The sequence below is a fragment of the Passer domesticus genome, chromosome 2 (assembly GCF_036417665.1).
Source record: "Passer domesticus isolate bPasDom1 chromosome 2, bPasDom1.hap1, whole genome shotgun sequence".
In the NCBI taxonomy this organism is placed as follows: Eukaryota; Metazoa; Chordata; class Aves; order Passeriformes; family Passeridae; genus Passer; species Passer domesticus.
The window spans coordinates 120198233-120342411 of NC_087475.1; the positions used below are offsets into that span (position 1 = coordinate 120198233).

At 36.3% G+C, this 144179-nt stretch overlaps 3 long non-coding RNA genes across 6 annotated transcripts; all 3 read right to left on the reverse strand.

Moving 5' to 3' along the window:
• Positions 1–16432: 16432 nt before the first annotated feature.
• Positions 16433–98365, reverse strand: LOC135294972 (uncharacterized). 4 transcript variants are annotated; one of them, XR_010357005.1, is made up of 6 exons: positions 97859–98365; positions 30068–30178; positions 28411–28584; positions 27627–27727; positions 18497–18602; positions 16433–17709 (listed from the first exon to the last, which is right to left on the reverse strand). It is a non-coding gene; the product is annotated as an uncharacterized LOC135294972 (long non-coding RNA). The 4 variants fall into 4 exon arrangements; XR_010357008.1 differs by lacking the exon at positions 18497–18602 and having other exon boundaries at positions 97859–98344; XR_010357007.1 differs by lacking the exons at positions 16433–17709; positions 18497–18602 and adding an exon at positions 22659–23094 and having other exon boundaries at positions 97859–98343.
• Positions 98366–138191: 39826 nt separating this feature from the next.
• Positions 138192–144108, reverse strand: LOC135294980 (uncharacterized). The gene is made up of 4 exons (XR_010357018.1): positions 144032–144108; positions 143706–143754; positions 139086–139211; positions 138192–138508 (listed from the first exon to the last, which is right to left on the reverse strand). It is a non-coding gene; the product is annotated as an uncharacterized LOC135294980 (long non-coding RNA).
• LOC135294979 (uncharacterized) lies at positions 141182–141635 on the reverse strand. Its single transcript, XR_010357017.1, has 2 exons — positions 141520–141635; positions 141182–141357 (listed from the first exon to the last, which is right to left on the reverse strand). It is a non-coding gene; the product is annotated as an uncharacterized LOC135294979 (long non-coding RNA).
• Positions 144109–144179: the final 71 nt, after the last annotated feature.

Consider the following 144179-nt stretch of genomic DNA (forward strand, 5'->3'; position numbering starts at 1 on the left):
CCAAGAAAACAGAAAAATATTCCTGATGTTAGAAAATATAATTTGCTTTTATAACTGAATGTCTCAATGAGAACACTGTGGCAAAACAGTGCACAATGAATTTGCTGAATCATGAGTAATGAGAAATTAACCTCAAGCAATACAAGAGATGGCTGTTTGCATAAATAAACAGTTAAAGCTGACTTCACTCCTCTCTATTTCCACATCCCTTCTTCCTTAACAGAAGTTTGTGGCTCCTTGGCACCCACCTCTGCTGGGTCCCTGAGCTATGTTTCAATTACAGCATAGTTCCTCTGACAAGAAATATAACTTCCCAGTTCTCAATAACTTACTGATATAACTAATCTCTCTCTTTCTTTTCCCCTGTCCCATTTAAAAATAAACAAACCACTATTTCTGCTCCTATTACTTTTGTCAGAAAAGATTTTAAAAGTTCAGAAAATATGGATTTTTGGGCAAAACAAGTGCTTGTAAATTCTGATTCTTTCTAACACCGATTTGAACTCTTTCCATTTCATTGAAAATGAGTCAGAAGTGGCCATAGATTAATATTTAATTTTCTCCAGCCCAAAACCTAGAGAGACTCCTCATTTTCTTCCTCAATGCTAGACAGGATTAAGAAAATACAGTATTTTGCAATGTTAAGAACAAAAATTGATATCAGATTCTATTGATATTTCAGTCAAAACAATGGCCAATAGGAGAAACAATCCAAACTCCAAATGCTCGTGTTTTATCCAAACTGACTCAGCCATGCTTGGTCTTCAAAACCAAAGCCTCAATCTTTGACCTCGGTTTCACATTGAAAAATAATCTGAAAGAACTTCTTTCATTTCACTTGTTCCCAGATACTCATATTTTATACATTTGTGCCCACTGTTTTCTTGAAAAACAAGTGATCTGGAATTCAGTTAGTTACTCAAAGCTCCCTCTTTTCTTTCATCTGATGAAATACCTCAGACCACCAGGGTAATAGTACTATGCAGTGAGAAGTAAGGAGGCAAAGACCTGTGAACATCACCTAAGAAAACAGATTTCCCCTCTCTCCCACCTTTAAAACTGCCAGTTCCCAGTCTGTAAATCACAGAAGACAGAATAGGAAGGTCTGTGATGAATAATTACTGCTAGTAACTTCCTCCTGTTTCTTTATTCCCCTCTTCTTCCACATTGCAGAATACTGGTGGATGTGAGGAGTAGCTTTCTAGGCAGAGGTAGGTTTAGGCAGCTAAAATACCTTTCTGGCTTAAATTTTTTGCATTACTGTGGCTAGCTGGTAGCCTGCTGTGAAAGGATGAACCAAACACCATGTGTAGGCATTAAAGATTTCTGGTATGGCAAATTTTTACCCTTTAATCTAGAAGGTTACTGTCACAGATGATGCACAGACCAACTCCTTTTTTTACCAATCAAATTAACATATGACTCTAATTAATGAATGCATGGTTTCTAGTATCCAGAACTATGATTAAATGGTTATTTTGAACTCTTTGGCAAAGACTAGGGAATAAAAATATACAAATTCTGTTTTGCTGTGATGTTTTCAGTTTGAATTTTTGAAGGCTAGTGTTGTGCTCTCAATTTCATTTGATTTGCTGCTTATGCCGAATTCCCAAAAAATAGTGAAATGCAGCCCTAACATGAGGAAGTACTTTGGGATAGAGAAATTTTTACTACTTCACATTAGTCCACAGTAATCAGAATTTGCTACCCATTAGAACAACAAATTCTAGGGGAAAAAATAATCCCTTTACTCTTCTGCTAAGGGACAAACTCTTTAACCTGTTATTCCTATGAATCATTTTGAATGCTCAGTTATGGGAGCAATTATCAGAGAAACTGGAAGTGTTGAAAATTGTTTATAAAGTAAGAAAATTATTTTCAAAGTCAAAAAAGTTGAACATTAGGGGTCATGAAACTCTGGGATTCGAGAAAGTGAGCAGTGTTCTCCAGTGTAGCTTTTAGAAAGCAGTTGTTTATAACAGCATATATAACTTGCTATTTTCTGTGAGGATAATTAACATGAAGGCTTCTTACAAATGCCACTCAAATGCAGAGCTGATGGTTTATGAGCTCAAAATATTTTGCTGCACAGAGCAACAAAAGGCAGCATTTGGACTTCACTGAAGTTGTCACGCAGCGCACAGCTCTATCAGGCACACAAGAGAAGCTCTGAGGGGGTTAAAAGTCAATTGCAAGACCTGGGACCAGTGCCAATAAAATTGTACCTGGCCAGGCTTAAATTGAATTTTAGCTGCCAACTGTACATTTTCAGATCTCCAGAGGAAGCTGGTTCCTCCGTGTGGGGGAAGCAGACAGAGGCAGCTGTTGAAATGGAAACCATTGCATCAGACAACTTGGGAACTGATTGAATTTAAAATTGGACCTTCTTATGCCTTGATTTTTTGCCTCAGAATGCATTGAGGAGATGCAGGTGGCTGATAAACAGAAATGTATCACTCAGCCAATAGGTTAAAAAACCCTTCCAGACAAACAAGAATTTTGTCTTTTGGGAGAGGAAAAAAAAACCTCAACAAATTCAGCAATAAGTTATAGAACCAGTCTCTTATTAGGAATAAATCAGATTAGTTATTCTGCTTTACATTAACAGTAGACTGATGCCCAGATTACTTAGTTAAGCCAGTGTAAAATCAATATAATAATGCATTCATTTGAATGTAATACATAAAAGTCTTACCACAATATTATCACAAGCCTAAGATTAGAATTGGACTTGAAATCATATGTACATATGTGTTATATATGTGTGTGTGAGTATTCCCTAGTGGAAGGACTAAATTGTAATTTTTTTAACCTGTGCATAAGCACAATAAAAAACACGTTAATATACTTACAACTCCAAAATTGCACAGTAAGAATTCCTGGAATTAAATTGCTCCTGTATTATGAAGAAAGTGCTGGGTCACATCCTAATCTTTTCCCCTACAGGATTTCAGATAATTCTGACGTGGGGTTCTCAGGCGGTGTGATTTCTTTCAGCATCAGTGGGAAATGCATTCCATTTACACCAGTGAAGGATCTAGTTTAGCAAGTTCATTCAACTGAGTCCAAGCTATAAATGCCCCGCTGGGTACACCTTCCTTGTCACCACTGATGGCCTTGGTGCCTGCTTCTATTTCCTAAAAAAGAAAGAGAAAGTCTATTTTTTATGTGATGATTTTTGTTTTTAAAACAATATAGAAAGACAGAACAAATGAGGAAACTAATTCCTTCCAAAATAGGTAAAACCTGTGGCGTAACAAAGTTTACTGTGACTCTTCCCTGCATACTAGTCATTCTTGATAATGTGTAGAGTTGCTCGGTCTTTATCTTAGCTGGAAGCAGGATGTTAAAGTGAGCTTACCCTGAAATGGTATCATCAACCATAGTAAAAATAGAAATGTACATATAAAAAATTTCTTGTATTTCTCTAAGTCCAAACTTACAGATACCATTTTTAAGTTTACTGTTAAATCATGTTTTCTAAAAACTGTTTTCATAGTGAGATCACAGTTGAATTTGTCATTACTGATGGTGAAGTGCTGTAAACCAAACTGATGACCCAAAGTCTTTAAAGATTTTGTTTTGTAATATGACAACATGCTTTTTTTTAATATATAAACCACAAGCTGAAATCTACCTTCATTTTTTTTCCTTGAAATGTTTTTTTTTTTCCACAAAATTTGAAACACAAATAGATGGAAGACATAGGCTAAAATCTAGCCAAAAATACAGTATTTGTATAGCTCTAGCTATATTCAATTATATATATAATTCCTAGCAGGATGGTACAAAAAAATTTCTTCTTTCATATGCAAGGTAAAGATAGGAAAATGAAGCAAGGGTTCTTGGGCACTACAAAATTATTTTAGAAAGTACTATAGACTGTCTTTCTCTAATTTATAAAAGAAAAAGGACTTATGGAAAGATGTTTGTCTTGGTGCTCTTTGTCTGTGTTATCGCTTCTTTAAAAAGAGGAAGCATTACTGGGTCAGTTCAATTCCTATTGTACATGTCTATTGTACATACAGCCCAGGTATGTAACTTCACCTTAAGACAGATCACAAAATAATGGCACCAGTGAAAAAAATAAATTAGAATAATAACTGACCTGGGGTAACTTTTAAGACCTGTTTGACTTTCAGATAAAAAAAACCAAAAAACTTTGATAAAGTGAGCACTCACTTTTATATGAAGCTTATTTTTAGCCTCAGTAGAACAGTGATATACTGCTCTCTGAGGAACAAGAAACAAGCATCATGGTTAACTTAATAGGGAATTTGACTTTGAATTTATTTCCTATTCAAGCTTCAAGAATTTTTCACAAAGACTGGAATATTTTGGACTATTTTTAAAGAACAAACAGAATTCTTCCTGTCCGTACTCTGTCTACAAACTAAAAAGCCCTCTCTGACAGTTGAATTAAATCCTCTTTGAGGTGAAAAAATGGAACCCCAAGTACAGTACCTCCCTGGCATAATATCATTGAGCAGTTGTGAGCCCTTTGTTCTTTCTGAACCTACTTTGAAAAGGAAAAGAGCAAAGATGTGCATGTGATATAATGGGGAATTTTCTTTGGTTGAATATTTCTTTTTTTCTCTGTGATTTATGTGAGTGCATAGGAAAATTTGCAATGGTCAGAGACCAGAAAGTTCTCCTATTGTAATTCTCTCATTTCACTTCTTTTTTTTTTCTTTTCTGACACATTCATCCTTTTTCCATCTCCAGATGCTTTCAAGCTTCTATTTAAACTACTGGTGGTTTTGGCTTTTTTTTTTTTTTTTCCCCCAGTGCCTTCATGATACTTTAAATGTTTTGTTCTCTTTACAGTTAAGAATGCAAGGTGACCTGTAGCATAAGCAAAACAAAACTAATTGAAACTCATTGCTCTGAAACTAGAGATATAATTTGCACATCTCAACAACATAGGTAGGTAACATTTCAAAGGGGAATACTTAACGTGTGTCCTCAAGATAAATTAATATACAGTTACACCATTATCTAATTTGGTACTTATTTAATTTGCAGTTTACAACCATATATAAGCTTATACTTCATTATAACAAAGTAGGCATTTAATCAGCAAATCTAAAAAGGGTGTACATATAGCAGATTAACCTCACCTCTTTAAAGGCAAATTTAATTAAATTTTGGTCCCACAGAAATCGACAGAAATCTTCATACTTTGCAAAACAGGTCTAACTGTGGTAATTTATAAGGGATCATCATATTGCTGTATTCCTTAATGTTCTGGTTTTATTATCTTGCACAATAGTTTGGAGTTATTTTCATTTTAAAGTGGTGATTTTCTACCTGGTAAAGTCACTGTTATTAATTTTATGTGCCATACCACATAGTAAGACAAAGTGTTTTGGAGGCTTTGTTTAAGTTATGTTTTTTATCAGAGACCCATCATTTAGGATGGTGGTGCTGTAAATGCAAATGATTGCATCAGTGTTTTACAGCTATAAGTTACTACAGAGCAATTTTCACTTTACAGTGACGTGTTTTCATTGGCATTTTAATAAAGGTGATTAACTAAAGATAGAATTCTAAAAAAGATTTGCCAGCTATATTTTCTGCTCTTCACTCAATAATTTATCACAGTGCATCATTTCTTAAAGTGCAAGCAATATGCATAATTTAATTAATTTGCATTGGATCTGACATGAAAAATGTTAAAAACGGTAATTGATATACCATACTAGAAATCATAAAGCAAATAATAAAAACATATTGAATTAGATTTTACCTCTAAAGACAAGGCTTAAGTCTGAACTTATCTGGTATGTTAACAAACACCCACTTATACATTCCTCTAAAATAAGAGACATGGGAATGAACTGGCACAGTGAGTTTGACAGAGAAATCTGTTATGGATTAAAATCAGGTCATTGGAATTTTGGACCAAACCTTTAAATAAAAGCATTTTTTTTAAAACAAACTAACAAACAGAAAAAAAAACTCAATAAAAACCAACAAAACAAACCAAACAACTACAAAACATCTCCCCTCCCTCCAATCTAGTTTTATTCTTTGGTAGCAAGAAGCAGAAGCAGTTGTTTAAATAAAACCCATCACTCTTGGATTGCACTTAAAAATCATGTTTGATGTTTTCTTCTTGCCATAGATGTCATCTCATGCTAATTGAAATTCTAGCTTAGTAGACAACAGACATTGCAAAACTTACAAGAACAAAATGTCCCTTTGGGTCATGAGCAATTTATGGTAAAGCGGCACAAAACGGTGAGTTTCGGAGAGAGAATTAGTTTGTAGCCCACCAATAACTGTTTCAAACCAGATGCCTGTGCTGCAATATATCACACTCAGAGTATCTATAGGAGCTACTACTATCTCTGAATTCCAAAATTTACTGCAGTTCTGTGGTAGATGGTTATGTATAAATTATTCCCTATTACGCTAGCCTTTTCAGCACCATGGATAGAAACAGGTCCTGCCTTTCCTGTCTTCCAGAGCAATTAATGTTCATTCTAGTCCAAACCATGATATCATTTAAAAAATATACATATATATGATAGATAGTAACTAATAGATGCCCTGAAGTGATTCCAAGGAAAAATTACAAGACTGATGACATTTTAGTAGGCATAATCTTGGAGGAAATTTTAAACAAACAGTTTAAGGTTGAAAATGAAAGATAAAGTCATTAGTTTTTGAAAAGGAAACAAACATGCACAGAAAGAGGCAAGGTACTTATCACCATTTCTATCAGGTGTAGGGCAAGAAGAATCAGTTTAATTTGCCATGAATGTGATTTAAATGAAATATTAGCTGTAACAGCCTAAGAGCAATCAATATATTGCTTGGCAAAGATATCAAAATGATAATTAATCTGAGGTTTTAAGAAAGTGTTGGCAGCAATATGTATGCACCAAGTATGTTATACTTTAACTAATGGTAGTGGTCTCCTTTAACATCCTTTTAATTCTAAATTGTTAATGTTAAAGCCTACTTTTTGATAGCCAGCACTCAAGTGTTTAAAAAAGCTCTGATTTCTAACATGTTGATCATACAGCCCACTGTAATCAAAATTGCACATAATTTTTTGGGTCACCTATCCAAAAAGGAATCACTCAGATTCATCTGTTGGTGTCTTTATCTTATAAGGGAAACCAAATCAGATTACTAAAAAACCCCCAGTAAATAGACCAAAAGCCAGGGTGTGTCCACATTTATGTTTTTAAATCTAGATATTTACTGAGACTCGCCCATACATATGGAGGTTGCATTTGTTAACCCAAATCCTTTATGTTTTCCTTTATATATTAAATAAAGGATAGTAAGTGTAAATGAAAAAAAAAGTTAAAGTTAAAACATATTATTTCACTACAGGACTAATAATTTGCCAGCAATTTTTACTGTTTACAATAAGTTATATAGAGTAAAACATATTTCTTTGTATATTTCGTATTTCTATATTCAAGTATTGAGAGTCAAAACCAGTAATGAGCAACTCTATTAGAATCTCAGCAACACCAAGTTACTTACAATGAGTGATTTACATAGTAATTGACTAGGGGTTTTTTTAACAGTTTACATGGCAAGAGATAGTACTTTTCCTAAACATTCCTCAAGAAGTTAATGACCCAAAAAAGAACCATGTAAAGCAGGTAATCACTTGTTAATTGATCTGCTGCTAGTCCTGTATGAAGCATGAGCAGTGCCTCTGCTGTGAAACCTTGAGAATACATTTGCTGGTTGTGCTGTACCTTGGAACAGGCTGCAAAGATGAGCACCCGGATATTTATTACAGAAGCAGAAAGTGTTGACAGCTCATTAATGAGATAAATATACATTTTCTGTGAACCCAGAGATACCTACGCACTTTTCAAGATCTGTGAATATGACAAAGACCCCACCAGATAATCTACCACAGTGCCCACTGTGCAAAGCTTTGTTCTTGCAAAGAGAAAAAGAAGAGTGCATAGTGAGAACTAAAATTTCCTTCAACTGAAAAAAAATCCGTGATGAGAACAGGCATGAATGTGCATAGAGGATGAAAATCACAACTTGCAGAAGGTTGGTTAAGTAGATTTTTTTCTGTCCTCTCAGAGATTTCTTTGTTTTGTTGGAGTTGATAAGGGTCATTATAATCCGTTCTGCACACTGGCACATGTAATGTGTCCTTTTAATTTCTCAAGGCTCAGACCACACTCATTCCTGTAAAATGGTAGAAGAGCATAAAGGATGCATTCAGAAGCAGCATGCAAATGTTCATGCTGTTTATTTGCACATCAATCTCTGGCATGTTTTTAAAACACATTTCTTCATAATTCAAACAGGATCTGAGCATGGGATGGTAAAGAGGGAAGAACAAGAGGAAAGAAATACTGGGTGGTTTGAGCGATCATCCAATGGTTTGGGTTTTTTCCTGTGCTTGGCAAACAAGAATCTCAGAGTCTTATGAATTCCTTAGACCTTTCCTGAATGATTGTGCAGGGGAAGTTTTGTTCTGAACAAACAAAAGTCATGTGGCACAAGAATGATCTGGAATTTGAAAGAGATGGAGGGAACTGAAAAGGCAAAGACTCCATAGGAGTCAACCAACTCAGCCATTCTACATTCTTTAAACATACCACACAAGAGCACATTAATCAAGCAGTGAAGAGGTGAAGATGACACCCTGAATAAATTTCTAGCCAGAATTGATGACTGTAGAGGAATTTGGGTTTATGGTCTACATTAGCAATAGTAAATAATTTCAACATTCAGGGACATATGATAGAATTTAGTGGTTTATCATTAACTTCATTTTCAATTAAATAAATTCAATCCACATTTACAGTCTGAGCTGGAATACAAAATAAGGCTGCCAGGTGCTGAATCTGATTTAAAGCAAATACAATGGAGAAGCAGCATTCACAGGGAAAATATTACAGGGAAATTATAATTTTCATATCAGTCTTGGGATATACCTGATCAGAGGTACCTGGTAAATGACACCAAAGTGATATTGATCTCCCCAGTAAAACAGGAGGAGAAATAAACTATCTTGACTTACACTAGTGTGAATGGTGTGTAAAAAGAATCATGTTGTTATTACATGGCTGATAACCATGTTACCTGATCTTGGCACATACATATCACAGCAGAAATCTGCATCATAAGAAAGACATGGAAAAAAATCCAAAAAAACACCAAACCAATAGAAAGGTAGAAGATCAAGTAGTATATTTTTTTTCTTTTACCCCTGAGGGGCCAAAAGGAAAAGAGAGAAATATTCAAAATGGAGAATACTAATGAAGAACCTAGTTTTTTTTAGATATAACATTAGAACAAATTCATAGGACCATTGAAGCCCCCAGCCATTTTCGAAGTATACAGTAGGGAAGAAATCCATTTGATCTGAGGATATCCTTTATAGTTTGCCCTTGCTTTTGGAAGCAGAAGTCACCAGACTCTTGGGGAGCTTCAGTTCAAAACATGCAGCATATCTGTAGTCCCAATTACACAGGGAATGGGGACAGGAAATATATCAGAACAAGAGCCTAGAATTTTTTCAGTGAGACATGAATGCATATTTAACTCAATTTCTATTAAAGAGAAAGTTCAGATATTGAGGCTAGTTTTCAGCTCTCCATTAATGGAAATTTCTTCTTTTCCTTGACAATTATCTCTGTGCTAAAATGTCACTTTTACTCCTTTCTTCAAAGACACTGGTGAATGAACTATATGCTGCCATCCACAGCTACCTCTGCGATCAGCTTCAGGCCATTTTTCAATTTTGTTTTTCTCCCAGTTAATATTTCTTTGGACTTTTTCCATTATATTGAGTAATGTGTGGGCCAGAAGAATGCATGTGGCATGACGAGGTTACTACTCTGTATTTCACAGAGCTTTACTAATACTTTTATTTCATTATATTTTTTCTCCTTTTCAGGGACTTCTACATAAAGCTCCCAAAACTGCCTTGTGTGGCAAAAGCTTAGCTGATTACTTTGAAAATGAGAGCAAAATCTATAGAGATACTGACAATACATACATTTTACTCGCATGTGTAGATACCCATATATTTCACTCTGCAGTTTAGAGAAATTGAGCTTAAAAATGTTTTGTTAACAATACCTTGGGTGATGCAATTAGCTATTATTTAGAATGCACTGTGCAAGCACTACAGAATATTGAGCAAATGTTTTTTCTTAAAAGGTCTGGCACTTCCAGACCTTGAATAAATACAACTTCCAGTTCTTTTAATTTCCTTCCTACTGTTAAGTGGGAAATGGCCAATTGAATATACTTGTCTGAGAGAAAACATTTTCATCTACTCTGTCTTGACAGGAGAAAATATAAACACTTGAGTCTTTTCAAAACTCTGCCAATGGAAAATGTTAAGACAGAAACCATAAGAAAGCAAGCTGAAGACAGATCAGAACTCTCTCTTTTTTACTGTTTTCTTCATTATTACTTCTTGAAGGGAGATCTTAATCTAAAGATTGAGTCATACAGTAGACAGGATGATGCAGAGGTAGTAAGGAAATTATTTAGCTTCTAAGTGAGTTGAAGAAGTCTGGATGAAAGCAATGTTGCATTAATGTAAGGACATGGAATCAAAAATGAAATAATATATTAATTACATTTTTTTTTCTTTTAACATCAATGAAGCTTCCAAAGATATGGGAAGATAGCATATATTGAAAATCTTCATGTTTTTATGCAATCATTGATATTTTTAAATTAATCATCAACATATATGTGAAAGAAAAAAGCAAATAATTTCACATGAAGAAATTTCTTTCCAGAAACTTCCCCAAACTGGTCTTATAACGTAATACCTGACTAAAATCCTGTATTGGGTAGTTGGGGGGGTGGTTACAGAGATTACTGCTGTTAGTAGTTGCCAGAAGCTTCCTCCATGTCCACCTGAGAAAATACCAGGTGGCTGGAAGATGGACCTGCTGCTGGCCAAGGCTGAGCAAACAGAAATGGTGGTCATGCCTCTGTGAGAACACATTTAAGAAGGAGACAAAAAAAAAAAGTTCTGGCTCAGAGGTAATTGTGGCCAGAGAAGAGCAGGGTGAGAATGTGTGAGAGGAAGAGCCCTGCAGACACCAAAGTCAGTGCAGAAGGAGGGGCAGGAGGTGCTCCAGGCACTGGAGCTGCAGCCCCTGGTGAGACCAAGGTGAGACAGCTGTGCCCCTGCAGCCCAGAGAGGGCACAGGGATGCAGAGATCCATCCACAGCCATGGAGGAGACCCACTCCAGAGAGTGGAGATGGTCTGAGATGAGGCTGTGACCCTGTGGGAGTCCTGGGCTGGAGCAGGCTGGGGACAGGGACCTGCAGACCCATAGAGAGAGGAGCTCACACTGGAGCAGGTTTGGCAGTAGGAACTGTGACCTGTGACCAGGCTGGAACAGGCTGTGCCTGAAGGACTCACCCCTTGCATGTGTGACCCACATTGCAGAAGTCTGTAGAGAACTGCTCCTGTGGGAGGGATTCACATTGGAGAAGTCCATGGAGAGCTGTCTCCTCTGGGAGGGGCCCCATGCTGGAGCAAGGGAAGGACTCCTCTCCCTGAGCAGCAGTAGAAACAATGTGGGAAGAGACCATAGCCCCCATTCCCTGTCTCCCTGTGCTGTTGGAGAGGAGGAGGTAGAGCTGGGAAGAAGAGGGTGGTGGGGAAAGTGTTTTTTAAGGTCTTATTTTACTTCTCATTAGCCTGCTCTGATTCTGCTATGAAAAAATTCAATTAACCTCTCTAATTCTAGTCTGTTTTGCTCATGACATTTTTTGCTGAGTGCTCTCTCTGTCTATAGCTCTGCTCATGAACACTTTGTTATATTTTCTCTTCCCTCTCCAGTTGCAGGGGGTAATGTGGGACTTTGGTGGGAGCCTGGCATCCAGCCAGGGTCAACCCACTCTGTAAAACCTGAACAGGTTTGTCTGTGGTCAAGGACTCCAGAGTACCATCCTATATCTGAAATCACAAGAATTTGAAGGTACAGACATACCATTTCTTATTCCTGGAAGCAATTTAAGCTCTACTATGCACAGAAAAAGAAATCAAGCCATGACTAACATGAACAGTAAATGCCTGAAGAGTATATGACAAACTCACAAGCTGACGTTTGTTGAAGTATCATGTTCATACTGTCAGAAATAGCTACCACATCTACCGAAATTATTCATTGAAAGAAAACAATCATATTAAAAATGTCAATGTTTCTTTGATGCATAGTTCAGCTTGTTCTGATTATCACATAAGCCACAGTGAAAATTAATTTTCTGACAGAAGTCCTAGGAAAAGCAGAGAGTGGAGCAGTTGTTCATTTGCTGTAACACACGACAGATCACGTCTGGCTGCTCTAGAAGCAACAGGTTTAGATTACCTCTAAATGTAGTATAATGGACTAGATGGTCTGTTTCAATCTGGCTTTTTTCTATGATCCTTTGTTCAAAGTGGACCAGATGTCTGCTGTTTTGTTAAGAATTAATGTTGTAATTGTTAAAAAAAATATACCCAGCTTACACAGGCCACATGTGTGGCACAGGTGCAATTTAACTGCTCTGCTGTGAGTTTCTCTAATTAATGACTAGGACTCTGGATGTTCAGCCAGGTTTCTTGTTTTTGTTTAGGGGATTGCTTTTTGCATTGATTTGTTGGGGTTGATTTTGGTTGGTTGTTGTTTTGTTTTGGTTTTTTTTTAAGGCTACATGCCCACTGTATTAAAAAGGGGAGGGGGGGAGAAATAATTAAGAGCTGCAATTATTAAAGCATCAGACAAACACTTCTAAGTGTTTGTGCTGGTTTTGGCTAGAGTAGAGTTCATTTACTTCACAATAGCTGGTATGAGGCTGTGTTTTGGGTTGGTACTGAGATGATTGTGGATGATGTAGAGATGTTTCTGTTGTTGCTGAGCAGGCCTTACTCAGAGCCAAGGCTTTTTCTGCCTCTCACACACTCTGCCAGTGAGTGAGCTGGGGGGGCAGAAGGAGCTGGGAGAGGACACAGCCAGGACAGATGGCCAGGATTGACTCCAGGAATTTTTCAGACCATATGACATCATGCTCAGGATATAAAGTGGAGAAAAAAGGAGGAAGAGGGGCACATGTGGAATGATTTTTCTTCCCAAGTCAGTTATGTGTGATGGACCCCTGCTTTCCTGGAGATGGCTGAACACCTGCCCACCCATGGAAAGCAGTAAATCCATTCCTTGTTTTGATCTGCTTGTGTGTGCAGCTTTTGCTTTCCCTATTAAAATTTCTTTATCTCAATACATGAATTTTCTGTCTTTCACCATTCCTATTCCCTACTGGTGGGGGAATGTGGTGCTTAAGTTGTCACCTGGGCTTAAACCATTACAGAGTTGTCACACACAGGTCTATCAGTGAATTCTGCTGATAACTGGGGACAGCTTCTGCGGTTCCAAGGTGAGTCTTTCCCAAGAGAAAAAAATTTTAAAAACCCTTATACTGTCCAATAAACTTGTGTAGGTATTAATAACCATTATTCATTAAACATCTGAAAAGAGGAGATTGACCTCTCTGTAAGACTGAAAAAGGTGAAAATTCCTGTGGAAGGGCAAGCACTCAGAAAAGGAAGAAAAATACTTAGTTTACGTCAGTGACCTCTCAATCATACACTCACAGTTCTCCAACAGCAGGGAAAACTTTTAACTCTCCTATGTTTGGTCCTAGCTTGCTTTTTTTACCTGTACTCTTGGTCACTTCCACCTTCAGTACAAAACTTATAATTTGAGTGGATGTATGAAAACATATTTAGAAATTCCTCTTAATGCCCTGAGCTCAATTTTCATCTGGTGGGCTGACTTGAAGCAGCAGATTTGTATCATTTTATTGTCTTTTTTTCTGATGGGTTGAACAGAAAAAAAAAAGAACACAAAATACAGAAGAAAAATCTAAACTCTTTTCTTCTAGTACATTACAAACTCTCTTATTCTAGTCTTTAGTTTTCAAGAACTTATTTTTAAAAGAAAAAGAGAAAGGCTTTCATATACAACCTAATTTTGTAGTTCTCCTAACTTCTGAATATTTTGCTTTGCTACTCCAGTGTATTTGTTATTTACATTTAATAAGCCAAAAGAGTGAAAATGTTTATTGCAATTTTTACTAATTGTTTAAATGCATATTTGATGTATTATGACAACAGAAATACCACTGTAGCTCAGTAGGGTATATTTTTGCTCAGTGGTGGCTAAATATTCCTTAATTGGCATATATGTTTTGAGAAATAAATATACTACTGTAGTAACAGAAGGAAACACAAGAAAAACAGTAACAATACAGAAGGAATCATCTCAAAACTAAAACTGTCTTCACTCTGTAATTTTTAACTCATCACTGCTTTTATGTCTTTAAAAAGGACTTTTATATCCTGAATGGCTGTTGTTGTTGTTGTTTAATTTATGCTACTCAAAGTCTGTATTTATCACAATGAAATTAGGTTCATGCTTGATATTTTAAATGCCAAGCAGGAAAGTATAAATAATAGGGATCACTATATACTTTATGATCATTTGAACTTCAAACATACATAGGTCAAAAATATATACCATGGAGCTCTTTTTCTGTCATAACAAAGTGTAATTTACATTTCTAATTTACTTTGAACATCATAGGCTTTATTGGTAAAGTACGATCTCCAAAACATGATGTTACAAAAATGGAATGGTAGTCCCACACAAGTTGTTCAACACACAGTAGTATAAATAATGCAGTAATACTTTCTCACAGTGAATATATTCTTTGGTGATTAGAGGAATAATAGGAAAGGCTTACCTTCTTGATGGATATGACAGCCACATTTTATATTACTAATTCAGAATGAGGTTTATGAAGATAATCTTTGATACTGCCTCAATTGAAATTTCTCTTTATTATCAGTAAGACTCTTCTCCTCATCCCCCCAGAACACAGGAACAAAACCAGATCTTGAAACAGCTCCCTGCAAATCTATTCTTCCACTTCCTTTGCATGTCTCTGAAAGAATAATTAGACATCTCAAGAAAAAAAATAAAATTATTAAGACTTTGATAGAGAAACTTTCACCCGAAAATGAAAGGCGCTGGAGATTTATGGGATTTTTTAGAGTTGACAACACTGTGCTTAATTTCATGTGAACAACCTCAAGATCCTCTATAGAGAAGGCAATTTAGAGAGATAGAAAGTGAAGTTGTATCTGTAGTTGCCATCACCTGACATTCAAACCTAGTGAAATTTACAGGTCTGAAGAGATTCCTGTGGTTTCTTGTGAGAGACTTATGCCCATACCTCTCAAAAATGCAATATGATTTCTGTAAAAATAACTCTTACCTGCTACCACCTTCTGCTGAGCTCCTCTGTGAAAAGCACCAACTCAGAATCCTTGCAGACACCAGAATTCAGATTTGGCATCTATTTTCTTCTGCATGGGAAAACTCTGGGCTCCTGCTCAAATCTCCATCCTGTCATCACAAAGGGCTGTAGACAGCACTGCTCTCTCCCTGAGTTTGAAACTGCTGGGGGCTAGGAGAGGAAGTTTCTGTATTTCACAGAAGGGAAGTTCCTTTATTTCACAAAAGGGAAGTTTCTTAATTTAGCCTGATGAGGGACATTTTCTTTTCTTGACAACACACCTGCCACCTGAAAATCTTCAGAAAATACATTAAAAACCCAACCAACAGCGTGAAAAACCCCACTATTTTGAAAAGGAAAAAAATACAGAAAAGATAATTAGCAGATGTGCATTAGACCAGCATTTATCTTCACTGTCCCACATGTGGTAGCTTTCACCATCAATAACTTCTTTTCTTCACAAGACATTTCAAATTACACGATGTATTTCTTCAACACTTCCCTGTGTATTCAATGAGAAATAATGGATGTTACAAATTCATTTACCTCCAGGGACTTTATATCAATGAGGATCCATCTGATACTAATGCCAAAGGATCTGTGTAACAAGAAGAACAGAATATTTTTTTTTTTTATTTCAGTCAGAACTGAATACAGATGCCCCATACATCTGCTGCTGGTTTTGTATTATCCTCCAATGAGTGTCTCTGGTATCTCAGTGTCAGTGAATCCCTGCTGCCCCACAGCATTTGCTGTCTTACCTGGGTTCTGAGGTCTTCTGAGGTGAAATGCTGTAAAACCCCTATGGACCAGAGCTGACTTCAGACAATCTAATGTCTAGTCCAATGCACAATATAAATCTGAATAATTTCTACTCAGCTTTGGGTTTGATTACTGACAAGTGAGAACATAAAATTTTGATTTGAAGGAAAGTGCATTCTAAGGAAGAGGAGGTCATAACAGGAAAACTTGAAAGATAAGATATAATCTTTCATCTGAGTAAGAATCAATGAGATTGAGGCACTGTACCAAAGAGTTTATGGCATGTATGAGCTAGAAAACATTGAAGTATCACTTTTTTTTTTTCCTTTTAAATTTTTCTAAGGGAAAAAGAACAAAAAGGAAAATGCAATTAAGATTTACTTCTTGCCAAATTACTCCTACTAAGTTTATATCTGATAGAAATTGTGGTGGTTTCATTACACAAAAATGTGTGACCTTAGCATATTATTTTAAAAGACTCTTACACAAAAGTCTTGGAATAAAATAACCCTTTCTCTAGAACAACCTCTTTCCAGTAATTCCTATGGTTTGGCTCTTTGTCCAGAAACAGTCTCTTCCAAGAATTAGTGTTTACTGTCTCTCAGTACTTTCCCTTTTGGTCCTGACGAAAAGACGGCTTTACCCTGCCTGATTTTTCAATTTCATATTTCCAGTAACTAATACAGACATTGGAAATGCCACATGAGCTCACCCCTTTCTTCTTGAAAAATATTCAACAAGTAACTGACTTTGCTGCTTTGCCCACTTTTTATTGTTTTTAGTTCCAAAACAAGAAACCATGTCTAGCTTTTGAAGGAAGACTACAACTTAATTCTGTTGCTGGAGCTGTCTGAATGCTTTCAGTTTTGCAAACATAAATCTTTATGTTTTTCTGTTTATACTGAACGAAGCATTGATTTGCAGGTGCATTTTTAGTCTGTTACTTCAAACAAATATTTCTGCGTAAGCATGGCTTCTTTTCGCCCACACGGATAACAGCCAAAGTCATACTCAAAAATTCCAATTCTTTAAACTGACAAGTGCATTGGAATATCTAAAACAACAATGGCTAGATTACCTGTATATCAGTAAATCTTCTAAAAGTTAAATACAGCAGAAGAACAGCAGTTAAAACAAACTTATTACAGGTTTCAGTGTTTTTTCCTCTTGGTCACGCTCTTAGTTTTTAATGTAACCTAATATAAACCATACAGGACTGAGCAAGAAGGACTGGCTCATTCTTGCAAGGGCTTTTCAGCTGAAGAATCCAAAACCTAGCCAGTTACTAGAAAATCCTAAGAAAGCCTAGAGAAGCTGAAGGATGATGTCTTTGAATCAGGGGTTCTCATTTGCACAGATGCTCGTGCCAGGACAAATCTTACAGATTTTGAGACCTGTTAAGACATTAATGACTACAGTTTACAGAGGCTGCTAGGCCTACTTTGTCCTTTTTTTTCTATTCTAGAGAACTCCAAAAAGGTCCTGCTTTAGCATATTCTTAATTCTCTGCTCTTTATTAGAATCCTTATTACTTAACAAAAGTAGTGCTCATTTTGGATTTCCTTTCATCTGCCTTTTCTGGATGCTGAAGTGTCATCTGAATGTCATCATTGTGATCTTTCACAATTTATAATTATCTGAAAAGATGATAAATAAAAAACAATTAGGTTCAAGAGAATTAAATATAACTGTATAATTTATACAAAGCTGTAACTTTATTTCTGCATGAAACTGGACAACGGCAATATTATAATTTTTTTAATGATTGTTGGTGAAGAACTAGGTCAGGACCTATAGGTGCACTAGGCAGCTACAGAAATTGTGGTATATGCTATATATTGTGGTTTTTTTTTTCTCCTTGCCTGGGTTTTTTAATTATAAAGACCCAAATCCATTCAAATTTAAATGGGGTTATCTGTCTTTGTGACAGACTTAGATAGGGGATAATTCTAAATTGGAAGTGGCATTCTAGATCTTGGGGATATCTCAATTTATTTTTTTTCCTTTTAAATCTGGTCAGAGAAGCGATTCCATCAATAAATGGTGAGGATCTAAGATATCAGAAAAATATACTGATAAATGGCCTGTTTCAAAGTACAGAGGTCTTTTAAAAGTATTTAATCTACAAATAATTTTCATTGATGATTAAAAATTTTCCTGCATAAGTAGGGAAAATCAGGGAGACAAGCTTGTCATGGAGAAGTAAATGGGCTTTTTAATCTGCTGAATTGATCACTGAGAGCTTTTGGATACTGAGGAGGCCAGAGAGTTTGGCAAATTCATGGAAAGGATGGCAAGACCTTACTTAGTTTATTCATAGAACAGCAGTCTGTGAACAAATATGAAAACAAGAAACAGAAAATAAGTAGATTATGCCTGGAATCAGTCCAGAAAAAGATAAATCATGAAATGTTACAAGTATACCTCAAAAAAAGAATATTTCTCAGTCTGCAGGTGCTACAACTCAGACTTCGCTCATTCACTGTACTGGATGCTTGCCTAAGCCAAGTACATGAAGCTGTTGTTGATCCTGGAATTGCAGTAGAAAACTAATTTATTTCCAAATTTTTTTCTCTCCACAGATTTGTAAAAATTAATGTCTGATATACACTGGGGAATTTTCCTTTGCGTGTTAAAGTGTGCAGAGAGCTTGAAGTGGTCCATGAAGAAAATGAAGAGTTATACTTCAGATCAGATAGTATTAAGTGTCATGTAATTTCTGGAGAATAAATGACAGAGAAAATGTGCAGTAAGGCTGGGAAGGCTGACAGTAGGGAAAGCAATGGTGGAAATAGTAAGACAAGTGATGCATAACCAACATCCAAGGGATTCAATGCTTTTTAAAAACCTGTACTACTTCCCTCCTCTCTGTCACAGAGCTTTGTTTCCTAAATTTGGAGCAGCATTGCTTGACATATAGCAGTAATGTAAATTACTGATGCTTCTTTCTACCTGGCTGCTTGATACAGATTTTACAGAGGATGAAGCTAAAAATCTCACCAGGGAGAAATCACTTCATTTTTTCTGAAAAGTAACATATTCAGAACTCAGGAGCTGAATGTGAAAAAGAAATACAGCACTTCCCTGCAGGTCCCCTTTCCTGTGGTTGCTATTAGCAAGGATCCACTGAGAATAAGCTGTTGAATTAGAAGGATGAATGTTCACTTAATAAGAAAACGATGGAATTTTATTAGTATGGCAATATCTTCATGTTGCTGCAGATATGAGAGCATCTGTCAGGGTTTCTTTATCAGTCATTTTCTAAAGGATTTAAATTTAACATGCATGATTAAACTAAAGGAAAAAGTTGCTTTGTGACAAACTTTATTCTAAAACTTCTAGTCAGGAACTGGTTGATTTGATTCTAATGGAGAAATATGAGATGCATATAAGTATTAAAGAATAAATAAGAAGCCAGAGTTCAGCAGGCTTTTTCTCCCCTCTTCCTTCCATCTTCAGATTTTTAAATATCTAAATAATATCAGTACTAATCCAATAACCATGAAAAAATATTCAGAGCACCAAGTGACTATGTTAAGAAATAGTTTTCCTGCTCTGGGTAGCCCTGGGGAGACTCAACTCTGAAAAATTATGACAGAATTTTGTATAATTTGTACGCACGCATCTAAATCCTTAATAAGTGGACATGAACATGGGATTTAGGTGTTTAAATTACATCAAATTGCAATCAAATTTTTAATCTGTGTTTAATTACATCTTAAATATTACATCTGCAAACCCACAGTCCAAATTTAAATTGAAAATTAATGTTTTCAGCAGTATGGAACACAGAATAAGATTCACTGTCCAGTACTCTAAATATCTAGCCTAGTCAGATTCTATAGAGAGTAATCATTTAAAGTAATTTTAAATAATTAAGGAGGCAGTTATATGGGTGTCATACCAGGGAAAGAATTCCAGTGAAAACAGTGGGTTTGTAACAGGATTAAATCATGAATAAGTACCAAAAAATGTACACTTATGTTCCAGAGGGTTCATCAGTAAAGCCAAGCAAAAGCAAAACTGCTTCATGCTTTAACCTTAATTTACAAAATTTCAAACAATGACAAAAAAGCAGCTGAGCACTGTTTCTGCAGAAGAGCCAGATTACAGAAGGATCACACCACAAATCTGAGAGCCTCAGGCTCCAACACAGTCTCTGCTGGCTACCTATACTCTGCATAATTAGGACTAATCACACTTCTAGGATTTGGAATGGACTGTTGTCAGAACAACTCAGTATTTTTTATTTTCGCTGGACACTTGGATAGAGCTCCAAAGAATTCCCACATGAGGGACAAGGAAGTTTTGATGACCACTGACTGGACAAAGCAGTAACACACACATCACACATCTGGAGATCATCAGTGCTGTTTTGAACCAGATATCAGTAGTGAATCCAAATCCACACACAAATACATGATGTCTATATACAAGTATTCTGTACGTACTACAAATATAAATATCAATATAAATATAAACATATGTATGTATATGTATTTTGTATATATTATTTCACTATATTTAATATATAATATTTCATACATACTTATATATTTATATATATATAATATATATATTATGCACACATGGGTACATTGCCTCCTCTTGAATGCTTTCTAGACTACACATACACAGAATAAATACTGAATATCAATTCAGCAGGATTCTGTAACATCCACAGGAAGAAGGAAATGCAGAAGGCTGCGTGGGCTACAAGGAGCCATTATTTTCTTCAACAGCTTCTGTCATTCCTTTTTTCCTTCAACTTTTAAGAAAGTTTGACATCACTTCGAGGAGGCTTTGAGGACACAGAATTAGGAAGAAGGTTCTTGCAAGTGTAACCTGGCAAACATAGGTTTGCAGTTGAAGAAAGGAATGGAATATTCAGTAGATGCTCCAAGTCAAGAGCAATGGAGTGAGGCTACAGAGATGGGAAGGAAATGTTCCTCAAAGATTTGTGTTGAATTAGCCCTGACACTGGAGAGGTAGGTCACCAACAGGAAAATTATTTGAGATGGGAGAACAAAATCAGCATTAATTATGATGATGATGCTCTAGGACTACATGTAGTCCAGGACTGGTAATCTGATTTTGGTTTAGAAATTAGCTTTAGGACATGAATAATAAGGCAGCAGGATTTTTAGATTAAGAAAATGCCTTTGGTTGGTTTAGACAGATCATCTGTCTATTTAATGCTTTATTAAAAACTTTATCCTCTTCAAGTCCTTACTGCCAATTAGTGTCAATTAACATAAATTTAATCAGCCTTTCCTCTGCTCCCAGTATAATGCTGTAAAAGCAGTGTAGTTCTAGCAATTTCAATGTGATTTATACCAGCATAAATGGGAAAAGAATGAGCCTTAATAGGTGTGCATTTAAGTGCACGTTCTTAAACCACAGTTTGTAATGTGCCCCAGCCCAGGTAACTAAATTCCTGTGGGGCACATTTATGATCATAAGCTAGACTTTAAGTTAATCCAAACAATTAGCTTCTCTGGCAGAGCCTTGCAGGCAAATCTGAAGAGGTAATATTATACAGCAGCTTTAATTATGAGTAAACTAGATCACAGAATTGCATTAGTAATTCTGAACATAACTTAGCTTGGTTAAAGTATCCAATCATATTTCATAAAATATAAGAAAAGAGAAATCAGCATGGATATTAGAATAATGTTGCTGGCATGGCAAGTGTTGCCTGACTGGAGATTTGGAAGATGAGGAGCTTACAAAATAGATAATCATGAAATCTAATTTTTTTTATATTGGAGAATTGAAATTAAAAACAAAAAAAAGTAATTAGAAAACCTTGGTAAACATCAATTACCTGCTTTCAATACAAATATATTAGGCCTCACAGATTTAAAGGGTGTGTCTAAAGACTAAAATATATATATTTTTAAACACCTATTTTAGCAAATCTTTGTTCAGAAATGCACTCCAGAATTAAGCATCAATTAACAAAAATCTAGCCCTAAATATGCTTCATTAAATTACACCAATCTCTGAAAAAGGCACCTTAAAATACCAGAGACTGAGCAATAATTATAATATAATAATATATATAACAATATATATATATATATGTATAAAACAATATGCATATTGTTTGGGTACTGTGAACATACAGCCAAACAAAGGTGGCAAAACAAGTGTCATGCTTCTAAGTTATTAATTAAGATCACTTGACTTTTCAGCCATGGCACTTCTTTATCTAATTCTGAAAGTCTTAGCTTCTCAATAAACAAAATATTATTAAACCAGAGAAATTCTAAAATTAAAAACCTATCACCTTTATTTTTCTGTTACCAATTTGAAGGCTCAGAGCCTCAGAAGTAAGAGACTCTTTTTACCTTGGTAAATGGTAGCAACAACAGCCAGGAGCACAGCAACTGTCAGCAGAGGAAGAGACAAATATTTTCTTATAGAAATTAAGTTATTTTTAGCACATCAAAGAAATGTGAAGATTCAGTAATTCCTGTACTAATCCTAGATTATGATTGGGATAAGATTAAAGTCACCACACTTTTTCCTCATAGGAAAGCTGCTGGAAATGAAGTTTTACAATAAATTCAAAAACTCCAGGTACTTTCCATTACTCTTCTTTAATAAAACACACAATAAATTGAAGAAAATTTATTGGAAATATTCAGGAGGATCTTTCCTTCACAGGCCTACAATTTTACAGAAAACAAAAATACTTCACATGGGGTTTCACTGAAGGCACAGTTTAGATACTTAAAACTCATATTCTTGAGGGAATAAGCTTTCCTGAGAGGATTCTCTGTAACAATTAAAGTAGGAAAATTTTAAGGGTAATTTTAACTTATACTGGCAGTACCACCTGTCCTAGCTATAGTCACCAAATTTTAGAAAAGGCTCCACTCCTATTCAAGAACATAAATGAAACATCCGGGCTCCAAGAATGACCTAGAATTCATAACCATTTTATGGCTGCCACACTCAAATATTTGACAGTGAGCATCTTGGGGTGATGGAATTCTTTTGCTGCCTGCATAAACCTAAGAAGAAAATAAATTAATTTAAATTTACACAGCTGTAACAGAGTAAAGAGAAGCAAGATTACAGCCTTTCAAAGAAAGAATGAAATTAAATACAGTCTGAGACAGGCATCTGAAGAGTGCAACAGGAAAAGGGGTTGTTTAGCAACACTAATGGGAAAATATTAGATGGCTAAAAAAGAGACCAGACTTGTAAAAGAACTGGCCAAATTACAAAAGCAGTGCAGACATTCCAATGATCTCTCAGGGTCTGGCCTTACATCCTTAGATGTTGCTAAGTGATTTTCTTTTTGTGCCATTGTGATTTGAAAAGGACAAAATATTTCAAGTACTCTCATGATTTACCAGTAGTTTAGCCTTAATCAAGCTGTCCTGCATACAAAATACTTCCCTCGGGTTCAGCCACAGAAAGGAAAAAAAAAAAAAAGCTGGTATAGTAAAAAACAGAAAATCACTGCTGTAATTTACCCCTTGTCCAAAAGACAAGTAGTCTTTATTAGTATTCTACTTATTTTCAAGGATATTTTATTAGGATGTTTGCTTTCTTTTGGACTCTAATACCTTAGGGGATCATAAAAGTAACTACTTCTAGTCCTACTCTTTTATTACTTTCCTCCAATTTTCTTTACTAAACTCATTACTAAATGAAAAATTCCACTAAATTTTAAGATAATTAAAATATAAGGGTGCTTTCAAGATATTTCATCATCAATTCATTGTTTTGGTAAAAATGATCACCTCAATGCAGTGAAGAACTACAAGCATTTCCTCTTTTAACTTCTGATCTAAAATATTTATTAGAAAATGTTAAATATAAAATCAAGTATTATGTTTTTTTTGTTTTCTTCAAAGTCTGAACACCAAGTTTTGGGATTTTTTTAATTTTTTTTTTCAGTAATTCATATTACTCACCCCCAAAAAGCCCAGTAACCTGTTTTCTAATAGGTTTATGGAACAGTGGGCAAGCATGAAAAACCTGGCAGTCTTTGTACAAGTCTCAAACAGTCATGAGCTTGACAGCAAAATTTCAAGTGGAAACCCTTATTTATTGCCTTCATTCTGTGTGGCCTTGGCAGCTGCACAGCTCAGGAAGGTTTCATGAAGTAGAGCAGTCAGAATATTTTTGGAATGCAGTTGATAGCATTATTAACAAGCTTGCTAGGTCTGTTTTCTATACCCACTGCCAAATCAATTTGTACGAGAGTCATGACTGTAACCAATATCTTACAGTTAACAACTAATCTTGAATGAATCAGAACAACACAGCCCATTAAATTCCTAATTATACATATGTACATACATTTAAATAGGCCTAGATGTAGCCCATATTTTCACTGTATTGAAGTAGAGGGAAGACACTGAGTGATGTTAAGACTGTGCATGAGCCCTGCTCAGGTTTGCAGGATTAGCTTAGAAAGCTTGAAATGTTTCCTCATTTATGGCCTCTGATTCTCACATCCGTTTTTATTAAATATGCAGCTCTGTCAAGCCTCTGACATGCAGCTCAGGTAGACACATTATAAAAATCACAGGGTGAAATCAGGACTCCTTGGCTAACTGACTACAACAAATATGGGAACTGACTATTTTAGACATGTCCCCATTGCCTTACCTTACAGAAGATTGCTGACCTGGATAAACACCAGCACTGCATGCCAGAGAGCATCAGGGTTTACAACAAAGCAGAAAAAATAATATTTCTTATGGAAAAAAATACTCTGAGTTGTACTATTCTGATGGCAGTCTTAGAAGTGTTTCCTTTAGATTACAGCTATATTTAAAAAAAAACCAACCCAAAAGTTCATTCTTTCCTCACACAAGCATCCAGCTTATGTTTACTTATTTTTGTATTTACATATATCCCATTCTCTTTGTTTCTGTGATAAAACTTTAATAGTCAATGAATTATAAATCAGATTTATGTATAATTTATTATTTTAAATACATATTTTATCTTCAAGCTTTTTAAAGAGGAAACTATTTCATCTTTTTTTTTCCTTTAAGGTCTCAGTAGTTTGAAACATTCATGAATAAAGCATGGTCCAAGCTGCATTTACATTTTTATAGCGTGTGCTGTAACAGTATAGATTTTGTTTTCTACGTGCACACTTTTAGGTCAACACAATTGTCTTAGGAACAAACCTTACAGAAATCTCTGGGATTTCATAAACATACTTTTTTGTTATGTTGGTGTTTTCCCAGCACCTTGGACACCTCCCTAATGCGCTCACCCCTTTGGTCAGAAAGTTGTAATGCTCTGTAGCTGCACAAACACATCTGTGCTGGTACCTCTCAGATATTTCTTTATTTATTTCTATCTCAGAGCCAGGAATGATTTAGCTTTTCTGAAACAGACAAATCTTAATTCTACTACAGAGTAATTCAGAGCACTTCTGGAGATGGATTGGTTTATCAAGCAGGTTCAGTTAATTTCTACAGTTAAAAGGCCACATTATGGTTTCCATCATCACGAAAAGAAAGACATTTCTTTTTCATAGAACTATGTGGACTTACACCGATGCATTTTGGATTAGAATTTGATTATTTTTATCTTACATCTGCCACATATCTCTCAGAGCAAAATGCAGGTGGTCTATTGAAATTAATCTGCCCTGGGAAATATATCATATAACTTTTTGGGTTTTTTTATTTTCAATAAAGACAAAGCCCTACAGGTACTGGTTTGATTCAAATCCCTTTTAACTTTTCTAAAAGCATGGTAAGCTGGTGCCATCCAGCTTACCCTGTAACTCAGATACGTCTTTGTGTCAGGACTGAAGATTTCCCTGCAGGAAATTTCATCTCATAAACAATCTTATCTTTTCATGTACTTTTCCCCCAAATTTCAAAATATTTGCACAATATAAAAAGTGTACTGAAGATATGCATTTATGGAGAATTTAGCTTGTAATGCAGAGAGACAGACAAAGATGAGGCAATAATTTACTATTGATAACAAGCAATATCCAACTTTTGTACTAATATTTTTACCAGAACTGTACAAGGAGGCAAGTATTTTATCCTCCTTTAAGAAATTACATATACACGATAAAAGACAGGAACTTTTGAGAAAAGAAAATGCATAAAGAATTAATGGATTATACTTCAACAATAGAAAAAATTTTGAAGACAGTCTCAAGTTGTTTTTCAATTTTCCCACAAAATTAGGTCTCTCTCTAGTGCCATAATGTCTTATACTATCTATGCAAAAAGGAATATACAAAGATATTTTTTAAACTTTCTTTTCCTACAGAAAAGCTTAAGCATGTTCGTTTAACCATTGTTAAAATAATGCATGTTTTCTCATATTTGTTAACTGAAGCATCAAATTACTAGCACAATTCATTTTTGATGAGTCACTGCACACTGTGTGAAGTGGCAAACATGGAAATATTCTCAGAACTAAAATTACAATTTGCATTCTCAGGGCAAGTGGTCTGCAGCTAATTCACATCGTGAATACTGAAAAAAAGCCCCACCTTAAACTCCCTGCAGCTCAGGCAAACTATTCACATCTTTGAAATATCTTTAGTCAGCCAAAAGTATCTGGCATGCATTTGCAGTCTGTTTGCACAGGGAGGATTCAAAACATGCTCTGACTGAAATCCCATGGCTAAATAAGAGAGTTCATTTGTTGCAAGCTCTCTGGAAAAGATGCAGTGATTAAAAGCAAAGCTGTGCTGCTATGTTGTGGCATACAGAACTTTCAGGATTCACAATAGGTGACAGATTTGGGTACTAGGGTCTATTTCCTCTCCAAGCTCTGCTTCAGGAATCAACTAGTTCACATTCTTTTACTGCAACTTTGGAATTTACCAGTTGGGGTTTTTTTCTGGGTTATGGTGGCTTTCTGTTTTAAATTTCCCTTCCCTTTCATGACAAGAGTATTGTCTAGTGGGAAAAAAGCTCTTAAGAAGATAATCCATATCCTCCAACTCATTCTTCTTTACTGACTTCTCCCTGAAGTCAGAAATGAGATCTGTCATCTCTCCTGTTTTCTCCCCACTTTTCTTTCCTTCAGACAGTAAGTGAAAAGAAAGCAGCAAAGTTCAGAAAGAATGCAACTTCTGAAAAGAAAAGTAGGTTGGAGTAGGATTTGCTCATTATTGAATTATCCACAGGACTCAAATATTCCTAAATTCTAAAAGGTCATCACAGCTGTAGGGCGACAAATCCAGCTTTGCACAGCCAGACAAAACAGACTGTTGAGGTTTCCTTTTCAGCCTTGTCACCTGCAAGGGAAAATGATTCCCTTTATTTTGCTGGACAGACAGGAGGCAAACAGCACATGCCAGTGCTGACTGAACTGCAAAAGCAAAACTGACAAATCCTGGAGGAGGAAACTGCTATTATAAAGCCAGGCACGACTGCTAATGCTACCTTGACTTCCTCAGCTTATACCTGCTGCTGCTGCTCAACAGCCCCTGAGGCCCAAGTGACATTACTCTGGATTCTAAGACAAGCCAAAAAAGAGACTTATAATTTTATCATAAAAACGTAAAAATAAAAAGAGAGTCTTTCAGTAGACTCACCACCATTGCAGGTTTTGTTCCATGATAAAGAAGCAGAGAAATGCAACTGTGTTAAAACTCAGGATGCTTCTTGCAAGTAGCAAAAACACCATTCATGACAGCTAAATGAAGAAAGAAAAATTTGACAGAAAGTTCAGGGCTGAAAAATCAAAAATTAAATATAACAGTGGTCCCTGACATCTTCCCCTTTCTAATTTGTCATAAAAATAATAATTATTATTGAAAGAAATATCCTTACTCTCTCTACAGGAATAAAACAAAATCTGAAAACTGTTTCCAGTTCCCTTTAAAGTACTGCAAAAATACCACTAATTCTAAAGGGCACTTTGTAGACTTAATCTGTGTGTGTTTATATATATATATACACACACACAGCCATTCCCACATATACAAGTGCATCAATGCAGATACCCATAAAGCATAATAATCCATTACAGCAGTCCCCTTTTCAGAACAGAAAGACTGCTTTAAGGTCTCTGGACAATTTAAGAAAAAAATAGTATGTTACAGTTTGTGTTTTTAACATTTATCCTTTTTAGTCACAGAGTGATTTTGTTTGGAGGAAGATCAAAACATTTCTTCAAAGTTTAAGAGTATGTTTGTACAAGCATCCTAAATTTCTAATGCTCTGCCTGGGCTGGTTTTAGATTAAAAATCCAAGCTGGCCTTGTAACTGTAACTTGCAATATATCACTGTGAAAGAGAAGCATAAAAAGCACAGCCATGCAAGTTAAGATTGGCATGTTTAGACTTCCTCTTGATCTCAAGGGTTCGAAGAACAGACCTGAAGCATTAATATTCTGTCTGAGAACGTGCGAAGCTCAGTTTTTGCTGAATTCACAAAATTAACTCAGTAACTTTACAGAAGAGTTTGATATAGCTTGAAGTCCTTGTAGCTGTGTGAGTTTTCACCAGTAGAGGAGGTGCTGCTCAATTCACAGGAGCTCAAACTGAACTGCTTTTTCATGATTTGCAAATTAAAAAAAAAAAAAAAAAAGAGAGAGAAGCTAAGTTTTACAAAATGTAATATTCAAACTCTACAAGTATAACACTTGGAGCAGAAATGTTGAAAATGGTATAGAATCAATCTGTCTCTGCAAAACGCACACTAAAGTAAAAACTGTCTTATTTTACCCAATCTCACCAAGCCAGGTGCTGTAAATTTGTATAAAAAAATCCAGATTAAAAGGATATTTGTTATTTGTAAGCACAGAGAAATTTTACTGTTTCTTTTCCTTTCTGATAATTTTCATGATGCTACCTATAGATAGCAAAGTGTTAAGGAGTGCCTCTTGTGCCTGCATCTTTATGTACAGTTTAACTGAAATGCATTGACACATTCTATTTCTGTACTGTACCACAACAAAATTAGAGAATTATTTTATAACTAGAACGCTGCTTTTTGACTGTTTTTGTCTTAACATGTTTACTCAAAATATTTTCTGAGTAAAATTCAACAGTATCTATTGTTTATTTGGTTAAACTGAGACATTTTGAACAGTATAAAAAAACCCATCTGCCTTTAAAATAATGCAAAAGCACAAGGGCCTCCTTCTCACCCAGTTATTTCTGGCTTGCAAAATCTGGCAAAAAAATGGATCTGTCACATGAAAATTGTTTGCTATAAGTGAAATGTGAGAAGTTTATTTTGTGTTCTTAGTTTTTCCAATCTCTTTACTCTTCTGTGTGCTGGAACTTTATTTGGTAACAGAGATATTTTGACCTTTTGGTGGTTTTTTGTTTGTTTGGGGATTTTATTTATTTTTTTTCTTTCTGGTTTTGGTAGTTTTATTTGGATCCTTATGGAGTTGTTTTTTTTTTTTTTTTTAATTTATTTCTACTTCAAGAAGGAGAGCCACAGGGTTTTCACACATTTTCTGTATTTTTGTTTTTAGAATAAACTGGCTACTCTCCCCTGACAGTCTGTCTCAGTACTACTATGATCAAATAAAAATTTGATGACTTATAGAAATTGAAAGTAATAATGAGACAGAAGCTGGAATCTTGAAAGGTTACACAAATGTAGGAATGAAGAAGCCACAAAGTTTACTGGATATCTTTCTGCCTTTATTCTTTTCCTCAATGGAGATCTAATTTTTTAACAGTAATAAAAAGGATTGGAAGGTGATGCATTTTCACTGAGAGGTGAGAATGTAAAAAAAATTGTGTCAGGAAAATAGAATTCTATGTATAATTTTTATGCCATTATTTTGTGATTAGTGTAGGTGGTTATAGCTGTTATTCTGATTATCAAATCATTCAAATAGAAATTCAGATATAAAATGACACTACTTATCTACTGTTTACCACAGTTTTCTGTTCATGACTTTTCTTATAAATTATATTACCTGGATTTTTTTTTAAATTAATATTCACTGTGGCTGTAGTAATGCTTCACCATATTAAAAAAAAAAAAAAAAAAAAAGCTAGCTCAGACTCACAAAGGCAAATAAGAAGGCTCTTGATGATTGTAATTAAACAAGTTCATTTCTTCCAGAATTTGCTCAGGCTGTCTTGGCAGTCCAGCAATACCTGATTGCCATTTTCACTTACTGTAAAAAAAAGCCTAATAATTTCTGTGAGGTAAAATAGCCATTTGCAGTAGGAAAAGTACCGTTTGACTATACCCTAAAGAAATAATCTCTCCAACAGCCAGCCCCACAATCTTCAGAAGTAGATTAGCCCCCCACAAAAATCATTACACTTATAAATAAGTTCTAAAAAATAAACCAACATACATATATAATAAACAGAAAAACTCCATATCTCAACATAAAATTCCTTTCTATGCCAATGGAGATTTGCAGAACAGACTATTCAGCAAATCCATGATGGAGACCAAAATACATTTAGTCTATGACTTCAGAAGAATCAAAATAATTAATTCTTTTTTAAGTTATTATAAATTTTGAAATACAGAAAGTATTAAGTATTGCCAGAATGAAGGCACAATTTCTCACAGCTAGATACTGTTGGGGAAACTCTCCTGTCGGAACACCCAGGAGCCACTCTGGCAGCCAAATCCTTACCACCTGAGATGGGACTGAGGCCACAGAGCTGCACTCACAGTCAGACCAGATTTCCTCGCCAGCTCGGCACCAGGTGTCCCACAGCAGTCACAGAAATCCAGATCCTTGAAACAATTTACTATTGGTTCAATAAAACAATAACACAACATAAATAAATAAATAAATAAATAACAGCCTGAGTTGGTGTCTCCGAGGAGGACCAAGAACAAAGGAAACCTTGGGCTTTTATATCTTCAGAATCCAAGTGTGGGAAAATCTGGAGCCATCAGTTCCTGCTGTGTGTCTCAGTGCCCCTCACGTCTCTGTATCTCAAATCTGTGTCCTCTGTTGTGCAAAGGGTCAGCAGCAGCTCACACCCTCTTGTCTCAACCTGCAGCTCCATCTGGAACTGCACCCCAAACGCAGGATGTGTTCCTCAACTCTGAATTCCTTCCTCGAACACATCCACCAGTTCCCAAAACAATAAGAATGCCTCTAAATAAAAGGCAAGCGGGTGCCTGGAAGAGAGCTAAACAACCAGAATACTTGCCAGGACCTAGCCTTAACAAGCAAACATCTCCTTGTTCCCATTCCCAGGAGGATCTGAGACCCTGGCTGTGCCTTGAGGGTGCCAGGATGTGCCCTCATTAATACCCCCAGCCCAGCCTGGCTGTGCTGGCTCCTGGCTGAGGGAATGGTTTGGTCAGGACGGGAGGGCACTGCACTGCCCCATGGCCCTCCAGACCTCACCCGGCCAGCCCCAGACAGGATGTACCCTCTAAGGTGGTTCTGGAGGAGAGCCTTGCCACCATGATATTTTTATGAAAATCCTTTGCTAGGATTTTTCTCCTATTCTAGCTGAGAAGTCTTAGAAAAGAAATGCAAACAATTAACTATCTGATGGCTGTGGAATGTGGTCTGGACATTGTTTACCAACAGGTGTTTCTTTGATTAGTCCATTTTGATTGTTTCTATTTAATGACCAACCATGGTCCAGCTGTATGAACTCTCTGAGAGACACAGGTTTTTATTATTCATTCCTTTCCAGCTTTCTGATGGATCCTTTTTCTCTATTTTTTTTAGTATAGTTTTAGTATAGCATTTTAAAATAATAGAATATCATAATATACTAAATTAGCCTTCTGAAACATGGAGTCAAGGTTCTCATCTCTTCCCTTGTCCTGCAACCCTCAAACACAATCACAGAGCCTGGTGTCAGAGCCCTCCTTGCCACACAGGCCCAGAGCTGAACAAAAACCAAGACATGAACCACACTGAACAGGATTTGCCATTCTCTGTGCTGACAGTCAGGCATGGTCAGGACCACAGGTCACAACACAATGTGGCTTAATTCAGGCTGGAAGGAGGCCTGGCAGAGTGAAGATGAATGTAATAGCAGTCAATAGCATTAAATACAGCACAGAGGTATACCTGAAGAAGTATGGATGTAATTGACTGTCTTATCTAAGGACAGATGAAAGTAATTCAGGAAAACAACAAGTTTTGCTTCAGTATTATGCCCTAGGTTGCCAGCAGATGACAGCAGGTCCTGGTGGCTGCCTCAATAGCTTCTAATTAATGAAATACAATAAGTGAAGTGGGCCAGCAGTAAGGAAAAAAAAAAAAAAAACACAACAAAAACCAAACCACTCAACAGACTGAGGCACTTACTGTCCCTAGGAATGAATTGAGAATAAAGAACAGAAAGAGTTAGATTCCAGTTTTTATTTTCAGTCAAGTGCTTTTTTTGTTTACCTTGAATAAACCCTTTCTTGCTAGATTTGAGTGCTGAGGAGAGTGAAGTCAATCTTGGAAACTGAAGTCTTTTATGTACACACCCTGGGATAAAAAACTGCTGCTGGGTGGGTGAACTGAAGCTGTACTGGCCCATTGAGGAGAAGATTAGGAATCTGAAATCAAAAGACTCTTTCATCATTCTCTATTTGCCCTCTATTACTTTTGCATGCTTTTTAGAACTTTAAAAAGATGAGAGTAAGTTTAGTATAATTTTTCCAGCATATGATTACTAGCATAGCAGTTATTTTTAAACTTGCCATAATGTCTGTGCCAACTTTGTTTCCATGCTAAGATACAGCATATTCTGTGCCATTACTGGGATACTCTAGAGTGGTGAGGCTCCCTCCCACATCTAATTCTGGGCCTAGAGGGGTTTATATGAAATGGATAAGGAGTGATGTCAGCAAAATTCACTTTAGCTATGATATAAACAAAATGCAAAATCAGTGCTGTATGTAATCTTTAGAGAATTTTTTCTGTTGTGGTAAAAGCATGATGGCATATAACAAATTATATTGATCTGTGGTTCAAGACAGTTCAAACCTCTGTTTCTTTTGTGTAATACTTTTGAACTCTGCTATATGAAGGAATTAAGCAGTAATTAATTAAAAATAATTTCAAACAACAAATCTTGGAGGCTTTCTAAATATAGTAGATGGTCTTTTTAGAAGACAGGCTTCCTACAGCAGCCACATTAGCAAGCTGTGAATAATGTTTACCATCAGTGTTTCAGAATGAGTGGTGATCTGCTGATCTATGGGCAACTAATCAGCAGTTTGCAAAGTAAAAATACCTTTCTCAAGTTACATATTTTTCTCTCTTTTCTGGCTAACCTATCCTTTTTTTTTTTTTTTTTTTGCTATGGTAATTCATTTCTACTCTAAAGGACCACAAAATACTGCTTTAGGTGAACAACTCAATTCACCTAGGCCCTGACTTAGAGCAGGCCATCCGTGACAACCCTAATAAATTGTGCATGAAATTGATTTAATCTATATTTGAGACATAATTTGTCCTGCAGAATGTTGTGTGTGCAGTTCACTCATGGTTTTATTTTATTTGCTGTTTTGTGGCTTGCATTGCTATATATTTACAAAAATAATTTCTGTTTTCCTGTCAGAAATAAACCAAAAAAAACCACAAAAAACCCAAAACAAAACAAAAAAATCCACACAATTTCTTCTGAGATTGTTTTTCTGATCACTTTTACTGAAGGCAGCACAAATAGCTGAACTGAGAGGTCTTTTATAATTCTTTCCATGCCAACCACTCCAACACCTGAAGCCTTCCACTTACAGTTTTGGTCCATCCATAGAACATACCCAGAAGGGCACTCAATTGGTCTCAAATTAAATTCACTATTGGCAACAAGAATTTCCCTATTAGCTGTAGTTAGTTAGTGCTACTTCTGGACTTCTTTGCACTGTATGCTTGGTATAGAATTAAAATAACAGCAGCAACAAAAAAAAAAAAAAAAAAAAAAAAAACCAAACCCCAAAACAAACAAAAAAATCCTACAAAAAAACCCATGAGAGACAAGAACATTGAAGGATTTTATACTCTGCTGATCCTGAAATTTAAAATATTTGAAATGCAGACACACACACACGTATATATATACATATATATTTATTTTTTTTTCTTTTAACATCTGTGTAAGTAACTTTTGCTACCATGGACAGAAGGGAATCCGTATATTTGACTGAAGAAGCTGCAAACCAATATACGACAGAAATCAGAAAATAGATTAAATCAGAAGTTCTATAAAACTCAAGATAAATGTTTAAAAATCCTTAATTTGACACCACACAGACAACATGCTAATAAAAAAAATAACTTCAATCATAGGTAATGATGAATAAAATTGCAAAGCTTTTGCCACACAGGAAACCAGACTAGCTGGAAACAACTCCAGACCATTCTTTCGAGTACTTTTTTTTTTTTTTAAAGAGTACAATGACATTTCAATGGGATAATTTTTTTTTTTTTTAAGCAAAATTCTTAAAACACTGACTCTGAGTCTTATATAATACAACATATATATTTCAAAATATTTCTGAGATCATCTTCTAAGGCCTCATGGATCCTCACAGCTCTTATTTGCAGGCAATTAAAGGACAAATCACATATTTTTGGAATATATAGAATATATTTTAGGAAATCTGACACAACTGCTAACCTGTCTATTTAACATACCAAGGCACATAGATTAAATCAATTCCCAGTTCAATTGTATTCTATATACCTTAGATCAGTTATCATAGAAACATCAACAGATAAATAAAAGATTATCAGTTGGATGCATTTGTAATCATAAGCCTTGCTCAAATGTGCTTTGAGATTTAGCCAAAGGAGATACATTAATGCAAAATATGTATCTCAAATGAAGACTCATATTTGATTCCTAAATTTTAGAAAGTCTTTTGCAAATGTACTGTTTTATTGAGGATTATTTGCTTAAACAAATCTAATAACTTCAGCATTTTCTCCGATTTGCTAAATGAAGCCCTAGTAATGCAGGAAAATACAAAGAGAGTGTAAGACTTTATTGTTACTGGTTTGGATTTCCCCTTTTTTTCTTTAATGTCTTTTTAATGTGTTTATTAAGCACGTGTATCTGCACACACATACATATATAAGTATACACACATAAGCATTAAAAATAAGAATTGAACCTTTGTGTTAACCAGCAGACCTTGTTTTCCCATGCTATTTGTTTCAGGTTCAGGAGGTAGGATACAAACATGATGTATCCCAACTTTTAATTTGGGTTTAAATAAAGATACCACCCTGACTCAGAAGTCCCATTGCAATTTGATTCTAATTCAGTTGCAGGTCCCCAGGTATTTATTCTCTACGTCCCACCAGCCCAGCCACTTCCCAGGATGCTGTGCTTTGGAAACTTTTGTGGTTGCTCTGAAAGACAAATGTCATAATAATGAACAGCAGCAACAAACATTGGTGTGTTACCAACACCTTTCCAGCTGCCAAAGCAAAGCATAGTACCATGAGTGCTGCTATAGGGAAAATTAACTCCATCCCAGCCAGAACACACACAGGTTGAAATGTACTTTCCTTTCTGAAATATATGCTTGGGTTCAGTGCTTTCAATTTGAAGCAAAAAGCTTCACAAAGCTTTCATGAAGCTGCTAGCAGAGCTGAGTTGAAAATGGTGCTTACCTACTTGTGTTGGCATCTGTCTGCAGATGAAACTTGGAACACAATAAATCCCTGAAGCTCGCACGAGCAGAAAAAAATAAAAAAATAAAAAAAAGCCTTAAGCAGGAGAAAGTGAGAAGATAAAGTGACAGGCAGAGCAAGGGAGTTCTGAAGACATGCATTAAATATTATCTGATATATATTTGCAAATGATTCTCATGAGTTCATCCATGTGGCAAATGCTGATGTACTGCCTTTAAGGTTCCTCATGAATGCATTTTTTAATCTAAAGTAAAATCTCACACCAGTAAAGCTCTTATTTAGAGTATGAGAAAGTTTCTCTTTGTTCTAAAATAAAACTCTTAGACTTCTCCAAGAAACATTACCTCAAGAAATATTAATTTGTAAGAGATGGCTCAGGAGCTGCTATAGAGCTTTCTGGCTGTTTCAAGGTTGTGACAGTGCTCAGATATTGCAATGGTTCTGTATTGCACTCCAACAGCTGAATGTGTTACTAACCCTGCATGAAAGTTAGAGTTGTTATTCAAGCTGCAATATCATCTTCTTCTGCTGACATAAATAAAATTTTGCTGTATATGTCTATTTTTCTAGCTTTCCTTCAGACTACTTCTATTCCAAACACAATGAGGCCGACTTCAAGCAATGAAGGTGAGAGTGTTGCTTCAGGTCACAAGAAGCACATGTATCTCTCAGACCCACTACAGTGTGTGTCAGCACACACTCTTTTGGCTCTTTGTGTTTGATGCTCTTTTTTTCTGTTGTTAAAATACCTACCTTCTGGTAAGCTTACAATTCTGGAAGGGTGTTTTTTGCAGGGTTTTTATTTGAATTTTCTTCTGTCTTGACATTTATTTTTCAGCCCTTTCATGCCTCAGTATGTTGCCCCTTATTTTTCCCTGAGTTTCCATGCCTGTGTACTTTGAGAGCAGTGGGTTTCATTTTTTGCTTCCATTCTTTTTATTTTAGTGTTGAGTGCTTCTCACTTCCCACACACTTTCAATTTTCATTGATTGTTCTCTTTTTGTTACCCACATTTCCACCATCCCACAGCATTTTTCCCCCTAACACTCATCAGTAAAACAAAAAACAAAACAGTAGCTTTCAGACCAAATTAGTGAACACACCAAATAATACAGGTGAGAGAAACTTATGCTACATTACATCAGTTCCCTTGAAAACAGGAACTCAAAAAAGTTTAAGGGAAATTCTGGGCTAGGGAAAAAATTCAGGATAACATAACATGGTCCTTGATAGTTTCCTCAGCAGCAGCTATGACAGACGTATTTTAAAACATTTTTAAAGCCTGCTAAATAATCAAGGCTGAATTGTTTTGCAAGCTGGGATAATTCTACTTCTGGGAGTGCTGAAACAACCAATATTTCTATCTTCCTCCTCTATAAAACAATCTGTTGCAGACTTTCCCCAGTTCATCAACATCTTCCTAGGAGGGTATGTCTAAAAAGACATATTGAAAGCTTTTCCCTGAATTTTCTGTTGAGCAGGTGGGCTGTGGGATGGTTTTTGTTTTGTAGATATATTTTGGATTGTTTGCAAAAGCTGTTTGTTACCATGCCATCTGATGGACAATTTCTCAATGTGCCATCATGACTACAGCATCTGCTCTCACCACAATGTTTCTTCTAATGTGAATCGGCCTAGGAGAAATTCGTCACTGCAATGTATTATTCATGTTGATAAAAAGGGTTGCAAAGTGTCTCAAAAGGTAAAATTGTGATATTGTCTGCAAAAAGATCCTTTTACATCTCGCTAGCCACATTTATCACTCTGATTCCTGATATATCTTTTTCCCTAAAGAAATCAGCATGTGTCAGTCCTCCATACCTCAGATTAAAACAATGAATAGAAATTATGCTTGCTCCCTGTGTTACCGTGTTCTGACAGAGATTCTTCAGGACTTGTTCTCCTTCATTTGGTGAAGGAGGATAGCTTAAGTGTGCTAAACTTACCTTTAAATCCTTGTGTTTATGGCACACAAATATTAGTGTATTACCACTGACTGTCAAAAATTGTACTGCAGGTGACCATCCAGGATATTGGAGCCAGACAACAGCAATGTGAACATTCAGCATTTCTTAATTTCTTACTCCTAGCATTTTTTTTTTTCCCAGGGGGAGGTTACAGAGCTTCAGCACCTAATATTTTAATCTGACAGCCTTCTAACACATCTCCTGTGGCAGAGAGGAATAATTCAGAGAATTACTTAGGTTAGAAGAGACCTTTTGAAATCATCTATTTCAAAAATCCTTTGCTCAAGCAGGGTCAGATACATCAGGGTGTCCAGGACAGCATGCAGCTGAGTTTTGAATACCCTCAAGAATGGAGACTCCACCACCTCTCCAGGCAATGTCTGACCAACCTCCCAGTTGCAGTTTTTCTGTGCTCAGATGGAATTTCGCGTGTTTGAAATTGTGTTCATTGACTCTTGTTCTGTCATTGGAAGTCAGTGGGAAGAGAATCTCTCCCTCGTATTAGTTCACTCCTGTCAGATATTTACCCAAACAGGATAGATATTTAAACAAATAGCATGGGAAAACAAGGTCTTCTGGTTAACACGAAAGTTCAACTCTTATTTTTAATTGTTAAGATCCCTCTGAATGTTCTCCAGACTAAAGAATCTCATCTCTGTTTCTCCTTAGAATTCCAATAGACTATTGGCCTTTCTAAACCTTTACATCTGAAATTTGTTAACAGCCCAAACAATTTCTTTTCCCCTAATAACCAAAAAAATTTCCTCAGATATAGAATAATGAGTTTAAAGCATTCAAATCGAAATCTTACAGCTGCATATATAACCTTAAAAAGATATTCACAGTTAATAACATTTCTTTCTGTGTTACTAGATAAAGGGCAAATTACTAAAAGAAATCCATATCACTGCACACTGAACGACTGTGGCACTTTTGACAGTGCTTCTACAATCACCTTTGGATGAATTTTAGATCCTAAATTCTGTAATGACCTCCTGTAAGCAACTCTGTGCTCAGATAGTGCTGGTGCAGTCTTCTGAAGCTGCTTTGAAAGCCAGACCCACCATCCTTAAGAGTCTGACACTTATAAATGCCACTTTAGGCACAACTGGAGAGAGCTTTGCAGGGCATGAGGTGTCCTGTGCACCCAATGGGGCAGCTAAATATGACACAAGGCACCCCCAGACACACCATGTGCACGCTGCCTGAGGGCTGGCCATGGGCTACCAACAGAGAGAGCAGGGGATGGGGTGGCCAGAGTCACACTCACATCTGCTCTTCCACAGGGAAACTACTCCTGGGGTTCTGCCAGGAATGGGGTGGCCAGAGTCACACTCACATCTCCTTTTCCATAGGCAAACCACTCCTGGGGGTCTGCACAGGCAGAGGGGCTGTCAGAACCACAACTCACAGCAAATTCAGAGTATAAATAACTACATTAGATATGATCCATTAGGGATCTCCTCAGATTCCACATGAAGGAAAAGAAACTCTTTGTGCTGTCACACGCGGAGAAAAAAAACCACAGTGTTGAAAACTATCAAGATTTTATCATGAGACTCAAGGTGTCTGATTTTCTTAAAAGCAACAAGTCTCTGAAACAGGTATTTTATGAATGCTTCCCTTCCCTCTATCTCTCTATGTATGTATATATAAATCTATAAATGTAAGTATGTATAGATATATATACATATATATGCACATACACACACGTGTGTATATATATTTATATAGTGTATATATATCTTTAGTTATATATATTTTATATAATAATATGTAATATATAATATGCAATATATAATATAACTATTATATAAACAGTAAAATATAATAAAGAAAAATAGATAAAATATAGAATAGATAATTAAAATGAAATATAAGGATTAATAAAATATAAATAATATTATATATAATAATAATAATACATTATATATATTATATATTCTTCTAATCTCCATAGTTAAGGAAGCAAGTTTGTAAATTCATGACTCAAGATCAGCCTTGCAGCCTAAAACCAGAGGGAAGGAAAAAAAAAATGAAAAAAGTAGAGGTAAGCTGCTTATTGCTATTTTTAAGTCTGCTGTTCTGGCACTTCTTCTGTGCCCTTTGAATGTTTGGGCTTCACAATACTGAAAATGCTTCACCCTTTTTCTGTCACCACGGGATCCAACAGGCTTTCCAATTTGGAACTTGAACTAGGGAAAATGTTAATTAGCAATGGTGCCCTCAGTTGTTAGCTCACTCTCAGCATATTGTGACACATTGCAGTTCACATGCCCTTGTTGAAGCAGATTTACAGAGTATATTATCTTGCTTTAACTAAAACAACTCTCAGAAAATGGACATATTTCTCACAATGAAAATAATGTTAATGTGATGACAGGAAAACAAGAGAAAAATGGCAGAGGTGACATTTCTCCTACTCCTGGTAACTGGCAAGATTTTTCTCAGTCATTCTATAAGGCAACAATGATGACAAGGTAATCAGATGTAATCAAAAAGTCTGAAGTCATGTGATTTTTAACCCTGTACTTCCCTAAACTTAATCATAAATGTTCAGAGTCCTCTTCTGAGGTTTCTTCTTAAGAGCAAAAGGCAAAAATCTTTCCATGGTGGAAATGGCTGATATATGCAGAAAACAATATGGCAACAAACTATAAAGCATTCTTTATTATTTTTTTTTCATTTCAGAATATACTGGCAAAATATATTGCAAAATGTTGCTGAATTTTTAAATAGGTTTGCTATACAATTGGCTGAAAGTGCACAGTGTTTCTAACACATCTCAGTTTAGTATTTACTAGATGCTGTTTCAGCAATGAAATACATTAAGAGCCACTGCTTTGTAAGCCACTAAAGGAAAAAAATACTGGAGAAAATATATTCTAAATGGTGACTTCTTTAACGAAAATAATGTTCTATGGAAAAACTTGGCAAGTGAAACCACTGATGGAATGACTGCTTTTATTAAAATAAAAAAAAAGTTTCCCAGAGTAAGGTTACAGAAGAGCACCACCCATAGAATTCATTCACCACATAATTTACAGAGAAACTGCTGCAGCAAACAACTAGCAGCCAGACGGGCACAAAATTCTACAGTATGCCACCAATGTGTTGAATTTTAGGAAGAGATTTAAATAGTACGGTCTTTACAATATTTGTATTGAGGTGGGGAGTGACCATGAAAATCTTTGTACCACACAATAGTTTCCTGGTCATCTCACGTCAAAGTGCTTAAAGTTGTCAAAATTGAATTTATTTATTTTTTTCTTCTAAAAAGGACAAGTGTTCTGTATTTGCTGAGCTTTTATTGTTGTCAAGTGGTTGTCAGCAGGTTGCTCCATAGCAGATATTTAAAAAAAAAAATAAACAGACTTAATGTTACCTTCAAGGTAAAGATGATGTCTTATTATTAAGTGAAAAATTAACTGGTTTTCCAAAGAACCTCATGCTATGGAGAGAGCATTTTGACAAGTGAGGCTGGGAAATAATTTCATTGTCAAGAGATTTTATTGCTGAAAAGAATGTGTCACTTACGAAAATTCTCACATCTGTATACATAAAAAATCTGGAAACAATTTTCTACGTATTTCAAACTTCTCAAAGAGAAAAGTGTCAATGGGTTTTGAAGCCATTTTTTAAAAATATAGAAATGAAGTGCCTTTCAATTAAATTGCAAGGAAAACAATCACATTGGGGTGGATAAACATTTACTAGCTGAAATTCTATAAAAAAAACTTTATTAATTAATAAATGGGATTGAAAAATGAGTGTCATTATTTAGGAAGCACAGAAAAATTATTCATCCATGTATTTTTGAGCTATTTTTTTCTTAGCTATAACAGTCATTAAAAAGTATCAAAATTTAGAAACAGAGCTTCAAATTGCTCAAGCAAGATGTTACACCAGAATTAAAAAAAAATTAAACATATTAATCCATATTGTTTACAATACTGATTATTACATATTTTAATTAGTTTTTTGCACTGTTAATAGAATTATTAATATATCCTTAATCTTTACCTCATCTGTTTTAAACTTCTATTTTTTGTTGTGCTTATAATATACATAATTATTGCAATTAGATATATGTAGAATATATAAATACCTGAGAGTGCATATATATATGCATACAACCCAGGGCATGTGTTTGAAAATATTTTACTGATAGAGGCATATGATCAAAAATGTTGTGAGATCACTGCTACAGTCCTATAGCAGGATTTATTTTACTGTTAACTTGGACTTTACTATATATAGTGGCTGTTTTTCAATTATTTTCTATTGTATTTTTGGAGACTTAGCATTGCCAAAATCTTTACTCATAATAATCAGAAAGGGAATTAGTGTTTTTAATATTTAAATAAATAGTGTGATAGCTTTGCATCTTTTTGACCTTGATTTTTCACTCACCTTCCCTGCCAAAAATCCCAAACCAAACCTCAAAAACTACCATCCTCCTTTTCCCAAAAAGTCCCTTGAACACTCCTGAGGAATGACTCGGTGATTTTCAGCTTATGTATTTTCAGGTCTTGCCTGACACAGAGGTAAAGTTATATTTTATCTTTATTTACAGTCCAAGTCATCATCCAGATTTTTTTTAAGTGTGAAACCTTCAATACAAGGTAGGTCGACTGACTACTTGTATTTACATTGTGTCTTCAAACTGAAAAGATGCTTTTATTTTTGTTGGAGTGTTTTTTTGTTTCTTTTAAATTTGCTGACATCTGAAGAGATGATCCTTCTCAAACAATGCATTAATATCAGAGTATAGAGAATACAACAAACCAAAACAGAGAGAAAAGCTGGGAAATATTTTAGATGAGTAAAAATGGTGATAAAATAATCTTGCCAAAAATAAGTGATATTGCACAGAATGCTAAGAGTTAAAAAGAACCTGGGCTATAAAAGAGGAACTTGTTAAGGGAGTATTCCAAACTCCAAATCTCTAATATATTCTGTAAATAGACCAAGAACTATTAAGAAATTCTTTGTTGCAGAGCATTATCAGCTTGCATATTCAAAAGATTTCTGCTATTACACATTGATAAGTTGTAATATATCAGAGCACTTCAGGGAAGAAAAAAGAAGAGATCCATTCCATATACAAGAGATGATAAAATTTACAAAAAAAAAAAAGGAACATCTAATCACAGTGTTTTCTTTTCCTCAGGGTTGTCAGTTATAAAAGAAATAATTTAGTTTTCTCTCTTAGGTAAATCAGTATAAACCAACCACGATCCTCCATCTATTCTTTTTTTCCCTGCTGTATTCTTCATGTAAGAAACTCAACTAAACCCACTTTCTTCACTGAGCTGTGGAACTTGGCCTGTACAGCATGAGTAAGTACAAGAGAGAGTAGTCAGTGAAATGTCAAGTTAATCAGGTTTTTTTTATCTTGCTTACAATATGTTGTTTTAACCACACATATAATAGCATTTTACCACAAAGTTGGGAAAACTACTAAGTGAAAAACCTGAGGGGCCTTGTTCCTTTTGTAAGAAAAAACAAAACAACACAAAACAAAACAAAGAGTCAATCACCTTTTTTTCATGTTTGGGAATCCACTTTGTCACTTTCAGGGTGTAAAATGCTCAAGGGTCAATATAAACCAGGTTAGATGTTCTGGCAATCGGCTGAGGATGTAAATCCTGCTGGGCATGGCCAAGAGCAGGAAATCCAGCAATGAGGGAAACACAGCCCCAAACACTGAAGTTACAGCTGGCCCTGGGGGATTCAATCATCTCCTGTGAAGAGGAAGCACCACTCCTCAGAGAGAATCCTTAATAGCAAACTGGAAACCTTGCAGTTGGAAAGACCAAGTCAGGTATCTAATGCCCAGAAATTTTCTTACAGAACAGAGAATTGTCTTAGAGAGAACACAATGGTTGCCCTTTATACATATGTATTCGGAGGAAGAGAATTTTGATGACAAAAAAACCCTCATTTCCCAAAAAAACAGCAACAAACTATATTGCACTACAAAAACCAAATTAATAGATTTTTGTATTATTTGAAATTGAAACTGTATCAGCTGAAGCCATATACTGTGAAAAATACATAACAGTACTTCCTCATACAGGAGGTTGCACTAAAGAACTCAAATATTTTGAACTGAATGCCTTTTTGGCATTTGAAATGCCATTCTATCCTGTTTCCCTAACTCTCTGAGATCAAAATCGCATTACTCATGAAAGAGAAAACTTTTATTGAAACAGGTTGAGCATTACCAAAAAATCAAGTCAGATTTTACTTGCTTTCTTGTCATGGTTTATTCCATTATTTGTCCAAACACAAATTTTTAGATATTTACTTTAAAAAATAAATCTAAACATTTATTTTTAGATTTAACTGAAAGATGCCCTCAAGTTAAAAAAGGCAAGGGACTTTACTGCTTTTGTGTTCCAGGATGACAGGAGTGAAAGAAAAAAAAAAGGGGGGGCGGGGGCAGGGGGAGTGGTGTTTTTGTTCCATTTCCATCAGAACATGCAGCCAAGACATAGAGGTTTGAGATGCGCATATTATTCAGTTACTCCCTCATTTCAGCTTCAATTAAAACCACATTTTTCTTGACTATTTAAATTTCTTTACTGCTCTTGTCAAACTCTGCCCAAAATTCTGGGTAAAATTAAACCATTTTTCCCCCCACTGTCCAGATGAGAAAAGGTTTATGAATCCAGGCCCTTTTTATGCTATGTCTGATCACTGAATGCACCAACATATCACTTCATATAATGTCTGTGATTTATATTCACAGAATATGCATCCTATTGTTGTACTACTGTTTTTTATCAATAGCATATTTTTGAAAACATGTGGTGTTTTTTAAAGATTTTTTCCTTACTAGGACAATAAAGTACTAAAAATCCACTGAGTAAAGGATTACTTTTGTTTTTATGCTTTATTATCTGACACAACCTGAAAACCATTTCCTGTCACCATAAAAAAGAAGTCATAGTACCACTTGCACACTCCTATCAGAAAGTGTTATCAGAGTAAGCTTTCAAAAATTCTTTTTCCATTTTCCACATATCTGCTGATTTCTATTTCATGCTGTACCTAACTATATGATATGTACACAGCATACACAAAATCTGTATTTTTGGCAGATGCTAGAGTTAAAGCTACAGTTAAAGCAAGTTGAATTTTTTCTCCCTTAGGAAAGAAACCAGTAAATCAGAAACTGTTTCTCTGTTGTTAATAGCTCTGGGCATTCCAGTAGATTACCATCACTCAAGAAACCTGACTATTTTAAAGCTATACATTTCTTTATGCTGGTTTATTTTTTTCCACTGGATAATAGTTTTAAATTTAACAAAACAATTTGTACTTTGAAAGAGGACATGCAGAAGGTGACTGAAGGAAGGGAGGAAGGGACAGTTTTCATGGCTATTCTCCATACTACGTTTTGAGTTAAATTGTCAGACCACACTTCTTCCTTTTTTTTATGCAGAATACAAAAAAAAAAAAAAAACCTCAATCAGCAAGCAAACTCTGCATTATATATTAATTAGCTCTTCAAATCTTGTATCTAATGAAGAAAGATTTAACAAATCTTAGAGGCAAGCTCCTTATAGACCTCCATATTGTGTAAAGGAACCTCTCCATGCATCTAAAAGCATGATTTGAAATTTGTTGTCTTTTAGGATGTTATGATGGAAGTAATGCAAAACAAATGTATTATTCCATTTATATGGAATTTATGTTATTCTGTTCCATTCCAAGTGTATTTGGAGTACTCTACAAAAAAAAAATCTTGGTAGTTGCTTGGTTTCAGAAATGCCCAAGGCACCAAAGGATGTTCAGATGCTTAAATTGAAGAGAAAGCAATAAGAATTGTCCACCTCTGTGTCTTGGATGACACATGTCTCACTCAGATGCCGGGCTTGATTGGCAGATTCAGTTAAGACTTAGCAGTCATCAGCAAGTGATAAAACATTTTGTAACCTTGGAAAACCAAGTTAAAATCCTAGATCTTTAAAAGTACTTTTGCACATATCATTCTTTACCTATTTTAAATTCCATACAATATTTTCAAGAGTAACTGCTGGAGAAGCATTCCCTTCCTTTCCTGCTCAGCATTCTTAGTCAAGAAATATTTCATCTTGTTTTGGGGTTTTTGTTTCTTTTTGTTTGGTTTTGGTTTTCCTTATTTGTTTCCCGTTTTGTTGGTTTTGGAGGTTTTCTTTTTTGTTGTTGTTTTGGGGGGGTTTTAATCCTTTTTTCTTGTTAACTTGTTTATATTTTTTCCTTTCTGCGCCCCTGTCCCCCTCTCTTAGGGAAATGGTACCTGAGAAATTTGAGGCACTTAAGGATAGTTTTCATTTTCTGGAAGACTGAAATAAAATAAATTATATCGTTATTTAAAAACAAAACAAAAAAAAAAAAACCCAAACCAAACAAAAAAAAAAAAAAAAAAAAAAAAAACCAACAAAAAAACCCACCCCAAAAAAACCCACCCCACCCAAACCAAAAGCCCCAACTTCTTCGAACTATCCTGTCAGGAATCTGAATTCAGAAATGGGAAAGCATAAGTCTTTCAGATAGAGAAGGGTATATGAGTTCACACAGCTAATGGAATCATGCCCTTACTTCACATGCAGCCACTCTGCTAAAGGTTGAACGTGAAAGATATTGTTTAGGAGAAGGATGAAGTCCGTCCCAACACTGCTGTGAGTTGAATGAAACAATAATTACAGAAATGTATGATTTCTAAGAAGTATTGACATTCCATGTTGCAGACCTGACAATTCAAGCATCAACTACAGCAAACTGAGGAACACAACTAGAACTCTCAACTTTATTCAGGATTCAGCCTGATTCCATAATTCCAACTAAGTTTTGAAAGCTTCTGAGAAAAAAAAAAAAAAAAACAAAAAAAAAACAACAACAAAAAAAACCCAAAACCCTAACAATAATGATTAAATAAAAAAAGAATAAAAATACAGCAAATCCCCTTAACACCAACAATAAGAGACTTTAAAGGTAATTCCATGTACACTGCCCTTTCCTGTGCAAGCAAGAACTTTAATGGCAAAACAAGCTACCCAATTGTGAACCAGCAGGAATGAAGATATCAGTCAATTTACTCAGTAATATGTGGAAAACAGTAAAGAGAATAAGGGGAATTTCAAAAGGACTTTAAGGCTAGAATAAATAGCAATCTAGACAGATCACGATGAGTGCAAGGAGGGGAATTGACTGGACATGACTGATGTTAATGATGGAGAGACAATCCTGCACAATCCTGCCTGGAGATTACTGCCCAAAATAACTGCAGGAAATAATCAGCAACAGGGAAAGAAAGGGATAATGATTAGATTAAATACTTGAAATTTTTTTAGTTCAAAGCAGGGGATTGGTGGGAGAAATACAACATGAAAGAGAGCATTTGCTATTCATTAGAAAGATCCTCAGAAGATCCCAGAGCAACAACTGCCCATGGGTTCAGCTGCTGTGCAGAAAGAATTGTATCTCCTGGGAGGAAGCACTGGAGTCTTGTCCTCATGGCGGGACCCTAGGATAAGATAAGGGCCATGCTGTACATGATTTGGATTGTGATAAACCCAGTGTCCTTATCAGTGATCTGAGCCCTTCTCAGGCAGCTTTCAGGCAGGTGCACCATGCAACTGCGAGCAGGAATTCTCAGGTGTGGCTGTAGGTAACAAACATGCCCTGTGTGAGATGCATGTGTTTTGGGCATTGCTGCTTTTGTTTGAATGGAGATTTTTTTAATTACTATAGCTACTTCCATATTTTTTAATTAATTTTTTTGAAATGTTTAAATTAAGCTAGATTTCAACTATTCTCTGGCATGCTAACCAAGGCAAAAGTGAGATTAACCTGAAAATCTTTGTGTTTTTTGGTGGAGGGAGAATGTGACTCAGCACATTGTAGTGCTACCACAGATGGAATAAGATTCCAAATGTTCTCTCTTAGGAAAAGTGAAAGAACGTATCAGTCCTATGAAGCTTTGCACCTGAAGTACAGAAGTAGATAAAATTGTTGAAAATGGAAGAGAACCAGACAATAATTAAGAGAAAGCAATGGAGAGAAATTGAAGGAATAAAATGAAGGGGAACTATGAATTTCTATATGGCACTGAACCACTTATTATTTCCTGAATCGTGTGGTCTTTTGATGAATATTTTTTATGAAATGGGGCAAAACCAAAATATTAAATTTACACTGGATTTAAATAGTGCAGCAGAGTTCATTTCAAGTTGTGTGCATTTACACTAGGCGAGATATGCATTGCTTAATATACATATTCATTTTTCCTAGACCTAATTAACATTTGGATAATTAATAAAATCATCTTTGCCTGGTTAATAGGGAGGCTGTGTTGTTCTTCTGGTTTACTTCTGGAGTAATCAAAATCTAAATATACACATCCTTTATGGTATTTTCCTAATGTTTAAAAACTAGGGGTGCACTTCCCCTTTTATCCCTTGAGCAGTACTGCACAGACATGGAACACTAATTGCAGCTTCATCTGGCATACACACAAAGTTACCCTTCTTTCCTTTCAAAGTTACTTATGCAATTGGACAATTCCAAATTAGCCTTAGACCAGAAACAGGAAGCTCATCTTAAGGCTCATTTAGCTGATGATGTTTCATCAATAGCAATTAAAAAAAAATCCTGCAAATTGATTTTCTCTATTTTTCTTTGCTGTGGATTTGGTATCAAGCTCACTGAAGTCAGATTCCCACAGTTTTCCAGTTAGTAGATGAGACAGGAAGAAGGAAGACACTTCTAATTCTCAATAAAGCAATTGTTTACTTTTCATGTAGTCTCACTGAAGTCACAGAAGCTATTCAAGAAATAAACTCCCTCTGTTATTTTACATCTTAACTAAACATTGACTGTAATTCTGTTTTTCTGAAGTTATTGTGTCCATTTCAATTTCCCTCAATAAGAAACATTCTGAATGTACCTACTCAGGTTAAGATCTAGAATTATATGTTGGTACTGGATATTTCTAGGGGCTAAAATCTAGCTAAAAGCAGTAACATTTATCTTGCTTGCTTGCAAAGCAACAGGGGAGCAAAAAGAAATATGCAAGCACTCTACCTATAATAGAACATGATTGCAGTGCAATTATATACAAGGTATGGTAAATATTAGTGGGTATTATGTTAGTGGTGCTTCAAAACCCATGCAGATTCATGAAGAGAGATTTTTTTCCCCTCCCCTTTCATTTTTTCACCTGTGGATTACTTACATTCCACTCAATAGCAATCATACTAATAATAATTCCTGCATAAAAGTCAAAATGCACATTGTGTTTTGTCAAATATCATAGCAATTGAGCAGAAATCATGCAGAAACAGAAAGCTGTACTAAAATAGGCTTATGTAAATGTAAAAAATTGAAGCATTATAATCTATGCAGTTTATATTACAAAGAATATGCAGTTTTAGATGATAAGCTTGTGATGATAAACTATTGTGATTTTGGCTAGCTCTGTACTCCTGGCTCTTTATTTTTGTCTGAAAAGTGAAGCTATGCTGATAGCAAAGAAACAGAAGCCCCAGTGATCTGTTCTGCTTTTCTTATTTTTAAGGAATTAGGTCAGTCTGAAAGTCAGCTCACCAGAATACGAAATACAACCTAAGTCCCAGGCTGAGACAGTAGAAGCTGAAGTCATCAAAGGTGAAAAGAGAACTCACAATACAAATAGTATTAATCCAGAGCCTTAGATGTATCCCCTGTACATTTTTTTTTAAATTTCTTATACTCAAAACAGACTATAATACAAGAAACACTTGGTATTTTTTTGTCCATTTCCATGTGGGACAAAGCTCACAGATTTTCTAAAAAAATTAAAAATTGGTGAAAAAAGTGAGAAGTTTTTTTTTAGGTGATGTCTGGTTTGGCAAACGAACTTTGATATAGAACAAATTTGAGTGAGTGCTGGATGCCTTGTTGACATGTCCAGTTTTGTGAGTCTTATGAAAAAAAATCTGTCAGTAGCCAGGAAATTGACTTGGATGTTCCATACAGTGTTTGATTCTGAAAAAGGTGGATAATCTGAAGGAAATCACAGAGAATTACTGTGTAGTGCAAGTGGCAAATGCATCTCAGGAAAAAAAAAAAAAAAGTTGTTATTTAGATAGTAATAGCAATCTCAAACAATCCATTAAGCCCAAATATAATTTTATGTCTGAAACCAAATTTGCAACCCATTGCAGCCCCACTGTGAACTACAACATATCCAAAGAAATTAATTCATAAATGAGAAATGGAAGCTCTTTGACGCAATAAAGGGAGATGAGTATGGGAACAAGATTCTGTACCACTACTCAGGTTTAGCTGCAGTGGAGCTCTAAGATTATTTGAGGAACAAAATATCACTGACAGCATGTCCAAGTGGCAGAATAAAGCCACATGTACAATCCTACTGCCCATCAGACAATAGAATGTGAAGCAGAAGGGGAAAAGAACCTCAGTGCAAACTTCAGGTAGCAGAAGAACAATACATATTTGTAATTAAATGTTTGATAGTGCAGTGTAGCACCTAAACCATAGGAACATTATTTAGCCAACACAAAATGAGCTGATGTATACATGCTTCATTGCTGGATTAGAGAGGTCAAAGAGAAAACAGAGTAGAAATGGAGTGGATAAAGACAAAAGCTGGAACTAACATCTTTCACACAGATGGAAACAGCAGAGCTTTAAGCAATCTTTAGATAAAACCAGAAGACGGCAGCATCAATTATTCAGTAATTTGAAACACAAGTCACATCAACCCTAGGCTCATATTTTACACATGTACACTTGCATAAAAAGGAAGTGTACTTGTGTCTCATTCTTTTCATTTGTATGAACTATTTTACTATCTTATATGTGGTATATATTCTCAATAGAAATGCTGTTTCATGGGCAACAGTGATTATTTTTTTTCACCAAATATACAGCTAAGATAGACTAATTAATTTAGAAATTTAGTATTCACTGCTGTTGTGGAAAACTACAGACTACGTCTTTGGAGTACATGGGAAAACCAGTATGCTTTTGAGGAATGGACTTCACTTGAGGCAAGATTTTTTCATGTAGATATTTGTGGATAAATAGGAGTGAAGCAGCTTTAATTAGACCTATCCCTCCCTTACTATAACTCATGAATAAAAATGAACATTTTTTTTTGTTTCCATGGCAACTTTCCCTTATGAGACTTCTCAAAGACTTTTTGTGTTAAGAATTTGTTACTCAAATATGTATAGAATGGAAATCCTCAACTTTCACACTCTAAAAACAGATCAATTTCTCAATGTCAAGCTCCGTGATTCTTGTAGACATGTCTGACAAATAAAACAAATATTTTTAACATTAAACAAACAAAACTCAAACTGTATTTTACATGTCAAAAAAAAAAAAAAAAGAACAGCAAAAATGTTCATCTCAGAAGGGAATATTAACCGGAGGTAATGGCTAAATCTTCTCAATGGTCTGGAGAGGGACTTGTAGACTAGAGTGCTTTCTTTAAGAAGAGCACCTGCTTCAAGCAGCCATCTAGTTTTTAACCCTCCTATTGAATGGGTTTCTAAGGTCTTAACCCTGATTCTACAACAAGTGCTTTTGCTGATGATAATTCTTAACTCAAGAGCAGAATACATTCTGTTCTACCCACAATAATGCTCTTCCCTTTTTTCAGACATTTCACAAGAATAATTAGGTTTAAACGATTGAGAAAGGATAGGTGAGGGACACGGAAAGAATGTTTATGCAGAATGCAGTTTTTCAGAACTTTGGTGTGAAAAGTAGCAGCCTTTCTCTTTGGTTCCCTTTACCACCAGATTACTCAAGCCTCCTGCCTCATGCTCGAAGTCACTCTTCTTTCATGGATTTGAGCTTTATATTCTTTTCATTAAATGCCAAAATAATAAGTCTGTTGAAAACTTGAGAGTTCTTCTAGACATAGGCAATTGCTCTTTTGCTCTCCAAAAGTTACTGGTAGAAAGAAAACAAAGATTATAGTAGAAATGTTGAAAACCATTGTGAAGCTGTTTAAGAAGATAAATTCAGGTGAGCATTGTGGATCTGAAGATAATACCTTTGTACATGTAGAACTACTAATAACAAATTGCTTGCTCTTCATGTCATTTGGTGATCAAGCTATTTAATATTTTGATGTTGCTGATAAAACCAGCACAAGGATAAGGGTGATGAGAAGGAAGGAAAATTATTACATCATGAGAATATATCCTGCCCCAAACAGAACTGCAGGACATGCACACAAATATCTAACTCTGCTAGGAAAGGGGAGAGAGAGGTGACAAAGAAATTCTATAAAAACTCTCAAAAACAAATCCCTCAGAGCTTGAATATGCTGGTGTTTGCACTTACAAAACAAAAAGTCATGCAAAGCAAATACTGGGTAGTAGCTACAAAAGAGTTCAAAGTGAACCACTTTGGAAATGCTACAATAGAAGAGTCAACACCTCTTTTCAACAGAGAGATTGTGAAGATGTATTCATCCATTGTTTGGCTCTGCCAAAAGGTAAAGGGATCCCAAAGGAAAACAGCAATAGATTTAAAGAACTTTTTACAGATAAAGTCTGCTCCATCTCCAAGGCAGTTCCACCTATAACATGCCAGACAAAATTTTTACTCATGCTTCAAGATCAACACATATTGCCCAGGTGGACAGCTCAAGTTTCAGCTGCTGCTGCTTTAAAAGATGAAAATGCTTCTAAATGTCAGTGTTCATACATATTGTCATGTGCCTGAAGTTTCTCTCTGGAACTTCTGACATTTGAACCTTTGTAGGGCAGGGTGGATATGGGGGGTTTCCTCCTATCTAAATTGCTACTCTGGCCATAAGTAATGCTATCTATGAATACTACACCCTAAGAGAGATGATGTTCTTTGGTTAATAGAATGCTTAGTGGAAGGAGGATACAATTTGCCTTATTGTTATTATCTTAAAGATGCAATGATAAAGCTATATTTAAAATTATTAGCTCGATGTACTGAGGCATACAGCATCTGTAACTCCCGCTGATGTCCAACAGATGTGGCACTTCAACACCTCTTAAAATAAGAGGTTTTTAATATTTTCCCATTGTTTCTAATGCCTCCTGAGAAGCTTGAAAGAGAAATTTGAGCTCTGGAGTGTTTTCTTTCATAGCTCACATGTTCTGCTTTGTTATTGTCAGTGACCTCATGAGCCTTTCTATGCTGATAATGGTTCACATCATGATCTGGGGGAAAAGAAATTATTTTTACTAAGGGATTGCACTGAGGTTATAGATATATCAAAAAAATCATTCAAATGCAAGTCTAGCAACTTTACAATACCTCTTTAATTTACCCAGCTTTTAGAGATAAGCCAGTTGCTGGATATACTTAAGGTAAAGGCAAAGGATGAGAGATTTAAGCTAAATTTCTTATTCTGGGATGAGTTTTTGTTTGACATTGTTTAAGTCACCTGGGTTCTCAGTGCCTTTGTCTAATTTGGCAATTTTATTTCTTTAGGATGTAAAGTACTGAAAAGGGATCTATACTGTGCCTTTAAAAAAACCACACTCCTCCTAACTGTACACTTGGCCACTATTTTGTAACACAAATATTATAAATCCTTATTTGAGAAGTGAATAAGGTAGAAACTGAGAATACCATTCAAGTGAGAAACTAGTTTATTTACTGTTATTTTAATAGTGGCAGCATCATCACAGCCTCTTTCTACCCTAGCACAGCTGCTGCACTTATTAGGCAAGCAAGCTGTAATCAGCCACTTAAAGTTGTCGGTACACCACATTTGTGCCCAATTTATCTGTTTAAGTTCATTTTTTACTGTGCTGGCCTCTTTTTCTCTCCCCTAAAACATTTCAGATAAGGGCTACAGATACATCAGAGTGACAATATTACACAAAATTAATTCAGTGATGAGAAAAATGTTTTCTATTTTGAGGGGGTTTTGTTGGTTTGTTGCTTGGTTTGGTACTTATCTTTGCAAAGGGAAAATGAAGTATGCTGAGAGTTCACTAATTACAGTTCTCCAAATCTTTCCCATTCAGATGGGACAGAATTTATATAGGCATGTGGCCCACTTGAAAATATTTCGCATTTTTTTGTTTTCATGCAGGCTAGAAACTCATATGGCCACAATTTTATTTTTTTTTTTTTTCACTTGTGACTGTTAAATGTATTTGGGCAGTATAGAGAGCTCAACTAATATCATTGTACTGTTTAAATCTAGAGATATGAGCCTGGAGTTACAGTAACAAGGAGAAAGGAAATCTCAGTGTTAAGTGAGCTTGTGAGTTAGCAGGTTCTTCATTTAGCAGCACCAAAACCAATCATACAGCAAATTTAAAACAGAACAAAACCACTATAAAAGACACCCAGAAGTTCACTTATTACAAAATCATCAATACCTCCCCTGTGAAACAACTACTGATTAGTCCTTCCATGATAGGCTTGGACAGTGTGATATCCTGAGTATAAAGATCTACATAACATAAAATAATGAAGCAAATTAAACATCTGCTAGTTGTCACCAAAAGGAGTTTCACTCTATCCCTAGCTCAAAGCTTCATTCTCCAGCTAAATACCCTGGCAATATCAGAAAGGTTTAATTTACATCTACTAGTTTTAGGGGGTTTTGTTAGTTTTTCTTCAATTAACTTGAGCCTTGATTATGCACAGGGACACAACACTACCTATTCCAACATTTCTGTGTCAGATGATTTTTCTCTGCAGTAAATAATAAAAAAACCCTAGTAAACCTTAATAAATATAGAAACATTAGCTAGCACACTTAACCAAGAACGCAAATGAAGCGATTTATATTAAAATATTTTCTATATACAACCTTCAATCTGATTTAACCATGAAAGCACACTACATATCTGCTGAAATGTACTCACCTTTGGGATATTGAGCTCTTTCCATTATTTCTTAAACATAAAATTATTTTAAAAAAAACCAAAAAAACAAAAATTCACACTGTCTGAGAGAAGCAGAATCCACGAGAACAATTCCTGAATCTGATCTTGCTGGAGCATTATCATTTTCTAACTTATTTTTCAAGTATTTTTTTTCCCAGCCTATTTATCAAGTCATGGATTGGTTGTTTTGGTTTTTTCCCTATCATTCCTTCAGCATTTTTTTGACCTACTTCAGAAGCATTGGAAGCTAGCAGAAAATAACAAGGAGTGTCAACGAGAATACGTTTTGCTAATGAAACTCATCTTGGCAGATATCCATTTATCAGTTTATTTTTGTGGGTTTTGTTTTTATTCCTGTTTCAAAAATATGTGATGAGTGTCCTTCCAGCTTCCAGCGCTTTAAGACTTGGAGATACTTGAAAGATCTTGAATGAGGTTCTGAGCAAATAATTCTTGGTGACGTCTCTCTCGGTCCCTAATCTTAACATTTATGAAAGCCACAGCAAGGCAGTGAGGAAATTTCACCTTAGTGATACTAAGTTTGAGTAGAAGACTCTAACATCTGGATGATATCACTACAGGAAATAGAAGACACTAAGAAGAATATTTCCTACTGAAAATTCTGAGGAAAAAAAACCAAAACAACTCAAACCCATAAAATAACTAAAACCAAAACAGTATCAGGCAAGACTGGGGAAGAAAAACACCCCTAAAAATCCTCAAAACAGTACAAAAATCTAGATGGAATATTGGAATGCAAAAAAAACCCCAAAATCATACATTTGGCATGAGAACTGTCAGCTTTCTACCAACAACAAAATCAAAATGATGTCTGTAGTATATATTCATTCTGTTTTCCTTTTTGTTCATAACAATTATTCCCACGTCATTATCTTCAATCTAGATCAGTGGTCTATCACCTTCAACACAACTTCTCTTATGTTAAGCAACAACTTGCTGGGTCTAAGTATTTTCATGCTATTTACAATGGTTTTCTGCAGATTAAGAATTCATATCTTTTGTTCCTTCATTCATATTTTTAGTGCAATTAAAAAAAAGGGATCATATTTCCCTGAGGACAATAATACCAAGAAAGAGGAAAAAAAATGACATACAAGAATTTTTTGTTTATCTAACTTATTCTGGAGACTGAAATCAGTGAACATGCTGGACAGAAAGAGCACATCTAATGAGAAAGCAGCCATTTTCATGCACCTTCAGTTTTGAGTCTAATGTACAAAAAAAAATGAAAAATAGAAATAAAAAAAAACCACAGAAGTGAAAAAACTGCAAACCTTGTCTTTCTGTTTTGTTTCCTAGGTTCTAATGTAATAAATATCTGAAATGCATTTAAAGAGAACACGAAAGGGAATAGAAGAATAACCCTTAGACAAGTGAATGATGCAGGGTCCAACAAACTATCTACATTTGAGCAGTTCTATTCAAACACATCCCCTGGAGATCACTTTCAATCTATAAGAAGAGTTTATAGGGGTTGAAAATGTGAACAGCTTCTTGTGAATTTGACACTTGCATATTTGCTTTTATATGCTGTTCCTTTAAAAAGAAAAATGTAAGAGGTTTCAATGAGAAACTAATATTTCCAGACTGGTGAAGATGAGGGAGCAAATTAAAATAGAATAAACAGCAAGAATATCAAATCAATGTTATCTCACTGAAGAAAAAAGGTAGGATACTGGGTTTTTTTCCTCATTTGCATATAAGACAGATGGGGTCTGCATATCTTTAGGCATGACATTTAATAATCTTCAACAAATAAATCAGGCTCTTTTTTTTTTTTTTTTTCCTTGGGAGGGAGGTCAGTGTCACATTCCTGTCCTACTTGTACACCAGAAAATGTGTGGGAAGAGAGCAGGGAGTTTATTCCAGTACAGTTCTGACACACAGCAGCTCTATTTGAGCAACTGCTTCAGGATATGCCTCGAGCAACTTTCATATGTTAAACACTCATATGAGGGGAAAAGTAATTTTTACAGCCTGAAAAGGTTTACTGGATTCTCAGCTATGGTTGCTCCAAAGACTGACTCAGGTAGATGTTTTCAGGAGCAGATTAATTTTTTGTGGATTTAGGAATAGCCAAAAAATCCAGGGTGTTCTTGTTTAGAGTGTAAGTCACACAAAAAGTGTGTCATTCCAGTTAAACAAAATGCATGAGCATTGAAAAAGGAACTGAACTGGATTTGTTTCTTGCATGGAGATAAGATCTCATAAGAAAATTCTGAAGGGGAATAGGCAGCAAATTTAGAATTTACATTAACTAAAATATATGTTAAACTAGATTCAAGAACAGCATATGAAATCTGATACTGAGTGTGATAAACATAACTGAAGATCCCCAGAAGAAACGAAAGCAAATTGTTTTCCTACAGGATAAATGAAAGTTGTTCTTCAAAATAAAATCATGTGAGAGTGGTAATGGGTTATCATATTAATACAATACAATCCTCTTAATTTGGCTAAATCCATAGATAACTTATTGTCCTTATTGTCTCTACTTTAGAGAAGTAGTTCTTAAAGCAGTTGTGCCAACTTCCAAAAAAAAAAATCTTACTGCATAGCCTATTTTTAGACTTTTACATCCCATTCCTTAAAGTTGAAATTCCTTATTATTTCAGCTCAGGGTGGAATATATGGATTCCCTTTTACTTTAAGGCTCAGGTAATTACATTAATACGTTGAAGAACGATTATGCTATGCTGTCCATGATGACAAAACTCATTTCTTCAATTAAACAGATGACTCTTACCTCAAAATTAATTTTATTAGATGTAAAAAAAACTTAGGGTCAGCTCAATAAAGCACCTATGTTGATTTAGCCAGTTGAATAAACCATGTATATTTCACATTAAAAACCAATAAAAAGTGTTTTCATGGTTTAACCCAGCCCCTAAAACTTACACAGCTGCTCTCCCTGTCCCTGGGAGAGAACTGGAAGACTAAGAGTGAGAGCAGATGGGTTGAGAGAAAGACAGGTTAACAAGTAAAGCAAAATCTAGGCATGGAAGCAAGGCAAAGAAAAGGAGCTCATTCCCCACTTCCCATGGCTGGGCAGGTGTCCAGCCATCCCCAGGACATCACATGCAGTGGTGGCTTGGGAAGACAAAACACCATGACTCAGAATTTCCCTCCCTTCCTCTGCTTCTTCCTCTGGCTTTATACACTTATTATGATGTCATGTTATATGGAATACCCCTGGGGTCACCTGTCCTGCCTTGTGTCCCCTCCCAGCTCTTTGTGCCCACCCACAGGAGGAGACTCCCTGGTGGGGAGGCGGAGAGGCAGACTAAGGAAAGCTTCTGTCTGTATCAACACTGTTTTCAGGCCAAACCCAAAACACAGCCCCCTACTAGCTGCTGTGAAGAAAATTAACTCTACCTCAGCCAGCACAAATTGAGCATTATTGACCATTTTTGCTATCAAAGAGCTAGGCAAATTTTCAAACTCCTCTATGCACACAAATTATTTTAGCGCTCATTAAAAGACATCCCCTTTCAAGAATGAACATCCATTAACCAGCATATGGGTATAAGGATAATTACCATATTTGCTATGTTGGTTATAAAATGCAAAAATAATGAATTAAAATTATTTTATGATTTAGTCTTCTGAGCGAGCATATTCAGTGTGAGGCAGGTATCACATATATGCTTTCCATGAGCTATTCAGAGTAACCTGCAGCTAGTAAAAGTGCTGAACCTTCTATTCTGACAAAATCTTCTGGGCATACAAACCATTACAGCAAAGATTGAAAGGCTGAGATACTATATATCCCAAAAAGGATTTAAGTAAGCAGATTGCAAACAAAAGATAACCTTCCTACTGAGGAAAAGAATCTAGAGTAATAACAAATACCCTTACTTGTAGCATGACTTATAACCTCCTCTGAAGGACAAGGCTTTCAGAAGTATTCTACCCCAAGAAATTCCACTGTAAAGCCTGTGGCTAAATGCAAACTCAAATATTAGACTCTACTGAACATCAGTACCTCTTTCTGTAACAAAGTTTTCTTTGCATGTTCCTCTTTCCCTTCCACACATTAAGTTATGAAATCTCTGAGGAATTTGCAAGACTTGACTTGAAAATTTATTTGATCATTTCAGCTCTAGGGTGGACAGGAGCACATGGTTATAAATGACAACTATCAGTGAATATATTAGACAGAAAAGATTAGCCATTAAAAAAAGAAAAAAAAAAAGAAAATAAGGTAAGACAACCTAAATGACATACAATATACACATAATCATATGACTTTTTTCTATGCTATGTGATGTATCTTAACATGGTCCTGGACTACAGAAAATGTCTTTAATAAAACCCCTCTTAAAGAGAAACGAGCGTATCTTGGGCTGCATTACCAAAATTGCAGGCAACAGGTCTTTGAATGTGATCCCTCCCCTCCTGAGCACTTGTGAGGCCACATCTGAAGTGCTGTCACTAGTTTGGGCTCCCCAGTAAGATGACTGGCGTTGAGTGAGTCCACTGGAGTGTCATGAATGACGTGATGGCTGGGCCTAGGTAACACTGTCCCAAGGGAAGATGAAGACAGACTCTTCTCAGAGGCACACAGCAGGAGAAAAAGAGGCAATGAACCAGGTCACAACCAGGGCAAGTCCAACTGGCTGTTTGGCAAAATATTTTCACATTGAAGGAGGTCAAATGATAAAATAGGTACACAGCATGCTTGGGAAATAACTACTTTTAGAGGTATTGAAAACTTGACTAGATGAGGGCTAAGCACTGATCCTTTGACCAAGTAGTTTCTGGTGATTCTTATGTAACAGATTAATTTGCCTTTGATCCAGTCTTCACAAAGATTAAGTCTGTAATGGCATCTGCATTTAAATTTTTCCCACCTAGAGCAACATAATGAAAGCTCTAATCTTGAGGCAGAGAAAATCCTTCATTCCCCAAATGTTCTTTTACCATCATCTTTTTATCGCTTCAATGACAAAGATAAAATATGCCCATAGAAAATGTCTGATTTAACTAGATTCTGCCTGTTAACACGGACTTATACAGTCCTTTTTCTTTTTAAGGTGTCCTGAGTTCTATTAGGCTTTGATATGATTCTGAGAATCCAGATTACCTAAGAAACTGAGTGCCAGTGTAGGAGATAATCAAGAAATACTTGGTTCCTGTTGTAGTTTCATCACAGTGAATTAATTTAGCAATCATTGTTCCTAGTTAAAATCTACCCTGTTAGGTTAAAAAAAGTCTTTAAGTCAGCTGTCCTTTGGGTTTTCCATGAGTTAAATCCAGTAGATACAAAATTTGTGTATGTCTGACAGCACAACCAAGGGTGTATATTAGGGGAAAAAAAGACATGAGCATGTATAGGTATTGTATGTGTTTTAGAAGATTGTTACTTCAGCATTTTACTAATTAGAGATCTGTCTGCAAACCATCCTTAAATAAGAACCAACAGGCACTTCAATTGTAGACAATTTTAGAAGTTGTTTAACTATTCTAATTATTAGAGAAACTATCTTTTTCTTTTGTCTAAACTAATGGAGACGATCATACCTTTGGCTAATACCCTTTCAAGGTTGATTAACATTCATAGGCACTATAATTGTCTGTGAGGAGATCTACAAGTTTCTAAACTCCCAAAAAAAGCACTTGCCAGGCACCTCCCTTTTTTTATATCCATTCTTTTTTTCATGAGAATACTAAGGATACACATTTGAGACAAAGGCAGTAGTCACCACCACCATGAGGCTCTCCTCTCTTCTCGGGAAGAAATGTCATACCAGGCACAACTAACAGGAAAATGATGGTATTGTGTTGGGTGCCACTTAATGTACTTTAAAGGACGTAGGTGATAAAATTGTAGTTAATTTGCTAACAAAATGAACCAACTTTCAGCAAAATTTGCTTCCTGCTGCTGCTGTTTCTTCCAGGAAAAATAATACCAGCTGTGAGTGCTCAGTGGACAGCTCTTCAATACCTACACATGACCATCTGGGCTCCCACCCCAACTGCTTGTTGCCAAAGCTGTGGCAACATTACCCTAGTGGTTGTAAGAACCAGATATGCAACCAGCAGAAAATAAAAGCTATTTTTCAGACAGCTTACTTTAAAAACCTTAAAAACTTATACAGAATATAACACTTTTACTACCATGAACCATAATCCAAGAACATTGATTTAGATCTACTAACACAGAATATTTCTTCTGCAGTAGCTCTTATGTATTGCATGTGATTGTTATGCAATCTCAAAAGTTTCTATAGCATGATGACTCTTCAGTTCTAATCTATATAGGTTTCAAAATTCTGCTACTCTCTAAAAAAGAATAGGAAAGGATCTCATTTAATTTTATATCACATATAATCTGTTTGCAATATGTTTTCCAAACACGGGCCTCTCCCTGGTCATTAGAGTAGTAAGTTTTATACTTTTCAGTGTGATATTATACTGTATTTATGCCACATACAGGGAAATAACCAAATACATATCTATCAAATTACATTCTACAAGTACTGGTGTTATATCATCTGATTAAAAACTGTGGGAGCTAAATATTGCATGAACAACTAAAACTTTCATCTTTAAAACTCTCTAGGATTTGGAACAAGGAAAGTGAGACGTCTCCTATTACACACACTTTTGATTTGGAAGAAAGGCAATGTTGTATAGGAGCTCAACTGCCTTGTGCTTTTTCTGACAATGAGACTCTTTCTGAACATTGAGAAAAATATTTTAAATTAATTCAGTTGCAAATTATTAAATAATTACTTATCTCTATATAGAAGTGACTTCTCCCCACCAAGTGACAATAAATTCAAGCTAAATTATAGCAAAAATACAGTTTAAACTAAAAGCAAAAATGTTTTGAGAGACTAAATCAATGCATATTATGTAAATAAATAAGTTTACAAAAATATTTGTTGAACATTATACACTATTTGATTTTTGACATCATGTGCATTTTCTTCAGACAGGAAAGCCTCCTTGCAGCAAGATGAGAAATGTACATTGAATGTTAAAGCATGTGTAAATCTTTATCACTCTGAATGACATACTGCACATTCCATGCATCCAAAGAGTTGTAGACAAGACTAGATGTAAGATTCTGCCTCTGAATTTTCTTATTACCAAGAGCACATCCATTTTCTTTTTCACACATAGCATTGTAACCTGCAAGTCCAGTAAATAAAGGATTACTATGGTCAACAATAGGATTCTAGGACTGCATGAGCCCTGCAAGGTCTCAGCCTTAGGATTTGTCAGCCTTCATTTGGCTTGACTTGCCTGAGGCTTTTGTTTAAACTTGTTTAGCTGTGATAGCAATTGTTTAATGACCAGGTGAATATTACCTAATTACTTTTAGTTTTATCTTAGCTTGGAGCAATTGTGTTGTATAAAGCCCACTGTTATAGTTATTTTGATACTTATCTGTAATTAACAGATAGTAATAATAAGTAGCCTTCCTGTGCAGAGTTAGCTTTGACCCTAGACAAAAATGAGCAACAGAGATGTGTAGTTAGATAATTATAAAGGCCCTAAAAGTACCAGCAGATGATGAAACCAGAGGACCTCAGCCAGATAAATTCTTCAATGGACAATTGTTGTTCATTAAAGGAAAGCTGCCTTGAGAGCTGAACAAAACCAATTTTAGGGATATTAAAGAACATACATCCAACAAATGTAAAATACTGCATGTCAGGCAAATTTTGCCCCTGTGGAATTGCAGACCAAGAAAGGAAAAGCAAAGTATAGAGTTCTGGAAAAAAAACATAAAATAAGACCCAGTGTATCCTAGAATTAATTATTTTTCGTCTTCAATGCCATATTCCTCCTGGTGAAGCACTCAGGATGATTTATCAATCTTCCTGGACTAGGAGGGAGATTAGCAGCAAGCATTTTAAGGTACAGAAGGAAGATAGGCTGGGTAAGTACCATGGAATGCATCAGTTCACTCCCAAAAATGCTACAAGTGTTAAAAGTGTGTCATCACAATGGGCCTAAAAGTAGACATTTTAAGAATTAGCAAAGATTTTAAATTAGACTAACTATATCTGCATACACGCACAAAAAAACCTTTGATATTTATGGTGTTTCTTTTTTTCCACAAAAATTTGTGAGTCTTTGGTTTGCTACCTTCCACTCCTGATGCTTAGTCTGAAAAGCAATAGCTCAGCCAGGAATTGCTGCAAACATTCTACCATAGACTGTTGATTTCTTCTGTGCACAACTCACCATGCCCTGAGATTCAGACCATGAGTACTGCTGATTTAGTCCCTCATGCTAAATGCACTGCAACTCATTTAAATCCAATTGTTCGAGTACCACTACTTAGAGCCTGTGATTTTTTTTAACTCCAAAAGCCCAGAAACCAGGAAATACAAAAGAGCCTTTTCCAAAGAATCAAAACTGAGGGAAAATAAAATTAAAATAAAAGAAAAACATATTAATGAGAATGTCACACAAGAAGAACCAAAGCAAATTCCAGTATTTTGTTTCATAATCAACTATTCAAAACAGTAACAAAAAAGGAAAGGTCTCCTCTATGAAGTAAAATGCCAGCGGGTTTTGTACAACAGTTAAAGAATATACATTGAGGAAACCAAAAATCCACAATAAAATTACAACAAAGTTAAGTCAAGTGCTGTGAGCTCATGAGAGTAAATGTTCACTCCACTAGCAGTAAATGCATTTTTAGTACAAACATTATAAAAGAGGGAGGAGGAGAAGGATAGATATCTTAATCTTTTTACACAAAATTATAATCAAGCTGTTTTTCATCTGATGAACAGTATCCTGCTAAGGATCTTTACAGTTGGAGCATTCTTAAAATCACGACTGAGAAGGGCAATATGAAAATTTATATTCAGTTGGAAATAATGGATTTCTAAAGCTGTAGGTTCCCTTAGTACCTACTACACTACAGATACCTTAACAAGGCAACTTTCTGAATTGTGCTGTTAAACTGCAGTCAGGAAACAAGAATTGATTTAGAAAATTTTCCCAGTAGTTCTCGAATTTTAGAACAAAGGTAAAATTCTAAACTAAGAATAGCAACAAATAACTTTGAAGAAAATTTATTAAGGCAAATGGAACCCCAAGGATTTATTTTAACTTTATAAAGCATGTACTACAATTTCTTTTATAACAGAAGTTTTGAAGTATCTTTAAATAAGAATTGTTGATATAACACCTATGCTAAAAGAACCCATTGCCTTAGTTTTTTTTTTTCATTATTTCTTTTTTTATCACAGATCCCTAGATATAAGCAAGTGGAGAAGCCATGAGGGTGATGCATTGTTATAACCTTCAAGCATGATATACTGTTTATAATTTAAAATCATACTGGCAGTATGATGGATCCCTGACAGATTTCTTGGACAAAATGGGCAAGTCCTTTCACCTGTGCATGCCATGAAATACATTTTCACCCTCATGGCCTTCTTCTATGGATCATCCCTCTGTCTCGTGCTTCAAAGGAGCCTATTTCTCTAACATCTATCAGTAAGATAGGAGCATATGGTGTCAGTCCAACAGGTGCTGAGTTGTTCTCTGGTATTTAAGTGAATTCATCATCATTTAGAAAAAGAGAAACCTGCACCTGATACAGTCTGGAGTTAATAAAATTGCAGGAAAGCTGTGAAAGAGAACCAGTTTGTTGCTGCTTTATTCTGGACTGAATTTATAAAGGCTGGATTTATTTACTGCCTTTTTTTTAATGATAAAACATCCACTTTTTCCCTACTTGAAAAAGATCACAGAAGGTCCAAAACAAAGGATAAAAAAAATCTCCTTGAATGCTGGTGGCATTCCTATTAATGCTGCAACATTTCATGATAGAAAGAAGATAAGCATAGACTGTATATAAAGCAGTGGTTTGAGAGAGCTACCTCAGTAATTTTGTTTCCAACAGATTTTGGAAACCCAAGTGAATAAGGCCAGCAACTGCTGAAGCAGAACCTGTGCTTGCTGAAAACAGAGAGCCCAGAAGTACCTGAACAATGCACTGACATGCTAGATGTGAATTTGAACACTCAAGGAGAAAGGTACAGAAAGTTTATAAGGTCATTGCTACATGATTGCTGTAAACTACAAGAGGCTGAATACCACTGATGCAAGACACAAAGGTTACAAACAGCTGGCCCAAGGCTAAAAATGAAAGAGTAATGGCTCAAAGGCTAAGCTGGTGCAGGACAGAAGGTTATGACTGTAAATCAAAAGCAGGTCTCTCTAGAAAAGGGAAGGGGAGCGCTAATGAAGCAAATGTGAAGCCTGAGGACTAAGTAAGAAACACACACTGATTCAGATTTTTATGGTAAACTGATTTACTGGTATTTTAAAATTTTATTTTAAACTTAATTTCTGTTTAAAAATGATGTAAATGGTTCCAGAACCAAGCCCCCAGGGCAAACAGATAACATGTCTTCAAAGAGCTGGTGGGTTACAAAATATGCAAGTCTTGTCTCAAAAGAGCTGAGTAAAAATAAGCAATTTTCCCTAAGGGGGAGTTTCATAGTTTTTCCAGTAACCTTAAATATCAATAACAGTAAGCTCCACAGTACCAGAGAAATGATAAAGTTCTTAATTCCTTGCAATGCATTAGTGTGATTAAGATGATGACATAGGCATGAATTCTCCATCCTGGCAGGCTGCTCTTGAAGCAGAGGTCAAAAGAGCTGAGCAAGAGATACATAAAGGATGAAGTTGTCTTAATTAGAAACATCAGCAAGCATTGCCATGTGTGGGGAAAAAAAAAAAATAAAAAAAACCCCAATTGAGGCTGTTCTGGTTCCAGCCCTACTATTTTGGATTCATGGTTGTATGGCTACTGGAACTCTCTAACTGTCTCATTCACATACTAGTATATTTTCCAAGCAGAATTAATATTTTACAGTATTTAAGAATAAAAGGGACCACGTGTCTGGATGCTGTAGGGCATTAGCTTAACCCAATGAGTCCTATATAAAAAGTTTAACAGTTAAGGCTATGGTAAAGAATTTACTATGCACTTACTCAGAGAAATTAATACAAGTATAAGGGTAGTATAGTCTAAGCAATTCAGCTATCTTGCTCTCCCTTGCAGACAAATAATTCCTTGAGTTACAGACTCACTCACCAATGTTCCCAAAAATCAATATATTTTGATCACTTAAATGCTGAGAATAATAATTTGAAGTAAGATAACAGATGAGTGATTTTCTACTGTAAGTAGATAAGAGTTTATTACATGTAACAGAGTTAAAAAGAGGTATTTTACAAGCTTGCCCTGTGAAAAAATGCAATCCTTTCTCTCTTTAGGATCTACACACAGGAAAGTACAACTGATGAAAACAAATACAAGATTACATTTAATGTAAGTATTGCTTTTGAACTTAAATTTAGCTCTCTTCCAAGTAATTGGGTGTTTCAATATTCTAAGTAGCCTTAGATTGTCACACAAGTAGAATTCTGATTGTAAACACACGATTAGGCACAAAATACTTTTATCAGTAACTCTGGAATTCATTGTTTCCTAGAGGCTCTGATATATCTCATAGCATGACAGATTGTCAAGGTTCCCTGCATCAGCTGAACTGTGGAAATTGCATATGATATCTTGGACTGAGGCAAACACAAGGTACTGCATTTCAGCTTAAACCTCCTTCCATCAAAAGCTGTACCAAGTCATGCAGAAATATCCATAAGATGATCAACAGCTGGTCATTAAAAATAATAGACCATTGTGGAAAAACATCCAAAAGCACAGTTTGTGTCAACTGCATCAGGTTACTTTGTACCAAGATTTTTGGGACAGTAAAATGAAACCAAGCTATTTTAGTGCAGTCCATGATGCATCAGCCAGGCTGTAAAAACAAAAACAAGGGTGCTGTGACCCTATGCTCACAGCAGGGAGATGCTACAGGTCTATAGGTGTTGGCTGCTCCAACCACCATCTCTTGACTGCTTTTTTCAATTTTGCCTCCTTGTAGCTTCCATTAGCGAGGCCTCAGGTCTTCTCACAGCTCTCACCACACAGATGTTTTCTAAAACATTATAGGAGAGCTGACCTTGAACACAGACAGCCCAATCTATAGGAGCAGGGAGAAAAAGATGCAGATCCAGGTATTGAACTCAGGTCCTTGATGCAAATTCACCCCACAGTTTATCTGGACAGCTGGTGTGGTGTCTTCCCTGACTGCTGGTACATCAGCATCACAGCTTGAATGTTTTTAGTTTAAACACCCCTAATTCTATTTCAAGTTTATATTGGTGTAGGTGATATCCTCCACCTCTACATAATCTCTATATCAGATAGTTTGGAAAGAAATCCAAAAGTAATTTCTTCCTGCATGAAGAAAATAATGTTCCATCTGTCAAAGATTTCTTCTACTATCGTTTATAGGTGATTCACACGGACAACTGGGATTTCTTTCCTTATTTTGAATATGTAACTTAATATTGGGATTACAGAAAAATATGTTTCAAAACCAAAATGGTCTCAGAACAGAATTACAAGTACCAGAGACATACATAGCGTGATGTGAAAATTAAATAAATTGCTGAAGAAAATTTTATGTGTCAGCTGTGAGATAGTAACTGACCTTGTAAATACTAAGCCAATTTCAAAATGCATAAAGCAGATCAGGATAAGCCAGCAAAGACAGAACACAAGTAAAACTTCCCAGTTCCCAGAACAGTTGTGTACATTCATGCTAGGACTTGACCATTATCTGACCTACACTACATTATTCATACAAATTTCCTCAGGACACACACTTCCACTGTGTTAGAACATTAATGCTGTGACGCCTCTCCTCTTTTTCCTTCCGCCTAACATCTGTGTAATCACAGGTTCTCAGCTCACAAAGGTATCCTAGCAGTCAGCAGTTGGAAGGTACTGAAGCATCCTAGCTAGGCTATTAGTGTTGTACTACACGGATTGTGGCATAGAGTTGCAGAACAGGCCAGATTCATGAGCCCCCTCCAGTTGCTTTCCACTGCTTTGGTAATGGAAAGCAGCCGTAAACCCACTTTAGCTGAGCATTTAAGCTGGGTCTATGGTTATTTTTGCACTGTCTGAGAAGCACAAAGCAGCTGGAGCCCACTAACAAATCTGTATTTCTATTTATGTATTCTGGCAGTGAGGGATTAATTTTCAGACCATATGCAATTGCTTACTGGTGAGAAAGGTTTTTATACTTTCCACATAGATATTATGCAATATAACATTTTAAGAGGGTGTATTAGTACAAGCTGCGAGTGATTCAAATCAGACACACGCAGTGTTATAAAGTCAAACACTTTCCTTTTCTAATTTAAAATTGTTTTCTCATAGAATAAATAATATTTTACCCTTGAAGGGCTTTCTTCCTCTCATTTGTGGAAAGACCAGATGGGTCTCGCAGGTCATTCACAGTTATGAAAGAAGCAACAACAAAAAAATCCCTTTTCAGAGGTGAGATCTTACATTCTTTACTGGAAAAGAAATTATTTGCTTGGATGAAAAGCTTTTGTATTCCAGTGTAATTGCTAATATCTGTGGGGCGTCCTGGAAAATGAGATGGTTTGTATCAAAGAGTTGTAACTTATCCCTGTGCATAAAATCTAAATAAATAAATTGGAGCAGACCTTAAGGTATCATGCAGGGAGGAGATACAAGGAATCCAGCTGTGAAATCAGTGGAAAACCTCAAGTGATAACAAGTGGACAAGCTGAAATTATTTCACAGTGGGACTGGAGTCATCTGGCTATATGGGTTTGTTGGTGGTGTGAGGGAAGATGGAGGGAGTACTTTTCTCTGGACATTGTATTTTGTAAAGAATCTTAAAGCACCTGCTGTTGCAGTAAACATAGCTGCTACTGGAAGAGTCAATCAAGGACAGATTCTTTTTAGCAGCCTATAGACACTATTTTTCTTGATTAGTGTTCTAAAATTAAAAATCTGACAAATTATTTTACATACATCAGAAGAGATTATGAGTTAAAGTATTGCAATCTTATCAAGAACATCCAAAATGAAACATTTGATGAAGGGATAAATACCTTTCCCTGTCCAAGTCTGAAGAAACCATGGTGAAAACATGACTAAAAAAGTTCATTTAGAAATGGATGATTTGGATATTCTTTCAGGAGTATTAAGAAAGCTCAATAACAGTTTTGGCTGTGAGAACTAGCTAATGCTTTTTTTTTTTAGCAGAATGTTTAAAGCATGTGATCAGTCAAGCTACCAAATTCATGCAGAGTAAAGAAAAATACATCCTTTTTAATGGGCCTCTACTGTCACTGGCCAGTGTTTTCACCTATGCAAAAAGTAGTTTTTGGAGGATGGATGTGCATAAGAACACTGTCAGTAGCACAAGACACAGGAATAGCTCTTGGTGTTACAAGATTTATTTCATCAGGTCTGACACAGACCTGTGTAACACAGACTTCTGCAGATCAGAGGGAACAGGGTAGCAGAAATCTAATGCCCAGGATCACACCACACAAGCTTTCCATCTACTTTGGAATTACATGAATGGTGCCATGGAAGCATCTACTTCAGCCTACCTGCCACAAATGAAACCTCTCGGCTCACCCTGCATTCCAGATAAATACACTCAGAGGGATATCACACATGGTGGAATTCTCAGAGATGTGTCATAAAATTGTAAAAGAGAAGTGTAAGAGAGAAAATTGCTTCCTAAAAAAAGATCAGTCAATACAATGAGACATGAGGAAAGACGCAGTCAGGCTGAGCTTCAAGATTAGGACCTATAGCAATAATAATGAAAAGTTTAATGTGACAGATATTGGACAGATGAGCAAGAAGACAGAAACTACCTTTTGCATGTGGAAAAAGAGAAGGAAATCTCAAGAATTTTGACAAAGCTGAGGAGGCAGGAAAGATGATTTAACTTCAAGTATGTGTATAGAGAAATGCATATGATTCTTCAGGGATTCAAAAGTTCATGGTACTCAGTATGCACTTTGCCTTTTCTTTCTGCTTTCATGGAGTTTTTAGTGATTAGTGCATGTGAAGCTTTGTCTAGTGATGCCAAGCATGAATCCTGCAGTTCAGGAAGCTTATTTATATTCAATATTATTCCAACCACAGTGAGAAAACTTCAATTTTTGAGCTAGGAGTACAAACTAGTATTTGGTAAAGATGTTCTCACAGACTTCATATCTGCTTACAAAGTGCTCTTGACACTCAATGCCACTGTACACATTTCAAAATGATCTGGATACTAAATTTACTAAATTTAATTTACTAAATTTATCTCTTTCTTTTTTAACCAAAGTGAAATTCATCTTTCCTAAATCAAGTACATTTTATTCTTTTAAATTTACAAAAAACCCCATCCTAATTTGGATATAAAAATTACCTCAACCTTGACTTGATAGATTGCTCCAATAATCCAGGTATTCAAAATACTCAACATGACTGGATAAGCCAACATGTCATGATTAATGTAATGAAAGTTTGTATTCGAGAGACAAGCATGTATCTGTTCCTTTACAGCATTATGAAGGGATGACTTAAAACACAAACTATGTCACTTGCTGAATTTGAGAAATTACGGGATGAGGTAAAGATGACTTTATTAATTTCCTCCAATGTGCATTTTGTCCCTCCAATTCTGTCAAAATGCCACAGCTGTAATATACATTGGTTGCTGTATAAAACTTTTAACTGAGATTTTACTCAACGTTTTCCAGAAGAAACTAGCTGTCTGTGGATTAGATCCAAAGCCCATTGATGTCAAAGTCTTCTGTGAGTTTTGCCTCAGGATGTAAGTGCATGGAAAAGCTCATGACAGCATCTGTCAAGAGTAATTTGAAAGAAAGATTAATATTTGTGGGCTTGCAGCAATGACCGAGAACCGGGAGTTTGACCTCCTGCTATTGAACCTTACTCAGACATGTCTGTGAGAAACCTGTAACCTTGTGGTTAAAATTACATCACACCTTTTGGAAGCTTTCCAAGTCTCTTGCAAAGTTTGCACAATATAAAGAGTGCATGACCTCACTTGAAAAATTATTCCACATGTTAAGTGCCCTTGTTGCTAATTGCTTAAAAGAAATAATAATTTTTTTAAAAAAAAATCACCTCTTTTTGCATTTCAGTTTGTCTAGCTTCAGTAATGGAAATAAATCTGGCAGAAAACAAGGGTTTAGTAAAGAGTCCTTTACTGTCAAAAACATTCCTCCTGTGTAGGTACTTGTAGAAGATGATCAAATTACCTTTTGGTTGCCCCTACAATAAGTTAAATGGATTGTAGCAGAAAGAGGATGTCCTTGTTACAGAAGGTAGAATGAAAGCATTTTGCACAAATAATTTGTACCAGAACAGCTGGAAAGCTTATCAGCTTATCCTTATCTCTCAAAATAGCACATCAGCTCATCTGAACCAAGCCAGGATCACGTGCAGTCACACAAAAGGGAGTACTAGCAGCAGTTGTGGTAATTTTTTTTAAGTTAAGTGGCCATGTACTACAAGGAGCAAAACCACAGAAACCAAAGATATTGAGGTTTGACACTTTGATTGCATTCAAGATAGAAAATGCCAAAAAAAAGAATATTCATGTACACATATCCATGTATAAATGTTTATATGTATATATATAAATGTGCACAAAAATGCATATGCATATGTATACCTATAGATATAAAAAAGGGTTTCCATTACTACAATCAAAAGCAAAGCAGGTAGTAAAAAATCCTGTGTGTCAACACTAGAGAGATTTTGCAACAAATGAAGACAAGAGTCTCTTTAATATAATATTCTGTGTCATAAATATCTTCCTTAGTTCTATAATGGCATTAATGCCCATTGAAGTAGCAATTGCAATACTATGTGTCATAGTGTTTACCATTTTATAACCAGATTATTTGTTTTAATTAAGCATTTTTAGAACCATTGCAACACTTAGGACATTTTTGTCTCTTGACATTAAAACTCTACTTAAAGTAATTCATGCAATTACATGACAAAGAAAAATATTTTGGAACTAAAAACATGATTATTAGCTTTGATTCTTCAGGACAAAGTGAGTTTCAATAAGAGGCAAATATTCACTCTCATTTTACCACTCCAAAAGTACTTTTAATACATTTATATTTCAAGAATAAGCAGAGTAGAATAATCTAGCTAATAAGCATTATTTTTATTTTGGTGTTATGAAAAAAAAATCTAATTGTCTTTTTAACACCAATGAAGACGGCAGCTATGTTGATAATAGCTTAACATAATCCTTATGTTTTATTTATGTTAATATAAATATACCATAATAAACACTTAAAACCCAAATGCTTATAACCCAAGCCTGTTTGTGCATTCTATTAATAATAAGTACAAGCAAACAAACAAAAATAATCTCTATTTTGAAAGAAAACCAGCCATTTAATCATGGAACAGATGAACCGGATGTATTGCAATAATTTACCTAATTACGAAGGTATTGCAGAGTATTAATTATTCAGCTAAAGATTGTAAAGATTAGTACATAAGGGTTCTTTTCAGACTGTTTTATAAATTGTGATAAATTAAATTAAATCTACCTCTCTAACCTGTCTGTTTTTGGGGTTTTTTTTCCTGTTTGTTTGGGGGTGGGGGTGTGGTGTGTGCTCATTTTTATTCTGTGTCAAGTAAACATAACAGAATATTACAGAAGTTTGCTAGAGTACTGCCCAATTAGGCTTTTCCCTTCCTGATAAACAGAAAAACTCTAAAAGGAAGTGTACCTCATATATTTAAATGGGCACTGTGCACTAAGAATCCACCCTAATAAATTATACAAGATCTTTAAAAATTGACTTGAAAAAAATTTGTAGGTTTGCTATAGGAGCAAAGTAAATGCGTTTTTCCCTTTTAAGGCTTGCTGGTAAATTTAAATTCCCAAATTAATTGAAATGGCATTTCCATATAAGCAATATATCAAACTGTTGAATCTACAGGCAACAACAAATTTAGTCAATGGTTTTAAATAAATATTTTGGCAATAATTTTAGAATAGCCTACATACTCACCACTTTACTATTTTGATATTTTAGATATGAAGAACTGACCAACTGTTCAATGTTGTGCTTTACTAGACCATTGCAATACTTGAATACTTGAGCTGTAAAAACACAAGTCATTGTAAATATAAAATATTATTTCAAAATGAGTATGCTGTCAAAGTGCTTTTAGAGCACTGTAGGATCATGAACTTGCAATTCATTAATCTGCATGCAAGGAATATAGTATGAATTTAAAATTACAGTTTAAATATTTTCTCTAAGAATAGATATTACATAGTTTTTTGTTTTGTTTTTTTTTTTTTAAGTAGAACAGCTGATTTGAGAATGGCAAGAATTCACCTTACTATTCAGGGCATGGAGGATTGCTATTATTATTTATTATTTCCCTCCTTTCCCATCACCTCTTGTTACAAATGAGATTTTTGGGCACCTCCATTATAGAAACATGAAATCATCTAGGTTTTACAGTCTGAATATAATCCTAATATATAGGAAGATCGCTATCCTCTCAGCTCACAGTTTGCTCAGGGTGAAATACAGCTTTGGGCAAAAATCCCAGAGACAGCTAAATCATCAGCTAACTTCTATCTAAAACTACTCTGTGGACGTAATTACACATTTAAATCATATCAGCTTTGTGCAGATATGATGCACAGGGGCTGCTCAAGAGATGCATCACACAGTTGGACCACTCCGATCAGCTTCCATGTCCCGTGGTTTGTTTCCAGTATCACTAAGCTAGGCCCAAGGCAAGATGAGTAAATTGTGCAGTTTTGGTGTTTCTTTGTACTGATTCAAGACTGTTTCAGGAGCAAACACCACAAATTTGGCTAACTACCTGAATGAAAGAAATCCAGACTGTGAGAAGAAGTGGCAGATTGACTGTCAGCTGTTTGGAAAACAGTCTCCCTTCCTCCTGGTATTTGTGTTACCTTAGTCTAACAACTTCATCAACAACTCCCTCTCTCTCTAAGAGGTGTGAACTTAGGAGAAAAAATACCTCCCATACTAAGCTGCATTTCTGTATAAAGCTTATTTTAATGCATCCCCAATTCTCCTGCTTTTGGATATTGATTCTCAGACTACTTTTGATATAACAACTCTCAGAGAGCCAACAAAACTTCTTTACTACACCAAATTTCAACAAATAACTTTGCATTAAGTTTGACAATAAGGACGTGGATCTGTGAGGTGTCATTGTTCAGAACTCCCATGTACCACCAAGATATTATTATGCATTGTGGAGGATGTATTCTCTCAAAAAAAACCCACACCCACATGTTCAAAGGAATTACTTAAAGAAAAATATACATTGACTCTAATTACCTTTTAAGATGTGGTTTGTATCCCTGCCAGAGGCACTTTGTCACACAGCATAGAAAGGTTATAAGAGAGAAAAGCATTAAAATCCTGAACACTTTTTCTAGAGCAGCATTTTGAACTCTCGACAGATGTCACTAATGTACCTGATTTACAGTACATGCACTTTTACATTTTGTCATTTATATTGACTTTCCATTTGACACTCTCTAATGGATAATCAAGGTCAACTAAAGCATAATCAATTAGTCTGCATTAATTGGTGGCCAGAACTACATTTTTCTTGTGATTTCCGACATATCCATGTACTGTACATCTTTCTGCTTTCCCCAGGGTCCCCCTCAAGCATGTTGCTTCCAGAGTAATTATAATTAGTTAGAATGTCTTTGTTCAGTGATATTCCTGCAAATTATTCTCCAGGAGAACCAAACAGAAGGCAAATTTTGCCTTGAAATGCTCCATGATTCTATGAAAAATATCATTTTCTCTTTTAGTGGCACATTGACAGTAATGCTATAAAAGAGACCTTGACAATAAGAGTGGCAGGTAAGAAGGCAGACTGAAAACCACCAACCTCAGAAAATGTACCTGAAGTGGGTAAGGGGAAAAAAAAAAAAAAAATCAACACTGCTTCACCCTGCTGTGTAAAAGTGTGCAGAAAGGAAAAACCTGTTTACATTGCATCTCTTTTGCTCTTCTATGCAATGCTTTCTCTCGTCTTTTCCCTACCTATCCAGATTAATCTACTCCTAAGTGTATTGTCCCTAGCATTCCTGTTAACTTTGGAAACACCTTGAATTTCTCTTTGAGCCTTATGAGAATCACAACTAAACTTCATTTGATTCCTAATTTGAAGCCTTGAATGCCTTCTAGCCCTAATTCTGAGTCTTCCAAAAATACAAGAGAAAGCCATGCAAGCATCTGACATGCCGATGTCTTATTTTTTTCCTCAACAGACAGATTGGGATGCTAGCCCTGCTGACACAGTGATGCTGATTGGATTTTGCCTTTCTTTTATATGTTCTCTATATTCTTCACACACATATTTGTAACTCTGTCACTTATTGTATTAGTAGCTAGTTTTCCCAGTACTTTTCCATGGCCTTTCCCTAGGCAGAAAGACAAGACAAATTCCAGAGCCCCAAACCCTGGCAGGTGCAAGGCCCCAGTGCTATCTTGGTTCTTCCTGGTAGCCAAGGCTGAGAACAACTCTTTGGGATCCATTCTCATGGACAAAGCACAGCCAGTGCTGAAGGGGGGCTCCAGAGAAGGGGCTTGAGCTGAGAGAGGGAATTGCATCTTGTCCTCTTAATTGGTGCTTTTAATCAATTATGCTAATTTCCTAAACCTGTAAAAATGTATTCACCTCTGGGGGGTGGGTTTTTGGGGACAACTTTCCACAACTGTCCCTGAAGGCCTTCAACTAAAGATCCCCTTTTATATTACCTCCTTACTAAAATTATCTCAAGTTTCATTTCCAGGTCGGGAAAAAGGCAACAACAGGTTCTACACACTCTGATCATTCCCTCATAGCAGTGATGGAACTCCAGTTTTTGGAAGGTAATGCCCAGGGAGGTTCCTTGTTGTAAGTGACTGGACCTAAGGGAATGGCTTGAGGCAGAGTCAGGGGAGGTTTAGGCTAAATACCAGGAAAAGGTTCTTCATCTAGAGGGCACAGGAACAGGTTCCCCAGGGAAGTGACTGTAGCACCAAACCTGACAGAGTTCAAGAAATAAGCACACGGTGTGCTTCTTAGAGGGTCAAGAGCTGGAATTCAGTGATCCTTGTTGGATCCCTCCCAACTTAGGATATTCTACAATTTCATGATTGTTCCCAGCCATCTTGTCCTTTGTGTTCCTGGATGGTTCTCCTATAAAATGATTTTTGAAGAGAAATGTGAAGTTTACCTGCTTTCTGCAATAAGGAACCTCTCCCTGGACAACACCTTTCAAAAATTGCAGGGAGCAGTCCTGCAATGACATCAGACAGCTCCTGAGTCCCCTTGAGGGCATCACACTGAACTGCAGGCTGGGCTCAGAGATGGGTACTGCATTACCAGGGCAATCCATGGCAGTGTCATCTCAGCCTTTTTGGTATTGTCACTTGTCATATGTCTTCTGCCCCACTGACCATTCCTTTGTCCTTTTGCTGTCTGTTTCCAGGAATGTCTTCATTTTAATGGTGTTCCCTTTTAACTCCGCAAAGCAGGACTGACTTGTGTAGACAACAAGTAACAACTTGGGAATGACCAGCAGTCACTTTCCTAAAAATCTCTCTCTACAAGTGCAGAAATAGCATGCTAACTTGAGACCTCTCGAAGAAAACAGGGAGCTAATGGCCTCTGAAACCTTGTCAATCAGACGTAGACTAAGACTCTAGTTTAAGGGCTTCACACAAATACAACAATTATTTAGGATGCTGCCATGGAAACTTACACTGCCAAGAGACTCATGGCAAGTGTCATGAAGCTAACAAAAACTTTCCACTAAGAAGAATTTGTTTGATACTTTCATGACCTGGGTCAGAGCATTTTGGATTTTGGCACCCAAGGCAGAAGTTTCATGAATATCCACATCAGATCCCCTTCCAATACGGCTTCTGACGCTGTGCTTGAGCATTCTGAGGGACCCAGTGCAGTGACATCCGTCACAGCAATTCTCTCTGCAGGTCAATCCCTTGGCTGCCACACCTGACTCTTCCATGTTGTATTGAAATGTGTTCAAGCATGGAAGTGTCTAAAACCAGCATGTTCAAATACAGAAGACATCAGGAGAAAGGTAATATAAAAGCTACTTTGTTTGAGGTGTGTTTTGTGTCCTGCTTGCTGTGTGTCTCATTGGCAGAGCACTCCTAGGCCAGCAGCACCCTGTAGGGCAGAGCATGGCAGAGTTTTTGCATGTTTTGACCACTTATCATTTGTCCTTTTGGACATTTTGCTTCTCACCTATTTCAAAGTAATACCTTCTAATGAAAGAGTGAGGAAGTCAATTAGCATTTATTTAGCCCCCAACACCAGACACATAAACAGCCTAAAATGCCAGGCTTTACTGAACATGCAGTCCCATCTGAGACATCCATCACCTTAACAACTCAGAATTAAGAACAGGTGTCCTATTCACAGAAAGATAACATACAAATTCACAGGACATCTCCAAACCTCACGAAGAAGGAGGAGAGGTTGTGGGAATGATCTTTGCATACTGAGGAAAAGAAGGATTTTAATTATTTAGCTTGATTTTGTCACCATAGCAACAATGACTGTTCCAGGTTTTCTGCCACCATTGAGCTTCTTATTCTGACATCCATTATTGCCATGGATTGAACTTGGCTGGATATCAGTAGCCCATCAAGCTGTTCTATCACTCCCCTCCTCAGCAGGAGGTGGGATAAAATGAAAAAAAAATCCTTGAGGGTCAAAATAGCAACTGCTTAATAAAGCAAAACCAAGGCCACATAGAGAAGCAAAGGAAAACAAAATATTTTTCCACTACTTCCTATCACCAGGTGATGTCCAGCCACTTCCTAGGCTTCCATAGACATAATGGCTGCTCCAGAAGACAAACATCTTAAGATCCAATGTCCCTCCCCATTCCATTTCTCTTAACTTTTATTGCCAAGCTGATGCTATATGGTATGGAATATCCTTTGGGCAGTTTGGATTAGCTGTCCTGGCTAGGTCCCCTCCCAAGATGTTGCTATTCCCAGCCTAGTTGTGAGGGGGAAGGTAGGAGAGGGTGATAATGCTGTGCCAGCGCTGCTCAGCAGTAGCCAAAACACTGGTGTGCCACCAACACCTTTCTAAATACCCATAAAAAGCACAGCTCTGTGAGTGCTGCTATGGAGACAATTACACAAGCACTACTGTGGAGAAGATTAAGTCCATCTCAGTCAGATCCAACACAAATACAGTGCCCACAGCCTTTAGGCCAAATAAGAGAAGGTAGGCAGTAGATTGGTCAGTGTTTCATTCCAGGTAATACTAAAACCTACAAGCAAATTCAGTGGAAGGAGAGAGACAGAGGCACTGCCAAAAGGAGAAGAGAAATACAGAAATACATCCATGGCTGATGGAAGACTGATGTATCTGACAAAGTGTTATGTATTGTTTTAACACAGCATGAAAACCAGAATGACAGCCCAGTCATGCACTTAGAGCAACTCTGCCAACAGTGGTTTTCCTCTTCCAGAAGCCTTTTATGGGCCCTTTATTTCCCATGTGACATTGTAGGAACAGGTACTTTGCACTGGTGCCCACCTTCCCTCTACACCAGCTTGGAGATCCGCTGCAAAAAGCTGATTAAGGCTTCCTCAAGTACCACTCTATACCAGAAGGAAAAATTCCTGGATGAGCCAACCAACTAAAGCATTGAGAAAGGCAAGTTTTGTCATCACAAGGCAGAAAGAAAACAAAGATGACACATCTGGCTGTGGGCTGTAAATATGCGTATCACCTTGCTCTCAGTAAGGCCTAGAAGAGAACTTTTAAACTTTTCACAGATAAATTATCATTATGTTCTTCTTCCTCACAGTTAGGGATGCCTATCTAGCTGCAAAGTCTCTCCCTAGCAGAAGGGGAAAAAGGAAAAGAAAAAGGTACTGCAGGGCTTGGGAGCTCAATCAGTATTAATGATCAGAGTCATTAGGATAAGAGGTTGTAATATGAAATTCCTGCTTAGACCATTTTGCTAATATCTGCTCTGAAAAAGGGTCAGACTTGCCAGTTTACCAGTTAGGCCTATAAATATTTACATTTATGTATAGCTTTTAGGCCTGTTATTTGCAAGTTAGCAACAGGGTTTAATTTTACATTGTTCTGCCGTTTAGAGCTGTGAGCACTTAGGCAAAGTTTTTTCAAGATCACTTCCATAGAAAGAAAGGGGATGAGTATAAAAAACATTTCCACCTGCTTTTGCAGCATTCAGTAACATTGTTATTCCAGAGCTGTTATGCAAGTTGAAGAATGGAATATCCACTTCAAAACAATCAGAAATGATGAAAAGAAGGAATTCTTTAACAAATAGAATTACATTTCCTTAATATACCAAGAAGGTAAGAAAACATTGTGCCTGATTTGCACAAAAATTACTGCTGTTATGAAACACCAAAACATCAAACAGCATTACTTGTCAAATCAAAAGTCATTTAACAAATTCACTGGTGATTACCTTGGGGACAAGCAAGAACTGCTGCTTAATGGTTTACTTTTAAGAAATTGGTCAAGGAAATGAAGTTGCAATGCTTGCCATCTGTATAAAAGGAAGAAGCCTCACAGCAACATATTCAAGGCTGCATGCTGAAACTTTCAGGCATCTTACCCCTGAGAAATAAACCTACATTTAAGAAGAAACAGACTACTTGTGGCGTCAGTTCACACTCTGTGGAAAGCTCAAAAGAACACAGGAAAATTTGCTGCATGGTTTCACAGAGCTGGCTTAGAGCATGAATATCAGATCTGAGTGTCTCATTTTAAAGGAGGATAAAGGAGGAATTCTAAGGAATTACTTGCCCATATCTTGAATCAAGAAAATTTTGTATTCCATCTGCCAGATTCCTGATAAAAACAACATGAAAAAAATTTGAGATACACATCCTATGGTAACAAGTTAAAACCACAGCCAATAAAGCACAAAAAAAGTTGAGGCATACACATCTACGTTTTTTAAAATATAGAGTTGATGTTGCATCCCCCTTCAAAATGGATAAATCATGAATCCCTTGTTGAAATGCATATAACTTCTCCAGAATTCTCTGAACTGTCTTTTGGTCTCTTCTGAAGATGGCAAGAATTCCTTTGAATATGTCAGACAAAAAAGTATTTGAATGCTGAGAACAGCAGAAGTGCCAGCCGAAGAGAGAAAGATTTATAACCCAGGAAAAAGGTTGGCCCAGCTGACCCTCTCTGGGCCCTTCCAACCTGACCCATTTTGGTTGATTCTGTGATTGCTAAGAAAACCAATTTGATTAATTCTTTCATTCAAAAGTGAAGAGCTTAACAACAAGGAAAACAATATTGAACACATAGCTGGCTTCATGTTCTTTTGCAATACTGCCTTTCCCGATGTTTGTCACTGGTGCAAGAAAGAGGGAAAGTGCACAAGATATCATTCCTTTACTCCTAAAAGGTCTGATCGGGATCTAAAGTGACAGGCTTCTGGATTGTTTTTGTTTTGGTTTTTTTAATTAAATCAAATATTTGTATTATTTTTTCCTTAGCTTAGAGAGGTCTGTAAACTTCCAACAGCCTTTCCTCAACAAGAAAAACACTCTAAAATACGACCATTCATTTTCAAAATACTGTCAGTACACAGATTTTCTCTTCTTTCTGTTACAAGATACAAAGTTTTTCAGCAAGGTTTTATTTTCAGCGATGCTGCAACAACACAGGTGGAGCAGGATAGCACACTTTGGTGCATCAAAGATTGAAGAGGGAACATAGCATACAGATTCCCAGAAAAGAGCGTATGTGAGTTATTAGAGCTCACCTTTGAATTACAACATCTGTTCTGAGGGATTCTGGGTTTTAGAAAGAATGTTGGAGAGGTTTCTCTGGAAAGCTGTTTTTTTGGAAAAACATCTCACTCCTTTCAGGTGGGGCTGCTGTGGAAGGTTTGCTTTTTGATTTAGTTTTTTTGGCCCAGTTTCTTTTGTTTTGGTCATACTAAATGTTATATGCACCTCCACTAATACAATTGGTGAATAAGGGGACTTGCCCACAGCACCTCTAGTTACAGAGATTTAGATGTGACAAGACTTCTCAAGCAGCTGCACAGAGGAGTCTAAGAAACTGCTGAAGCTGTTACCTACAGTGGCTGGCTAGCAACAGCAAAAGCATGGCTTCTCATTCTGCACTCATAATACAGATTTAACCTCAGGAGCTTTGCAACCCCACTCCCATTTACAAAGGACAGTCTTTTGTTCCCAGAACTGTGCAGAAAACATCATTATACCTGAGTGTGCACAAATAGAAACCTGAGTTACTCACCTTGAGACCTTGTCAGAAATCAGAGGACAAAAGATGAAGCTCAGTATTTGCCAAACAGTGAAAGATAAAATGCTGATCTTATTCTTTAAAATGTACTGTGTTTGAAAATAGGATGGAGAAAAAGCTTTTAAGACCTTATATCCCAAGAAAGCATGTCTCATTTGTTCATTTCCAAAGGGATTACCTTCAAAATGTAAGATATTTTTGATAGAGGTTGTTCTCATTTACTGAAAGCAAATGAAAGATGAAGCAACGAGGGAGAGGAAGAGAGATGCCCTACATTCCATACAACCAATATTCTTTGCTAGCACAAGTTTAACAGACAAATACTTTGTTTTCATGTTTTCTTCCCCAAGAGAATGCTGATATGGAACAAGTAGCAACTAAAGATGTGTCAGCTACCAACCACCTGCAACTTGAAGATCTTCAGAGAATACTGGCAATGAACAGATAGTAACACACTTCTGTGTGTGTGTTTGTGTGCCTGTACTTATCTCCCCCACTCTCACTTAAAAATCAGTGTCATGTTCTTGAAGTTATCAGATCCACACAGAAAATCATCCCTAAGCATGAGAAAACTGACAGAAGAATATCAGCATGGAATTTCATAACAATTAACAAGGAAATGTCCATTCACTTTGGTTTCCTACTTACAGCATCAGATTAAAGTAGGAGAATTTCTAAATTCTTCTGTTTTTGTATAGAATCACAGAATTGTTAAGGTTAGAAAAGATGTTTAAGATCAAGCCCAGCTGTCAACCCAACACCACCACCACATTCCTCATTAAATCATGTCCTTAAGTCCATCCATACCTAATCTTTCTGAAAATGGCAGATTTAATATTTATAGTATAGTTTTTTCCCTATGCCTGCAGTTTGTTTTCCTCCTCATAATAAGAAACAAAGGTCATACTGAAGTTGACTTAGCACTAGTCACATCAGTTCCATTTCTGCACCTAACAAGGTAATTTTCTCCTTTAAGAGAAGTCTAGGATCCAGTCAAATCCTGTTCTATCCTGTTTTTTTCACAGCTTTCAAAAACCTGAGGTGCACAAAAATTCGGAGAATCAAAGGTTTAGAAAAACCTCAAGACAAAGACTTGAAACAGAACAATACAGCTACCACATTTGTGTACATTTGCCTTCTGTCTTACAGCAACAAAAATATCAGAGGTAAAAGATAACTAGCCTACAAAAGGACTACCTGGGCTGGAGGAAAATGAGCATGTTAGGACAGGCTGTGTGACCCAGGGAAGAAGCAGAGGAGAGGGATCAGCGTCCTCATCTCTGAATCAGAGCAGCCTCTCCCCTCACTTTCTGATGAAAGCAACGCTACCATATTTCAGAAGACTGAGGAAAAATGGGTAGGTCCACCCTATCATAAAAGGCAACACTTAAGAGAAGACAGAGTAACACTCCAGCATTACCAAATGGATGAGTAAATGTAGAACACTATTTCCCAGATAGCTCAGTCTTTGAGCATATTCTAAGGATGTCATCTTGCTGACTTAGTAACTGAATGTTACCATTCTAGAGCAAACAGGTGCTATCTTTGCTCTTGTATATGTGCTAATAACCAAAAAGATGAGACCACTCTCACCCTGCAAGTTTTTTCTTCCAACTTCTACTATTTCACCTTTATAATAAAGACTCTTCTCACTGATAAATATGAGAAATGGCTCAATAACTATTATTTAAAAACCACATAAATAGAAGACTGGTTAGGAACATCATCGATCATATTAAAGCAGAAAAAGTAGGGGATTTAAAAAAACCAAGAAAAAGGAAGTGCAGTACTGGAAGGCATTCAAGTCAGAATTTAGACTTTTCAGAAGCCTGTGTTTCAACAATGTCATTACAACCAAATCACTGCATAATCACAGAAGGAAATGTTTCCAAGCAAGTTTCCCTCATGCTGTTCCCAAAAGACCTGTCCCAAACATGCAAGAATAAAGGCAAGAAGCAAGAAATGTTTTAATTAGGCTATTACTCTATTAACTTCACTCATCTGGGAAATACCATCAATAGCTTATTCAGCCTAAATTGTCATTCTTTAATTGCTTTACCTAATAAAGGGCCGTCTTCAGTGCCGAGCCTTTCACAGCTGGCCTACAACCTGTTGTGGGCAAGAGAGCTTCCTTAACCTACCTGAAAGGGTGCCCACAACAGGATGTTAGTCAGCTCTCCTAAAGCTCCAGCCTTAGTCTCCACTTCCTCAGAGCATCTCTAAGCACTCAGTCATATGTCACAAACATGACCTAACTTCCCAGAATCATACTGAATCCCTGAGCTGCTGGGGAAGGAAGACAGGCAGAGCTGGATTAATGGCAGAAGGAGGAAGAAAGAATGAGTATCCAAGCTCACCATAAGGCAAAGTGTTTTGTCAGGTGCTCTTTCACCAAAAGGGCAACTGTCAAAATAAGCATAAAAGACCAAAATGATCTGACACTCAAACACCTGGTGGCCAGAGTAGCAAGGAACCCTAAGTAAAGCAATAAAATGGTCTTACAAACCTATTAATTAATAAACACGTGCCATTCATGAGCTCAAACACTTGTAAAACTATACTTGTCTATAAAAGTGGTTTGCTTCCCCTCCTCAGCAACACATACACACAGCTTAATAGAAGTGAAACAAGGAAGAGAGAAATATCAACCAAGTTATGGGAGGTGTGTGTGCCCTTAGTTACATAAATTTAGTGTAGAGAGGCTTAAAGAGCAAGCCATAAACATCCCACTACACAGGCAGGAGTCATCAGCATTCTCCCAGCAGCAGCACACTGCAGAGTAGGAGCTTGAAATCCCTCCAGCAGTTGACAGCACAGTAGTACATATGCAAAGTCTTCAGAGCAATAAGCCTTGTTTTAAAGTTGAGCACACAGTGAATCTCAAAACAGTTTGCCAACTTTATTGGAAAGATATCAATGCATTACTGTTAAAAGCCTGTATATGTATGTGCCTGTCTCACAAAAGGCTGAATGGCATCAAGTTAACAAACCTTAGTAGGCCTTTCCCTAAATCCATGATATGTTTTTAAATGCAGATGTATAAAGGCAACTTTTAAATTATAGAATGTTGTGACTTGATATAGAACTGCAGTGAAGGTATCTGTTGTTTTGTAATCAACTAGCTGTGATCTCCAAGATCTGAGGGGAATTGCAGTGGGGGAGTTAAAGGTTTAATCCAACTGTGAGGCTTTGATCTGCTAAAAAGACATTTTAGAGCTGAATCTGAAAGGAATCAAAATTCAGCCTGCTCTTCTTTGTTCAACCTTGTTCTGTTGCCTAACGAAACCTGCACGTGCTAGACTTGCAGTGGGTTTGACTGAAAAGCCTTTATTTTACCAAACATTTCTAATGTATTATATTGCATTGTATATTGCAATACATATATTGCATGTATTATATTGCATAAAACAATTGTTTTACCTTGTCATGTTCAGCATGCTAAGATTTTTTTCTTAATATGATTACTTATTTGAAAGACAGAGGACAGATAAAAGAAGGAATTGGCAGTAATATTTCAGCTGGCTTGTTTATCCCCCCTCCTCTACTTTGGCAGCACTAGATTCTGAAGTGTTTCCCTTGGGAAGTCACCAATAGATTGTCAATTAAATTTCTAAAACAAATATCCTGTGTGTTACAGTCACTTCCAGTATGCTGGTCTATCTTTTTTTCCTGCCCCCAAAACAGATCTTCTTTAAGAAAGCTGAGTGATCTTAAAGGATCTAGGAATGATAAATAATCTAGGAATACCTGATATGATTATATTCAAGCTACAATTAAACTACTATAAACTTCTTGATTTGCATATTTGAAACACCCTGTCTACACAAAAAAAAATCCCTCAAGAAACCAAACGCAAAAGAAAACTCACCAAAACCCAACCAAACACAACCCCCCACCAAAGAGGATTATTACATGCTGGTGTCATTTTAATGATTCTAAAGAAGAAGCAGAAATTAAAAGGTTGTCTGCCCTGCTAAAATATTCTGACCCTTCAAACAGTAGGGCTGTGTTTAAATAGATGTAAAGAAATAGCAAGTGCCCTAGCTGTTACCCAAAGGATCCAAATCATCACCCACTATCTACATTCATTCCTAGAAAAATTGAACCAATAATGATTTCTTGACATTTAAAATTACTTCATAGCCTAGATGGCTTTGCGGTCAGGATGCAAGGCCAATAGCTTTCCAAATAGCAAAAGAGAGGCTCAGAAGAATTATTTCATGGAGGTAAATGTTACTCTCATGTGAACAAAGCCTATGCAGGAGAGTAGGGAAATAGAAGAGAAAACTGCATCTTCTGCACCTGGAGGAGGAGGGGGATTTTAAACAAGATTCAAAACAAGGCAGATCATTGAGGGGAAAATGAATCAGAAAACAGCAGTAGAACAATGCAAGGCCTGAACCCTGTTGTGAAACCTGTTGAATTTGTAAGTTTCCTATAATAACCTTTAGAAGCATGCCTTTGTTTTTGAGCAGAATCGTGACACCCTACAATGGGGAATAAGTTAGCCTGAAAGCATATTCCACCAGACAAATACCTGCCACAACAAGCATAAGTAGCTTGCCACATAATACATGGTTTTCTGTTCCTCAGTGGATGCTAATTGTTAGATTCAAACTTCCTCTAATGGCTGCAGTGCTGTCCCTGCCTCTCTTCCTTCCCAAACTGTAATCAACCTGTGGCATTAACTGCTTAGTAAAATCTCCCTTTGTATTTGCTGTTCTTCCACAGCTTTCCTGCGCCTATATTATTCACTTCCATTTTCATCTCTTTCCCCCCCCGCCAAGTTATCAGACCAGTACTGTCCTTATATCTAAGGTATCTGACCAGATATTTAATTTTAATTAAGACTAACAACACATTCTCAGGTTCTATTTGTACTTCAACGTTGTCTTGTTTAGAACAGTCACAAAGTCTCTAAATTAAAATAATATAAAGAAAAAAAAAGAAAAAATAAGAAGCTAAAAAGTAATAAAGAGGTAGGAGAGGATCATCATTAGCATTATACCTAAAGATATATAGCAAGACGAAGTGACAGAATATTATTTCAATGAAGGAATAAGAATAATAAGCTGCTCTTAAAATAGTACAGAAGCACCTGGAAACCATTCAGCAGTCTTTTTGAGCTTCAAGGAATGACAGAGATCAGAGGATGCAGACTGAGGCAATCCTACAGGAAAAGCACAAAAGCCAGACTATGAACAAAGCTCAGAAATGTTGTGTCTTACCGTTTTACTTGCTCAATTCTGTAAACTGTTTACAAGCACAGAATCACACAATGCGTGAGGGTGGAAGGGACCACAGCCATCAGGTCATCTGGTCCAACCACCCTGCTCAGGCAGGATCATTCCAGAGCATGAGACACAGAACTGATGCCAGACTGTTCCTGAATATCTGCATTGAGGGGGACCCCACACCCTCTCTGATTCAGATGACCACACAGAGGAGCAGATTGCCCAATAAGTCCTTCCTTGGGTTCAAGTGGAACATTCTGTGCATCAGTTTCTGCCCATTACATCCTACCTTATTGCTTGGCACCAGTTTGTACCACCACCATCTTCTGGACACCCTCCTTTCAGATAATTCCAGACATGGATGAGGTCCCCTCTCAGTCTTCTCTTCCTGAGGCTGAACAGGCCCTGCTCCCTCAGCCTTTGCTCATAAGAGAGATGCTCCTGTCCCTTCATCACCTTTGGAGCTGCTCCAGGAGCTCCATGTCTCTCTCTCCTGTGCTGAGGAGCCCAGAACTGGACACAGCACTCCAGATGAGGCTGGGCTGAGGAGAGGGGCAGGATCGCTTCCCTGACCTGCTGAAACTGCTCTTCCTGATGCAATCCACGACACCTTGGATTTCTTGGCCTCCAGGACACACTGGTGACACATGGACAGCTAAGTGGCCACCAGGTCCTTCCCCACAGAGCTTGTTCCCAGCAGGTTAGCCCCAGCCTGTGCTGGTGCCTGGAGTTATTCCCCCCCAGAAAAAACTGGGTAAAGGCAGGGCCCTGCTTTTACCTTTGTTAAAATTCAGATAGTTCTTCTTTGCCCATCTCTTTATCTGCAGAGAACTGCAGGAAAGAAAAGGACTGAAAATCCTTAAATTACCTCTCCATGTTCCTGTTGCAGTTCTCTCCCCAGTAAAATATATATACGTGAGTAATTATTTCAGCACCACAGCTAGATCCTCTGTATTGCAGCTTAAATTATTGAAAGAGTATAAAAATGCTACTGCTTGATTAAAACAAATTTCAGTTGCATTAAATGTAATTCCATGGTTCTGGACTCTGACAGGAAAGAAAGAAAAAAAAAGAGGAAAAAACCCCTGTTGATTGAAATTCTGCAGGAATAGCTCAGACCTTTCTACAGCAAGAAGTTACTGCAGAAAATTACCACAGAAATCATTCAGCCTTGTACATTGTGGGGCAAGCCACGCAACAAAAGCTGTCAGAGGAACAGCAGGGGGCAAGTTCCAATCATCTTCATTCCCTGGAACCCTCAGTGGAGACTGAAGGGAACTAGAGAGTTAAACTACCAAGCCTAGTTGATACTTTGCAAAGCCTTTCTTTTCACGCACTAGTTTACTAACAGGAAAAAAGATATGGAGAAATTAAGTAATTCTGTTTTGGGGTGGTCCTATCCTGGTGAATATACCTTGAGATACCTCAGTGTCAAGCCTTTAGAATCTCACTGGTTTTCTTATACCCGAGAATCCCAGCAGCTCCAACATTACCAAAATTGAAGTGAGAAGTACCAGCATTCGATCTTTTTCTTGTTGTTGTTGTGGTGTATGTGTGGTGATTACACTCTGTATTCAATGAACAGAAAAAATTTAAGAAATAATGCCAATATTTACCAATGTGGTATGTCTACAATGCACCCTAGTCTTGGATATATTTATAAAAATACACCAGCTCAGGTCAGAAAGTTTTCTATACTTGAATGAATTTGGGCACATTCATCATCGCTTCATTTGGGAAAGAGAAATTTCAAGCAAATCTCACAGAAAAACTCATCTTAAATAAAGAAACTAGCCTAAGTGTTATAAAGACAAATAGAGAGACATTTGATAAAAGTGGTGCCAATCCTTTGGATAACCTTCTAAAACTGTGGGGTTAGAGTTTCTATTGGAAATAATGAAGCAAGTGACACCCAGTGCCATCAAAAGCCTGCATGTGTTCAGTCTGTGTCATCTCACACAAACTGCTCCAGAGGGAATTATAGTTATGTATAAGGTTTATAGAGCTCACATGAGGCCATGCACACCATATCATGATGCACACTGCAGCAAAACCAAAAGCTTTTAATGATTAATAAATAATCAGGAGTTTCTGTTATCACACCCTGTGCCTTAAAATATTTGTAAAAATCAGATATCTACCTCAGTACATGAAGTACACGAACTTGAACTTATTCCATTCCCTCTACAACTTAGCCACAACAGAGCTCCTTGCAGTGGGCAACAAATTTTCAACATGTTGCTTTATCAGAGGCTTGTCATGGGAAATAACTTAAAGTAATTTATTTAACAAGATTGCCACGATAGCCAATAACATTTCAACAGGAAGGTTGCTCTTTGAACTAATTAAAACTAAAGCTTTTGAGGCCTTTGTGCTCTTCTCCCCCAATCCCTCCCCCCCACCCAATTGCCTTCAAAGGCATAAGAGATGAAGAGTCTTTCTCAAGTTGTTTACTAGAGGTAATTTGATAGAGTTTTGAGCTCTACTAATGAGCTCATGTGTCTTGCATATTAAATATTATGACAGAATAACTCTGGGTCCTTGGACTACATGAAGAACTCATCTTATGAAGGTCCCAACACTCCCTCTATGCTTTGTGACTCAGCATTATAATATTAATATTTCTACTCTGTTTTTCCTGCTTGCATTCTTTATCTTTCTGGACATGGCAGCAGGTTATATTTTTAAATATGTAAGCTGTGTTAATTTTAATACATGAATTTTACTGTAGATATGATATAGAAAATTTGCCTTAAAATTTAAGTATTAACTTTATTTTTGTATTTATTATGAGACACAGCAAGATTAAACAGAAAAAAATGATGGAAAGTAATTTAAATTTAATCTTGGCTTAATATTGACAAGTTCGCTGCTAAAGTCATCAAGCCAAAAGACAGTGTCCAAAGTTGCTCTTATGGTAGGTTTCCCTGACTAGAGTGAACAAAAACCACATTCTGATCTTGTCTGATCCTACATACTCCAAATACCTCACCCCTCATAGAGGAAAGCTAAAAAAAAAAAACCAACAAAAACAAAACAACAACAACAACAACAAAAAAAAACCCACACAAAAAAAACCCCACAAAAAAACACCCCACCAACCCAAAACCTAAAAATCCACAAAAAAAAAAATCAACTGAATGGTCAGTTCAGTTGTTTCACTCCATGATATAATTATCATACAGATAAGTATATATTAGAATGGATATATGTGACTGAAAACAATGAAGATTATTGCAAGTTTCTGTTGACATAAAGTTCTCATCTGAACAATTTTTTTTCATTGCTCTAGCTCAGGTAATTTTTGCTCCTCTAAGAACGGGATGGGAGAGTAGGAAAACTACAATATAGTTGAGTTTTACCTGTCATAATTGCTATAACATTCCAACTGAAATAATGAAAAGGCCTTAAACTCTTGCTTAGAAACCTAATAACAATTTCAATCACCAATCATTTAGTTCTTTTATGCCCAAGAAATAATAAAAAAAACTTTGAAATTCTGCCGTCTCTTCTGTAATTGCTGAAGCAGAGGTATATCTTAATACAACACACAAATAATACAGTGTTTACAGACTGTATGTTATTCTTCTCTTTACGTAGATACATCCCACAGCTAGTTAATATTTAATAATTTGCAAGTAGAATATATCAGGAGATATATAAATATAAACATAAAAGTATCTAATCTTAAATGTTTTATTGAACACTGATTCATTGAATCTTGCTGAAGTAATTCCTATAGCAGCCTGGTAAGAGCAGAACTCCAGCATGACAGGCAGACCACAAGTAAATAATGCCTCCGACTCAAAGATTTTACTGTCTACTGGAATGTCAGCCAGATACAACTAATTTTTAAAGTTAAATGGAGAATAAAATAAATATCTCATTTCCAAAAGGAAAGATCTCCCATTTTTTCTTTTCCCAAAATATATCCTGTGAACAGAAATTTTAAAGATATTTTAAGGGATACTATTCCTATTCAAACTCAGATAATTTTTTTTTCTTCTTAATATTTTAGGCATCTGAAGTTCATAAGAAAATTTGTTTCTGGTCAAACATGAGCAGAGTGACAGATTTACCAAGAAAATTCCTATCTCCAACTTCTCAGCCTTTTGGGATCACATTCCAGATCCTTTTTCAAAAACTAAAAAAAGAACAGTTGAAAAGTAAGAGTCATTGTTGGGCAAAATTAGGTCAAAAAATTGACAATTTTTAGCATCTAATTTCTAATTTATGAAGTTAAAGTTCTTATGTGATCTACTATTTTGATATGTTTTTCCTTAAAAAAACCCCAAACAAACGTACTTTCTGCCAACACATGATATTTAGTTCAAACAATTACAAATTATCTACTACAGATCTTTTTAAATATTTATTTTGCTTGGAAAATTTATTACCCAGACCACTTAACACTCTAGTTTATCCAAAAATGTCTTTCCATTTAACCTGATTCATTTCAAGTCACTAGCATGCAAACGAAATGAAATAAGGGGTTTGTGAAGACAACAGGGAAATATTTTCTCGATACTGTTCAAGATATTTTTTATTTCCCAGCAACATAATTTTGTGAGATTCTACCAGATGCACCTGTTGTTTTTCTGCAATGGTAACACACCAAAAAACCTTCAGGTACCACAAGCCCTGATTCTAAACAGGACATGACCTTCATGGAACGCTCAGGTCAATTTTGCTCCAGTTTCTCGAGATCACCAGGGACACATTCTGCTGTCATCACTCACTGGTGAGGTTTTCTGCCACTACTCCTTGAGCTGCCATTTTCCACACCGACGTTTAAGGTTGAGCAGCTACAGAAGTCACAAATCATGCAACCACACAGGTGGAACTGACATATTTAGCCCCATGCAATTACTCCATGGTAGGAACAGTCTTGGTATCTTTTAGAGACAGGTTGAAGTATGGTTAAGGAAACGGTCACAGGCTCACAGGTCGCAAGCTTAAGGAATGGTCACAGGCTAACTACATTTTGTGTAAAAAATTTATCCCAAAGTGGTTTTTCCAGCCTATTTTTAGTCCATGTCTCAAATCTGTTATGTGCTTAAATAGGGGATTAAGAGAAATGTGTTTGCCTGGTCACCCACAGAAAAATGTTCTGTATAAAAGCTGCATGAAGGAGTAGTGCAACTGAAGAAAACAAGAAAAGAAAATAAAACAACAATCACCCATCCCCCCCTCCCAAAAAAACCACCAAAAATCAACAAGAAAGAAGCCCCAAGCAAGCAGGGGGAGAAAAAAAACCCAAAAAACCACACCAGGGAAAATTCATAAATGCTTATGACAAATTCCTGAAAAGTACATTCAGTATTTTTGCTACATTAATATTTTTAATCAAGACAATGAAGGAAAAGCAAGAAATTAACAACTTTACTACAGGGTTGACTCTTATTACGTCAGAAGGTGTACAGCAGGCAGTTTACTAATACCCATTCTGGAATGAAATACATATTACATGGAAATTTTCCAGAGGTAACAAAATAACTTCTTGTGAATTGCTGTGATTCCTAGAGTTCAGAAGTAATTTGCATGTCATCCAAGACATCAAAAACCTCTTATTTTACACACTTTAATAATAAAAACTGTTCTGGAATACCAAATCATAAACCAAAATATGGCTCATAATTATTTACAAGAATTTCAGCAATTCACAACAGTTAAACTAATCCATCCACCACCATGTCCTTGGTTGAAACAATATAGCTGTGTTTAGAACAGCTGAGCAATAAAGAGAGAAAAATTAAATCATATTTCAATAAAAAATATAAGAAAACCATCACATTGTCTCTAGCACAAATCCCACATTCCTCTTTAGACAAATTGTTTTACCTACTGACCAAGAACCATCTGTTCACGCCTCCTGTTCCCTCTGCCCCTCCCTCTTTCTTTTTAACCTTTTGAGGCTAGTTCACTATAATTAGCACAAGATAAAAGTAGCAGATATCAAATAATTTATTGCAAAGCAGACAAAGCAGAAGCAAAAGGCATTCAGAAATGACCCAACCCAGCTCTTGGATAACATTCAACTGAGTCCATTACGGAGACAGTAAAAGTTCAGGGTCTGTCTCAAGCAGACACACGGCCCAGCTGTATGTGGCAGCTAACTCTCATAATCTTGTTTCAGATATTTTTATTGCCTCAAGCATTTCAATGTATTGAGCTTCAGCCAAAAAGTTTAGCTTCTATAATTTCTTCCCCTTGTAGCAGGAGTGAGAAACTTATGCTTGAATGACACCGAAGGTCGTTCACCAAAAAGGGAAATAAAATCAAGGAAACTTGTCTCCTCCTCAAGTTAAAATTCTGTTTTAATAAAGCCCTGCTTCTTTCAGATACTCATCTAGAGTACAATCTAAAGAAGCTGTGTCTCCTCATAATGTAAAGGTGAAAAAAGATGAATTATTTTCGTAAATTCGCAGGGAAAGATAGTCTGATCCTTCCTGAAGCACTGAGGGTGCATCATCTATGTCATTTCCCATTTTAGTGGGCTTCAGCAAGAATGTCTGTGCTAAACTGATAAATAGGTGATAAAGTTATCCAGACATTTGTCACTGAATTTCTAAAATCTTCTGTGCCTGCTCTGTAAAAATAAGGGTCTTGGTGTAATATTTATTAGTAATATGTCCTCCAAGTTACATGGGATATTAACTTGCATGGATGGTCTTAGTTCAATCAGCAGAAGAAAACCACAGGAAAAAAAAAAGGCATGAAAATGTGATCTTGATAAACCAGAAATCTATTAATTAAGAAGTTTCAGGTTATTTTCTTACAGTTTTCTCTATTATCTCTTCTCAAGCCACTCTAACCATGACAAGAATGTTTATACGCTAATGCGTGCATATGCATATTCATTAATATTCCAGCAAGTAAAATACAAAAATCGCAAACATATTCTACAAAACAAAGTTGGTCTGAATACTAAGAAAAGGGAAATCTACAAGGTTTGCATTTCAAATGTCAAATTAGAAGCATACTCATTAGAGTTTCCAAAGAAAACTACTCCAAAAGAAGTAGGAGGTGCATGAACAAAAGCCACACAATGAATTATTTGTCAGCTCCTGTTGGAAATTATATTTTTGCCTCTAATGGAATAAACATGATTCCAGTTTTTGTACTTTGAAGACTATTTCTGCAGCTGTGGCATTACAGAAGTGAACAAATGCTGGGTGAATACAGCGGACAAGGAATGCTTTTTCAGTCAGTGGGAACTGCACTGAGCTGCCACAACTTCTTAAATAGAGTAGAAAGTGGTTTAGCCACTCCTCTGACAGTTCCGTCAGGACCTGCAGATGTGTCTCATCAGGATCCATGGATCCAGGACCTTCAAGAACCTTAGATGGCCTTGAACCTGATCTTCTCCCACAGTGGGTGATTGTTCTTCCTCCCAGCCCCTGCCTTTGTCTTCTGATCAGTGTGGTTGGAGCACTTGACGATGGAGAAGGATGCACAAAAGTGCATCAAGTAACTCAGCTTTCTCCATGTCCCAAACAACCAGGTCTCCTGTGTCCTTGGAAAGAGGGCCCAGATTTTTTTCCAATTCCTCCTTTTATCATTGACATCTCTATAGGAGCTTGTTTTATTGCCCTTGACACTCCCTGGCTGGGTTTAACTCTATCAGGGTTGAATGGATAACTGGGGTATGTGATGGGGAGTAGACAGCTTGTGTTTATTTGCTTGCTTTGTTTTTTGTTTGTTTGTTGTTTTTTTTTTAAAGATATAAAGATCTATATTAAATAACATACTATATGAGGTCAGGGTACACTTGATAAGAGAGAATTACTTTACTGACGGGGAGAGAGGAAGAAAAAAAAAAAATCTCTACCCTAAGAATTTCCTAGAGTGGTTCATGGCTTTATCTTGTGTTTAGTAGTCAGTCCATATACTTGCACTCTTGATTTATTTCACTATTTGAATTTGCTAACCAGGGATGCTGAAATGTCTAACTTTTACTGTTCACTTCAAACTATTCTTATGAGCAACTGAACCCTGTGAAGATGTCAAAAGAAGAAAAATCTTACAAGCTTATTTTCTGTTTAGTGGACTGTAAGCAATATAAATATTAAACAGACTGTGCATCTTAAGTATGCTATGAATAAAGATTGAAAATACTGAAAGAAAAACCAGACAAAACAGCAGAATGGCTTTGAATACAATATAAGGGCTTGTTTGTTTGTTTTCTCCAAATAAACTATTTTCTTTAATTCAAAGTAAGGAAAATACAAGACATGATGAAAATCTTAAATAAGATATAAAAGTAAATAAGATACTTTCTAAGAGATCTTTTGTTTAAATTATTATACTACATTAGTAGAATACTTATAGGTAGTTTTTTAGGTTATCATTTGAGCAAACAAATCATAAGACATTGTCAGATCACAAACAGTAAGAGGAAGAATTCTTGTCAGTAAAATGTCAAAACAAATTATGAAGCACATATATCTTAGAGTAGAAGTTAGAAGAGGGAATAAATACAATTTCCAATAGCAATCCTTGAGATCATGTACTTAATAATAACTCCCAGAAATTATAAGTGGTGAGGTTTTCCATAGAGGTTTACTGTGGCATTAATTTATATGAATTTGAAGTTGAAAAATATAATTAAAAAAAAAAGAGTCAAATTGGAATGCCAGGTGCAGCAAGTCTCAGAGTCAGAGAATTTAATGTGGTCTAAGTAGCCATAGCTTTAAGCTCCTCTGACCCTTTCTGATTTCAAGTTTCTTTTACTACAGCTATTATATCATTGGGGATGGAAAACCCTCTTGTGTGGGCAGTGGGCAGAATACTGATGATGTAATTCATGATTATGTAGATGGAGATTGTAATTGCTGACTTTTAAAAATAGCAGTAGCTAATTCCCCCATGACCTCTTTGAGCCAGTGGAAGCTGCTGAAGGAGATATCTTCATAGAGTAATTAGGAAGCTTGGGGATATGACTCTCTCAGGAGGGTTATTTTAATTTTATATTCTGCTGTTTGTACTGCAAATTTTAATGCATCTAATAATTCATTTTTTTAAGTGTCATGATGCATCAGCTATGAGATTGATATAAGGAAAAAGAGAGGTGGGGAAAAAAGCAAAGGTAGCAGACTGCAAAGCACAGATTTCCAGTATCTAGTGAGATTAAACCTTCCACTATTACAATTCAGAGAGTTTTAGTGAGTCACATCCACAATGCCCAGCCTGGCATCAAACCACATCAATAAATAAACTAGTTGAGAAAATATTGTATTTGACAGTGTTCTCTATGAGCCACAAGCTAAGAGCACTCTGCAATGAGTAAAGGAAAGCAGTCACTGGTAAAAACAATGTTGGATAAAAGTCCCATCTTCAGGAACAAAAAACATAAATTATTCCACTTCTCTTTCAAGAGATATTTTCCTACTATGATTCAGTTTCATTGAAAGCTCTGTAGTAGATTCATCCTCAATTTGGATTTCTTCGTAGAGTAAACAATAATGACTGAACCAAAGTGAATTAACAGCAATGTGAACCTCTCTCAGGTGAATTTAAGGTCATATAACCCTAATTATGAATGAAATGTTGGAGGTTACCAGCATTTAGCTCATTTCACCTCTATAGGTGAAATAACAACAAATGAACTGAAATCTGATTTATCCCATACTCTTCCAAAATAAGTATTTGTTTCCACAGGAATTATTTTCTAAATGATACTTTCATGATCTTTTTATGAAGACTGTATTTTTAAGGTTCAGAGCAAAGTGATTTTTTGGGACATCAATCCCCTTGTTATGATGAGCACCACATCACAAAGCTACTTCATTGAAAGGCATAATAGCTGTTTTTTGCTAACTATAGAGTTCCAAAAGAAAGGATGCCAAGGTATATATAGAAAATTCTTACAGCTATCTTAATTTTCTTACAACCACTTCTGTTTTTAAGTGAAGAAAAAGAGCTCTAATATGTAGACATGGGAGTCTCTGCCATTAACTATGGAAATTGATGAAGAGCACAGTATCTCAGTACCTAACAGAGGTTACAGACCAGGCTGTTCAGCTACAAACATCTGGAATTTGTCACTGACATGATCATCTCTGCATTACAGTCAAAGCACTCCTCTCCTGAGATGTCAACCCAGGCTTTCTATTCCCACAGATTAGCACCCAAAATTATTTCTATAAAATACTCTGGGAAAATTATGGGACAAGAAAAGTTTGCCCTTCTCTTATACAGGTCTTAAGCAGCAAATTATCTCTGTTTTCATCCTTACCCCCCCTGTCTGTTCTTGAAACAAATCTGTTTAGAAGTTTCACCTTCTGAAATTAAAGCAAGAACTCTGGGACAGCAGTCAGGAGTCCACGAGGCAAACACCAGACTCTCTAGTGAATTATAACACAACATCCTTAGAGAATAGACATCTAGGAATCATTCAAGAGCACAGTGTTGCCAGAAGTTAAAAATTTTACATGATCACTTCTGCTTGAAATAGTTAAGACACTGAAAAATCCACCTAACCTAGCAGAAAACTTGAAGTCTCTGACATTTTTTGTTATTTTTTTCCCTCTGTATCTGCCCAGATTTGGACTAGCTACAATAATGGAGATAGCCAAGATACAAAGGGAAGCACTTTTAATGTAGTGGATCTCCCATGTATCACAATTATTTTTACATTTGGTCCCATACAGTAGGTAATGTGACTGTATAAAGTGAGTATGGATGAGAATCTGTATCCATGATCACTAGAAGAAAATTTAGATTGATAAAAAAAAATATATACTGCCATAACAGTGCCCAGATAATCAGGAGTTTCATAAACATTTTCAAACAATAAAATACATCCAAAAACCAAACCCTAAGGCACAGAGCAGAGTTTTGTGATGCTAGCATGTTTCTAGGGACCTAAACAAACACAAAAAACTTAAGGTTGTTTATCATCTCCAGAGAATCACATTTAAGCTTCAATGGTTATAAAAGCAAAATACACTGCTCACACTTTTCATTTACCATAATGCAGCTGTTTAGAATTAAGTCAGAAATTACAGTGCTCATAAGTCTGCCCATCATATTATTTGCTGCATTGTAGTCCCTGACAATACCTCAAGGTCTTCCTTCAGAGCGCAGTGAGAAATATTTGAGAATATCACAGATGCTTTTACTACAGCCTTCCTTATACTCTCACACCATCAGTACAAAACTCATTTTGCCATCAACAAAAGAGGAACAAAATAATCCACCCACAAAATTTTTATTAAAACAGTTTCCTTTAGAAAGGGAAATCATACTGTTGCACATATCTACCATCAATCAACACTCAGGTTCATCTAACATAATCTGATTAAGTTATTTCTAATTAACAGAGATAACTACAAGAATTAAAGGTAACCAATCATTTTCTGTCTCTATCTTCTTATGTACCCTGTGCACATAAAAAAACACCAACCTCCAATTAAATCACAAAACAAACAAACAAACAAAAATACCCACAGCAAGTGCAACAGCAACCTTTGTCACAGAAAATGTCTGTAATAAAATGAATATTTAGCAAGTCAATATCAAGGTAAACTAGCATCCACTACTTTCTCCCTAACTACACAGCCCAAATTCACATCACACTATGTAAATACATTGAACAATGACAATTTTCCCTGCGTAAATCCATACAATCTCACTGTACCTAAGTATGGCAAGATGGTGACAGTAGCAAGTTCTGCCAACAGACAGAAAAATCACAGTAATGAGCTGTATCCAGGGACTGTCCAGGACATCCACTCAGAAAAAGCAGGAACCAAAACCAGAGTGGCTTGTAATATATCAGTGAACCATCCAGGAGACAGGACCAAGACTCAAAAAAAAAAAACCAAAACCAAACTACTCACAGTGTTGGTGTGGAGTCCATGCAGTTAATAAATCAGAGCAGCAGAGGCACCAACAGGGGGAACAGCTAACAGCAAGCTTGGACTCCTAAACCTGTGAGCAAGACATAGGTGGGGCTGGGAGGAGCAACTGAGGCTCAATGAGGTCTTCAAGCCCTGAGAACTAATAAGCTGCCTCATCAGCCTTGAGAAAAGGCACCTGGGAGACCCTCCAGCAGCCTGCCAGTACCTGAAGGGACTTACAAGAAAGCCAAAAAGGGATTTTTTTTTTACAAGGGCATATAGTAATAGGACAAGGGGAGATGGCTTCAATCTTAAAGAGGGCAGGTTTATCTTGGATATTAGGACAAAATTCTTCTCTATGAAGGTGGTGATGCACTGGAACAAGGTGCTCAGAAAAAGGGGCAGAAGGCCTCTATGGATGTAGAGAGGTGCATAGTTAGTGAAAGAGGGGGCAGGCTACCCAGGAGAATTGCAGGCACATTATCTGAGCGGGAACGTGTCACAGTTGAGACAGCCACAATACACAGAGTACCATCATACAATTCCAGAAGGTTTCAACCAATACAGAATAACACCATACCACATCAGAAGGCTTCATGCAGCTGCCCTTCTTGTTCTTTAGCCCAATATTTTGTACCCTCATGTTTCATGAATTGCAGCTGTGTGCTCTCTGTTCCCTTTGGTGGTTGGTCAGTGCCCCTGGGCACTCCATGGCTCATTGCTTTCAGTGCTGCTCACCTGCTTCTCACAGCTGTAACCCATTGGGGAAGAGGCTCAGCCCAGCCCCACTCCTGATTACCACAAACTGTGTGCCTACAAGAATGGACAGGGGTAGGCAAACCAGAGCTCAGGTGGAGCTGGGACAGAAGGACATGAAGGGCAACAAGAGTGATTCTGGCTAAGAAAATCACAGATTAATCGTAGATTCATAGAAGGTTAAGTGTTGGAAGTGATGTTAAAGATCATTTAGCTCCAACTCCCCTGCCATGGGCAGGAACTCCTTCCACTAGACCAGGTTGCTCCAAGCCCCATCCAGCCTGGCCTGTTCTGGAAGTGCAGCTCTGCTGCCAGAAGCCAAACATTCCCATCTTCCTCATCATGCTGGTCCATTCGGTACTCTGTGCACAGCCATTTCCAGTGATGCCTCAGGTTTTAGCTTTTATATTTTTCAGATTCTGTACTGCTTTAGTGTGTATTTTTGAGCTTCATATTAGGGGATAGTAAACTCTCTTCACAGAGTAGCTAGACAAAACTATTCCTTCTCTAGCTGGGGACCAAGGACAAATGATCCAAATCTCAGGCCCAAGAGCACAAACAACGTGGACTGAAGAAAGAAAAGCAATAAGGATGGGACTTCATAACCTAAAGATATAATTGGACAATTAACTCCAATATGAAAATGGACCAGGGCTTATGGAAGTGTGAGACCCCATGACTGGTTGTCCATTTTGTGACCATTTTGGGTTCATCTTGGTTGTAGCCCTGGCTGTGCTCTTGTGCTGCCCAAGGTGTATCCACTGAGGCCTTTTAATAAATACCTAATTTATTCTTAAACTCTGTCTTGCCTCTGTTCTAGGTCCGCCTACAGAAGGCATCATCAATACTTCCTACCTGTAATGGGGCTTAGACTCTCCTTTTTGCAATCTTAAATTCCATCAATATTCTGCTCATCCAGACAAGCAATGTGCAGTCTGGTGATCTCCTCTCAGGGCTCCTTTACTTGGTGACTCAGTGCCTCAAGGACAGCCCTCCTCCCAGAGGAAAGGACACCCTCAGCACATCCCCAGGGAGAGGCACCAGGCGCTACCTGCACACTGCCTGCAGAGTTCCCTGTGGGTCAGGGCCTCGGATGTCCCCAGACAGCTGCTGGCTTCTGGCAAACCCGCACCACAGATAAGCAGGCTCAAAGAGCTTTCAGCAGAGTTTCTAAAACCCCTTGAAAATTAAAAAAACCCTTCTGTAGCAGCAACCAGCTGGAAAGAAAAAGTGCAGGCTCTTCCAGGAACTGCTAACAAAAGCTGACTGTCAGAGCTGGTAGAACCAAAACCCTCCAGAAGCCACCCCTCACCTGCAGCAGCAGGCTGCCAGAAGTTCCCCCAAAAATGACGATCCCTGCAGGAGAAACATATGGATGAAATTCCCTGAAGAAGAAGCCTGGAAACTGCTGTGACAACTGTTATATCTCTACTATCTGATTCCCTAGTTGCACTTAAGAGCAGGCACAGTTGTTAGCACATGGGTGTTGTGAATTAATTTAAAGAGGAGTTTTCTCAGAGCCAGCCCACAGTCAAGTCTTGGGCATTGGAAAGGGAAGATTTTCTTTAGGATTCTGTGAGTTTTTCGCAACACTGTTTAGAGAGCTGTTTAGGGAATGCTGGCAACTAGAATTGAAATTGAAAACAAAAAGTGCAGACAAAGCCATGGGCGGTTTCTGAGCCTGTCACAACCACATTACAGAATCCCTGAGGACTTCTTGCAAGACTTAGAAGACCCTCTACCAGTCCCACTACTAAAAGCTCTGAAAGTCATTGGGAAAGTTTACAGCAGTGTCCACACTGTCAGTCCTGTCAGATTTTCAATTGCCTGTAGCAGCTCACTCTGGCATCCATTAAACATACAGGTAGTGAAAATACATAGAAACAGACTGCATGTGGAAACAGCCAATGGCTATGTTTATATGAGTAGGTAGTGCTGCACAAATAAAACAGTTTTGAGGCGCAAAACAACTGTGCTGACAATGAGACATTGAAATTTCTTGTGCTTCAAGAGCTTTTAGTTCAGTTCCACTCTGGTTTTATGAACTGCATGCTATTGGCAGCTACAGCACGCTAGGTATATTCCTGCAGTGCATCTGCTCCCATGATTTCAGCTGAAAAAGACCCAGTTCATGCTTTCATACTCTGGGAGACTGTTCCATGACATGAACTGGCAGAAGAGAGGAGATTTTTTTCAATAAATTCAAACCCAAATGCTCATATAGTTATGCTCGTATTTTTCAGAAATGCAAAAGATTTTTCTGATCTCAACACATCTAACTCTACAACCTTTTAATTGCTTGGACTCCTTGGATGATAATATTGGCCTGTTACAGACATTATGTAGTTTTTAGAGAAATTCCTTGTCCTTCCCAGGCTGGCTTCAGACACTGAGTGTAATGCTGTTATGGTTTGTTAGCTCAACTCTGCCTGTGAGCTGCAGCAGTTTGGCTATCCGTGTGACCTTGGAGCAAAAAACCCAGACATCCATGTAGGAGAGTGCTGAATGTGGCATACATAATGTGTTCTGGCTAACACTGAGCTGGCCATCAATCATTCATTGAAATTGTCCCAAAAATTAATGCTAGGAACCATTTGCACCCTAAGCATGTTGTGCCAATGACAAACAAGATCTTTCAGGGTTCAGTGCCATCACAACTCTTAGCACATGTAAAGTTTTGAAACTTAAACTTGTGGTTTACAGCATAGTTCCTTATACACTTCCAGCCTCTGAGCATATCAGTGACCATATCAGAGGGATGGGGTTGGATGAAAACTGGGAGGTCTGCTTTGGAACCCAGAGAAAAGTGATATAATATTGTTTATTTTTAAATGCTTTCCTCTCCAGAGATTAGACTCTCCACTCAATCCTCTTAATTAAGAACAAGCATCTAACAGTTGCATTCTTCCAGGACAACTCTTTCAACTCTTTACCTGTGTTCACAAAAAATTATCAAATTATTCATTGTTTATACACAACTCTAGATATCTCTTAGGTAAAATTAATCAAACCAAGAAAATTAATGAAATAATTAAAATTGATAGGATTTGCAATATACTACCTCTTTCTATAACTATAAAAAAGTTTTCAAACTTACTGCAGACTATGGGCTACTCAACTATATATTTGTCAGCTGAAAGCATTTTTAAACTACAGAACATTTCAATTTTGAAATTCTGATTTAACTCTTCAGAAGAAGCAGTGAACAAATACTTTATATCAGACTTTCACCACTACACAGGTTCCTGTCAAATCTGTTTTAAGGATTTGGATTATGATGCATGAACTTCTCTTTCCTTTGTCATCCGAATTTATTGAGATGGTAAATAGGTACTCTGTGTTGTTAAAATGTTCCTGCTATGGAAATAACTTGTATTTTCAATCCTTGAACAGTACTCAGATACTATAATGACACTCAAAATATAAATATTGCACACAGAAATGACGGATGCCAGAGCTTGGTACGTTTTTTCTATGAAAGGCCTGTTACAGCATTCCCTTCTAGTTAAAATATCACTGTAGCCACTGGCCTTGTCAAATCAGCTTTTTACAAACACTACCAGAAAGACCTCGAATTGCTGGAATAATGTCATTCAAACATTGTAGAAATTCTGTCTTTTTCATCTGCCCCACATAAAACTTCAACTGTAACAGCAACCAGCTAATACCCCACTTAAGAGAATTTCTTCAGAATCTTTTCAGATGCTTGTACACTCTAGCAGTTTGTAGTTTAGATAATATGATGGAGAGTGGCAAAACACAGATCAGACAGTAAAACACTTTTACTGTTGCTTGTGGACCTGAAAGAACAGAAGAGTCTAGAGGATAACTGAACACCCTTTTAAATATTAACACCAACGAAGGAGTTTCAGCTTTTTCCCAGCATTTTTTCCAGCTGTTTGTTTTTTTTCTTTCCTGTTATTTCAAATCTCACATTTTGTTTTTATTTCCCCCTTGACACTGCATTGTGATATTGCTTCTTTGAAAATTACAGACAAAGTGAGACAGATGTCTTGAATGTGGAATTACCAAGGGAATAGTTTCTCAAGATGCTATGGGCAGGTGTAGATCTCAGGACTCTCTGCCTCCTCTGCTGTGGGAGATCTGTTAATAATGTGCATAACAAGTAGAGAAAATCAGATACAAAGTACTACAAATATCCAGACACATTTGAGAAAAACACTGGGAGAGAAAGTCAAAACAGTACTTGTGAATCAGCAGGTCTGCTGTTTACCAGGAGCTAACAGACAATTTTTCCAGAGAGCACAATATCTTTCTGTGCTGCCCTGAAATAAAAAATAAATTATTATGTCCTAGACAGGTAGAAGAATTATAAAATAAAGGGCTTATGAAATCAGACCTCGCTCTGCTACAATTGCCAAAGCTGGCCTGTCATTTCTTCTAAGTGCAGCTAACAAGCAATTTGCGAGTTCCCATGTAAAGCTGTTTTGCAAATGAGAAGTTCATTTAACACAACAATCTATTCTGAGGGTGAAAAACAAATGCACCCATGTAAACAACAATATTTGTTCCAGAAGAACCCACAAGGGAAAAATGTAAATATATCTAGAGAGAGAATATTTGATAGACATATACAACAGCCCTTTTTGACCAATGAACTGAGTTTCACTGTATTGCTGACCAGTTAGGTTTAACACAGCCTACTGATATTTGCTACTACAAGTCTTCTGATATCTCCTACAAATATGAGCTTTGTCAATAAAAAATTGGCTTTCTGCATGAAGACAATAGAGTTTTGGCTGATTTATTCCAACATTATTATAAATGTATTATAAGCAATAAAGAAAAACATCTTTTTCTGTATTACTTTTTATCAGTTATTAAGCCTAGTTCCCCCTTCCCCCCTTTTTAATTTCTGTGGCAGGAGATCGGTTTTCCTTTCTTTTGTTGGACAGAATATGCTAGAACTTATGAATAAATTTGTTGTGCTGTTGTTGTTTTACATCTTAATTACATTCAAAAGATTTTCTATGGGGTTTTTTTGTATACATGATAAGTGTGAGCATATTGCTTATAATGTAATCAAATGAAATCAAATATGTGGTTATTATCTGTAAGATAATGAATGAGGAAGAATGTGTTACTATGTTTTTAATCATTGTGGAGTTCAAATGACAACATTAACCAAAGGTGCCTAGCTCAGGGGTTCTCTAATAACATCTGAACTCTACTATTATTTCTAGCTTTTCTATTTATTCTATCAATTTAACTTAGCTTGCTGTGACTTATGCAGGTTAGAAGAAATTATTTTCTTTTGGAGAAATTTGGAGTTTCAAAAATAAAAGTTTTTAAACCTTTTCTTTTCTGAACCATAGACCTCAAATAAAATTTGGTAGCAGTAAAACATCAAGTTATGTTGTGCCCATATGGATGCGTCGACTTTATCTCATTAAGATGGAGAACTGTTAGTTTTTACTATTGATTTTTTGGTTCTCTTTCATATTTTTTATTGGCCTGGCACTGTCTTATTCTTCACATTATTAAGTTTCCAAAAAAGCCTCTATTCTGGGTTCTGGCACAAGCAAACTTGCCCTCTAACCAACACTCTTCTTTTGCTACTGATAGTGAGATGGAAAATCCAGAATTTAAAAGAAGAAAGGTTACTTCTGAGCCATACATACAACTCAGAAAAAATTGTCATGTTTTTCAGAGATCAGATGATGTCTGGGAAAATTTTTTTCCTGAAGTAATTTTCTTGCCATCCCTAATCATTTCCTCTTATTCACCATTGTAAAATATCCCTGAGAACATCAACTGGATTACTGATAGATGTTACCATTGTCAACATTGTCATCAACTGCTCAAAAGATTTTAAGTTTCTTTTAACTTAAATGAGGAAAACTGGTAAGATACAGAGTCCTGGAGTCATTCAACTGCAATTTCCATCACATATTTGTAACTGTTATGCTTCCCAATTTTATTCAACTCAGGAATCGAAACTGTGACTGACAGTATAAAAGACAAAACTATTCCATGAAATGTAGGCAATTAGATCTATCCCTGATGCCAAGGGAGGATCCAGTGTGAAGAAACATGAGTCAAGGTGTCAAGCCCCAAAACCACTTAAATGTGATCTTGGCTTGAAAGCAGCCTGTAAAGAATCCTTGAATTAGCTATGTATGAATCAGTAATACACAAGGAACAGAGAAATTCAGGATAGTCGGTCACTTTAGCTATTTTGGTTGATGCATTAATCTTCTCAGAGAAAAAGGCCTTTTACATGTGAAGTAGGCAATAGACCAAGTGAGAAGTGGGGTGAGGAGAGTGGCCTTGTAAAGGGAGAAAACTGGAAATAAGGGGAACAAAAGGGGAATGGGGGAGAAGGCTGAGCTACAGGAAGGTAATGATATATGATGTGATATAGGGAAAACAAAGGGTAAAAATATTCTCTTAAAGACTAAGGAGGATGTGGCAAGGCACAATGAGACAATAACCTCAACCTGAAAATATGTATCTTGGCATTTGGAGTCATGCTCCAATGTTTTTGAACTCAGGTCTATTGAGGCCACCATGCAATTCCTCAAAGAGGAAGAAGGCTTTCCCACTCTTTGCCCTCAAGCAATTCTTTGCCTTCTCTATGCTGCTGAAAGATTGACAGGACGGATAATGGTATTGTTCATTTTTCAAGTATGCATTAATGCCATTGACTTAACTTGTCTATTTTGAAGAGCTATTAGAGCTCCTTTGTGCTGTATCTATAGGTTGTATTGTGGGTTGTCACTACAGCACAGGCACATCCTGCACAGCACTCTGCCTCCCTCACCCCGCTGCTATCTGGCTGTCAACTTTATTGTAAAACATCAACAGGAAAGATGTGTGCCGTATTTTTGTCTTTGCAAACAGACCGCATTATGTTAGGCTGCAAAATAATTACATGACATTCTCTGCTTTCCAAATTCAGGATTATCTGGCCTGTGCCTATGGCACTAATGCTACATCTGCTGGTGATATACATGACAGCAAGAGCAGGGGCTGATTTGCAGTCTCAGGAGCTATCAAAACTAGCAGCACTGAAAACACAATAATTATATTAATTGGGCAATGTCTCTACAGCACAAGCTTTAGATTTGCCTTAGCATTTAATAACTTTTCTCATATATTGGCTATGTTAAATGTGAAGGGAAGTCAGAAAGAACTCCTTAGTGTTTTGGCTTCATAGTAGGTACACTAAGAGCCAATTTGAGCTGGTCAAAATCTTTATAATGGAGTATTTTCTTGTCAGAAGACATATTTCCACAAAAGTAAAAATATTCTGCAAGAATGTACTGATTCTGACAAATTTAATTCGGAAAAAAAATTGGGAAGCATTAAGGTGTCTGCATTAATATGGTTTTATTTCAAGAGCAGATCCTTTACAGAAATTAAAAATTAGATTAATAATAACATTAGATCTATTGAAAAGAAATATTTGGATTCAACTTGAACTGTCTTTTCAAGGAATCATAATGAAATAAGTTCAGAAGTCACAGAATTTTCCTTTCCACTGATTTTCAATTTCTGGTATTTTTATGCAAATATGAGGTAAAAAATTACCTCATTCTGCTACTCAGAAACAGATAAACAGGCATGTAAAGGACTTTTACAACACTTTTCCCCAGAAAAGTGATGAAGTTTATAAGCTGATGTTTCTACTAAATGTTTCCTAGAACTCTGAGTAGATCCTAAAGTGATATAAATCAGAGAAGTCCACTGTGACCACAGCAGGCAGAGTTTGATGTAATCAATCATCATGAATGCTCAGGCTTTTCAGGTGCACTTGGTGCTGGACACTTACAGCATGTTTTATAAAGTGAGCACTGAAAGAACTTACCCTTGCAGCTCAGTTTGCTGTTCTGCTCTGTGGTGGGAATTTCTGGGAAGTCACATAATCACCCTCTGTCTACTATCCTTCTGTAAAACTGAAATAATATCTTCCAACTCTCATTCATTCTAGAATTAGATCTTACTCTTGTAACTTACCAATGCTAGCAGACCATGCAGAGAAAATTGGAAGAAGAAGCAAGAACATGAACTGTGTTTAAGAGTGGAAAATATCATCTAGACTATAAACAAGAATAAAGATGTAATTTCTTCTTTTAGAATTGGGTACTGAACTTGTACACTCAGATTACATTTCTCAAGTTGCTAACCAGTAAACTCTTCATAACTTAGAATTCTTAACTAAATTTATAATTCATTATCTCTTCCATTACTCTGCCTTGTGGACACTAGAAAATCTCATATCTCCACATATCTTCAGTAAGTTAGTGGTTTATTTATTTTTTTCCCAAGTCTGCAAATTAAAACAGTGATGATTACAGAATCTGTGTTGCAAATCAAAGCCTCCTTCACACAGTTTTTTTTTTTTTTTGTTTTGTTTTGTTTTGTTTTGTTTTTTTAACTGCTTTTTATGTACAATGAGAGCTAGTTCATGAACACTTGAAGATTGCAGAGGAAAAGCTTTTGAAGAGGACAGTGAATTAGATTTTGACTAAAACCTGAATGGAAAAACACCTTTACATATTCAGTAGATAACATATTCATCTATACAAAAGGATGTCTTTATACAGAGTGAGGTTGACAAACTCTTCAATGGCACACCAGAGAAGTGTTAGAAAGACAGGTACTGATTTGCCATTACCCTGTGGACAAGGTGTGTGGACAATATTGATTATTTTTGTTATTTACTAATTATTAGTTTTGTCATTACAAGACATTGTTTGAATTTCACCTAGTCTGCCCTTGTCAGAGGGGCAAAGGACACTTACTTTATCCCAGAAATTACCAAATAAGATTATTATCTAATTAATTAAGTCTCACTTGTTATGGGAAGCTACATAGCCTAGAATTTGATGCTCTCTGTTAGCTGTGTTTCTGATTAAATACCGGTTCACACCTATGCAGGAGCAAGAAAAAAAAAAAAAAAGAAAAAAGTACTAAGTAGAGGTTAGAATATAGCACTGTTTGTTGACAAGAGAGACAAATACATGCCATTTGTTGGTGTTCTCTATATGTGGTCCAAAACACTCAGCAGCAGAGCATCCACAATTCTGACACTGGTTAACACAAATTACCGTGTGGGACATCAGAAGGGCCTGTAGCAGCAGGCCACATGATAATTGCCTGGGATATGGTGCTGTGGGTTCTGCAGGGCCTCCCCAGAGCCTGCCAGCTGCACGGCAGCTTGTGTGCATCAGCTGCACACGTGGGCTGTGAGTGAGCAGGGCTCCTGAAGCAGCCAGGAGCGCAGTGACAGCCTCTGCCAAACCATCACACACGCTCTGGGTACCTGCCTTCCTCTCCAGGGCCACGGGAGCTGCTCAGCAGATCTGCAGTTACATGACCAAAAGTGATGCCTAGGAAGGCACACCTGGGACTCCAGCATGTTACTTTTGTAGTATTTCTAAGGAAAGAAAAAAGGGGATTTTTCTGGTAGGAACTTGAAAAATTTTGGAGGTGGGGGAAAAAAATCAAAGGAGGATTAAATTATATTGTTTGAAAAAAAAAAAAAATCTCTATGCAATAACCTTCAATGTAAAACATTCCCACAGCCTGAATCTATTTCCCCACTGGCTTACCTATACAAATCAAATTCACGATATCCTAAATCATCTTAATATCTGCACAGGACTTAGTTTGCTTAAATCTTCTTTCCCTCTGATTTTCCAGCTAGCTTTCTTAGCTACAAACCAATCTAATGCTACCACAAGCAAGCTGAACTGGATAGAGAGCAAAAACTGTACTAGATTTTAATAATGCATCTTCCATTCTAGGCATTATATAGGTATGAACCTAATCCAGTAAGCAATTCAGGAGAAATAAAGAAACAAAACTAGAACAAGTGTATAAACAATTAGTGATGAAACCAATCCGACCTAACAATAAGTTAAGTGGTTTTAGTAATACTCATCAATATTGTATCAGTCAATAGATTTATAAAATACAGATAAATATAAAAATTAGTGTCATGCTAAAATATCACATAGGTCAGTATCAATACCAGTGGTATCATGCACATTTTTCATTGCAAGATCTAACAATAAAATAAAACAACTTGAGGGCCAGTTTCAGTCTGGACATATAGGAGAACGAGATTCAGGATTTCATTTTCTGCAGCCATGGAGATTGATCCATGTTACTCCAGTACTGAACAAAATAAGGCCTGAGAAATCAGTGGATTTCACTGAAGGCTGAGTTGCCTTTCTAATTAGGCCACTTACTAAAGCTTTAGTGCCACAGAATGGCAACTGTTTGTCTACACAGGCTTAAATAGTGATGTTTTCAGTCAGTGCAATTATTTCCCTTCCTTTGCTGTAATCCCTCCTAAACTGTGCTTCAAAGTTTGAGAGGTATCTCACCCCCTACAGTAAAAGGAAGCGAAGTCTGAAGTTCAATTTATTATTGTCTACCATAGATACCCTCAGCTTGCAGTAAATTAATGAAAAGGATATGTTCAGCTTGGTTAGCCCAGTGTAATGCAGTTATATTCTACTTCCTGTAGCCACTAATTCATTAAATGCCACTGCTGGTTGTGTCCCTACATCCCTCAAGATGTAGCTCTGGTACAATAAGTTCCCAGAAAAACCTTTCAACACAAGTTTTTAGTTATGAATATTGGGGGTGGGTTTCTTTTAAATTTTTTTCATTATTATTCACATGGTGAGACACTTGCAAGCAACAAATACAATCTGGAATTCATAAAGTTAAAAATTTTTTTAGAAGTCAATGTTGCTGGCATTATTGAAAAGACTGAGAAATCTTATTTCACTTTCTTCTTGGCTATGTAATTACAAGTAAATAATAATTTGAGCTATATTTTACTTGGAACAACAAGTATTGAATATCTTCCATAATGATTAACTCAATAATATAGAAGTTGGGGAGGTATTGATAGGCTCAGAAAATTGCTTTGGCAAAAGAAAACACTCCTAATGAGCAAAGTCAGGAATTATTGCTTGTGATATTGAGATTCTAGCCATCTAATCAAATAATTCCAAATCTAGTAATCACAGACAAATGGGGGAAGAAAAAAAAGAAAACAAACAAACAAACAAAAAAACCCCAAAACCCCTCCCCAAAAATAGATTACTGTTAGAAAAATGGTTTCAATAGAGAATAATAATAGAGGTAAAACAGCTATACAGACAATTCCTAGTACCTAGTCATTTGCTACTGTCATGGCACACCCTCCTACTGTTTTTCTTGGTCCTGAGATTATTGGCTAAACTTTGAGTGCAGGAGGAGTCTGACAGCAAGTCCTTCAGAGAAAAAATATTTGTTGAAGGCAGGAGTTTCTTTCTCCTCTCTGGTGGCAGGAGGACAACTTCATCTTCCTCACTCTGGGGTCCAATGAGGGGTATTTTTATATTTTTTTATCTTATAACTATTTACACTTTGCTTTTCTTCCTTGCTGTGCAATTGATACTTATTCTACAAAGCTGTACTGCCCAACTCACATGCCTTTTTTTTTTTCTCTACTTATCAGCAAATAGTCAGGAGTGAGTTGTTTCCTGAGGTCTCCCGGGTCACCATGTGTCACTTTTCTTACCATGTTGCACCCACATTCCTCTACACTGCACCAGGTCCCAAATTTCAAGCCTCTGTTGCTATACCATGCCCATACTCTGTATTACTTCATTATGTGAAGATTATAGAGGTTTTTCTTTTCTATCCAGAAAAATCTTCAGTCGTTACTGTAATTTACACAAAAATAAAGAAATCTTTAAGTAGATCAAGACAAGTCCAGACAAAACCCAAGGAGAATCAGTCCACAGGCCTTGTTCTAGTTTTAGCTAGGGTTGGTAACAAGGCTCTATCATCCTTGTCAGCATTTCAGTTTTTGTGATATGGATGCAGAAACCTTTAGAGAGCTTTGTAAGTCAAAAATGAATGGTGACAAGCTGGACAGCTGCTAAACCAGGCAATAACATCACTTAACTTATTCTGGTAGTATTAGAAGGTTTAAAGGAGGTACCAGCCACCCTTCCACTACAGGAGAAGAGGTAACCACATAACAATACACTGCTGACAGCCCATGAAAACAATTATCTTTAATTTCAGCTATGAAACAAACCCACAGACATTATTAAATATTGGAACTGCTTGTGTGGTTTCAGATACATGTGGTTCAAGTGAGTGTCTCCAGGAAACGGTTTGATATTTGACTCACCAAGATCAATGCGTTATGCAATTACCAAGAACATGTTTACACAGTGTAATACTTTGAACATATTTTCCTAGAATTCACAGCAAAACCAATTTTGCAATGAAATATAGTGCTTAATAAAGGCTGGAATTCTGCTTTGAGAACATTTTCTTATATAAACATTCATAATAGCTCCTAGGATGGAGGTGCTACTAAAGCAGAAAGAAAAAAACAGTTCAAGCAAGCCATACTTTTTCTTTTAAAGTAAAATGCCAATAACCTATCATGACTGTGATGGTATGACTCACTTTAATACTGACACATATAGATCCCACAAACCACAGAAACATTTGGGCTGTTATTTTTAATGGCCTTTTAAAGACACAAACAATAAAAGCAAACAATAAAACATCTTTATTGCGTTGCTGTGCTTGGCAAAGGGACTATAACTGCTTTGGATGATGGCTGTGCTGGGTCTGGCTGGGATGGAGTTAACTTCCCTCACGGCAGCCCATGTATTGTCATGTGCTGCATTTGTCGCTAAAATGGTGTTGATGAAGTGCCAACTTTTCTGCCACTGCTGAGCAGTGCTTGCAGATAATCAGGATATTCTTTCAGGCCAGAAGGCTGAAAGGATGAGCAAAAGTTTGGGAGGGGACACTGGGACAGTTATAGTCCACACCATAGAACACCATGCTCAGCAGCAAAAGACATAGGCACACAGTGGGGCAGAGGGGGGTAGGATTCCATTAATAAACCAATTATTTTCCAAAGCAGCTCTTCATACTGAGGTCCTGACTGCCAGTGGCTGGACATTGCCTCCTAATGGGAATAAGGGAATAAATCTGCTCATCTTTCTGTGCTTCTGTGTGTGGCCTTTGCTTTATTCATTAAACTGCCCTCATCTCAGCCCTCAAGCTTGCCCATCCCCTTTGCTGTTGGGAAGAGGAGAGTGAGACTTGCAGGGTGGGAATCTGAAGGCCAGGAAAGGTAGACCCACTACAAAGGGTTTATTTAAAAGTAGTGCAGTTATTGTCATTCCTTTCATGTTCCACAGAGAAAAGAATAATCTCATTGCAGACTCTTTGATAAGGATTCTTCAAAAAGTCAGGCTGAATATAAACTGTTTATTTATAAAACCATAATGTAAAAATAACATATTGATAGCAAGAAATGTAGGAACTGTTGTTTTAGGGCTTCTTTACCAGAGCTGAACATGAAGTTATTTATAATTTTATACCAGAAAGCAAAACCAAATATTTAGCTGGGTCAAATCCCAAAGTCAATTACGAAGCTCCTGATTACTTCAGGTTGCAAAAATTACTCTTTACAAGACATGAATCAGAAATGAAGGCAGAAAAAGTCTACAAGTTACCCAGACAATATAAACTTTTCCAGATCATTATATATAGTTTCTCTCATCCTCAACTAATCCGGGACCTGTTTCAGATCATCCAAAATCAGAAGAATGGCTGTAATATTACTGCAGCACACAGGACGACACCAATGCATTCAAAGTTCAAGGAAATGCTTGTTTCTTTAAGTTTGTCCAATGTTAATTATAAGTGAACCCTAAAATACATTGTTTGAAAAAAAAAGGTTTTTGTCCTTAAATGATCCAGATGTTTTCAGCCAGCTCAGAAAAAGAACTCTTTTTTCTAATGCATCTGACAAATGTCAAAGTTCTTGAACATTCCTGAAATAGGCTACTCTAGAAAAAAATAGCAAGATGGTATGGAGGTTAATAGATGGTAAATTAGTATTACCTTTGTTTCTTGTTGTAAGTCATATTTCAATTGTTTTGACAATAATTTAGCAGCCTTTCCATTTCACAGATAGGAAACTGAGTCAGAGGGAAGTGATTCAGCCACCATTTGCTAAACTAAGAGAACACAGTATGTAACTTGGGGTAGGGATGGAAAAGAAGGAAAGTATCCTGGATATCAAACCCAATCTTTCACTTACATCCCCACAGTGTGGGGGCACAGGTTACACAGATCTAACTGCTGCTGTTTTCTCTTTCAGGTAAATGTCCCTTTATCTTTTGGGGATTCTTATTTTTCTTGGGTGGAGGAAGTGAGAGGAAGCTTAGGGAGAGCTTCATGTCATTTTCAGTTCTCTGGTCTTATTTTATGAATTGAAAGATAATCACTCAGGTATATTTTTGAACTACAGGGGTGTGTTTATATATATATATATATATATATATATATGTATGTATTTATACACACACACAAAAAATATATATATAAATGAGATGAAATGAGAAAAATCCCAACAATTTTCCCCACATTCTAGTGAAGTCTGTAACCTACTTGTCACTTGTGATATCTCATTCAGTCTGAATAAATAAAAATTTATTACTCAAGTTCAATATATTTTGTGCTATATTAGGTAGGCTCCTCCTCCCATATCACAGGAAATACCCTTAACTTATGCAAAAATCTCAAGACACAGAATCTTTCTGGTGGACTGTCCTGTGTTGGACTTCAATATAATATTGCCCTCCTGATTTGTGAATGGCAAGGGTGGGAGATCACAACTCACTGTAGCTGCATGAAGAGAGAAAAAATAAAAATAATAACTACACCACTCATGCACTCCCTTTGCAGAAAACAATTCTGGAACTAGATCATGGAAATGATAATGCTTCAAAAATAGTCAGTAAAAAAACCTCAATTATTTTATGTAGTTGCTCCTTATAAAATTTCTGGTGAACTGCAGAGGCATACAGCAAGAATGAGATGGAAAAAACCTGTATGTATTGGGTCTAATTTTCTACATCCTTGCATTTTTATAGTCATTTATGTATCTGAATGCAAAGGTACAAAATATTTTTAAAATGTAATTCTCCATTCAGCAACAAATCTAGTAGCAATGACATTTTTACATATACAGTGATACACATGAACATATATGGAGTATTGTTACACTAAAGAGTATGGAACAGATTTAAAATTTGAATGTTGGTCCATGAGAAGTTCCAAAGGTTCAAAGATTGTAATGTTTTACTTCTGTTCTACTTCCCCACTGGTACTCAGTTACAAATAATCTGGAATTTTAGATTCCCCTTTCACATAGCTTTGCTGAATGCATATATAAGCTATTTTAAACAAACCAAACTGAGAATTTCAGGTACATAGATTGAAAAGAAACTAAAGAATGGGTCATGAGTATGGCAGTATAATGGATGTCTCAGAAGGACTCTCTTCTAGGTCATCCTTTTGTTTTGGGTTGGTTTTTTTTTATTTATTTTTTATTTATTTATTTATTTATTTATTTTCTTAACTGATCATGTATTCTTTTTCTAATTAAAAAAACAAAGGTCCATAAAGGAAACATCCTTTCCTCCAGAAGGTATTTTGACATTAATACAAAGTCTTCCAGAAAAAAAAAAAACACTTCTATGGAGTGACTTTGTAGGAGCAGATTACCTGACTAAGGGAAGGACAATGCTATTTTTTTCAAGATCAAAAAAAAAGGAAAAATAAATGCAGTTGATTCAAGCACAACAAAACAATCAGTCACATAGAACACAATCTTTTAGAATGGTGAGATAGCTCTGATCATAACAAAGCTAAAAATAAGGAAATGAAAGAAAGGAATTTTCTTATTTTTTAAAAAATGGGATACACTGCAAGTGGTTACAAAGATGATGTTCTTTAAAATCAAAATAGGATTCTACATAAACTTTCCCATATATTTTAACCTATTTAATATATTTCCCACTTTTTAACATATTTTATTGTTTCCATCTTAAAGGTTTTCTTCACTGCTATGACTGTACTTATTGAGAATAATGATTTTTAGCATAGACTAGCCCAAATAAGAACTAGACTGAGACCAGAATGCTGATATTGCCTTTTTTCTATGAGCACCAAGAGATAGGAATAGAAGTCATATTTGAAGAATTATATTTAAACCTACTTAAATAATTCTGCTGAGCTTTGCTTACCAGAACACCCATATATTTTCACAATAAAGAATTTGTCTAGTATATTCTTCAGTTACATTTAAAACATGATAAATTTCAAAAGCTAATAATGTTTAAACTTCAAAAACAGGCAGAACAAAAAATAAACCCAAAAAAATGCTGAAATGTTTTGAAATACCTTGAAATATCCATGTTTATTTCAGAATACCTTTATGATCCTATTAGATTGTTTGCAGAATAGAGTGTATTAATTTCTCCAAGAATGTGTTCTGATTCCCGAATCAGTCACCTCTAAATTTATTTTAATTTATGTATTTTCCTTCCCTGAGATTTTATTATCATTGTTTGATGTCATAATGGATTTTAAAGCTATCTGTGCAAGAGAAACATGGAAATTCAGTAGTGCTTTTATTATGGAGGCCTGAAGACTGTGCAAGTCTACAGCAAGCAATAATTTCTCATTTTGCACAGCTTGGGTTTTCCTTCTTTGCTATATAATTAGACATAAATATTTCCATTATAAAATACATATTTAGTGCAAACATAAATAATTATTTTCCAGTAGAAAAAGAGGACTGAAATAATTAAAGGTATTTAATGTCATAACTGGAATATTGTGAGCTAGACAAATTTGAAAGCATTAATGAAGAAAAACTTAAAAAATTACTGTCATGCTCAATTGTATATACGCAGTGATAAAATGAGAGGAAACATTTCTAAACTGAAAGAGGGTAAATTCAGATTAGATATTAGGATGAAATCCCTTACCATGAGGGTGGTGAGGCCCTGGCACAGGTGAACCTCTGGATGCCCCATTTCTGGAAGTGCTCAAACCGGGCTGGATAGGGCTCTGAACAATTATGCCTGGTAGAAGGTGTCTGTGCCCACGGCAGAGAAAATGGAAGTAGGTGATCTTTAAGGTCCCTCCAACCCAGGCCATTTCATATCTATGACCTATATTTAAATCTGTAGAATTCATACTGAATAATGGAGAAATTCTGTGTTCCACCATTGAGTCAGCCCAACTCAATCCATGGAGTCTTGTTTCCAGAAGAAAGGAGCTGGATCTCCCATCTGTGTAGCACAAAGCATAATAGGGCCACTAGGTGAGATCAGGATGAAGTCTTGCACCTTTTCCCCTTCAGTGCTCTTGGCGTGACTCCACACAATTTGTTGTAAAACATCACAGAGAAATGAAAGTATCTAGAATCAGGTACTACTTGAGGTATTTCACCATAGTGCTTATCCATGAACAGCATTCTCATTCCTCAGAGCTCCTATATGTGTGTTAACTTTCAAAAGAATACAAAACAGCTTAGTCTTCCTAATAAATAAGGGTCACTTAAGCACATAATTCAATGTGCTGCTTAATTAATCAACAGATCAATTACTAACATCACATTTCTGCTAATAAAATGACAAGGCTATGGCCTGGGATAAGTCTGTTGTTCTCAGAAGGAATGTTTCTGAAGAGACTGGAGAGCCTTTTGGGTAAAATAAACTGATCTTTCTTTTGTTATTTAGTAAATTAAAAAAAATAAAATACATTAAAATAATAAATTATTAATTATTTTTAAAAAGGATTCTGTAATTTCTGTGATAACCATTTGTGTCCTTACCATGATGTAAACAAGCAGGAGTGCTGTTCTGTGCTAGGTGCACTGAGAACTTTGAATTCCTGTGTATTTATTGGGTAGATAAATCATATGTAACTGTTTTGTGGTCAGCAATAGCAAACTGACACAAGATACTTCTCATATAACACATCTTCATTAACACATTTTGTTTTACAATTAGATTATTCTAAAAAAAGTTTAAAATTAATTTAATTTCATCTGGTATACATTTTTACCACACATATATATTAACTTAGAAAACACTCCCAAATACAAATCCCAACCAACATCCTATTTCAAGTATGACACATTAAAAAGGCTCTACAACTCCTGTCCTTTTTTTACACTTTTTTTTAAACTTCATAGAAGATTTATCAGACATATTAGAGTTTGTTATATCTTTGGCACACTGAAAAAAAAATGTTTTGATATTTGTATATAATTTTTCAGCAAAATTATCACTATTCTTGCTTTTCATAGAGTTTTGATAATCCATCACATCCATTTACCCAAGCTGCTGCTTCTGACAGATCTAATGAATGACACATTTTGTATCATGTTGACTGGCAAAATATTTAAAAAACAAGGAAAAGATTGACTGAGGTCAGTAAAAATAAATAGCTTATCTCTGTGCTACATCTCCTTTTCCTTCATATATTTTTCTTGTCAAAGGGATCAGTAATGCTTCATTTTCAGAGTCACAGTTTAGAAAGTCTGAGGATTTAAATGTCACCCTTCATTATTGTTTGATGTGATAAAGGTTTCATGCCACAGATTTCCTGAGTAAGGATAACTGTTTATCCAATTCTTTTAGGAAAAGCATTAATTTTGCTTCTTAAACCAGTTCTTTATCAGAAGTCTTTTGTCCTTTGTTAGATACACTATTAAATAGATCTTACGAGACTTAAAGTTCACCTACAAAAGTATTTTATGTGTTTTCTGAAATGTCCTTTACGTGTTTCACATTTAAATTCTGCCAGGTAAGGGCTTGACAACTTTTCCCAATAGGAGAGATGGTGCTTAGGTGATACAGTGGATTAACTTTAAGACATTCAGAAGCATATGCTCCCATGGTCTTCATGCTTAAAGTAGTAAATCATTACACCACCTACACCTGCTAGCCCAAAAAAAGAAAACAAACAAACAAACAAAAAAAAAAACCAAACCAAAAACCAAAAAACAACAACAACAAAAAAAACCCCAACCAAACAAACAAACAAAAAAAACCCCAAACACCAAAAAACCCTCCCCCAAATCAAACAAAAATAAAAGTCTTTTTCTCCAAATTCAACATATGAACTAGATGAGCCCTGCTTTACTCAGAATCCTGCTGGGCCAGTCAATAAAAAATGGCCAAACAATGGCCAATCAACAGTTTTGTGCACCAAAAATCTTGTAGGATACCCAGCTTGTATCTATGCAGCTGGGAGGAGTGATGTTCTGCTCTTTTCAGCTCAGCCCACAGCTGGTGGGGACACCCCATTGTCTAGAGGGATCTGTGCAGGGCACATAATTCCATCCCAGAGAGGCAAGAGAGGTTCTTAATAAAAATGCCTCCTTTAAGCACTGATAATTGAGTGGAATAAATGGAGGCTTAGCCCTAATAAAATGTTTCTTCTACAATACCAGTGCTAAAACCAGCAAGAGCCAGCAGATTTTAAAAAGGTAAAACATACATCTCATGCTTGCTAATTATTCCTGCCAGGATTTCTGGCCATTCTTTAGGCAAGGAACGTGACATATAACAAAACTGTATTAGCTGCATGAACAGAAACCTGCCAAGGCACATGCCATTTTAATAGATTTTTATTTTTTAATCTAAATTTCAGTATTCTTGGTACTCTCCCTCATCCACAGTATTCCTATGCTCTGAGATGTGCATTCCTACCCACTATCCCAGAGTTTCAACCCCAAGACAGTTTGGGTTATACAGGCAGATGAAAGCCAAATCCTTTCAAATTCTTAAGATTATGATTGCAGCTGAGGCAGGATCTTGCACTGGGGAGTGTGGAAATAATGTAATTTTCTACCTCTTTGTTTCTTGCAAATATGAATACTTCCTATACAAACACTTCTAAGTGTCTGCAATTAAAGAAAGGTAAATTGTGTTTGATTCCATTATGGGTAAAGACATTTACCTTTTACTAAAATTATGGTTGTAGAATTTTGATGGTTTGCTTTCCTTTTTCTTACAGGTATGCCTTTGAATCCTGTGGAAGACTAGAGAAGGATTTCATCAGAGATCCTTCCAAGCTCTTTCTCTTGTTTATGGCATTTTTTCAGCAGCATTATTAGTGTTAGAAAGATTTCCTTGTCTGCATTTCTATTCTGTGAAGTTTTCATAATTAGGTATGTATAATTAAGATTTCCATTAGTGGGGTTTTTTTTTAATTCCCCATGTCCCAGTAAAAATGACAGATAAATGCCTTGAGACTGTTATGCCTTAATTGTTCCCCAGGAGTTAGATTACTGAGTTAGGACCTGATTCATACACATTTTATGCACCATTTCCTTGACTTTTTTTTAATTTAACATTTTGCTCAGAAACTTAATAATACCGAGAAAAGTGCCAATACTCCTTATTTATGTAAATCCCTTAGGAATAGTTGCCATGTCTTCCCTCTGCACCTCATTATGCACTACATGCATTCCAAAGAAGAGGAAGAATCAACTGCAATAGTCCAACTAACCAAATATTTACAGCTTTTTGTTGTTATTTCAACCTTTCAAATAAATCATGCCATGGGTTTCCGCAGTATATACCTCAAAAAAGTCACTCTGAATACACATCAGTGTAAATAATACCTGATTTTGAATACTAAGAGACAGCCATCAAAAGAACGATCAAGAAAATGGGAGCACACGTAGCAGTCTGTTTTTCAGACTTTATAAATATTTCATCATAAGACTTAGTCACTATTATGCAGGGGTGAGCTGCTAAAAGAATATTAAAATAATTTGCTTAAGAGTCAGACATAGAGTTAGTACAAGTCATATCGCTCCTCTTTTCCATGGAAATCAAACAGCAATGGGAAGAAGAGTTTTTCTCACAGCCAGTAGGGGCAATGCATACCAGCCCTGCTGTATATGACAGTATTTATTAGTGCAACACAGTTGGAAAAACCATGTCATGACATACTGGAAAGCATTTTTTCATTTAGCAGAAACCCAGCAAATTTACTTCCTTTGCCTTTTCTGATAACTTGCCTGCCATTACATTGTCCCAAAAACCTATAGTTTGTCAGCCTAAAGGGCACTGAGCATGGCAGGAAACAGAATTACTTGCTGAACTCTGCTTTGGAGACCCATTCCAGTTAGACAAAATCTCCTTTCCTGCTCTGAACAAAAAACAAAAAAAAAACCCAAAAAAAACCAAAAAAAAAAAAAAAAAAAGGTCCTTCTGGAGAATTCCTTTTTGTTGCCCTCCAAAACCCTTCACATTTTTCTTTGTCAAAAGTATCAGGCAAAGATATTGGTGACAGTTTTGTTTCTCCCAAGAGTGAAGCTGTGAAAGGATTCTGTGTCCTGAGAACAAATTCTCAGTGAAATCTGTTCATTATACTTGGCTGTTGGAATACAGTTAGGTCAAACAAACCTTTTTAAAAACAAGTACTAGTTCCATGCATTGAAAAACAGCACTGAAGTGGAATTTAATACATTTTTCTTGGGTGGGCCATGTGTTAAAACACATCCAATAAAGGAAAAGAAAATAATATTTTGGTTGCCCAATACTATGTGGCTAAAATAAAGGGATAAAGTACACAGAAAATGTCACTTTTTCTTTTCCAGTTGAAAAGGGAAAAACTTGCTTCTTCCTCTATGTCAGGTTTTCCCAAGTTCTTTTCCTTTTCTCTCCCTTCACACAAAGTAAGAATAGCTCAAAAGAGACTGTAATTCAAAATGCTTGGGATACCAAAAACCCCATTATAAGAGGTTACAAATGTACATGCAAATAAAATAATACGAAACAAACAAACAAACAAAAATAATAACCGTCCCAAATCACCTGTTTTTCATCTCTGTGCTGTATAACACTCCACACATTTCTGTTACCAACACATGTGGACTTTTTTGAGGGTCATGCTGCTTCAATATTCTTTTTTCCAGAGGCTTTAAAGACATTGAATCCTTATGATTCACTCACCTGAGAACCTCTTCAGAAGCTTTCAGCTGAACTCTTGCTGAACTAAAGCTGCAGAAGAAGAACAAATGATCTATTCTTTTTCTAAAGAAACTGAAAATTATTCTTTTACTTGGCCTTCCAGATGCAATTTAATAAGATTTTCTTGTTTGTTTGCTATAACTGGCAAATGCACGCTCAAAAATAAATGTTTGGGATGTATTTTTGCCTGTGAACACATATATTTGATGCTTTAAATTATGATGTATTCATTGCTTCTCACCATTGCTGTTGAAGCTTTTCATTCCTGAGCAAAAGAGAGAAAATTAATATTCCCTGAGGATACATACAAGTGTTTATAACTATGACTATAATAGTTGCTAATAAATCTGTAATAATTAACCTATGTATTTAAAACAAGTAATTACATCAGTTTTCCCTGCCCCCCCAAGCTGTACATTCATACACAGCTTTTGATGAGTTCAAGCTACTCTTACCAAAACAATAACTCATAGAAGGCATCAGCACCCCTTCTGCAGAGGAACATATTGCAAAAAATGTGACAGGCTTCCTGCGTTCCTCCACAAAGAAAAATCTGAAGTAACCCCTAAAGGAAAGAAGGAGCTTGCTCTCAATTGTCTCAAGACATTCTGATTCTCCTGGAACTTAGATAGTCAAAAGCCTGTGTCTCCTTTTTCTATTTATTTCCACTTTTACATCCAGCTTATTGAAGAAAAAGGGAAAAAACAAAATCTAACACTGTGTACCATAATATCCCTTTTCTTGCTAACAGACCTTCTAGAGCCCACAACTTATTGGACTGTGAACAAAAGTCAATGTTACCTACCATTTTTTTGATTTAATTTCAGGAAGGACAGTCCGTTGCCATATTATATAACAAGTTTGTGTGCACAAACTCTGGAATAAAAATACTTTCTTCTTGGAACATATACGTATTCATGTTCATCTCACATTTTTAAGGAAACTCATTATTTGTATCCTAGACAGAATCTTTAACTGGAACAGGAGATTATATCAGAAGTTTACATTCAGAACCACATAAAGCTCGAAATGATGCTTTTCTAGAGGTTAACTGCTCATCTGATGGAATTTTGCAGTAAGATTTTCAACAATGTTAAAGATATCTCTAAATGCCCTGCTTAGAAGAATAGTCAGTAATACAGATGTTTCAGAAGATAAAATCATTGCTACTGTAGTATTGCCCAGGTGACCTCAAAGTGGAAGTGATGATTTTAAAAAAAAAAATCTGGATCAGAAGATGAAAATCTGCTGGTAATTATATATTGAATGTGCTTTATATTGACAACATCTTTTTCTGTGAGAAGGTGAAGGGGATAGGGTACTCATTAGGCAAATTATAATGATTATGATAATATAATTACAAATCAATGAGTTTAAAGTGAAGTAATAAATAAATACCTTCTACTAGCACATTTTAAAGATAGTTAAACCCTCTTTTCAAAAAAAAAGTTTTATGCATTTTTAATAATCTTCCTGTTAAGCTTTCCCATTTGATGTTTACAAAGATAATTTAAATGGGTCCATTCATTATCTAACTAATGAGCTCTAATAAATATTAAAAACAACCCAATCAACCAATCAATCAAAGAAAAAATAAAACAACAACTTTCTTTTCTTAGTACCATGTAATTTTTTAGTGAACACCAAAATTTTTCTCTTTTCAAATAGCCTTCCATGACTGGGAGGTTCACAAGACAGGTAAAATATCCTTATAAATCTTGATTGATAGAGTGTGCTAATGCACTTGGCACTTGTCTCTGTCAGACATCAGTCAGTGATAAAAGCAGGACAAGTAACTTTAGACTTTGGGCAAGAGCAATGTGTCTGTGTTTCAGTCCAGGCAAGTCTGGTGCAATAGTGGCAGAATCTGTAAAAGATCCCAGACACCGGAATTTTCCTGAATGCCTATGTCATCAGTTTACAGCTAAAGAGAACAAGTATAGTGCCTGAAACTCTACTTGACAGTTACAATCTTGATAAGGAATAAAACCTTTGATTTGATTAGGAAACACCAGTTTATTAAGTAGTCTGTTCAGAAGGAAAAAAAGTCACACTGAAAAGTCTCTCCATTCACAACCATTTGCAAGAAGTTTTGTAAATGCTTATTATAAAAAAAGGAATTTTTTTTTTTCTTATTGTAAGGTCTTAAGAGTAACTACTTCAAGCTTAAATTAAATATGCATGCTCTAATTATTCCAAGTGATTTATTTAGGAATGGAAACATTTTGCTTGATAAATATTTACTAATATTGGACTGAAAGAAAAATGTTGAAGTCAAGCTTCCACAGAAATGATTTTTGAAAAATTTCCATTGTCTCCTACTGCATTGTCCTCCTTACAATAGAGTGCTATAACAGAGTTCCCATCACACTACTCATCGAGCCTCCACTTATTACAGTAAGTGCTTGGCTGATTATTTCGTGCTAGCAGCACATTGCACTTGCTGTTCTTGAACTGGCACTGGCAGTTCACGGTCAGGTTAGGAATGAAGGGAGCCCTAAATTGTCTGATATGTGTTCATACACACAGAAATTGCTTCTGCCCTCAGTTGGAGTGTCTCAGTAAACTCTGGAGCCTGCTTGGCTTAAATGAGGAGAAAACTGCTAAATTATTCTTAAGAATGATGTGCAGCTGCTCAGTTTGGAAATCAGCTCTTCCCTGCAGGGCCTGCAAAGCCCAGCTGTGTCAGCCTGGGCACAGCTAACAACTCTGCTCCCACGAGGGAAAAGCAGCACTCAGCAAGGGTGGGGGGATGCGAGTAGTGCTAATTAGTTTGTGTTTTAAAGACACCTCCTGGTTATCATCTCCAGTGTGCTATATCTTCATTTAAAGTGGGATAAATCAGCCTGTGTGGCATTGCTTGAGATCACAAGGGCAACAAAAATACAGGATGGATATTTTTCCTATTATCTTTGTAAAAGACCAAAAAGACAAAAACACCGTCCCCCAGAAAAGTCCCCAACAAAACAAAACACAAACCAAATTAAACAAACAAACAAACAAAACTTCCTAACAAAGACACCCAAGACAAACTCTGCTGCATGACTCTCACTATGGCTTGAATATCCTCTGTAAAATTTCCAGTACCTTTTTCTCTGTGATAAAGAGCAACTGATCTATGGCTTGAGAGGTAACTAACTCTGGATACTAGTCAGATTGGGCTTTTTTTCACATACCAATACCAGACTTCAGCTTGTGAGTCACTGTCTAGATGGTAATTCAATATTAAATATGTTTGTAAATGATCTTTAAATATCTATTTCTGTAGACAAATTTGCTACTGTTTTCTAATCCCCTAGTAAGTAAAAGGAGACAAGATAAAAAATGTAGGATATTGTCAATGCTTGTAACAAAAGGGAAGTGGACAGAAATAGGAAACAAACTCTCAGCAAGGTGGCTGAGCCTCAGATAACTTCTTTTGCCAGTGGACTTATGCAAAACAAAGTTTTTTCTTTGTTGGATATCAGTGAAAGTACAGAAGGAGCAAGCACCAGTAACATTGCATTTTTTCTGACTACACTAGGATGCCATTATCTATACGTGATGGGCAAGTTCATCTATTTGTCTAATATTAACTGAGAAGCATTTGGTCAACAGATTCATTGCTGTTCTTTCAAAATCATGATCAATTCTACCTTAGTTTTCACTAATTATGTTTTCTTTATTCTTTCCCTAACTTAAAATAAGCTGTTCACTTTAAAGCAATGCTTTTCAATGTTATATTTTTTGGCTAGAGTATATGTGGGTTTACATCATGAACCCAGCAGAGCTGAAGCACAATTCCTCAAAGTGTAATTAATATATAGCTATATCTTTCTCCTTCTGTAGATTTCAAGAATTTTATCCTGTGTCCAAAACAAGTGATCTTTGTGCTAGACCGTGGTAGAAATATGGGAAGTAAACAAAAAATAAATGTGATTATTCCCTCACTGCACTGGTGGTCACTGCCTCTATCATATAGCAAATGGCTCCCATTTCATCTTTGTTCTCATAGCTGGCAAATAATATTTTTTGTCTCCTACTGATTCAAAACATCAGTAGTGTTCAACAGAAATTTAAATGCCTGTGTAGGTCAAGTCTGCATCAACTCTGAGCTACAAGATAAGGAATCAGCAGGTTACAAGCAGTTACAGTATTACAAACATTTCTGCAGGCAAGTCACAGGCCCAGGTTCCTCAAAGATTATAATAGGCAGATACCTTCTTTATTAAGACATCAAAAAAAAATCATTCCAACTTGCAAATGTTGGAAAGATACTGATAATAAGTACTGTAGTGAAAATTTAAAAAACTATTATCTTTTTGTGTAAATGAAACATTAGGATTAATAAGCAGAGCTATTTATAAATTCTGTTATTTGTTTCTTTTAGCAAACACAGGCTTTGAAAAACTCTCCTGAGCATACCAGGTGCCTCAGACACATGTTTGAATGTAAAATCAGCAGAGGTTAAAACCTATGCTGACTATTTCCACTTTTTATGTGAGACTCATCTTGTAAAAACCCTGTAAAAAGTGGAAAAACACAGGAATTGTGACTGAAGTTACCCTATCTGTGCATCTATTTTAACTTGTACAAAGCATGGCAGGTGTAGCCACAAAGGCAATGGATCTGGATGCTGGGGAAAAGCACCATGAACAAAAAAACATTTCCCTGGTACTAGGGCTGTGTGCAGTTTAAGAGTCTTCCACACAGATCAATATAGACCAGTCATCAAGTCAGGATGAAGAATAACTCCTGAAAATATTAGTAGGTGCTAGAAACTAGAAGAAAGATAACTAAGGATAGAAAAAGTAATGCAAATTGAGATGAATCAATTTGTGAGCTAGGCCCTTGAAACAAAGATCAGGAGTCTAGAAATAAGGTTTTGAGATGAGGAGATAATTCCTAACAATGAGTAATGCTAGAAACACAGCTTCTTTTCAGCTTCAAAAACAAGATAGGTGACTTGTGTACTGCATGCAATTATCCTTACAAGGCAGTACAGAAAGCAAATGAAGTGAGGAAAGTAGAGCAAGAATAGGTACATGGAAACAGAAAATTCAACTGACAAATTTGACATTTTTTTATTTAACTAGACTTGTAATAAATGTCATCAGAATAAGTTAAGACAACTACTGTTTCTCACAAAGGTTTTCAGTTCACAACTGCACATTCTTTTGGAGACAGGCTTTATTCAGCCAAGTTGCTTTTATCAAGGGAAGTGTTGCAGTCAATGTTGTGATACATAGACATCAGACTGGATGATGTATCTGTGCCTGAAGATCTGACACCATTTTGAGGGTTTATGGAGGGCATAGAAGTTGGTTGTTTTGGGACTTTTATGCTTAGTTGATTGAAATTTTGGAGGGATTTTGTTTATGTGAGTTTTTGTCTGTGTGTGTTTTGTTTTGTTGAGGTCTTTTTTGATAGCTGCAAATACAGCTTACAACCTTGCAGGGTTATTGGTCAATTAGACACCATGGTATGTCAAATAAACACGGAAATGTTTCCCTACAGTAGCTGCCATGTCCTTCCATCACAACCAAAACCACATTTAGTGCATTAAGTTTTCTTCTTTTACAACTTGATGCTTCTGAACTAATAATAAAGCAGCTCATTTTTCACTGAAAATCCCAGAACAACAGAATTACCTAATTCAAGTAAGAAACAAGTGATCTGGTTTTTCACTCAGAAGAACCTGCTCAGCTAGATCTGAATCCTATACTGGAAACATTTACAGCTAAAATGATGTCTTCATACCACACCAGCAGTCCTGGTCTATCTCTCCTATGCTGACATCACTGCACTTCTCCAAGTCAAACCATCCCATCTCTTGCACAAAGGAAGTTGCACAAATCTTAGAACAGTTTTGCTATAACAGTCCAGGCCAATCCACTTGTGCTATCTTGTGCTTCCACAAACTGCACCATCATCCTGAGCTGAAACTTTTTCACAGTGCAGAATGATCTCACTGTTTCATGTCAAAAGGTGTTGAGTAATTTGCTCAGACCAAATCAAGTAGGTCAGACTTGATCAGACTGTGAAACAAAATCAACCCAAAATGTTGGTCACAAATCTTTGTCTGTAACAGAGCTCAGAGGCAGCTCAGTTCAACCACAGTGAGAACAAATGCCTGGCAGATCTTTTAGGGTACTGCACTGTCAGCGGGCAATATTGCCTTTCAGACTTCCTAGGATATGTAAGGATTCTTAGGCAAAAGATGGCCTTTTGGAAGAGTTTGGAAATGTCTGCAGGAATTGCCATCTAGAAACAGGATGAGAGGATAACACCTTTTCTTGTTTAGAAGGGAATGACAAGCCTGTGTTGCATCCCAAGGACTGCTACTGGAGCTCAACACGTTATTAATAAGGATCAATAAGGATTAATAAAGATCAACCAGCTTCATCAGTAAGAACTCTGCATACAGACCTGGAACTTTAACATGGCTACTTTCTCAGAAACATGTATCTCCTGTACAAGAGCACAATGTCCTTCTAAATTAAATAGTAGACATCCTGGAAGAAGTTTCTCTCCTCTTAATATGTTTACAAAGCAAGGCCTCTGTGTTGCTTGGTTTTGTTCCGTTTTGAAACTATTTTATTTTCCATTTTGGAAAAACTTACATGTCTACCTAGGGAAACTATAGATACAATTATCTACTGTAGATCAAAAAGTTAGATTCATATATATAAATATTTCTGTACTGATGCTTGTGAAACAACTTCTGTGCTGTTAAAAAAACTTCAAAGGATTAATTTCATTAGCTCTAGGAATTCTTTGCAGTAGCAACATATGAATATTTTTTTCTAGTTATGGTGCTGGCCACTTTCATATTTAGTAACATATCTAGGTTGTTGAATATGTTATTAATATAAACAACATCCAGAAATTTTTTGTCATATTGATCTTGTGTCTTATCGTAGGAATTCTCCAGCTTTACCAGATTTTTTTCATTCTTTTACCAGATATTGCAATCTTTCTTTGCACATTTTTATAGAAATGTCTATTGCATTCAAAGAAAAATATCTTAGGAATACAACTGCTTGTAATAGTTGAGTATTCTTGGGGAGAGTAAAAGAATTGGGAACATTTTGGAAATACAGACTAATCTAAATAATTTAAAGTTGCTTATGTTAAAATTAATAAGGTAAAGGACATTTTACTCGCATTAGAATTACCTCCTTTTCATAACGGGAATGAATTAAAGAAATAAAGCCTCTAAGCTCCTATTAGAACTGTAACTCCTGGGTAAGTGTCACATCTGCCTTGTGTGGTTTAATTTACTGATGATTTTACCTTTTTTTCTCAGGAAAACAAAGTATTTATTCTTATAATATGACATGTCACAATATTACAATGATTATCCAGTTGCTTTATGTATGGTCATAATACCATCTGCTTTGCAGCTAGCCTTCTTTTGCATGTGTACCATCTGGAACATCTATCTATATTCTAATTATTGTACAGATGAGATTTTTGTTTTTACAGAAACACCATATTGGCTGTATCCTTCATCGATTTCTTCATTTAAAAAAATACAATGCAAAATAATGTAGAACAGAAGCAAAAACTTGGCATCTTAAATTAGTTCTAGCTGTCTGATTTTCCTCTGCATTTCTCCTAAGGAATGAAACAAAACCAGAAACCTAAATGTAATTACAACTACTTAGCTATTTATTTTAGGAGAAACAGGATCTGGGTTTCTAGGCAAGATGAGATAGCCCTTTTAGTTTCAACTAGCTTGGTGGATATATATATATATATATATATATATATATATATATATATATATATATATATATACCAAATTTTCCCACATTCAACTTAATTCAGTTCTCCACCATTCTGTGCAAGTATAAAAACAAAAGTTGAAAATGCTCTAAGACCCTCCTCAGTCATTTTCACTCATTTGCCTCACACAGACCATCAGCTCTTACATTGTTTATTCATAGCAAAAATATCATTAGGTTAAGAGTCCATAACAAATTCATTATGTCTCAGAGTTCCTGCAGGAGGGAGATTTGGCAATAACTTGCAGGGAGGGGCAGACAGTGGCTCAGCAATAACAAAGGTAGCAAGCATGATGTGACAGGAACCCATTCTGTGCTTTTTAAAGTAATCTTAGCTTTTTCTAAGTTTTCTCTTTTGCTTCACCTCATTTACTATTAAATAAAAATATAGCATTTTTTTGGCATCAGCATTTAATTTTGTTTGGTTTTTTATCTCTTTTCTGGGGGGGAATATTGTGAACCTTCAAAGTTCTTTCCGTTTCATTCAGAGTTTAGTTTTCTTTGCCCTTCTGTGTTTTAACAGGTTTGTAACACCCACAACAAAGGTCTGCAGGGTCTGCACTATTACCCAGGAATGCTCCAGGTCGTGTCCTACAACCCTAATATCCAGCTAGGACCTTACTGCACCTTGGCACCATTCCAGCTGGGGACCAGTGTTTTGCACGAGGACTCTGGGAGAGAGGGAAGGAACAGAGAGATGGAGAGAGATTCTTCCTGGATCTCAGAGAAAGGCATGATAAATGGCATGATAAAATACCAGCTTTAACAAGGTAGAGTAAAAAGAAGAGCATAGATACCAAGTATAACTTTACATGCTGGGAACTCCCTTTTTATGCAGCATTGGGCACACCCTGGGTGGATTTTTTTTATGGCACAATGAATAGATTCTGTCTGCGGAGAGCCTCCTTCCTCTTCCCATACTGTACCTTTGATTCAGTGTAACAAGCAAAACTACTGCTCTATACTTCAGATTCTCCTTCCAAAATTAACCCACCTGTTAAGGCAGAGAGAAGCAACTACTACTTATTTCATTTATTTCCAAAATGGGGTTACCTTTGGTATATCAGGTCTGTGAGATGCATTTTATACCATCCCCTGATAATTACATAATACAAGGACATCAGCACAAATGAGTTGAAATTCCCAATGCTTAACAGAGATATAGGAAAACATGGAATCTTTGTACAAAAGACCATGTGAAAAAACATATAAGTATGGTCAGTTTGCATAGAATGCCTATTTTCATTAAATTTTATTGTAGTGAGAGTACTTTAGTGATACAGATAAATGAAATACTAGAGAATTCTATCTGGCAACCAAAGGATTTTTTTTTGTTTCTAAAAAATTATGTCTCTGGAACTATTTCAAATATCACATAAAATACCCATCTCAAAATAGGAAATAGTCCAACATTACATCAATTTTCTAGTCCAAAACAGCTAGGCTTCAAATTAGGATATTAAATTTCAGGTGAAGACTGGAAAATTTATTTCCAGCTGTATTCTGCTTTTCTTTCACTTTTTTTTTTTAATTTTTTTTTTTTTACTTTTAAGTCATTACAAAAGGATAATCAACATCCAGATATGAATGTCTCTTAGTTTTTCTGTGCTGGAAAAAATGAATATGATGCTGTGTCAAATTATAAATCTTTCATTCCAGTCTCAGCCTTACCTTAAGTAACTTTGAGAAGACTCATTTGTAATAATTAATGACCTTCCCTTTAGGATGAAAGGTGGGCTCATAATTAATCACAGATATGAAAAGCACAAAAATGTTAAAATCACATAGTTGTAGGTCTAGGATATACTATACATGACTGCGACATTCAATATTTATTTCACTTCCCCAAAGCTTTGATGTATTTTGTAAGACAGAGGCTTTCTAGCTGCAATTACAGCAAATGCGATAAATGCATCACTGCTTTTTGCATTTGTGTTTCTTCAGCTGCCTGAAGCAGTGTCCTGTCAGAGCCCAGGCACTGGTGACCTGCCCACAGACCTTTCCAGGGGTATTTCTACCAGCTGCATTGTGAGGACAGGGAGCCAAGCCTGCATTTGGACAAGTGAAACATATTTTCCAAGGGTATGAATGCATCAGACAAAGGTGGTTTCACTACTATTGTCCATACAGTGCTTTACTATTTGTCACCCATGGCACAGCTGCAGCAGAAACTTCTCTCCTGCTAGCACACAGTAATTAACAGGAAAGAGGAGAGAGCAAGAGACACTTCTTAAAGAAAAGAACAATTTAAGCCACACTTACAATCACTTTCATTATAATCAACATTTTTATCTAAAAGGTAACTTGCAGTTTGAGATCATCTGTGACCTTTAAGAATATCATCATGGGTACGTGTTTAAAATATATATTACACTGTGTAGGATGTCCAATTTATTTAGTCTGGTTTTCAACTTTGTACAAGATTTTTCTTTGTGTTTGCAACCTGAGTTTTCTTTCTTTAACATTAAAATTTACACAGTAGTGAAATGTGAGATAAAACCATGAGGATAAAATGCATCAGGTAAAATTGTATGAAACTCTCTTAAACTGAAATGCTGAAATACACCACCAAATATGCTAAAGTCTATTGCTTCCCCTAGTGTAATATTGCTTGCTTTTAAATTGTTCTCTTCTGGTAAGAAATCAATAAAATAAAATTCATTTAATGAGATGGAATTTCATATTAAGCATTTTATCCTTTTAGATTTGGTAGGAAAAAGACTACAGAAATTAATTCAGTGGAGAAATTATATACAAATTGCAAGATGTTATTTAATTCTCAGTTAATTAGGTAAAATATTCTCTATTTTTTCCCCAGACTGAATAGTGTAAAGTGATTCTAAAAAATATGCAGCTTACATAACTCTTCAGTAAAAGACCAGCTCTTCATTCAATATATGTAGAGATAAGTTAAACAAAACTAAATCTATCACTGAACTTAAAAGAACTATAAAAGAATTAAAAGACCAATATTAAACTTTTTAAAAAGGCTCAGACCAATGACCCTGATTCATTTTTTAAGTAAGGAGAACTTCTTGCATATGACCTTAGCTTATAACTCTTTTATGACTTAGGACTTAATTGAGCCAGTAATTCCTAGAAGTCTAAATTATTTCCTCCCTACACCCTTTTAATACTCAGTCTCTGCTTCCTCAATAATATATCCCTGTCATTCATAGTACTGAAAATAGAATTTAAATGGTTATTTATAGCCAGTATTCATCTATTTATGGAGAGATTAAGTAATATTTGAATGATGGAAGTATTTAAGTAACCAGGGCTTCCTCAAGAATATGAAGTAGTAGTAAAAGCAGTCTCCAAGTCATTAGTGATTATTTCCCATGACTTGGAGTGTAGCTGATGCAGCACAGGTCAGAAGATAAAACTTAGTCTTTAACAGAGGAAAAAAAACCCAACAAAACAACAAAACAATAACCAAACAAAAGAGTACAAGAAAATCATAGACCTGTCAGCCTCACTTCAGTATCCAGAAAGATACTGGAGAAAATGAAACAATCCATTTACAAAGCCTTGAAAGAATAAAAACGTAACAAGAAGCAAAGTCAATAGAATTTCCCCTTTTGACACTCTAAGTGGATTAGGGGAAGAAGTCATAAACTACATGACATTCTTAATGAAGTTGGGGAAACACGGTGATGATGAAATTATTGTATGTTTTATAAAGGGGAAAAAAAGACCAAAAAATAATCAAAATATGCATAGGCAATCCTCTGCTAAGTCTTCTCAGTTTGACATAAAACAGGGTTCTTCAGAGTTCTGCTCTGGGTTCAGGCCTCATCAATAGTTTCTGGTAATGCTTAGCTTCACATAGAGAGCACACATCTCAAATGTTCAGACTATGCCATTTGTGCAGCAGGAAGTTTTGAAAGCAAGTGAGCAAACTTAATTCTGTGACCTATTAAGTGTTTATCTGGTGACAGAGGCACAAGCTTGTTATTCTGCTCTCTTTATTTCCTGTGGCACTTCGGCTTGTCTCAGTTTTAGGGATTGTGCTTTAAAAATGTGGGCAAATTAAGGGGAGCATAGAGAAATGAAACAGAAATGAGATTTAAAAGATGCTACATTAGAAAAAGTTTTTTAAAAAATAGATGTTTCTACTTTTTACTCTTCTACTACTACTGTGTTTAAAGACTGCAAAAAAGGGCTGGGAAGGAAGATGTGAATAATGATAGCACTGTTCCAGTCAGTAAAATGTTTTTATTGAGACTGTGAAGAGTTTTGCCTCCAGATTCAGGAAGGTTTTGTCAAAGAGTAATGAGCTTTTGCTCTAAGAGAACACAGACTGCTAGAAAGAGTCTTTCAGACATTTGACCATAATTAGTCACCTGGAAAAGCTGAGAAATCCCTGCCAATAAACAGCTCTTCAAAGGGGTTGGACTGATGTTTGAGACTGAAAAAAAACCAGGAGAATTAAAGACCAAACAAGCAATATTAATAATATGGAACAATGATGTTTTTTTCTGGACCCTTCTTTGGAGAATAAAATTTAACTAGAAAGGCATATTTGCAGATTCTTTTACTGCTAGAAAGAAATTAAAAAACCCCAAAAATTACTTGACTGTCATCAGGACTACATATAACTAAGAAAAGTAACCTACTAAATTTATTGTAGAAAGAGGGAAATACTGATTTCTTCCCAAGATATTTTATCACCTCACAAAAGGGATAAAAATACACATATAATTGTACGCATACTTGCCCGCAAAATGCCACTTTTTCACTACAAGAAAGATATAAATGCCCTAAAACAGGCTAAATGAATTGAGAAAGATAAAAACTGTAACTATAGTGGGAACCTTATCATCTTGACTAATTCCCATCTTCAGTTACTCACGCTACAGAAATTTTTTGACAAATGAAGCAAAGTTAGGACACGTGTTGAAGATCTGCATATCACATTCATCGTCCAGGAAGCACATAAATTAAAGGTAAAACACAAATACACCTTCATGACACGTTTTTTGCAGCAGTCTAAAAGTAAAACAGATTTGTACTAATGTGCTTATACTTTTATTTATGAAAATGTAGACTGCAGAGTTAAAAAAACCCACAAAAATCTCAGCAAAATCCCAAAAAACAACCAACCAATTAAAAAAAACCCAACCAAACAAAACAACCACAACTAAAAACAAACAAACAAAAACCCTAAAAGACCTCTAAATGTTTTTAAAAATGTTAATAGTCATCAGGGCAAATTATCTTCTTAGCCACATTTCTCTTCTGCTTAAATGATTTTCAATCTTCCAGTAAAATAAAACCATGTTCTTCTCTGAAACATTTAAAAAAAACACACTGATAAAATTTTAAGAGAAGAAATATTCAAATAGAAATTATGACACTGGCAAAAAGTCATAAACCCAAAATAATGAATTTAATTCTCTAATCACGGAAATGTTCAAAGAAAGACTGCATGGGGAAGATTGGGCTCCCCATGTTTAGTAATTAATTGGATAATTGGATAACATTCAAAAATTTTATAAAAATATTTGATTGTCTTTATTCTATATCATAGAAAGTACTTTATTTCCCTCTCCCTCCTTTTTTTTTTTGCAGCTCTAAAGGTGCTACAGGCTACTTTAAGTCTTTCCAATTTTCCCACTTCCATAAATGTAACACCCTTATTTCTGATTTTCTATTCCTTCATACGTTTTAAATAATTATTTCATGTCTCCCTTTAAAATCAGAATTTCCAGAATATTTACTGACCCTTGACCATTCCGGTTTTTCATTTTTCTGTCCATTTTAATTTGAGAAACTGATTACACAGGCACATGACTATAACTGAAAAATGTTTATTTTATATTTTAACAAAGGGATGCACACAGCAGTTGGCAGGAGTTGTGCACTGTGCATCCTGCAATTCTCAGTAAGGATGAGAGTTATTCACCACCAGCTGTTTATGGTGCACTGATGATTGTGGGCCAATTGACCAGGGATTATTTCTTCCTCCCTACTCTGAGGTGAAGTGTTTACACATTCTCTGAATGCTGCTGATGAGGAGTCCTCTGGGAAAAGGCTGGAACTCTGCTGCAATCAGATTGTTTCTGAAGTTTTTCTGAATATTTGTGATGTGGGTTTTTAATTCTGACCTGCACATTATAGTTTTCTAAATCATTGAAAAAGTAGACATCACACGGTATGGCTTATATATCTAAAAGAGAAGAAACTAAAATAAAAGCACATATATCTGTCTATCTATTTATATCTCTCAAACAAGTCCACAGGAAATAGTCATGAAATTAAATCAGTCTTAAGGGTCTCCTTCTCAAAAGAGATATTAGAATACATTTTCTAGTAGCAGCAGAATTGTGCTTTCTTAGCTGTGGAGCTGCATGGTAAAATCCATCCTGTCTCTCCATGTAATAACCACAGACTTCAGTGCAGTTATTTTTAGTTTACATCATAGCCATTGAGAAAATTTATCCATTCATCCATAGAAAATTAAGTAAACCAACCCAGCCCCTCCAAAAAAGCCAAAATCCCTGGAAACAAATTTATTTATAAGAACATTTACAGCCATTAACAAGAAAAAGACGCTGAGGAGATGAATTAAAACAAAAAACCAACCAACCAAATTTGATTACAAGGAAATTAAATGTAAATCCCAATATTATTAAAATATAATAAAAATACTATCAAGTCACTTAATATTGATTCCATCTCTAGAACTCCATATACTTTAGATAATACATTGTATGCAGAACTAGCTTCCTAGAAAATATATTTAACACTGTGGCAAAATCAGTATGATGTGTGTAGCACACCAAAATCAATTGTACTTAGGGCAACATTTCTATATTCCTCTGCATAACTAAGTCTGCCACTTAAGTGAGCATTAAAAAAAAAAAAAAAAAAAAAAAAGAACCACTATGGAGGGTGCAAGTAGTATGTAAACTGTAGCAAATATGAAAAAGAATTATAACTTTCTAAAGAACCTGAACATAAACAGACACATACAATTTCTTTATAATGAAATTTTCCATGTGTGCCTCCCTTATTCCCACCGAGGAACACTTTATTTACAAAGGCTGATGTTGTGCAGGGACAGAAGGGCCTAAAAATTCTGATGTTATCTATAGCTCTAAAAAAGAATACCGGAGGCAGAAACAATAAACGAGTTTGTAACCAATACTGAGTAAAATTCTGTGTGGATCAGCAACAGAGCTGTATGGGTTTATAGGTCTTTGAATGTGATCCCCATACCTTACACAGACTTTCACTTGTAACTAGCAGAAATATTTACTCCAATTCTTCTATATTTTTCTTTTTCTTTCCTCCTCCCCCATGCTCACATTCAAGTCTGGGGCAAAGCAGACTAATGGTTCTAGCACTCCTGAAATGCAGAAGCCAAGGGGAGATGAAACAGAAATTTATTCAGCTTTATTCACATAGTTCCTGCTGAGTTTATTCTTTAAGTTTTAGGTGCACAATGTTAAACCTGGCAGGTAAATCCGCAATGGAAGGAATGAAAGCAGCAGAAGCCTCAATGAAAAGGAATAATGAAGTAGAAGGAAAAGAAAGCGTGGGAAGGTATGTCCAAAAGGACCCTGAAAAGTACATTTTCACCTTCCTCAAAAACCCTCATAATTCCACGGCACTGAATAATCCATAGTCAGTGAGCACCACTGCACAACCAATACACACCAACTGATTATGGCCAGAGGTGTGACTTTCCTCCCTGAGTCATTCCCGTGTAAAATTAATGCTGTTCTGTTTGTTAATGAAGTGACTGATTTTGGCACATTTTCCTTGTATCTGTTTCATTATTATTTTTGTCAGAAATTCAGTTTTGTAAGTGAAGCCCTTATTTTTTTTTTTCCACTGAGGAAAAGCCCCTAAAAAAGCAAAACTCTGGGCTCAGATACTCAGAATATAATCTTCCTGAACAGATGCTCTCAGGAAGGCATTGGAGTTGGTCAAGGAGTCAGATGTTTCTCAGATTAGTAAAATCATATTGTAAGAGCTAATCAACGTGCAGTAAGTAGGCTAAGGCCATTCTACAAGTACTGGGTTGAAAAACACTTTCTCTACTCACATTTTTGTTCACTCTGGAGCTCTTTGCAGTGTCTCAGAGAAACCCTTCAAATATTTGTTCTCTCATTGTTTTGCATGAAACCCCCCCTCATTCTCTGAAGATACTGCAGGTGTTGGCCATAGAACACAGCACTCATGGCCTATCATGCTGACTACCCCTTCCTACTGTCTCCAGGTCTCATTCTGTACATTTGCTGGAATTTAGGCCCATCTACAGCTCCACAAGTTTGCACATCCTTATCACAGAATCATTAAAGTTGGGAAAAACCTCCAAAATCATCAAGTCCAACATTTGACGGATCACCACCTTGTCAACTACAGCACTGAGTGGCACATTCAGTCATTTCTTGGATACTTGTGACTCCACCACTTCCCTGGGGTAGCCCATTCCATTGACAACCTTTTCAGTTAAAAAATTCTTCCTTCTTGTATGACTGTAGATGCTCACAGGTTAGATTGTACACAGAAATTATTCCTGTGGCAGAGTCAACAACCACTTAACTGGGGTGGGGGAAAAAAAAAGTGAATAAAGGTCAAGAACTGCTTGGGAATCTTTAAGGATACCTAAACCACAGCTCATTTTGCTGCTGCAAGTAGTAAATTTCAGCATGGTGTCTATCAAACAGCGGTACAGGAACCAGTTGTTGATTATGGAGCCCTGAGGTTATGAGGCCCCTAAGTCTTCTATTCTCACAGCTAAAAAGATGAACTCAAATTCAAACACTGGTTTTTAATGAGATCATTGGTTGCAGTCCTAGGGAAGTTATGAGATTATTATTAAAAGGTGTGCTCCATGCTAGGCAAAAGATTGAGAATACCTTTTCTTGCAAATAAGGTTATGAACCAGACATATGGGTTATATCTGAGACTCCAAAGGAAATTTTGGCCTCCCTGAAGGTAATGAAATTTCGTCATGTTATAAAAATGACATTTATTATAAAATGACATTTATAATAAAATACCATTGTCATGTTAACAATATTTTATTTCCCATCACTGAACTTCTTGAAAAAGTCACTTCGCCTTTCTAAACATCCTATTCTTGAGCTATAAAATAAAGATAATAATGAATTACTTCTCTTTGTGAGATATTTTTAAAATTATGGTAAAAATCATTGTAAGTCTGCATTCTCAGGAATACAGATTTCATTTCTGCATGTCAAATATATGGCACCCAATTGACATCACAATGTTCTTCAACAGAAGATTGGTTCTATACTAACGGAAAATTAAGAAATAAATTATATGATTATACTGAAGTTTTAGAGTTCTGCATTCATTTGCGGTAGTTAAAGCTTGGCCATTTATCCTGGCAATGAAATAGATATTTAAAAGTTCTATTAAGATGAGAACAAAATCTGGCTAGCACAAATGACTGATCTTAAAGTTACATTCATTTCCATCACGGAGTGATATTTTTATGGTCCATTCTCCATCGACACTTTGGCAGGTGTCAGAATAATAGCACTGAGCATCAAGGAATTCCCATAGATAAGATTCTCAGCAGATGTAAATCAGCAGAACTAGAATGTATTAGAGTCACAAGAAATTATATCACCTCAGAATGTGCTCTCAGGTATCTGCAATGCCCACTAAAATACCTCTCAAGTCAGCAGTGCGCACTGTTATCACTCCAATACCATTCTGTACTGAGTTTTAAAAGTCGTGTGCTAAGCCTGTGAATCAATGCAAAATCCACCAGACTAGAATTGATTAAATTATTGTGATGAGTTTGCAAATTTTCTGGTTTTTGCATCCAGCTTTTTCATAGTCTTACATTTTCTATGTGGTCTCTTTTGCTTTTCATTAAAAGTACATCAGTTTTATCCAGTTCTAAACAAAAAAATGGCATTTTCAAGTATACTTTGGGGACAATCTAAAGATATTATAGGCTTCAGCAATAAAATTGGAGGGACAAACCCCCCTTTCTGAATATAAAGCAACCAAGTTTCTTCTTTATAGATGCCTTTTTTGTGCTTTCAGGACCTGTCTGTCCACACCCAAGTGCTGCACGAGATCCAGGAGCTGTGAGATTGGCCTCTAAGACTGTTCATCTCTAGATAATGAAAGTGATCTTCACACACTGTCTCTGTGAGGCTCACAGATGGCATCACACAAGGGTCTCATTCCCCAGGGAAAAACCACAAGGTTCAAATGCCATAAGTGCAGAGCAGTGGCTCTGGAAGCAGCATCCTAGATCCCATCACAGACCACTGAGGGAAAATGGAAAACTTCATGAGCACTTGGTAGCAGACAGCACAGTGAATAATTTTTCCCTGTTACATTTATTTAGTATTTGCCTCCCTAATTAGCATTGCTTTCCTGTAATTAAACTTTTGGTTTCTAAAAAGAGATGCTACAGCTATGAAATTTATAATTGAAAATGTTGCCACCAAATTGCAGATTTCAGCTACATCCATGCATTCTTAACGGATCCTATAGCTTTGGCAGTGTGTAACTAGAACAGATTTCCGAGGGAAAATGCCACAGAAGGTAAAAGAATAGAAAATTGCTTTGGTGCGGTAGATATAGCTGCAAAACAAAGCCCACCACTGCACAAACCACCAGCTAAAAGCTATAAACCATGCATTACAGCTCTTCTCTTGATATTCTGAAAATAATTATGATTGTGAGCTGTCAGAAAGATTCACTGCACCAGTTATGTTCATCACCAGCTGACAACCTACCTAGGCAACCCCTTTTAAAATCTGAGCCTCCTACAACACTAATGAGCATTAAAGAACAAAATATATAGCTCCCATGAGTCAGAGGCACAGCATCATAGCTTACCAGTGCTATAAACAGTAAATCTTTGCACATGCCTATTGGCAACGATGCTCCACAAATATCAGCATAGGCTCTTGTTTTCTAACTTCATCAGTAATGCTCCTCTTCATTACATTTACAATGTGCCACCTAAAATCAAGAACACCAGCAGAGAGAAGCGTGTTTGACACAGAGAGAGATTTTCTCCCAGGGTGGGAAGAAGTAGGGTGGTATGAAAAGGGTTTTGTATGGCTTTCAAGCATGGTGAGCCCCCCTGAAGCTTTCTAGGTTTTTCTCTGAGCATTATACTACTGTTTGTTTCCAGTGAAAGGGGTTTTTGTTTGTTTTGCTTTTTGTCTATTTTTTTTAAGCAAAATTGGCCATGGAACTGTGCCACAGTCTCTATCATATTCTATTCTGCAAAGTAGCCATTTGTCACCATGTCATATGCGCCACAGGATCTCATTGAGGTGTCATGCCCTCCAAACACATTCCTGCTTCCAGGAACGAGACACAATAAAACAGGAGTATATGCCACTAAAGAAAGAAACTGTTTTGTTTGTCAGGACTGTTGAGAGCAGTAACTTCACTCGGAGGAGCACTCTCAGATTATTTTAGCACAGTTGTCACATACACAGATAAACCCAGTGAAATATAGCTTTTGGGATCATTATTTGTACAGCATTTCAAAGCAATTTTTCTTGACCTAGTGCTTTCATACATACATGATACTTGGAATTCCTGGATGCATCCACAGGCTGCACAAAAACTGAAGCCTAGATAAATGTAGTAATCAACTGTGAAGTATCATATGAAGAATATAATTTCATTTAAATAAGACAACAAACAGCTCATTGCTAAGTACAGTTTTCTAATAATATGAAAAAGAAAAAGAAGAGGAAAAATGTTCAAATGATGAGAAACATTTCAGACTCTTACACTAAAACCTGAATTTCATTATGTAGTCAGATAAAATAATACAAGTTGTGCATGCAGAAGCATATTTTATTTCATTTGCCTCACCAGTACTTTTCAGGATGGTTCCATGGATATCTGCACTGTACAAAGGGAGTTATAGATGGATTGCAAGCAGAAAAACCTTCAAGTGCAAGAGTAAAGTTGAAAACCTTCAATTGGTGGGAAAATCTTCTGGCATATAACAGAACACTCATGCATTTTGGACCACTCTGAATCAATAAATAGGTACCCCTAAGTGATCTTTGGGCATGAACAGTCCCACATGGACTATTCTCACCCTCATGTCAAATTCATGCATCCTTGATTTTCTGTATATCAGGGGTCAGATGATGTATGTGATCAATAAGTAAGAATTGTACTGGGGAAGTTTTCCTGCCTTCAGAACCAGATGTTTGGAAAGGTTCTTTGCAGGAAATTCCTTACAAAGCCACAGTTTTGATTGATGGGTAAAGGAGAGAAGCAAAGAAAAATCAGTAGCCAACCAAAAAGTCAAAGAGGAGAGCTAGGGACTCAAATTGAAGTGTTCCATAGGAGGAAAAAGGCAAAGTAACATCCAGAATGTCCATGCAGCTCTGGTCTTCCTAGCCATGGACAGATGATTTGCTCAAAAGCTTGTTAAATAGATGAGATAACAGCACTGGTCTTGACAGCAGTGGGACAGCAACCTTTGGGACACAAGAGTGGCTTTTTGGCTGACAACCCTTGGTAGCTGAGAGGCAAATACTGTTTGCCCTCCCTACAGCCCATCTGGCAGCTTGGTTCACCCTGTCTGACAACAAATGAGAACTTGTGGCACAGATTCTGCTAGTCCTGCTCTCCCAGTAGGAGGGGAGGATGCCCACTATGACTTGTGGCCAAAAGGAATGGAGCAGAGTGGTGTCATAGACCTTCACAGTAAGAGCTGGAATGGACATGCCAAAGCTCCATTTCTGTGATACAAATCTGTAGGGCTCTGACAAGTCTGGCAAGGAAATCTTCCAGAGAGGAGTTTGCAAGCACTTGAGCAGTTACTGTGGCTACTGCTAACCAGATGACAAATCTGTCTCTTGGTTACCTTGGTCATACAACTATGTCTGAAAAGCATTCAAGGAGCAACAAAAAGAAATTACATGGAGCCTAGAAAAAGTATTTCCTTTCACAGGTTTAACATTTTCCGAGCTTTAATTTAATTAAATGCCTTTCTGCACTTCATCTGTTAAAAAAAGCTCATATTCTCTGCTGTTGACTCCATTCATTCAAGTGGATCAGAAGAAGAAAAGAAAACCCAAATTCTGCTTCCAGGCAGGTTGAAGTCCAGTGCAGATTAGTATTCATTTTGCTAAAAAAAAAAAAATACATGTCATATATCTCTACCCAATAAATACCAGATAACATTTTTCATAAGTTTTTAGACCACAGTAATTATTCAGTCCACCTCCTGCATAACCTGCCTTTTCACAGGCACACTACTACAGTGATGCTTGTAATAAGTTTTACCTACCATTCACCCTGCTGAAGTCTGTTAATTAAGACTTTCAGACACATGCAATAATCCTGCCTTTTCTGCTCCTGGAGGACTATGCATATGCATGAGTGATCTCTGCAGCTGGAATGTTAACACTGCTGAGGGTAATATTCTATATATGGAACAGTAGCCATATGCCCACACAGCACACCTTGCCCCTTTTACATAAATATAACCCAAACCTACATTCTGGGATATGCAGTGCTTCAGAAAAAGTAGTTTGGGAAGGGGAGGTCCACTGGGCAACAAATTTTCTTTAAGCCTTGGGGAAAAAGAAAAAAAAAAAAAAGGTAGCAATAACAGTTCTGATGCTTCGCAAAAAATAAAACACAGCTATCAGAACTCCCTGGCTATTTGACACCTCATTTTCTCTGCAGTAATAAATACATCTAAGGAAGCTTTTATTTTGATAGTTTTCTGTGAAAAACCCTCCACCCTCTTCAATATAAGATTTTCAGTACCTTTGAAGTTCATTGCAGTTATTCAATCTTCCTTACCGCATAAAACACAAAAAATGTCTTTTCTGGCTGAGAAACAGGAGACCTTTTAGGAAGCTATCCAAGCATTGTAATATTATAGGTTACAGGATTCTTATGCAGTCCATCAGGAAAAACAGACATCTCAGAAAGGGAGAACAAAGTTTGTCTGGACATCTTCCCCAGTGAAATATTCACCTCACAAGCTGAAAATCACTGTGTGATGCTCTGATTGCTCTCAGGAGTCTGACTCCCATCTTTCACCACACAGGAATGTTCTCTAAGCAGCTGGCTATTCCCAAATGCAGGACAATCCCTATAAGCCCCGTGCTCACACATGGACAATACAAGTGCTCAATCAGGAGAAAACCCCCAGATTATTTTTACTGCCCTTCCATTTCCTCTCTGAGAACCCAGACTGGGACCCAGTTCTCCTACTTTCCAAATATTTCAGGTGTTCATGAAATGCTAAAATGGACTTTAATTTTCATTCTTCCTTTCTGTAAGAAAGATACTGCCTGCAATGGCTCAACCACCTTGCATAATTCAAGTAATGCTCTCCAGTAGGAATGAGATGTGTCCCCTTAGTCTTTTCCATACTTAAACAAAGCCTATTTAACAAACAGGATATTGAACATAACTTCTGTACACAGAAACATAATGTTAGTATAGCTCTAGCAAAATAAGAACTTTATTGCTGTCTTGCAATTTCCCTTCTTAATGTACAGCAACCTTTCCTTTCATGGTAGACTTGGCTGGCCTAAGCAGATGCAGTCAAATTCTTGCCGTTTGCAACACTGCCAAAGGAGCTGCATTTCATCACATGATTTGCCTTTTTAAACAACAAAGTCTCCTGTCTCAGGGGACTTGGAATTCACAGAGTCTGCTCAGTGCACTAGTCCAACTAAATCACCACCCATATATCAGAGGACAGTAACTGATATTCCTAAGGCAGGAAGGAATTTTTTTTTTGCCTCATATTTGAAGTTCAGTAAATAATCTATGTCATAAGACATAAGGGAGATGAGGTAACTATGTCACAGCTGTCTTGTCACAGCTCAATCAAATGAAACCATTTTTATGAAAAAGAAAAATATTCAGATTTATCACTGTGCTTTTTGATTAAAAAAAGAATCAGACATTCATGGAGAGTTAATATTAAAAAAACAAAACAAAGTAAAAAATCCTGACTCATTTTTCTGCAGCATATTTGAACAGAATATTTTCAACTAGTTGTAATAACCTTAAATGATGCACTTCATCCACAGATCCTATTATTTTAATAACAAATTGTTTCCTAATACACAGAAATAATAATAAAAAAATATGTTATCACACACTTATGTCACCGTAAATGAAAACAATATTTTGCCACAAATTGTACGAGAGACAGAATAAGCAATGTGGTCAAATTATAGTTTCTGTTCTACAGAGGTTCTGGGAGATTTTTCCTTAAAAGAAAAAGAGGAAAGAAAAACAATGGAAATTAGTTGAACTTCTTAAATAAAATCACTCAACTACAACATAAAAAATAAAACAATAATAAATAAGACCATACATCCTTCAGTTGTGCCAAAAAAACCTTCAATTGATTCTCATAGGTATTGCACAGATGAAGCAGATATCAAACAGAACTTAAGGCATAAACCAATAACTTTTTGTTCTGCGAAATAAATCTTACTATACCTTCTATCTTCATTGTGTTTCTCATACATGTAGGCACATGTAAAAGCACCTTCAGGAACAGTAGAAATGTATTTAAATTAAGATGACAAAAAATTTCACTGTGTTATCTCAGTGAACTCAATATGCTAGAGGTACTATTTGTGGAAATAACCCAGTTTAGCATCTGAAGCCATGCATCTCTGGCAGCTATTGACAAGAGATTCTTGTTAGAATATGCCACTTGTGAAAACAGAACAGTTCCCATCCCCAGATGCCTATAAAAGGTTGCTTAATTACTTAAGCTACTTTTATTTCCAATTGATACTTTCATGGAATGGTTATGGTACCTAATTGATTGAACATTAGTTTGATTTTATGTTATGTCTGATGAGTTATTGACTGCCCTTTGCTTTCACTTAGGCCTTTACTGGTGAAGCACATAAAAGAGTGAATACTGCAAACCTGCTGCATCAGTGACTTGTCCGAGCAGGGCTG